The 144,179-nt window shown below is 39.3% G+C and overlaps 1 protein-coding gene and 1 long non-coding RNA gene across 3 annotated transcripts; one reads left to right on the top strand and one right to left on the bottom strand.

Annotated features, from left to right (window-relative positions):
* The first annotated feature begins 36,341 nt into the window (after nucleotides 1-36,341).
* Nucleotides 36,342-109,605, top strand: ST8SIA4 (ST8 alpha-N-acetyl-neuraminide alpha-2,8-sialyltransferase 4). Its single transcript, XM_075739383.1, has 5 exons — nucleotides 36,342-36,858; nucleotides 41,481-41,612; nucleotides 56,754-57,011; nucleotides 75,145-75,438; nucleotides 104,784-109,605. The coding sequence occupies exons 1-5, from the start codon at nucleotides 36,746-36,748 to the stop codon at nucleotides 105,064-105,066; spliced, it is 1,080 nt and encodes a 359-aa protein (XP_075595498.1). The 5' UTR covers nucleotides 36,342-36,745; the 3' UTR covers nucleotides 105,067-109,605.
* On the bottom strand, nucleotides 88,495-113,425 carry LOC142599387 (uncharacterized). 2 transcript variants are annotated; one of them, XR_012832934.1, is made up of 4 exons: nucleotides 113,301-113,425; nucleotides 112,615-112,766; nucleotides 99,105-99,227; nucleotides 88,495-89,107 (listed from the first exon to the last, which is right to left on the bottom strand). It is a non-coding gene; the product is annotated as an uncharacterized LOC142599387 (long non-coding RNA). The 2 variants fall into 2 exon arrangements; XR_012832933.1 differs by lacking the exon at nucleotides 88,495-89,107 and having other exon boundaries at nucleotides 99,009-99,227.
* Nucleotides 113,426-144,179: the final 30,754 nt, after the last annotated feature.

A 144,179-nucleotide genomic window follows, 5' to 3' on the forward strand; every position in this document is an offset into this window, starting at 1 on the left:
GATAAAAACAGTTCAACAGGACAAAGAAACAAACAAAAAGAAGACAATAATAAAAATAATAATAATAATATGTACAAAACAAGTGATGAACAGCACAATTTCTCATCACCCAAACTTGATGCTACGCAAGACGCCCAGCCTCCCAGCCCACACACGCAAGTGAAACAAGGCAAGGAATTCATTCACCACTTCCCATCGCAGGGAGGTGTTCAGCCATCTCCAGGGGAACACGGCTCCATCACGCCTAATGGTTACTTGGGAAGACAAATGTCATCACTCTGAACACTGCCACCTCCCCTCTTCCTCTTCCCCAAGCTCGTTATAAACTGAGCATGACGGAGTATGGTATGGAATATCCCTTTGGTTGGCTGGGGTCAGCTGTCCTTGTCTGTGTCCCCTCCCAACTCCTTGTGCACCCCCAGCCATCCTGCTGGCAGGGTGGTGCGAGAAGCAGAAAAGGCCTTGGCTCTGTGAAAGCACTGCTCAACAACAACAAAAACATCTATATATAACAAAAACATCTCTGTATTATCAACACTGTTTCCAGCACAAATCCAAAACATAGCCCCATACAAGCTACTATGAAGAAAATTAACTCTCTCAGCTGAAACCAAGACAACTAGAGAAACTTGTAAGAAAACTTCGTAACTATCTCTTTGGCTGACAGATAAGGAAGGAAACTTCTAGCCACATGGCAATGCTGAGGAATCTTTGAATACCAGATTACTGTCTCTGTGTCTGCGGAGTAGGAGGGTTACCAGGAAAAGCTCCAGATTTAAAGCCTTGGAGAACCATTGAATTCACTTTTTTTAATCTATAATTTTCTGCCAGCTTCTATACAAACAGTAATTTCTGGAAAACAAAGAAACAGGGAAATGTACATGATTAAAAGAAAACTAAGTATCATGCAGCTGCTCGCTCACTCCCTCTGCTCCGGTAGGACAAGGGAGACAATTGCAGGAGTGAAAGTAAGAAAACTCGTGGGTTGAGATAAAAGCAGTTCAACAAGACAAAGAAACAAACAAAAAGAAGACAATAATAAAAATAATAATAACAATATGTACAAAACTTTTGCGGAAAAGAATAAAGAACACCTGAGCATGAAAAGATGTATTGGAGCCAAAATAAATTAAATAAGTTTGACTAGCTCTACAAGGAATACAAATTAACTTCCTTCCATTTAAATAATACTGGAAGAAATTTAACAATGAAGAAAACCTTAAATGTTGCTTTAAAAGCAGCCTGTAAATATGAACTTGAGTCGAACCTTTTTATAAAAGGAAAAAAGCCAATCAAAAGTTAATAATAATTGATAAGGGAATGTAATACTTACCCTTGTTGCAATTCAGTGTGTGTTCAACTCACAAGAGATTTTTAACCTGGTGGAAGGTATGAACTGGGTGGCATACAATGTGAATCTTCAGTACGAACTAATGTAAAGTCTGTCTTTTTTTAATTTGGACCTTGAAAAACCATTTGTCTGCTTTGTGGAGCTGCAGTATTATCTAGCTTGATAACTGAGTAAGTTAATACAGAGCTCTGGTTTTACTTGGTTGTTTTAAATCTATTACAGTTTTCCATCAGAAGAACTTCGGAAATACCATACTAAAACCAAAGTTCACTCACTTCTGTGGTCTTTAGTACTGTCAGAGCATTGTCCCAACAGTCAGGAATGTCTGAACTCCTCAAGATGAGGAGGGAATTCAGATCTTGCTGTTTGGGCAAAAGCTTTAAGCAGGACATGTTGTATGAAAGGGGGTACTTCACTACAAAAAGCAGACTACAACAGCACTGTAAAAAATTATGATTCTCCCTCTGTTCTTTGAAAGAATGGCTGGAGATACATTTATAGTGTAAGGATCTGACGTGGTTTAGCCCCAGCCGGTAGCTAAGTGCCACGCGCCGCTCGCTCACTCCTCCGCCGGCGGGATGGGGAGGAGAACGGGAAAACAACGGCAAAGCCTCGAGGGTTGGGATAAGGGCAGTTTACTGGGACAGCAAGGGAGAGGGAAATAACAACAACAGTGCTGATAACAGATAGTAACAATGGGTGATAACAGAACGATTTACCGATCCGATGACCGACCGACCAACCGACCCGGACGCTCGACCGGTCCCGGAGACACGCCGAACCCGCCCCAGCCCGACTAGCCCCCTTTTATGGTGAGCATGATGTCACATGGCATGGAATAGCCCCCGGCCAGCTTGGCTCACCTGTCCTGGCTCCTTGGGAAATTAACTCTGTCCTTGCCAGAACCAGGACAGGATCACAAACAGCTTCTGATTAGCAGCTTAGTGGCCTTTCTGGGGTGGCTCTTGCTTAATTTCTTTTGCTTAAACTGATCTCCTATAAATAAATTCAACATTTGTTGAGCTGCAGGAAAAGGTTGTCTTCAAGGAAAGCTCAGAGCACCCAGCATAGAGGCTATCAGACCCTCCATGAAAACAGTCAAAGCCTGCCCAGGGATGACCAAGAGACCAAGCCCACAATCCTCATTATTTGACAGTTGTTTATATACACACTTTTCTTGTAATTACAGCTCCTTTAGATGTAACCCTCAGAAAATATTACATCAGGAAAAGATGCCCAGTGGAAAAATGTTTCTGCCTGCTATATTGAAGATCTCAGCTAACAACTGTTTAGCAGACGACAAATACCAAAAGTAAACCTATTTCTCAAATGTCAAATTATGCATGAATGATACCTTTCAAGAGACTACTGCCATAGGTTTTGCCTTATGCTTCTCCAAGTTCACTAGAAAATATTAACCAAATCAATTTGGTTTTCCTTGGAGAATTTGTTCTATGATCATTTTGTGAAATTGTCTCAATTTTAATCAAAAACTTTCCAAGAGGACAGATTTCAAAGTTCCTATTGTAACCTTTACAGCTAACATTGGAAAGTTTTGGAATTTTGTTCGGGTTTTGGTTTTAAGTTATTTTAAAGGTATTTTGCTATTAACATTACATTGATTGATTATATCACAAATAGGTGGCACAGAGTTCTGAAAAAGAAGTTTTTTCAGTGGGTCACAACTACATTTAGACTAACTTGGACATAATACAATATTTAAATTAATATATTACCATATAGACATCATAATAACATATATTTTATATATTTCATGACATGATTCAATAGTTTAAAATTATTGACTAAAAATTGAAATTTTCAATACATGTCCATACAAATACTCTGAAATAAAACAGAAATTGCCACAGGAAAATTGTGGCTTTTGAAATTCCATTTCATGGACTTCCTTAAATATATATATATTCTGAAATGAAAAATCTGAAACCTCAGCTGTGGCCAAGAGGAGATTCTAAATTTTGATTGACTTTTTAATGAAGAAAAACTTCATTTTTTAGCAATATTTTTTTCCAATTAAGGATGAAAAATTTTAGCCAGTATGAAATATGCTGCGAAAATAAATAAAAAACATCTTAAAGAAGCTCTAATGATTAAGACATTTACTTCATTCTTGTACTAATATTCTTTCTTTTTTTTCCTTCTTGCCTCTTTTTTTAATTCTTGTCTCTTTTTTCCCTTTTCTTTTTTCTTTTCTTTCTTTTTTTTTTAAATTATTTTTCCCTTTTTCTTTACATTTGGTCCCTTCTGTGTCACAATTATCTTTCCCTCTTGAGGTCTCTTTGCCTATGACCCAGTAGTTGAATATTATTGAATCTGGTCTAAAGCTGCTTTTAAAATAGAAAGTGGGCTATGCCATCACATTTTAAAGAAAGCATCACTGTAGAGTTTTGCTTGATATTTAGTGGGACAATACGGTCGAATCTTTTTACTTGCTTAGGCTTTCAGCTATTGAAGGTAGTAGCTTATTTAGTAAGGGAGCACTTACTATTTTATACCTTGAAATTGTTTTATGAAAGGCATATTAGAAGTATTTCTATTTCTCATTAAATCCTATTGCTTTGGAAGAATTTTTTTTTCCTAAACAAATTTATTTTAATTCAAAACAAATTGCTGCCTTCCTTTTGTTTCTGCCACTGTTGAGTATCTTTTACTAAATTGGTCAGTAAATACTTGTATTTAAATATAAATTAATTTAATTTTACAGTAGTGCTTAAGAAGGCTTAAGTTCTTCAGGTTTCTTCATCTGAATAGGTATAGATTTATATATAATGCATGAGTTCTATTGTTTATGCATTCTCATATTGTGAAATAATTAAAAGAAGCAAGCATTTTTACTGGAACTAAGTACTCAGTAAATTGGGTAATCTGAATCACAACTGTGGAGTGCAAATGTGGTTGATCATATGCCTTTTCTAGTGAAAATATGTATTAATTGAAGTATACTTGCTTATTAAACAAGCATAAAAGTGTTAAAAGAAAATTAATGATGTTTCAGAATTAATTAGTTGATAGTTAGGAAATAGTAGAATGAGTATTGACTATGGAAACTTAGTTCAACTGTCTGAGAGCATATATTGTATTTTCCACAGGACATCCTACTTCATTCAGTGTCAGTAGTAGATACAGTTCACTTAATGATGTCCTGTTCAAACTAGGCTCTGTGGACAATCTTAATAACCGACTCTTGAAATTGCTGTGCTATTTATCCTTATGATTTCAATGTTAATTAATTATTTGACAGCATAACTTTGAGGTGAGGGAGTGACATTAATCCCATTTTGCAGAAATATCAAAATTGGCCACAACATTTAGCTACCAAGATTGAAGTGCTAGGGCCAGAGTTTTACCATACCATCATGTACATATATTAAAATTACAACTGGTGACTTCAGGGAGGACTTCTGTAAGTGCTTGTCACTGCAAATCAAAGCCTGTGTATATTGGGTTTACAATGCTCTTTAAAGAGCCCTCCAATCTCTTTCCTCTTCTTCTTCCCTTTTAAAAATACCCAAGGTGCGCCCTGCTCCCCGCTAACCTCCAACCACCACCTACTGTGAATAGTCTCTGGCTTGTGCTGTCTCCTTGGCTCTGATAGAGAGAGTCTTAGCCTATGCCAAACCATACAAGGTATGAAACTAGCAGTCTTTTAATATATGACAGTGCTTCAGCTCATGCCATAACCCTGGGAATTTGGATGTATTTAGTACTGGTATAGCCACAGGATCTTGACTGCATTTCCCAGGAAATAAGGTGGTGCTTACAGGAAGGAACTCTGGCCAAAGGAAGAGTAGGATCTAGCTTTTCAGGGAAGTGTTCAGTTATTTTAACCAGAGTTTAGCCTTTCTCTTGCCCCATCCTCACACAAAATATTCTACTTCATTCATTCCATTGTTCTATGAGACCAAGACACCGAATGGCATAGGAGGAAAAGTTAGGGAATAAATAACATGTTTTGCCTGTCCTAACACTATGGGAACTACATTAAGGTGCGAGCAACTTGATGGTGATATTTCCTAGCACTTACCTTGGCAAAACCAATAAAATTCTCTCAATAATGATATCAATATTTCAGTATTTTTGCTGTGATGCTGGAAATTGTTTCCTGTGACAACAGTGAGCTTAAAAAGACAGTGAAACAGCTGTTGGAAGCTGTTTCTCTGTTTGATGATGTTTTGTCCTTAACCTAACCGCTGGTTAACACAACTTCAGACTATCATAAGCTCTGGTAGCTTGATCATTCAATTCATTTTCTTTCGGAGGTGGGGATGTAGCTGTATTCTGATGGACTTAGACAAAAGATAACCTGCCTTCCATCTTGTACTAGGCTGCTAAGAGAAAACAACACAAAAACCCACCCATGCCAAAACCAACCAAACAACCAAAAAAACCAAACCAACAAACAAACCAACGAACCAACCAAATCACACACACAAACGCCCAAACAAACAAACAAACCCCAACAAAACCCAACAACCCAGGCAACCACTAAAATATCAATTCAGAAGACATTTTACATTATTTTGGAAATAGCAACTTACATTTACACATATAAAATGAAGTGTGCAGGGAATGATACTCAGTTTTTTTAAAATGTCATGTTAAATGTCATAAAATGTTATAAATCATTACTCCTTTCAGATTTCTGACTAGTAAACTGGAATTCTTGAAGGAGAAAAAAATCTTTTCCCTGTAACTAAACATTGTGGAGTTTGATTTCTTTGTCAAGAAATCATTTCAGAGGGATTCAGACTGCATGGAAATTAAATTAAAAGTATTTTAATTTTTTTTTTCTCTTTTCAAATACATGGTATATCATCACTGCAGGGGATCGCTGTCACAGTTGCTGCATCTATTTCTTTGTTGTCTTTAGTTCTAAGGAACGTTCATTACAAGCCCCTCACATTCTATAATCATTTAAATCACTGGTTTAATTTTTAAGTTGTGAAGGTGTAAGAATAAGCAAGGAAATAACACAATAGACAGAAAATGGTTACATTGTACTCATTTTAGCATAGAAATGCAATGAAGCTTGACCACAGGCTGAGATACTGTAATCAGCTTCACAGAAAACAAATCTTTCTGTAAATCTAAAAATGAGTATCGGCATAAGAATGGTGTCAATGTTTAACTTGGGGAGAATGTAGTTTACTGATTATTAGTTTAAACAATTCCCTCATACATCATAAATCTGCAAATAATGATGGTCTTACCTGCCTTGTTTTGGAAACCATAAGCTCGGTGACAGCTTCAAAAGTGAATTTCCATCATATAAGGCAACTAGCAGCTAGCTGGGTTTAAGATAATCACCCAAGCTCTTAATGAATACAGCAACATTTCTTTTCTGATTTATGTGTTAGATTAGATATGTCTAAACTCAAGCAGAATAAAGGAAGCATTTGTCAAAACCTCCAGAGAGCTTTCTAATCCACCAAAGATAGGTACCTCTCTGCTTTTTAACGGACTACAGGGAGTCACATTTTGGATCCAGTACTTTGTTTTGTGCAAAAACATTAAGACACCATATATAGTTATATATAGATACGTATGTGTCAGTATGAAATTTTATTTATGTATAAAGATAAATATACGTGTGTGTGTATATATATACATATATAGCCAGACAGATTTCAAGCATCAAAGTTGGTCTGGAAATAGGAACAAATCCTGCATGGTGCTGAGTTGAAAGTGAAGAAATCCGGCAGGTCATGGAAAATGATGACACTCTAGTATCTTACACAGGTACATAGAACCAGATCAGATATGACCTTAAATAGGGACAAGAGATTTTGCTATGTTTGAAGGAGTTTGTTTTGGAGTACTAGCATTATAGCTGGTTTTTTTATGACTATTTTAAATATTAATACTATAAATATTTTTCTCTGGAGTAGGTTCCTCCTAAGTAAGGATAATCCTTTACTTGATGTTACAGGCTTGCTTATTTACTTACACTTTCCATTGTCATAGTTTTCCACAGTGTCCACAGCACTGTGGTAATTTTATTTTTTTCAATTGATTCTAGCTGGAGTGCATTTTTATATTCGCATCATCTGTTTATTTTTAATCTAAAACTCTTGCAGATAAATAATCTGTTGTGCAGGTAGTAAAATGCAGTTAGAGTGGTTATTGCTGGAAGAGAATACTAAGACCTGTACAAAGTATATAGAACATGTTCCCTCAGCTTTACAGTGAACAGAAGAACTGGCCTATTGCATAACCCAGGGTGGGCTGTGTTCTGCAAAAGTGTGCTGACAGGCATCTTTGCATTCTCAGATATTCTTGGTTACATGGTCTGACCTCGTGTTTCTCCACTCTAAGATTATGCTGCATTAGAGAGGGGAGTGCTGAATGGAGAAGAGGTACAGACATCAGAGTGAAGGGATGTTATGCTTAAAATTTTTTTTGTATTTGAACAATCTAGAGATCTGCCTTACAAGTTCTCACCCTGGAACCGCTTTTTATAGGAATGAGTCTAAGGTGTTATCCCAAACTGAACAGCCAATGGCCTCATCAATGCCACCACCTACCAAATGAAATTAATTAAATTCATCTAATCAATTAAATACACAGTATCAAATCCCCAGTATCCAAAGTGGAGGAGTCATTCAAAGGTAGGAAAAAAAGTCATATATGAAACTGTAAAATTATTAGCTACAGTGTGTAACTATGTTGTCTCATGAATCCTTAGTACCAGAGCAGAAACAAAACTCTATTCACCAGCTTTCAAAAGGACAGGGAGCTTTGGCTGGGACTCTGGAAAAAAAGGAGAGTTTACCACTTTTGGAAGAAGGGGCAGGCAACTCAAGAAGAGTACAGGGATCTCATTAGGTAATTCAGAGACAAAATTAGAAAGGCAAAAGCCCAGCTAGAACTCAACCTGGCCACTGTTGTACAAGATAACAAAAAATGTTTTTACAATTACATTAACAACAAAAAGAGTCTCTTTTCCCAAATAACAAGTGATAAGATGAGAGGAAATGACATCAAGTTGCACCAGGGGAGGTTTAGATTGGATATTAGGAAAAATTTCTTCACTGAAAGGGTGGCCAGACATTGGAACAGGCTGCCCAGAGAGCTGGTGGAGTCATCATCCCTGGAGATGTTCAAAAAACATGGTACTTTGGGACATGGTTTAGTAGGCATGATGGTGCTGGGTTGATGGTTGGACTTGATGATCTTAGAGGTTTTTTCCAACCCTAATGATTCTATGATTTTATGACTCTTTCCAGTCATTTGATGTTTGTCTTGTAACTGTCAGACTTTCTGTCAGTTAATGGCAGACACACATAGTAAGAATGAAAGTGTCATGCTGCGGTTATCCCTTGCATTCTTCTTAAACTGTTCACTTACCTCTGCACTTACATTAACTGTGTAAGCTGTAAAGCTAAGATACATAAATATACAGCCACGTGACCATAGATATTTCTCTTTGAATTACAATACCATTCCAGCCAACAGCAGTTTTCTACAGCAAACTGGAAATTGTTTCTTGATACTGGTCTTTGGATGATAGTTTTCTATGTTAATGGAGAATGCAAAGCCAGTATATGCTTTCTCCTAAAATTACTTATCCTGTTTTGCCCTGGAACCAACTGGGAACATCCATCCATCCATCCTTGTCGGGGCAGTGCTTTTCTGAGGCAAGTCCTGACATCAGATGCACTGCTTTTATAGCTCTGGTATCCTAGCTGTGGCAATTTACACGGTATTTCTCATTATATTTGCCATGGTTCTGCTCCCCAATTTTGGCATTGATGCCATTTTGGCATTTTATAGATAAAATTGTTGGTTTGAGCTTGAAAGGCTTTTTTAAGTCAATAAATGATGCCATAATTATAGCTCTTCTGTTCATACCATCACTGATTTTATGTCTTAAACCCAGGTTAAACCCATTAAAACTCCTAGGCCATGGGATTGAGAGCCTTCTCAGCAAATTTGCCAACACCAAGCTGTGTGGTACAGTCGATATGCTGAGGGAAAGAATTCCATCCAGAGGGACCTTGACAGGCTGGAGAGGTGGGCCCGTGTAAACCTCATGAAGTTCAGTAAGACCAAGTGCAAGGTCCTGCACATGGGTCGGTGCAATCCCAAGCACAAATATAGGCGGGGTGGAAAATGGATTGAGAGCAGCCCTGAGGGGAAGGACTTGGGGGTGTTGGTGGACAAGAAAGTAAATATGACCCAGCATCATGCGCTTGCAGCCCAAAAAGCCAACCATATCCTGGGCTGCATCAAGAGAAGTGTGACCAGCAGGTCAAGGGAGGTGATTCTGCCCCTCTACTCCACCCTAGTGAGACCCCACCTGGAGTACTGTGTTCAGCTGTGGGATCCTCAGTACAAGAAAGACATGGAGCTGTTGGAGCAAGTGCAGGGAAGGGCCACGAAGATGATGAGAGGGCTAGAACACCTCTCCTTTGAAGACAGGCTGAGAGAGCTGGGGTTGTTCAGCCCGGAGAAGAGAAGGGTCTGGGGAGACCTCATTGAAGCCTTCCAGTACCTAAAGGGGCCCTACAAGAAAGCTAGAGAGGGACTATTTACAAGGGCATGATAGGACAAGGGGTAATGGGTTTAAATTAAAAGAGTGTAGATTTAGATTAGATGTTAGGAAGAAATGCTTTACTGTGAGGGTGGTGAGGCAGTGGAACAGGTTGCCCAGAGAGGTTATTGATGCCCCATCCATGGAACTGGTCAAAGCCAGGTTGGATGGGGCTTTGAGCAACCTGGTCTCATGGAGGGTGTCCCTGCCCATGGCAGTGGGGGTGGAACTAGATGATATTTAAGGTCCCTTCCAACCAAAATCATTCTATGATTCTATCACAAAATCACAGAATGGTAGGGGTTGGAAGGGACCTCTGGAGATCATCTAGTCCAACTCCCTTTGCTAGAGCAGGATCACTTAAAGCAGGTTGCACAGCAATGCATCCAGGCAGGTTTTGAATATCTCCAGAAAAGGAGATTCCACAACCTCTCTGGGCAGCCTGTTCCAGTGGTGTGTATCTCGTCCCACTCAGGGGGTGAAGGTGAGGTTAACTTTTTAATTCTCTGCACGGTAATGAGAAGTAACGACAATTACTTCAGAGGTTCAAACTCTGAGGTTTAAAATTCAGTGGAACTACAAAAGATAGAGGCTTGGCAAAGGTCACAACAATGCTCAAAACTTAGCAGAACTATGAAAGGTAAGCATTTAGCAAAATGTGTGACAATATTACCCTAATGTGCTGAAAATTACATTACAAAGAGAGTGATAGAGAGGAAAAGAAAGAGAGAAAGAAAAGAGAGAGAGAGAGAAAAGATATCACCACCCTTGGATCCAGCAATGTTCTCTGCTTGTAGTTGTAGTCTTCGGGTGGTGGGCGCGCACCGAAAACTTATGTTTCCCCCTTTTATAACGCGATGTGCCCACCCCATAGGCGGGGGTCTGTCATCACTGAGCAGGCGCAGTATGTGCTCAGGAATGTTCAGAAATGTTCTAGAAATGAGTCAGTGGGTTATGGGGGTTTCACTGCCCGCCACCCCCCCCACCCCCCCTTCAGGGCTGATCAAGCAAGTGGTGATCTGTCACAGGCACATGGTGCACAGGGCACAGATGGTCTTTGTTTACATGTTTCAGGAATACAGGAGTGGTCTCACAAGATGTTATCCTGCCTCCTCAGGCTCCGTTCTTGTTCAACATTCCCTCGTCATCATCAGCCCATCCCTGTCCATGTCAAGATGGGTGTTTGCAACATCCACTTGTTATCAGGGCCTTACAGTGTGTTACCCTCAGAGTAAAGAAGTTTTTTTCATGTTCAGGTGGAACTTCTTGTTTTCCAGTTTGTACCTGTTGCCCCTTGCCCTGTCACTGGACACCACTGAGAAGAGTCCGGCGCCATCCTTTTGATACTCGCCCTTTAGATATTTTTAAGTTTTGATTAGATCCCCTCTCAGTCTTCTCTTCTCCAGGCTAAACAGACCTGGGTCTCTCAGCCTTTCCTCATAAGAGAGATGCTTCAATCCCCTAATCATCATTGTAGCCCTCCCCTGGACTCTTCCCAGTAGTTCCTTGTCTTTCTTGAACTGGGGAGCCCAGAGCTGGACACAGCACTCCAGATGTGGCCTCACCAGGGCAGAGTAGAAGGGGAGGATAACCTCCCTCAACCTGCTGGCTACACTGTTCTTAATGCACCCCAGGATACCATTGACCTTCTTGACCACAAGGGCACATTGCTGGCTCATGCTTAACTTGTTGTCCACCAGGACTCCCTGGTCCTTCTCTGCAGAGCTGCTTCCCAGTAGGTCAGCCTCTAACCTGTACTGGTGCTTGGGGTTATTCCTCCCTATGTGCAAGACCCTACGCTTGTCCTCGTTGAATTTCATTTGGTTCCTCTCCACCCAACTCTCTAGCCTGTCCAGGTCTCACTGAATGGCAGCGCAGCCTTCTGGTGTGTCAGCCACTCTTCCCAGTTTTGTACTATCAGCAAACTTGCTGAGGGTATTCTCTGTCCCCCCATCCAGGTCACTGATGAATATATTGAACAAGACTGGACCCAGTACTGACCCCTGGGGCACACCGGTAGCTGCAGGCCTCCAACTAGACTCTATGTCACTTATCACAATCCTCTGGGCTCTGCCATTCAGCCAGTTCTCAACCCACCTCACTGTCCTCTCATCTAACCCACACTTCCTAAGCTTGCCTATGAGGATAGTATGGGAGACAGTGTCAAAAGCCTTATGAAGTCAAGGTAAACAACATCTACTGCTCTTTCCTCATCCACCCAGCCAGTCATGCTATCATAGAAGGCTATCATCAGACTTGTCAAGCATGATTTCTCCTTGTTGAATCCATGTCGACCACCTCCAATAACCTTCTTTTTCTCTACATGCTTATTGATGACCCACAGAATGAGCTGTTTCATCCATCACCTTTCCAAGGATGGAGGCGAGGCTGACTGGCCGGTAGTTTCCTGGGTTCTCCTTCTTGCCCTTTTTGAAGACCAGAGTGACATTGCCTTTCCTACAGTCCTCAGGCACCTCTCCTGTTCTCCATGACCTTTCAAAGATGATGGAGAGTGGCATAGCAATAACATCTGCCAGCTCCCTGAGCACTCGTGCGTGCATCCCATCAGTTGCCCATGGGTTTGTGGATGTTGAGTTTGGCTATATGTTCTCTAAGCCTATCCTCCTCAACCAAGGGAAAATCTTTTCTCCAGACTTTCTCTCCTAACTCCAGGGTCTGGGATTCCTGAGAGCCAGCCTTAGCAGTAAAGACCAGAGCAACGAAGGCATTCAGTAAGTCCGCCTTCTCTGTATCCTCCATACATTTTCACTAGTCTTCCATTTGCTGCTAATGCACTTGAAAAAGCCCTTCTTGTTGTCCTTGACATTCCTTGCCAGATTTAATTCCAAGTGGGCCTTAGCCTTCCTTGTTACACCCCTACATACTCTGATTACATCCCTATATTCCTCCCAAGTGGCCAGTCCTGTTTTCCACATAGTGTAAACTTCCTTATTCCCTTTCAATTTTTCCAGGAGCTCCTTGATCATCCATGCAGGTCTCCTGCCTCCTTTGCTTGATTTCCTACTCTTTGAGATGCACCAATCTTGAGCTGGGAGGAAGTGGTGCTTGAATATTGACCAGCTCTCTTGGACACCCTCTCTATGATTCTACGAGTAATTTTGCTGCCTAAGAAATTGTAATTAGTGCTCTTTTCTTTGATAGAAAACCATCTTACCTTCATAACTCCAATATGAATTTATTCTTTTCACTTCATTTTTCATCTCCCATCTCTTTACATTCATTTACTCCAAGAAGTTTGACATTACGGTCCATCATGCTTTTTCTCTGCCTCCATGCTTTCTGTTTCCGCATACATTGATTTTGTGTTCCAGAAATCTATCTGCAGAATTTGCTTCTCCTTTAGTAACTGATTCTTTAAAGGCTTTTTGTTTTTAGGGCTCACCAGTCCATCAAACCCAATGCCAATATTTTATTTTTTTTTATTTCTCTGTAGATTAATTTTTCTTAAGGCAGGCTTTTGACCTTTCACTCATTCTCCTACCTGGGAAATCAGTGAAATTATATCTTTCTCTCTCCTGCTGCCACTAGCTTGTAACTTGTATGCATTTCCATATCCTTATTTTATGAAATTGTGTTTTGATTATTTGGAATTTTCATTTGTATGATTTCTAAACAGCCTTTCTTTCTAAATAACAGATCACAGTATTTTAGCTTGAGACAATTGAATGTTTTCCATCAAAAACATTTTTGACTCCTGAAGGGATTTTCAGCTACTTGGATTCCCTTATGAAAACTATTTGCTAGTGGAAAAATATTAGCTCTCTGGCAAAGAAATTAGCACCCTCATTTTTGGCCTACCACTGAAGAAAGTTCCATTTGGAAATTACTCTGTCATTGAAAGTACCAATGAATTATATATATATATGTATATATGTACACACACATATATATGTTTGTATTTTTTTAAACTGGACAACATCTTTCATGGAATGAGAGAAACAGAGTTTCAGTCTGTATCACATTGACTAAGGAAGATAGAGCATAGTATTACATAGAACGCACTGTCCAAGTCAGCAGATTTTGACTATATTGTGGGACAATAATGCAGTGACTTGTGAGAAGGAAAGATTCCCATCAGACACTACAGTAAGATTTCCAAACTGAAATTTGACTGAAAGTTTTTTTTTTCTTTTTCTCTACAGAAGAAAAAAAAAAGGTGGAAAATGCAGAGAATACAACTTTAAAAAAAAGGAAAAATCTCCAGCAGTTACCATTTATCTGGCCCTACACGAATATATTTAATGTTCAATATGCATGTCATGCTCCTATCATAGTAACTTTCAATGAAAGGGTAAGAAGAGCATTAACTGGAAAACATTAACTTTATGACATGTTGTTATATGAGAGTAAAGCAATTATGTCATGACTGCATCCTCTCAAATTGCAGCTCTCAAACAGATGCTTTACTGCACTCAATCTCTTTATATTTCATTGTCATGGAAGTAAATGCACTTTTTAAACTTAGAATTGTATAACATACATAAAAAGGATTAGTATGAAGTTTAAAATATCACTTTATAGACATTTTGCTTGATAAGTAATGATGATGAATCTCAGTTTTTTCTAGTGTGTTCATTAGTGGCAACACTCTCATCCAACCTCAGACCACCCTGCAGCTAAAAAAACCCCTCAAAGTCTGCTGAGTGTCTGCTTTATTTCAAAAGGAGTTACATGCAGCAGAATAGCAAAGGCATTCTTTTTTGGTTTTAATTGTTTTTTTATAAAATCCACTGTTAAAGGTTTTTGTGTGGTAACTATGTGTTTTCATTTTCTGTGTGCAGTTTGATAGGCCAAATAGCACTGGAGCCAAAGGAGTGAGATCCCTGCCTGGAACAGGAAAAGGAGATAGAAGACACTCTTTTGGCTAAATTAGATGTACTTAGATTGGTTGGTCTTGGTATTTAAAGATCCTACTCCACCTTATATTCAGTGCAGACCATCTAGAGAAAAACTTTGTAATGGTAAAAATGGTAATTTACCAGAAAAGACAGGCTCCAGAGGCTGGGTCAATTTAACTGTATGTTTGTTCCACTTACATTTTATGTTTTCCTCTGGTCCCCAGACTGTGTGTTTAAAATTGCTCCCCTAATACTTCAATAATGTCATAATTCCAGAAATAAATTCAGAAAAGTTGGAATTATTTTCACATAAATGAAAGGCAAAATAGGTCCCAGCAATCTTATTTCATCTTTAGTAGGTCCGCGCTCTGAGAGCTTATTGTTATAACAACTAGGGATAACCGAGGCTCTGACAAACTCTGAAACAATTGGTCTGTTTTACTCATGTTCCAGACAAAGTGATAGTATTTTAATTTTACTGCAAGAAGAAACTTACTTTCTTTTTTTCTTCTATTGAAAATAGACTTTGAGAAGTACTAACTTCATTTCTGATTCTCAGCTAATGTTTAAAAAACCACTTTTGTTCCATTTGCAGTGTGTGTACACATTTACATGTTTCCAGATTTATATGAAGAGAGGAAATTATTTACAGCATTTCTAGCACAGAAAAGAAGGACAGCCTTATAGGTCATATGGCATTAGAGATAACTTTAATTCAAAAAAATACAAATTGCACATAATTTGGGATTTACATATAAATCAAAGTTTATTGGTGAACTCAAGGTTATATACTTTTTTTTTTCCTTTCTCTTTTCTTATTTCTTTTTCTTCTGTTTTCTACTCAAACATCAATGATTAAATACTGTCTGGATGATATGACCCATCAGAAGTCTCATCAGTCCAGTAAGTGGGTAATTGAAAAATGGAATGTAATTGAAGAACAGAATTTCTTTTTTAAAGTTATTAAGGAGCTGAAGATGCCAAACAGAAAGATCTTTCTCCCTTGCCTGTTTTACTATTTCAAAGAGTAAGAACATCATCTGCAGACATAAATATTATTTTTGTGTATTAGTATAAGGTCGCAATTTATTGACAGGGCAATTCCTCATTATCAATCTAAACATTTCTAATATATGCATAGAAGACATTGAAAACAGGGAGGAATGGTATTGAAGAAGTCAACAGTTCAATAAGCACATTTTATTTTCTGTTTTTTTCTAGTCTTGACTGAAAAAAAGCATCACTGTTCAGAAACTTGTTGTGATGTGAATGATTCTCTGAATTAGGTCTACATAAGAAAAAAGCATAAAATTGTACAAGTAATTAATTCTAACACATTAAAAATAAAACACAATATACAATTTAACAAGAAGCCAAAACGCTTTAGAAATAGATTGAAAAAAAGATGTGTGTGGTAGATATACAAAAGGACGTAGTTGTTATTTTTGGCAATATAGTTAAAACATTTAAATGTTGAAACATTATGTTTACACTGTACCTAAATATGGAGTTACTATGTACCTGTACACTTTACAGTTCACCCAGTTGTATATTTTCTGAGTTATTACTCAGAGCTGAGGTATATTTAACAGCCAGGTTTGTAGTTCATTCGCATACTATAAGGTGAGATATTTCTCTTGATTTTTAGATTTTTTTATTTCTCTTGATCTGACACAACAGATATTCTCAGAGTATGCTTTTTTGGAAATTGTTCAAATGCAATATTGCATTTGAAAAGCATCCTGTTGCAGTATTATCAACATACCCAGTTTACTTTTGTATTTTTTGCATTTTGACTCTATAGTTAGGTGACAAGACTTAACATAAACATAGTATTTGGATTACATTTCCTCATTAGAAGAAATTTTGCTGAAATTAAGATGCAACAACATAGCTTTAGAGCACTATTAACCCTTCAGTCTTTAATCTAGGCCCCAAAATCCAAAGCATGGCACAGCAAGTTGACCAGGGCTGATGAGTAGGTGCTTAGGATGGCAATAAGATAAAATCCAAGTGGGATATGATTTGGTTCTGCCCTTTGCAGAGCATGTGGTAGGAGTGAGCGCAGACTAAGTGACCTTCTGTAATGTTGGCTGTGTGCTGCTCTGCTTCGGCACTTGACTTCTTGATGGGTTAATTCAACAACTTGTTCAAACTTTCCATGCAAGTAATATAGAATGCTGTTTATAGAATGCCATGAGAGTGAATGTTTTCTTTCTTTAAATCCTTTCAAAGTGCAGCCTTTGAAATTATGTGTAGTTTCCTGTTTACTCCACTGTATGCATTAGATGTATTTTTTTTCAAACACAGAACTTGTTTATGGATTTGAATGCTCAAAACCCCTTCTATATTTGGCATTTTTCCTTAATCTGTATTTATTTATATAAATATTAGACTGCATATGCACTCTGTTAGTAATTTTAGATCGTGAATAGAATTATGCCATTTTAGCAGCATCTCCATCTACTCTCAAATGCACAAAAAAAAAAAAAATAATTAATTTGAAGAAAACATAGAAACATACAAATAATATCTGTAAGAACTAAACAATATCCTCAACGGGGTACTTTAGTCTGAAATCCTTCCAAACTTTTTGTGATTAAAAAAAAGCCCTATCCAAAATACACACAAATTACTATGAATGTAATTTCTGAAGTAATACAGTCCGCTACATACTACAGTGCAATCTTTGGGTCTGTCTTCCTTTACACACTTGTTATTTTGTAAGCACAGCCAAAGGGCCTGAGAACTTCCCCTGCTGAAGATTAAATACGTCTGATTTTCCCTGCTGCCTGTAAAGTGTAATAGAGTCCTCTCTGAAGAAGTACCTTATGCACCACTTTGAGTTGCAAGAGAAGACAACAGCTGTCACGCTGTTCATAGGCCGACTATAAACAGCAGTAAAGAACATTCATGATATTAACATATGAATCACTCTATATAACACACTTGCAAGCGCTGGTTAGTATATAATATCCAACTATACTGTCTGATAAATGTTTGCATGTCCATAAATACATAGTTAATCTAATGCCTAGAGACAGGTAAATGTGTCCACAAAGCCAGTCATCAGGAAATCACTTCTAAAAAATCTCTTTCATAGCCATTGCATGTATGCAGGGGAATGGTGGTATAGTTTTTCCCCTTTTTGTTTTATTTAAATGAATCCAATTGCCTTTAGGTTGAAAAGCCTTGAAATGCTTCCCTGAGAATCCTAAAACACAAGGTGAGAAAATGGAGGTGACCAGGGTAATATTCCAACTATGTCAGCTTTTAGAGATTCAATTACTACTCAGATAAAAATGTTACAACAAAAGTAAATCTGTGCTTTAGTGTATATAAAAATATTACTTAGCAGGAGAAAAGATTTAATTTTTTAGATGGGCCAAAGATAACACACGTTAAAGCACATTAAAGATACTTTAGTGCAGGATATTTCCTAAAACAGAAGTTCTTTTCAAATAGTGCATTGCCCTCAATCTTTTGTGTGGCAAACTGATTTAGGTCTACTGAGGATAAAAATTATTGGAATGGATTATGTTCTAGAAAACTATTATTTTGCCTAACACATTAAAATATTTTAAAGTGCTGAGTGATAAAATAAGTCAACCTACTACCAAAAACCAAAATGCATCCAGGAAAAAGAGAACTCTAAGTCTTGGCTCTGTAAAACCCTGAGAATCCCAACTGAGTGCAAAACTTCTTAAAATGGGCTCATCTGCATGCATAGTACCATCCTGGGACAACACACATGCTTTAAATTAAGGAGAATGGGACAATTTTTTCTTAATATTTTGCAAAATTGAGATCTCCATTTTCTCCTTTTGACTGGGCAGTCCCTGGTGGAGGCTTCCTTCAAATAGTTTATCACTGTTTTTATTTGAAATCTATCTCTTGTTATTTAGGCCACTGTAACAAATGAGTAGGATGTATCCGTCTATATTTACAATGACTCCTGATAAACAACTGATTCTGCAACACCACCAACCTCAAGTTCTTTGCTTTTGTCATCAGCAGATTTTTAAAAACAGTACACATTAGTGTTGCTGTTACTGATTGTGTGATCTGTTGCCTCTTGTCCTGCACGCCTCAGCATTTGGCCTTGAGAACTGTTGCATTTATTGAATTTATTGCACAGCCAGGTTGTTTCAGTCAGTGATTTACCCTTCTATGTTTTTTTCTGTGATATCTATGTTTAATTAGGTGGAGTTTCTTTCTTCCTCTGCTTGCTAACAAGAGCATTTCTGAAGCACAGTTTTCTGGCCTTGGAGATATTTGTTGGGATTTGCAGAGCAAGTCGCGTTCCTCCTGCTAACGTTGTACATTGCCTTTTATGTCATTGTGCTGGTTTGGTCTGGGATAGAGTTATTTTTCTTCATAGTATGGGGCTATGTTCTGGATTTGTGCTGAAAACACTGTTGATAATATAGAGACGGTTTTGGTACTGTTGAGCAGTGCTTACACAGAACCAAGGCCTTTTCTGCTTCTCACACCACCCCACCAGCGACTGGTCTGGGGGTACACAAGGAGCTGGGAGGGGACACTTCTGGGACAGCTGACCCCAAATGACCACAGAGATATTCCATACCATATGATGTCATGGTCAGCATATAAGGGGCTGGGGGAAGAGGAAGGAAGGGTGGGATGGATGGACATTCAGAGTGATGGTGTTTGTCTTCCCAAGTAACTGTTACACATGATGGACCCCTGCTTTCCTGGAGATGGCTGAACACCTGCCTGCCAATGGGAAGTGGTGAATGAATTCCTTCTCTTGCTTTGCTTGCACGTGCAGCTTTTGCTTTACTTATTAAACTGTCTTTATCTCAACCTGCGAGTTTTCTCACTTTCACTCTTCTGATTCTCTCCCCCATCCCACTGGCGGGGGAGTGAGCGAACAGTTGCATGGTGCTTAGCTGCCAGCTGAGGCTAATCCACGACAGTCATGCAGAATGTAGTCACTGACTAACTTCTGACTGGGATATTCAAATACCTATGACAGCTATATTGCAGGCTTGTAGAAAGATGGGTCTGCGGTTTCACAGGGCATCTTGGAATTTCCCCCCAAACCAACACTTTATGCACATGTTACCATTCAAACAGCAATAAAAACTTTCCAAACAGAAATGCAGTTTAGAAAGCCAACATTGATTTATTCAGCGCTGGCTGCATGGGGGATCTTTCCTCCTAACATGCACACCTAGCCTTTAATTCCTTATACATTTATACCCTTAGGTTACAAAATCACACTTACATCATTACAAAATTACATTTACATCACATAGTTACCTTATTGTGATTGGTAAAAAGTTTTCTCGCTTTGATTTAAAGCTATATACTTAGAGAAACTCAAAAAGCATGCCCAGTGAGGGGTGGTCACACCTCAAAGGCGGGTAGCTTTTAGAGTGGAGGTGTGTTTTGGTATTATAATGAGATTATAATGAACAAAGTTCAGTCAAAGGACATGATTTTGACAGAAAATAAAATATTACTTGCACCTAATGCCAACTATATGCTTTATCTATTCTATTGTTCACGTCAGGTTAGGACTATACAATGGACACAATTAGCAGCCACAAATTGGTTAGCAACCACAAACGAAACACAATCACTCAACCATCGCCATACCGTTCTGCTCAGAATGTTCCCTTCCCATCACCATGATTGTTCATTCGGTTACACATGGACAAAATAATTCAAATAAGTCAGTCGCCGAAGAGTGCAGCTCCGGTGCCAGCCCGACCCGCAGTGGAGCGGCAGATCTAGGCACACGGGGTTTTCCTAACTTTCCAGAGGCAGGGAAACGCCAGGGATGCGGAAGAGACCTGCCACAAGCCGGTCGCTCTCGCAGGAACCGCTGACGAGATCTGGGTGTTGCCAAAGCAACGGCGCCCACCCACCCCCCCCGACGCCTATAAAAATCAGCCCAGGAAGTGCTAGCGACGCGGAGCGCTATTGAACAGAGCGTGGCGCATCAGTGCGCGCAGGCAGGGACTAGTCAGTCTACCTGCTCAAGAGGGGAGTCCATTGGTGGTCATCACTCTCTCATAGAAGGAGTTCAGCCATGGCACCCACCAGGCAGAAAGCCCTAAGCTCTGTGCTCGCTAGAAGGCATGTGGCAACGCAGAGCTACCACAGAAGTGTGCAGCCACCCAGCTCTCAGGCTGGAGGGTGTGTCTGAGCTTGGCACTGGCAGGGGAAGGCAGTAGTGAGATTGGCTGCCTGAGCTGTTACCAGGTGGATGAACTGCTCAGCCTGATGGCAGAATTACGTCAAGAAGTGGAGAGGTTAAGGAGCATTAGAGAGGCTGAGAGACAGACTGGTGGAGCCAAGCTCTGCCCTCTCTGAGACAGAAACAGGGACAACTAACAGACCAAAGCCAAAGCGAAGGGGAACCCTGTATCCTCCCTTTGCCAGGCAGAAGGCAGCAGCCTCAAAGAGGGGAGTGAATGGAAAGAAGTCCACGCTCAACGTGGCAGGCGAACCTTCTCCTCACCTCGCCTTCCCTTGTACCCCTGTGCAACAGCTACGAGGCTCTGGCTGTGGAAGGCCACTTGAGCGAGGATATGGATGACAGTCAAGCTACTCCAGAGGTAGCACCTAGGCGCAAAAGGCCCATGCCTCGTGTCATGACCACCCCCACAAAGAAGAAAAGGAGGGTTATAGTTGTAGGGGACTGCCTTCTGAAGGGTACAGAGGACCTGATACGCAGGGCAGACCCTCCTCTCAGAGAAGTCTGCTGCCTCCCTGGGGCCTGTGTTAAGGACAACACTAGGAAACTACCCAGCCTGGTATGCCCCTCTGACTATTATCCACTGCTGCTCCTCCATGTGGGTGGGGATGAAGCAGAGACAGGTAGCACAAAAGTGATCAAAAGGGACTTCAGGCTCTTGGGACAGTCACTGAAGGATTCGGGAGCGCAGGTAATATTTTCCTCCCTCCTTCCAGTTGAGGGCAGCAATGTTGGGAGGAACAGGCAGACAGAGTCCATAAATGCATGGCTTTCTGGCTGGTGTCAACGCCACAACTTTGGGTTCTTTGACAATTGGACGGCCTATGCAGCACCAGGCCTGATGAACCCTGATGGGATTCATCTCTCTCAAAGGGGGAAGAGGATCTTTGCCCAGGAACTAGCGCGGCTCATTGACAGAGCTTTAAACTAGGCTTGAAGGGGGAGGGGGATAACATCAGGCTTGCCAGCAACATGTTGTGGGATGATGTGCCCGGGTTGGAGGGACAGGGCGCTGGTGAAGGCCCTCAGCCTACGGCTCAGAGACGTGCTGGATACACTACAGCACAGGCAAAGCCTAAAGGAGAGGAGCCAGGGGCTCCGAATGCGACAGGAACCAACAGGGTAACACTGGCAAGAATCAAAAGGATCCCAGCCACCCCAGCCAATAAGTCAGCCTCATTGCGGACACAACTGAAATGCCGCTACATGAACGCATGGAGCATGGGGAATAAACAAGAGGAGCTGGAGACATGTGTGTGCCTGCAAGGCTATGACCTTACTGGCGTTACAGAGACGTGGTGAGATAGCTCCTATGACTGGAGTGTTGAGATGGAAGGGTACAGGCTCTTTAGGAAGGACAGGCGGGGCAGACGAGGGGGCGTCGCCCTCTATGTCAATGACCAGCTGGAGTGCATGGAGCTCCACCTGGGGATGGATAAGGAGCCCACTGAGAGCCTATGGGTCAGGATTAAAGGGAGCACCGCAGCAGGGGACATCATAGTGGGGGTCTGCTGCAGGCCATCTGACCAGTGGGACTGAGCAGATGAAGCCCTCTATAGGCAGATAGGAGCAGCTTCGTGCTCACAAGCCCTGGTCCTTATGGGGGGACTTCAACCACCCTGACATCTGCTGGAGGGACAACGCAGCTGAGTGCAAGCAATCCAGGAAGTTCCTGGAATGTGTCAACGACAACTTTCTCCTCCAAGTGATAGAGGAACCCACGAGGAGAGGTGCCATGCTGGACCTTATTCTCACCAATAAGGAGGGCCTGGTAGGGGACGTCAAGCTCAAGGGCAGCCTTGGCTGCAGTGACCAGGAAATGGTGGAATTCAGGATCCTCAGGGCAGCGAGGAGGGCATGCAGCAAGCTCACTACCCTGGACTTCAGGAGAGCAGACTTTGGCCTCTTCAGGGACCTGCTTGGTAGATTACCATGGGTGAAAGCCCTGGAGGGAAGAGGGGCCCAAGACAGCTGGCTAATATTCAAGGGTCACCTCCTCCAAGCTCAGGAGCGATGCATCCCAACAAAGAGGAAGTCAAGCAAAAACACCAAGAGGCCCATGTGGATGAACAAGGGGCTCCTAGGTAAAGTCAAACAAAAAAAGGAAGCCTACAGAGGGTGGAAGCAAGGGCAGGTAGCCTCGGAAGAATAGAGAGAAACTGTCCAAGCAGCCAGGGAGCAGGTTAAGAAAGCCAAAGCCCTGACAGAAATTAGTCTGGCCAGGGATGTCAAGGCCAACAAGAAAAGCTTCTATAGGAATGTCAGTGATAAAAGGAGGATGAGGGAAAATGTGGGTCCCCTCCAGAATGAAACAGGTGACCTGGTCACCCAGGATATGGAGAAGGCTGAGGTACTCAACGATTTCTTTGCCTCAGTCTTCACTGGCAAATGCTTGAGCCACACTGCCCAGGTCGCAGAAAGCAGGGACTGGGAGAAGGCAGAACCGCCCACTGTAGGAGAAGATCAGGTTTGAGAATATCTAAGGAACCTGAAGGTGCACAAGTCCATGGGACCTGATGAGTTGCATCCACGGGTCTTGAGGAGTCCTGGCAGTCCGGTGAAGTTCCCGCTGACTGGAAGAGGGGGAACATAACCCCCATTTTCAAGAAGGGAAAAAAAAGGAAGACCCAGGGAACTACGGGCTGGCCAGTCTCACCTCCGTGCCCGGCAAGATCATGGAGCAGACCCTCCTGGAGACTATGCTCAGGCACATGGAAAATAAGGAGGTGATTGGTGACAGCCAACATGGCTTCACTAAGGGCCAATCGTGCCTGACAAATTTGGTTGCCTTCTATGATGGGGGTTACAGTGTTGGTGGATAAGGGAAGGGCAACTGACGTCATCTACCTGGACTTGTGCAAGGCATTTGACACTGTCCTGCACAACATCCCTGTCTCTAAATTGGAGAGACATGGATTCGACGGATGGACCACTCAGTGGATAAGGAATTGGCTGGATGGTCGCACTCAAAGGGTTGTGGTCAACGGCTCAATGTCCAAGTGGAGAACGGTGACAAGTGGCATTCCTCAGGGGTCGATACTGGGACCAGCACTGTTTAACGTCTTTGTCGGTGACATGGACAGCGGGATCGAGTGCACCCTCAGCAAGTTTGCAGATGACACCAAGCTGTGTGGTATGGTCGACATGCTGGAGGGAAGGGATGCCATCCAGAGGGACCTTGACAGGCTGGAGAGGTTGGCCTGTGGGGAACCGCATGAAGTTCAACAAGGCCAAGTGCAAGGTCCTGCACGTGGGTTGGCGCAATCCCAAGCACAACTAGAGGCTGGGTGAGGAATGGATTGAAAGCAGCCCTGAGGAGAAGGACTTGGGGGTATTGATTGATGAGAAGCTCAACACGAGCTGGCAGTGTGTGCTTGCAGCCCAGAAAGCCAACCGTGTCCTGGGCTGCATCAAAAGAAGTGTGACCAGCAGGTCGAGGGGGGTGATCCTGCCCCTCTATTCTGCTCTTGTGAGACTCCACCTGGAGTACTGCCTCCAGCTCTGGGGGCCCCAGTACAAGAGAGACATGGATCTGTTGGAGCGAGTCCAGAGAAGTGCCACGAGGCTGATCAGAGGGCTGGAGCCCCTCTCCTGTGAGGACAGGCTGAGAGAGTTGGGATTGTTCAGCCTGGAGCAGAAAAGGCTCTGGGGAGATCTAATTGCAGCTTTCCAGTATCTGAAGGGGGCCTACAGGAAAGATGGAGAGGGACTGTTTATCAGGGAGTGTAGTGACAGGACAAGGGGTAATGGGTTTAAGCTGAAGGAGGGTTGATTTAGATTAGATGTTAGAAAAAAAATTCTTTACTGTTAGAGTGGTGAGGCACTGGAACTGGTTGCCCAGAGAGGCTGTGGATGCCCCATCCCTGGAAGTGTTTAAGGTCAGGTTGGATGAGGCTTTGGGCAATGTGGTCTAGTGGAGGGTGTCCCTGCCTACAGCAGGGGGGTTGGAACTAGCTGATCTTCAAGGTCCCTTCCAACCCAAACCATTCTATGATTCTATGATTTTAAATTTTGAATAACTTAGTCTGGCATTTTTTCCTGGTCCTGGTGCAGTACATCATAGATTCCTGAATCTTTAAATGTGTAGGATTTCACACATCCAATTTCTCTACACTGTGATTTGCCTCAAGAAGAAAACAAAAGCTATACAGAGGCTCAGACTGACAGAGGTGGGAGGGACTGTGGAGGCTTTACTTCACTTTTGCTAAGTGTTTGTTTTCTTTCTCAAACCATATAATAGAAATGTGACACACACAAGTGATGGTAAGAGGAAAAATTCTCATTTTCTGGGCTTTGTCAAATGCCCATAAAGTGTTACTTCTGTTACTGAAAACTGTTGAATTAAACATCTACTCTTACAGATCTCCTTGGTCACATGGTCCAGAAACCTGGTGAAAAAGACATCGAAAAGGTTGCCTTGTTTGGGTACTGAAGGACATCACTGGGAATTGAAGCAAGTTTAAAAGATCAAGGGAGGTGAGTTCTCTTTTCCACCTTCCATTTCATTTTATGAGAAGGCAGAAAAAGCTTATTCACTTTGGCGGCTGCTGCTGTGAGAGCACCCCTCCCAGAATCATTTAAACAGCTGAGAAGACCAACTGCATAAAGGTAGGTACAGCTCCAATCAGGAACTCTAGTTTTAAATGTTTTCACTCCTCAGATTCAGAAACTCTAAGGAAGGACATCAAGACATGTTATAGAGAATCTGGCTGACTTCTTTCACTGCTTGAGAAAGGGCAGAGCAGCCTTGGACTGACTTCCCATAGAAAAGCATTCCCGTAGGACACATAGAAATGCAGTGGCTGGAAGGAGAGGGCAGGTAAGTGTTCCAGCAGAGTTAAAAGTGTGCTAACTGTAAGGGACCAACTGAAATGGTGGCTTCAGTTAATGTTCACTTGAGACCTGAGACAGGAATCAGAGGACTACTTTACTTAATATGAAAAGGGAACATACCAAAGTAATAGTTTTTAACTGAAAAGTAAAAAATTACTGAAAAGACAAAAAAGTAAGTAAGTCTTTCAGTCTTAATTGATTAAAATGAGTGCTTCCTGAGAGAGATGATAGTAGTTGGAATATGAAGCAACCCATTAAAACAGATAGATGAAACCCCCTAAAACTTACTGGACCAAGAAGAAGCTTGGAGATAAGAACGAACAGTCCTTTGATACAATGATTGCAAGTTCAAATTTTTTAAACAATAGAATTCTGATCTGGAAATGTAAATATCAGAATCAAGGAGATGAAGATACACAGGCTGTGACAGCCAGCAAGTCAGGGCATTACTTGACACAATGGAAAAAAGTACAAGAAATGCAGCAGAGTTTGCATGGGCTGGTCAGCACCTATAGAGCATGTACAATGTGGGTAAAGAGAAGGACAGCTGCAGAGCAAGCTGAAATGTAGTATTTTCACTTCTACTTTCATCTCTTTGGTGGAATATAAGAGTGAGCTATACTTAAATAAAGGACTCTACTGTTAAGCAGTATTATTCAGCATGGTTCTGAAAGCTTCACCTTACAACAATGCTACTTTCACTTGAATGGTAAAGGCTCAAATTTATTTTGCAGTAGTTTGAAGACATTTCCCAGCATTTAGGAAGCTATCAGTAAGGCAAAATGTAAAGCTGAAAGTGAGCAAATGACACACATTTCAATTTGTTAGAAAAACTTCCTGTGCTGTATGGCAGACGAAGCAAAACAAGTAAGCAATGCAGTGGGTAATTGACTAGACGTGGGGCGTCAGCACAAAGGAAGAAAACCATTCTGTACACAAACCCAGAGAATTGGTAGCCTGCTGGAAAAGATGTGTCTATTGATGACAAAAAAAGAGTGTTTGTGTGGTGTAGGATCTGTCAGTGGAGAAAGAGATCTGTGAACACACAACAGTATTTTATCTGGAGAGATTCCATTTGCTCAAATTGCTTTTTGGGTTGCCCTATAGAAAGAATTTCACAGGGGAATACAACAGAATAGCACAGCTGGGATAAAAGTTAACCTAGCAAAGAACAATTTTTTGCAGCAAGCCTGAGCTCATTCATCACCAACTTGCTTGTTTCCCCAGATTGTAAAAGTACAAAGTTCCCTGCCAATAAGCATGTTTTTCTTGATAATCATCAGTCTGAATTGTAAAATTGCTCTAAGAATGCTGCTTTGCAAAATGTACAGCTCAAATCTTGATAATCTAAGATGGTGACAGCAATGCTAAGAGGAGTCCTAGATGTGACACATCCAGCATTAAGTTGCCCATACAAAGATTCTGAGAAAGTTGCTGCTAAAGCCTGTTTGCAATGATGTAGTCAAAACAGGCTAATGCATCACATGTCCTTATGAAAGCTGAGTGTCAATACATTGATACTGAGAGACACTCCTATATTATACTATAAAATCTGCAAGCCATTGATTTTTGGGAGGCAAGTACCACCTGGAAGTCATCATAAATATTATATTGTTATTGCCAAAAGGGCTTCCTAAGCCCTTCTTCGTCCTGAGAACACAGAGTATTTCTGCGCTCTGTGCCAGAGCTTGGGCTGGTAGGACCTGGCTTCAAAGTAATTTCCAGTCACTGCCACAGGAGGACAGACATAGTACAATACAACTTTGTTCCCTCTGCTTGGTTTTTGTTTTGTTTCAAGGCAAGGATATGGAGAGGAAGCACAGACCTAGATGTGGCACATTTGTCCTTTGCACTGTGGAAATTCCCCACTGAGAGCACACAACCAGAGTACAACACTTGGCAGTACCTGAGCAAAATAATTTTAAAGTACTTGTTTCTGGGCACAAATCTATACTAATCATACACTTCTGTCTAGCCTAGGACCAAGACAGATTTTCACACTCTCCAGTCAGCCAAAATAGACATGTAAAAATAAGTTCTCAAAATTCTGTCCAGGTAGGTGGTGATTCCCTGTTCAAGCACTTCAGAGTTGTCCCTTCCTCTGTAATTAGAAAATATTTACATCTTATGACTTATAGCATTTAATGTGTGTGTATATATATATACACACACATATATATATTCTTTTCTTTCACACATTTTTTTATTTCAGTCAGGGTTGAACCAGTGATTTCAAAACCAAACATTCCTTTCACTTTAATGTTAAAGTTCACTATGATAATCTTGGTAAATCAAACTTACTTTCCACAGCATTTCTCTGAACTATAAAAATACTTATAGTGCTATTTGTTTCCATCAAAATTAGTTATTTTTGATTTATGATATAATTTCCTTTAAAGAGCACCAAAAAGTAAAGTATTCTAAGCAAAAATAAAAAGCTCTCTGCCTTTTATTTACACAAATAATATTTTTAAAAGTCAAAAGAAAAAGTCTCTGAGGTTGATACACTGCTTATATTTCCTCAGATGAGAAAGTCTTAACATTGAAAAGCTTCTAAAGAACTTCTATAACTGTGACTCATTAAGATTTTGTATGCTTTTCCTGAGTCATCAAAATTTGGAAAAAAAATATTTACCTCTATATTGTCTTTGAGCAGACTACAAGTAATAGGATTAGATTATTAATGCAATTTCTATGGGATACATTTGTCCTTTTTGTATTTTTTAAACTTTTTAGCCTAAGAGATAATCTTTAATGGAATAAGTAGAACTAGGGAGTATCTTTCTTGATATGTTCTTGTTACATTTAGTGGCTTCCTGTTTTGAATATAAGACTGGAAGATAGGAGAGCTGAAGTGATATCCTAACCCTGCTGAAATCAAATCAAAATTTTATTGTCTACTTCAGCAGAGTCAGAAACTCAGCCTTAGGTCTGCTTCACATATCTGCCCACTGACCTGGGTGACATACAGGAAATCCCATTTCCTTGTGGTTTTTTCTTACACTGGTTGGTGCCAGTGTCTTCTGTGTGGATTGTAATTTCTGAGGTGGGTTTCCCGTGGGAATTTAAAAACCTAGGACCCTGATGATCTGTGACTAGAATGACAAATCCTAGTTTGCAAAGAAATAAAACAGGGAGGGGGGGTGGGGGGGAAAGTATATTATTGCAGTTTAGAGAATGACTTGCCCTGAAGAGGCCACTGCTTAAAGATCTTACTTAGAATATGGTAGATGGTGGTTTTATCCTGTATTAAGCACTAGGCAATAGTGTAAGCCTCTTTCTCTCACTCATACTGTAAAATTGTCATTGAAAGCTGTCATTAAAAATGACCTTGATCATAACAATGCAGAATGAGAGTACAGATTCACAAACAAGTTACCACAAGCAGAGGGTATACTGTGAACTTAGAGAGTCTGTTGGTTGTTACACAGTAACAATTTGCACACATGCATTTGCAGCAAATACGAGATCGTGTTGAGGTAGCTGAGCTGTCAACAGAAAGGGTTTGCTTGTTCATCTGCCCATACAAGGCCTGTAAGCTGCTAATTAAGACAGTCAAAAAACTTCTCTGAGGGGAGTTTGAGTTCAAATCCTTTGTATACTAGGTGAGTGCAGAACAGAGTAATTACTGGTAGGTCTGACCTCTCTCACTGACCAGAAACTCATTTATGAACATGACGAACATTTCCCTTTGTTGAAACTTATAAAGACACCATAAACATGGTTTTCCAATTGGGGGGGGGGGGGGGGGGGGGGGAAGGGAAAAAATTTCACAACAAGCTGTAGTCTTGATCTCAGCAAATACCTCAAAGTGTTACTGTCAAAGATACAAGTAAGAAAGTATAGCTGAAGGCACATGAGAAGCTCTTTTGTGTGACTTTATTTAACACAAAGCAATAAAAGTCAGGCAATTTTGTAGTATCTATTTATATACAGTTTCAGGCATGGGTCTAGGCTGTGTGGAAACCACCTTGCTGTGATTCCAGGTCTTTTGGCTGTAGAAGATTGCCTAAAGCACACAAGAACAAAAGACAAAGATTGAGCTTGTTCTAAACCAACCTGTACTTTTTGTGCCACGTTGAATGAGTATGCAAGAACAGAGATGATCTGCCTGGTGGTGATTCCAGTTGAGCCTGATCTCACCTCCTATTTTGGGACGCCTATTGAAAATACCATAGGATCAATATAGGGCAGACGGTTTGAGGTCTTCATGATGTCCCCTGTAGTAAGGGACTCCACCGGGATCACTGATCTGAGGCCTCCTAAAAACAGAACAGACTCCATGCAGCTGAGTTAAAACTAACAATAACCATAACCCCTAACACTAACCTGTAACCTCTACCCCCTAACACCTAACCCCCTAGCCATAACCCTAATCCTAATGACCCTAACCCCTAACTCTAACCCCAGTCCTGACCTCTCACCCCAAACCTGACCCTTAGCCCTAACCCCTTAGAGGAGCCACTTGGGACCAAGGTTTCACTGCAGGCATAAGCAAGCACAAAAAATCAGGACTAACCCAATGCTAATATATAGCCATGATCTTTTTTTGCCTCCCCTTCTGCAATGTGGATAGCTCAATTAACATCATAAGAAGATGTTCATAGTCCTTTTAAACTGTTAGTAGTTTCCCATGACTCATAAGGAAGATCTCGGCAGGACTGGACAGTAGTGAAGTTTTCCTGATTAATTCCCAGCAGTCTCACCTGGGAATACTTAAAGTAGGTTCATAGTCTGAAGGAAGAAATGACTCGTAGCTCTTACGAAAAGAAGAGTTGGAGGTTTGGTGTAATCAGAAAGAGGAGTGCTTTCTGGAGTTGTAATCATTTATCCAGTTATGTTTGAATTGTGTTTGTAATTTACAGATCATTACACTGCAAGGATGGAAATATGGCCAGAAATTTTCTTGACTTTTTTCATTTGACAAAAAAAAGAAACTTTTAAGTAAGTAGCAGTCTCCTAACTGAACCATGCTTTATGTTCTAGAAAGACTAATTCTTAATTCAGACACTGAAACAGAATTGTATCTGAACAGTGATGTCCATTTAGGGCTTGAACGCAGGCCTCAGGCACATTTAACCAAGGGACACAACTGTTCTGTTCTTACAGGAAGGACAAATGAAGACAAAAGGCAGACGCAACTGTATGCATTTCTTACCTCAGCTTCTTCAGTAGGCCAGAGTTAGTCATGCTCCTTCATTCAAATAGTTTCTTGTACCTTCTCTGGACTCTCAACATTTTTTCCCCATTTCTTTTGTTGGACCAGATACAGCTGTTTCCCTCTCTGCCAGTTCCCAACTCCTTAATCCCTTCATCCCCATCCTTATTCTGTATCTGCTTCAGCTTCTCTCCTCTTCTGTTAGTTCCCAGTGTTCTCTAATCTTCATTTCTGTTTCCTTATTTTTTCTGTTCATCTAAATTATAAAAGGGCAGATTGTCGAGACTGAAAAAATATAGGTTCATCATTATCAAATTTCACACGTGCAGCCTCTAGGAATGTGATAGCCGGTTTGATTCAAAGCAGTGAGGTTTTAGCCTTCCTGAAAAGCACACTAGCTGATAGCCATTTTGAATTAGCAGAAAATGTGCATATTTATAACCAACGTCTATGGGACACTTGCAATATCCCATGTCACGAAAGTAAGGAGGAGATCGTGATGACTGACAATGTCTTCTTTTAGGTTGGCCTCTATCTGCATGATCACTCTCCTTGAAATGTTAAAATAGTTTATATTTTACCACTATATAAAAGTGTGCCTGGATCAGAGAAGTCTGCAATGCAATAACCACAACAGTGTGTGCCCCTAAATTAAATACCCTTCCTTGCTGTTAGGCTGCAAATTCATCAGGGGACCTCTGTACTGGATAAATACATTACTGCACAAAAGAACGTAAACCAGAGAATATGGCTTCATTGGGATTTAGTTCCAATGCTTTCTAAGAAGTGCTGTAGCATTTCTTCTAGAGAAAAAGATGTTGCCTTCCTATCACACACACAAAGAAGCTGCTGAGAGATTCACATAAGCTTATTGCAACTGTCTCACATTATTGATCCTGTGGTTGTTCTGCAGAACGATTGCAAACACTAAGTCATCATTGCATGCTAGTCAAAAAAATGAAAGGGAAGGTTAATCCAAATATGGATTCTGACCTGCTTTTTGTGTCTCTGAACATCAAGAGAAATTTAAGCACTACCAATCCAAACCTTGAGTCCTATACAGTGGAATAACTATACAAAAATGCAGTTCACTGCGTCGTCTTTAATTCTGCTTCCTATAGAAAAGCTGTTGCATTATGATGCTGACATATTTGAAATGCTGCTATCTGCAATGCCAGTAATGCTAAGAATGTAATATAGGACTAAACTTCTACTACAATAGCAAGTAGATTATATTTCAAAGAGGAAGACTTTTTAACGAAAGTATGTATGGACGATGACACATAAAGTCATAGAAGATATTCAAATTCTGACTGCAAGAGGACTTTTTCTGCAAAGTATGAGTGTACTGTGCATATTAACATTAAGCAAACAATGGGGATGTCTGGTGTCTTTACTTGAGCCATCAATGAAAATATTGAACGACATTGATGTCTGGATGAAAACAGATCTAAGTATCAGTAGTACCTAAAATTTTCTTAAAGATTCACTCATTGTTTTAACTGATGTTTCTTTTTTACAAAATTTGAATAGTTAATACTATTAAACACATTGCATAGAACTAAATCAGAGTGAAAAGTGTTAAGCAAATGCAAGAATGAAGCATCAGCCACACCTATTCCTGAAACAGAAGGATATACAAACACATGATCTTTCCATAATATTGAGTATTCTGTTAAAAGTTATTATATAGGAATCAGAAATAAATAATCAGAATAAATCAGATTTACACTAAAATTGCATATTTAAAAAAAAAAAAGTTAAATAATCAGAAGGGACCTGAAAAAGTTACCTCCACCTTGAGTTAAGAGTCCGGAGATTTGTGTAACTTGGTCCTAAAGACATCCACTGATGGAAATGCTATAACTTCCCCAGACAACTCTTCTAGTGTTTCTCTGTCCTCAGTGATAACAAGGACAGAATTAAGTCAGAAGATATTTCTGGGCACCCACACAAACCATGAAATACTCTTAATGCAAAAAGGACTTTACATGGTAATATGTTTTAACAAATGTAAATGTATCAAGTTTCTAGGTACTATCTTCAGCATGAAATGCAGCCTTTCTTTGCCATAGGAACTAATTAGCACTCTGAAATTTGAAATGCTTAAATGCATGATTATCTGTATTATTCACATTTTGCTCCTCCAGTAGTCTTCATGAAAGAAATTTTACTGTCAACACCAGCTGCCATGACATAGGACTTACTGAACATATTTCTGGGTTCACAGAGCTAATCCATTCCTTTAATTCATATAAAATAAACCATACTATTTGATATAAGCTCTACTGATTATTTAAAAATCATTAGATTCTATGAGAAAGGAAACCATTTCAAGGCATAATTTAGATAGCTTTTTAGAATTATGAAGTGCCGATGATGATACATTAAATAAAGGTAATTAAAGGAACTGAAGTACTAGATATGAATGTTTCAATTCTCTACACAGTAAACTCATTTTGTGTTATAATAAACATTGTCATTGCAAATGAAATGTAACACCTGGCTCAATTATATTATATATGCTATATGCCTATATACGATATGAGTCTGCCTGTTACATGAGTACATCAGAGAGCTAGAGAATATATTAGGAGATAAACCTGGTCAGAACAGCCATGAGAGGGATCTTCCTCACTGTAATCACAGCTGCAAGGCTATTTTTGAAATAGAGATCAGGACTGATTTGACAGATCACTGAACAAGTTGAGAACTTGCCCTGGATGAACTTTTAAGCAACTCCTGTGACTCTGGGACCCTGCTACACAGATAACGTCAGAGCTTAGAATAGCATGCGCAGAAGATAAAGGCAGTGAATCACTGCAGGATATGATCAATGGAGATGATAGGTGGTGGAGCTGCCAACAGCAGAAGTCTTCAAGAACAGATTAGATGATATGGGTCAGGTACATAAGTGATATCGCAAATCCTGCCTTGTGACAGGGGATGCACTGGGTTACCTCTCAGGATCCCATAGTCTTATTCTGACCCAGCAGTTTGTTTTGGTGGTAGTAGAATGGCAAGCATGGTAACAGTTTGAATTTTCAGGAAAATGGCCACAGATTATTAATGTGTACTTTTGGTGAAGTCTTTTTCTCCATATTTTAAACTGATGTAAACTGATAGTTTTACATTTTAATAAATGGAGTTTTGGAGTCTTGATGGTTTAGAGCTTGTAGTTACAATATTAGATAGGTTCTTCAAGGATGCTGGGAGCATCACAGAGCACATGCTGGTACTGCTGATGGTATTTAAAATCACAGACATAAGGAAACCCCCAAAAGTTTCCACTTGCCTGGATGAGGCTGCTGTGGCTACCTGTACATAGAGTCAGTCTGGAGTCAACTTTTTTGGCCTCTCCAGGTGGTGGAGGTCCATTTCAACGAGCGGTTGCAAGCGAACTGAGCACAGAGAGAAAAGTGCACTGCTAGGCAAGGTACTTCATGACACCCATCACCATCAGTCCACAATTTTCTTGGATGCAAGCAGGAGTACCTTGCGTGGGGTCGATATGAAGCATCAGGTTAGCTGGGGTTTAAGCTTCAGAGGGAAGGAAGAGCAGCAGAAGGTGGGGAAGAAGAAGTTGAAGGCACATTATTTTCTGAATGTGCACATGGCCTGCACAAAACCAAGATCTACTGTCACTAACTGATATTGTAAACTGCCATTGGCAGTTGTGGGTTGCGCTGAGTAAAACCACCACTGAAGGTGGCTGAATTTGGGATCCTCTGTATACATTTTCAATATCTGTAGCTGATGAGCCCATCTAACTATAAATATAATCTAATATACAAAAATAATATAATGTATTAAAAAGAGTATTACAGATGTTCAACAGGGCTGACAAGACTGATGGAATCTTAACTTTTAAGCTGAGCAAATGATGTAGTTTTTACAAAGGTATTAAATAGGGTTTTGCATTTAATCCATTTTTTTTATCTAGAAGAGACTGTCTGACATGAATTATACCAAATGTAATTAGAAGTTCACTCTCACAGATAGAATGGGGTTTTCTCCTTTTGCTGCTGATGCTATTTAGAGGTCATTTTCTGAGACAAGGTTATCAGAGCCACAGCAGAGATGAGCACAGAAAACACAGCTTGATCTGCCTTGTGGGGAAGGAAATTGCAAAGTTTCCATTCCACTGAGGTTGAATTAATCCTTTCTTATTAAACAAAATTGATTTTTTAGAACTTAACAATTATTAGCAGCCCTGACAGTCTCAAGGATGCCCCTAACCTTTCTTCACTTTTAATGCCTGTGAGGGAATACTCTCTCAGGAAAGAAAAATCCATGCTTATCTTCAAATTTGCTTGCATCTTTCTGTGAAATGTCTGTTACAGTTCTGGAGACAGCGTATCAGACCAAATAGACCCAGGGAAGGTTCAGTCATCCCAGGAGCCTCTGCTCTTAACCTAAGAGGAGAGGAGTCACACTAGATTTGTCAACTCTTCCTTGGATCCCGTGGGAGATGAATGATATTGGTATTGAAGCCCGCTCCATAAATGGAAACTTAAGGGCTGTGGGCAGATCCCTGGCACACAGGGATAGTCCAGGACAGCCCAGTCACTTCCAAGAGGGCAAAGTAATACTAAGAAAAGTGGATATAGCTCATGATTTCTTTTCACGTTGCATTATGTATTTTAAAGGGGGTTTTGTTGTTGTTGTTTTGGAGTGCGGGGTGGGGTTTTTTTTTTTTTTTTTTGTGCAATTCAGAGAAATCGTCCTAGCAGGAATAGGAAAGTATCGGACATGTTGAGACCAAGTAGATGAAACAGGACGCCGGGGAGGAGGGGTTGGGCGGTGGATTTGGCCACCGGGTCTAACCTCCCGGCGGGGATGTGCAGGGCCCCTACCGTTTCCTTTCCCACCACCCGCATTCTCCCGCTGGTGCCGGGGCCGGGGGAGCTGCACAGGCAGTGCTCCCGAGGCTGGGAAAAACTTCCAATGCCCTTTTCAAGCTCCAACCGCCCATCGGGGGACAGAGGGGAAAAAAACCCAAACAACAACAACCCCTGAAAAAACCTTCCTTCTAAGAAAAGGAAGGGTGTCGTTTCTTTTTAGAGGCACTGCGCTGGCGGCCCTTTCTGAAGGCCCTTTCTCAAACTTTCTGAAACCCAACAGGCGACGGAGTACAACATGTTTCAGGGGAAAAAGGGACCCCCTCCCCATACACAGCGGGGCTACAAACGGGGAGCCTCCAGCCGCCGCGGACCCCAGCAACGGCCGCAGCCCCCAGCAGCCGCCGCAACCTCAAACCAGGACTAACGCTGCTCGCTGCCGCTCCTCACGGTCCCTCGCCGGGTGCCCGCCCTGCGCGGCGCCCATTGGCCGCGCTCCGCCCACCACCGCCCCGCCGCGGGGAGGGAGGTGCCAGCATCGCCTCCGGGCCGTCGCCGCAGCGATCGTAAGGGGGCCGCAGTGGAGCCGGAGCTAGAGCTGAGCAGGGAGGGGAGGAGCGTAGCTTGGCTCGGCGAGCGTGCAGCGGCGACGCTACGGGTTTCTCACCCCCACCAAGGAGAGCGAGTGGCCGCTTGCGAGCCCGGATCCTGGGCAGGCGAGGACAGGGTGAAAGACAAACTAAACGCCAAACAACTCCCAGCGTCTGTGCCCTCCTGGTTTCTTTTTTTTTTTTCTTTATTTCGAAAAAAAGATTACTGGGGTTTTTTTTTTGGCAATTTGTGCCGCTTGCGGAGTTGTTTTCCGCACACCCCTGACAAACAAAGGAAAAGGGGGAGGGGGACCGCGTTTCGCAGAAGACATGCGTTCAGTCAGGAAGAGGTGGACTGTGTGCACGATAAGTCTCCTCCTTATCTTTTATAAGACGAAAGAAATGTCGCGGACCGAGGAGCGCCAGGAGGCACCGCTCGCCGGGTAATTGCGGAGCGCCGCGCCGGGAGGGCTGTCCGAGGGGGTGGTGGGGCGATGTCGCTGCCTGAAGTCCTCCCCGCGGCCTCACCCGGGTCTTCAGGTCACCCGGCGCCCCCCAGGCCGTGATCTATTCCCCTGCGGTGCCATTCCAACTTGGCGCTGTCGCTGGTCGACGCAGGGAAGGCAGGGGGGACGGGACTTGTGCGAGGCGGGGGTACCGCTGTGGGTTAGGAGCGGGTTTGGGTGGCGGAACTCAGCGGCTACGGGCTGGGAGCGAAGGGGACAGGGACGGGTGGGCGGTTGCCCGGTGCCGAGGTAGCTGCTGGTGCTGCTCCCTCAGTAATAGTGCGCGCCGGGGAAGTTCACCTGGCCGCGGCAGTTCCCCCAGGGCCGGGGTGGCCGGAGGTGGCAGTGGTGGCCCCCGAAGCGCGTTGTGCCTCGTTTCCTGCTTGGGGAGCCCTTCAGAGGCGAGCGTGCCGGGATGCGTGGCGCTAGCAGCTCCGAGTGGCCTCTGCCTCCGTCCTTGAAGTTTGCCTGGGAGATGTCCTTAACTTCGCTGCTCTTCGGCATGCTTGCTCCGAGAGTGTGAGGGACATCCCCCTTTAGCTCCCAAGCCTCCTCTGCTGGAAACTCTGGTCTGTCGCTGAGACCATCTGTTACATATTTTCCCTCTCCTGCTGTCTTCTTGTTGAAAATAAAAGATGAAAAGTCCCTTGCCATTTTTCTGTGTGCACCTCAGCTTCCTCTTTGTTATGCATTGTGTTTGTGTATGCGTATGCCTGTATTCCTCATTTTTCTCCCAACTTGCAGCTATCCTGTGAAGATATTGGGTTTTCAACCAAGCCTGTTTCTCCTTGGAGGGGTATAATTTTTTGTTTTCACAGGATGGATGCATAAATTGCACTATGACGTGGCACGGTGACATCAGCAAAGGCAGGGAAGGGGCTCACACTTCCTGTTTGCTTGTGCAAATCGACTGAAGTGGAAATGCATTCACAGCAGATTTTCCTCCTTTGGTGTAAGCCCTTGTCTTAATTTGAGGAGGAATCATGAGGAGGTTGTAATTGCCGGTATGGGCCTGAAAGAAGTTGGGGCAATTAAAACCTACTTAGTCCCCTCTTGGCCTCCACGGTCCCCAGAGTTAAAGGCAGAAAGTGCACGTCTTTTCCCCAGCCCTTGCTTAGGCAGGCCAGTGTGGGAACGGAGCCCAGGCAGCTGAGTGCTGCTGGGCACAGCTGGCCGGTAGTGGCTCCGGCGCCTCCCGGGAGGCACAGGCCCTGGCAGCTTGAGTGTGTGTGTGGTTGGCAATGCGATGTTTGCTTCCCTTCGTATTAAAGATTTTCACAACTTGCTGGTAACTTTCACTCACCCTGGGTATAAGCCCAGTTTTTGTCACAATGCTGTGGTATCTGCATACTTACAAGATGTACAAAAGTTTAAAATTTTTGGGTTGTAGGTGTGCAAAAATACATGTGAAAATGAATGTGTGAGGGACAATCAGCATTAAAGATACCCATGTTTCTTAATATGTTCTTCCTGTCAGACTAGAAGTAGCTGCCAAAATGATTCAGAAATTAGTCACTAGGTAGAATCCATATATATTTGCAGAAAAAGTCCCCTCCAGCTTATGATACATTGTTTGACACAATTGAAAAGGTACTAAAATGAACTTAATATTAAATGAAAGAAAATAGGTTTATTTACTCATAAATTTGTATGTCCTTAACAACACTTCAAAATACAGCTGTAATGTACTTCTGCCAGTCATTTAGTGATATCTCTACTTCTTTAGTATCAGTGAGACTTCTTGTGCAGTATGGTGCTACTCTCTTTCGCTAAGGATGTTGGAATATAGTGTCTTTTCCCAGCCCATTGTCCCATCCGTTACTCTAAGAAGCAGAAAAAAACCCCAACCCAGTAATTGTACTACCAGTATCTGCTGCCACTACTGATGTTACACATGCCTTCCTCCTGAAGGAAGGGCTCATGACATTTGGGTTTTTTTGACTGGCCACATGGGAAAGCAAAGTCAGTTGTGGGGTTCTTTACTTGCAGAAGTACCAGTAATGCAGAACTGTGAATGCACGAGGTGGCCCATCTTATGGTTATTAGTGACACTGAAGGCATTCCAAAATGGACTATGTACAATTCCAAAGTATGTGATAAACCTTAAATTATCTGTGTTCTCATAGCAAAGTTTGCTAGGTTAATAATTGCGAAAACGTGCCCTTTAACTCTATAGTAATGTCCATTTAAAGGTTAAGCAAGTAATGAAATATGCATGTTATGTGGAATGCAGTGTTTCTTAAGCAGTGTTACCTTCTACTGATATGGAATGTATCTGTAGAGAGTTACTTATATTTACTGAACTGTCTTCAGGAGAAGACATAGTCCTATTATATTGGTCTGATTGGTCACCAAGACAAGGTAATTCAGAGTGAAGGCTGACATTGTCACCCATAAGTTGCTGTCACACTACAGCAGCTGTTTCATTTTCATCAGAGAGGATTTGCAGTAATTCAAGAAGATAGAAAATAGCCCAAACTTATTTCACAGTTTACACAATGAAGAATTTTCTGGAGTAAATTTAGCTTTTTATGTGTTAGTTTATTTAATATTGCCTTAAGTGACAATTAAATAAAACAATACCAATAAAAGGGAAAGGAGCATGTGAGTGAATACCTTTGTGTTCATGGTAGAACTTTAATACAAAGTGCCTAGAACCTTCTTTTAGCTCATGAGAACATAATTTAACATTATTTTACTGTACAATCTGTATAGCTCATTGGAAATGTAAACTGTGAGTATGGAAGGCAACCACATTTCAAATGCTATGGTGTTTTAGGTGTTGGCAACATATTTTGTTGCTAAGTTTTGTCACCTGTGTCACTGTTAAAGTATCTACTGGATAATGTTTAACCCAGCATAAACTTGAGACATCTCTGAAGTACTTTTAGACTGAATTCTTTACCTGGATGAATTTTGGTAATTTTCCTTTAGATGCATACACTCAATGCATCTAGAAAATCTATGCAGGAAATATGTGCAATATATTTACAACCATTATGGAAAATTTTTAGGAAATAAAACATTTTAAAATAGCAAAAAATATTAATTACATTTTAGTTATTGAATTTTAGGACTTCTGCAGCATCCTCCCATGCCCTCAACTTAGTGTGATTTGGATGATTTGCATACAGATCTTGTACCTACACGATTGCTTAAAGTTGTAGGTTTTTCGGTAGATGGCACTCTTACCTATGAGTCAGTGCAATGTTAGTGCTGCAGCACGTTGGCATAGAGGGGATGAGGGAGAGCATTAATAGTAATCAATGTTTTTGATGAAGTGTATAATGCTGGTTTGTTAGTTACAGGGGCTTTTGCAAACATAGTACTTTTTGCAAATGACTACGTATTACCAGTTTTATTAATTTAGCTTAATTAACATCCCATTGCAGGTTAATTTGAGTTTAGTCTGCTGTATAATTTACCAAATATTAATAACTTATATATGTACTGCATTAATGCTGCTTAGGGCCAGGATGCAATTGTTTTATGAACTTATGAACAAGGGTCAGCGATTCCCTAGAAAGCTTACAGTCTCACATCTTTTTGAATGGCTGGTGGTCAAAAGTTCTGTTTGCAAACCAAGTGAAATTATTGTCATTGGCAGTATTTCAGAGCATGAAGAGATTTCTGTATATTACTGTTACAGATACTTCTGAGATACAAGACGTTCTACATGGTAGAATGTTATATGCAACAACTTTGATATATTTGTGATTAACAGCTATGTTTGAACTTAGCTGAACAGTGTGAAAGATAATGGAAACATGTGGAGGTAAAAATATATTTTAGACCTAACATCTTAAGTTGTGCTTGCAATGTTTTAGCTTCTCTGTCACATTTGTGTGACCTTATTGGCTTATAACATTGTCAGTGGTAACATTATGATACCTCATCAGATGTTCAGTAGTCATCACCCACAGCTTACTACATTTTTTTTTATTTATTTAAGGTTACCTTACCAAAATTTACGAATGTGATAGGATTGATGAAGAAGATAAGACAAATGGAGCTATTTGAATGTGTGCATACAAAAGTTTCGGGAAGTCTTGGAAAATTTTGTGTTTTGTATGCTGTTAAACTCCAGAATTCCAGGCATGAAAGTTTTTTAGTATCAATAGGAGGCAAAGGCAGTCTATTAGGCCATTATTGTAGAACATTAGCGATTACTGGGGGAAGGCTTGACAATTAACACTTAATTCTTAGTTTAATACTGGAAATTTGGAATATAGAATTGCAGAATCTGCCTCACAAACATACTGAAGTTTGGTCCAGGTTCACAAGTTGAAGTTTATTGTAATTTTTGTTATGTTTATTTCATTACAAATACAAACATATTTAAGCTCTTAAATTGCATATTCAATTATTAGATATAGGTGTCCCATAGATTTCTCACAGGTATAGTTTATTTGCTTTGGCAAGCAAAATAAGTCTGAAGGGGAGATAATTGCTTCTTTTTGTTGTGAATAAAAGGAAATATCACTGGTGCTTGTGACGTAAATTGCTTAAAACTACAGTTAGCCTTGATGTAATTGTGTCTTTTCTATATTGCATTGCAGAGATGGTGAACTGAGTTTGAGTAGATCAATGATCAATAGCTCTGATAAGATAGTTCGAAAGGGTGGCTCCTCAATCTTCCAGCATTCTGTAGAAGGTTGGAAAATCAATTCTTCTTTGGTACTGGAAATAAGGTGAGTGTCTTAAATAAAAACCAGTTCATTTCATATTACCTATAATTCTTTTTATTTCATATTGCCTATAATTCTTCTGGTCTGGAAAACAGTCATTTGATTTATGGTTTGCAGGTGGATGTTTCATAACTGTACATATTTAGGGTGCAATGTTAAATGAAACTAAATTATATTAGACTCCAAAGTCAAGTCATCCTTCATAAGAGTAAATAAAATCTTTTCATCTGGCTGTGTCAGACTCGTGCAGTCAGTATCTACATTATGCATGTCCACATTTGAGCTGGTTGTCTAGAACTCTATTGCAGTCAGTGGTGAGAAATTGGCACTTTTAGGACATGGTTTCTTCTCATCTTAAAGGTCTGAAATAGGACACATGGAAGTACCCTAAACATACCAGTTTTTCTGCCTTAACTGCAAAGGGAGCTTAGGCAGACAACTTAGATGTGGGAGTCAAGAGCTAGGATGTCAGGTGCTGTGAAACCAACCCTGTCTGTGGCTGGTCCAAGTCACAAGGTCAGGCATTGACAATACCTGTATCTTGGGAAGTTTTCTTTCCTCAAGTCAGAAAGGCCAAAAACAGGTTTAGGCTCATGCCAAGGGGGAAACAGTAGCAGTGTTCGACTTATAGTTCTAATGTGTCTTAGTACAGTGGATCTACTCACCTTGGGGAGAACAGAAAGCAGAAGCCTCTTAGTGTGTTGTATTGTCATCGTATCTTCCCTGTCTTAATCAGGAAGATGGCCAGTGAGAGAAGTGTATAGAGTGTGGCTGGGAGTGTTGAGGGCTGGGAGTGTTATATTCTGTGAAAAATGATAGAAAGTAACTATTTTTAGCAGCAATGATGTAGCAGAGTAGACTTGATTTTCTGAATGTTAAGATGTTGAATAGGAATTTGATCTAATTAAAATGTGGTTCTACGTCATTTCCCTTTTTTTTTTTTTTTTTTAATTAAAGGACAGTTTACAACACCCTTAAACAGGCAGTGTTTCCATGTACAAAAGCATGGCTTCTCTGTGGAACTTAGAGAGTTTTTTTAATGACTGCTGTTTTATTTCCTTACTTCTAAAACATGCAGAACATATAGGTAGCTCAGAAATGTACAAAGCTGTAGTAAAGGATTGATGTTCTGGAAGTCTTGTGGTACGATGGACATAGTGCAGCCCTACTGTGAAATCCAAGGAAGAGCGTCAGGGATGGAAAGAGTGGCAGGATTTGGGTAGGCAACAAAATACTTTGAAGCCTATAGCTGTGTCTCAGCTGCCTGGCAAGTTCTCTGTAGAGCACTGTGGAGTCCCAGCTCCCTGACTGCCTAGACTAAGGGACCCTCCAGCACTCAGCAGCTCCTCAGGCACCCATGCTTCCCACTGGTGAAGACCTGGTGGTTGCCCTAAAATGCAGCTGAGGTGCAGCTCAGGAATGGAGTTTCTTCCAGGAATGTCTGTTCAGGAAAGATAAACAGATTTTCTGTATCAGTAACAGAATTTCAATTTTATATGCATATAACTATCAATTTAAGTTGGGGAAATATTGATTAACTTCAGAAGAATACTCTTAAAATTTCAAATCATGGATTATGGTTCTGACAATTAGGACAAAATAGCACACTTTTACTTGTGAAATAAACTGATTTGGAAGCCATTGAGTCACTGTAAGTAGAGACAGATAACTCTTTTCGGTTGTTTTGTTGAAAAATTAAGTGTCATATTTCAGAACCATTTAAAACCAATACACCTTGCTGCTCAAGCCAAACAACAAACAAGTAAAAATACTACAATAACTTTTTGATGTTAATTAATAGAGAAAATGAAGCTGGGGTTATGCTCATTTTTCACGTTTCAAAAGCAAAACACATCATTCAGACAAAGAGGTAAAACAGTAGAGAATGCTTTAGATTTTTTTTAGCCTGTTACTACATGTGTATCATCTCAATGTACTAAAATCATAAGTTTCAAAATCAGTTTTTTCCTTACTGTTGGCTGGAAAAACGGTAATTTTATAAATTACTAATGTGCTCTTAAGAAGTATCATGATGTGATTATGTGGTGGTTTTTTAAAATTATACAGTGAAGGATATTTTTTTTTTAATCTCAATAGTACAGTGAAGAAAAACATGTACTTTGTACACTGGTATAAGCTGTAAAGGTTCCACTTTATCAGTGTAAAGATTCTCTGTACAGTAGAGAGCATAAAGCTGTTGTTATTTAGATGTCCACATTGCTAGTCTTGCTTTGACATGAAATCATCATGAACACCAGGGCAGGCAGAAGATGTTTTCACTGAGCCAGTAAAAGATTTTAGATTACTGTGACTTAGGGCCAAAATCTGACATAAATTACTACCAGCCAGTTATATTCTTTCAATAAATTCTCTTTGCTAATATGCGTAGCATATTCAGTTATGGTACTCAGTGGTGAGAGAGGGAAGTTTGGCATGCTTTTCCTTGAGGAAGACACATGCAACCCCTTGTGATATGTGCTCCACTTTGATGCTGACTAAACAACGTGCATTCTTCTTCCACTTTTACAGGCTGTTTGCTATACAACTTTCTTCCCTGTCACAGCAGTAAGAATCATCTTAGCCGTAAATATTTTTACACTTGCAGACCTATTAGGACTAACGTCAAATGTGTCTAGAAATCTCCTATAGTGTTCTTATGGTTAAACTAACTGTTCAGCTCTCCAAAGTACATTACATGCACTGTGTAGACTGTGAAGATGATTCATACTCTATTATTGCAACTGTTAATGTGAACAGTGGTAGTCTTGTGGTATGAGATTGACCATAGCAAATAACAATAAGAGAGTAACAAACAAAAAAAAAGCTAGCGCCTGTTGAATAATGTATAAAAAATTATCAGTTCTTAGCAGTGGAGAAATAAATTTTTGAAACCATTAGTGTACAGCCTAAAGACATTTCATAAAACTTATAATAACCCATAAACAGCAGCTACTTTTGTGTCTTACGCCAGCTTGGCACCCACATTAGCAATTTTAAAATGTAGAAAATATTTAATAGTTTTGCTTTATGTGAAGACCATTGATCAATGGTATGTCTGGACGCAGCTGGCTGGCAACTGGGATATTATGCTTTGCTATTTGCTTTGTTGACCATGGGCATCATCTCTGGCCATCTTATTTTTGCTCAGATAAATGACCAGTCTATCAGCCTTAAAGGTCCTATGAATTCTTGGCAAGGCTCAGATAGGAATCAATGAGTGAACAAACTCCTTTATCAGGACCCTACAGGAAGATGAAAAGCTTCCACTGGGTTTCTGGTTTCACAAGATGCTCTCTGGGATTTTGCAGCCAGAAGAGGCAGTCTAGGGAGCATAGAAGCTCTTTTGGGAGGACAGCAGCCCTTTGGAGATGTTATGCAGGTATTACAAGAAAGAGCTAGACTTTCTGTGATTGAGGTAGAAATGATAGGTAATGTTAATTACTTGAGATTGTAGCAAATTTGCTGCCTTGCCAATCATTGCTCTAGTGGGAGAGTGATTTTTCCAACTCATATTACCTTCTGATTGCTGAAAACTTGTTTGAAGAATAATTGGCAATTCCTGTGCCTGAGGGAAGAAGACTGCTTGCTTGGCTTCCCTTCTGTCTGAATGACTTCAGTCATAAAAAAGAGTTAGAATCCACCTTCTGCAAGGTTTTGTGTCTTAAGTACTTTCTGCTCTCTGAGACAATGTGAAGGTTTTCCAGTTATGGAAATTAGGAAATTTCAGTGGTGTTGAAGGCCATACTTTCAGAGAGATGTGGCTGAGATGGTACAAACCTATCTGGGGAAGCCCTCTACAGAGGACTGATGCCAGCACATCTGTGACCTATGTGAAATGAACTGCAGTCTGATGTCTCAGTGTGTGACTTTCTTCAACTTGTTTTTGATTAAATGTGGGTGTTTATGTTGGGAGGAGCAGATGAAGGTTTTGAATTGCAGGAGGGCAAAACAAAAAAAAAAAAACCCAGAAAAAAAAAGTGTTTCAAGGATGTATTTATGTCTTTGCAATGTAAAGGAGAACTCGATGAGTGGAAATTTCCTGTCAGAAAATTGTGAGAACTTGTAAGATGCTAACAACATCATTAAAAAAAAAAAAAAAAGGTGCAACTTCCTCCTTAGAAAGGTTCAGATTATTATCACTGTTCATCTTTCAAGTTAATATGAAATAGCTATGATAAGTCCCTGAAGTGCAAGCAGTAAATACTGAACTTGCAATGGAGCAATTACTCTGAAGCTTTTGAAGCAACATTTTGGGGCCAGTAGCACTGTTACCTTCAGATATTCTGTGTCTCTAAGACATGCAAACTGGGGCTCTCTAGTCTGGTTTAGTCATAATAAACCTTAAGGTTTTTTTGCCTCCTTAGACCCTTGCCTCAACTGAAAAGTCAGTGGTTGCTGTCAGTTGGGGTGATTAACTCATTTGACTCCTTTCTTTTGACTCTAACTTGCTTAAATTCATGAAATACTCACATATGGTTGTCCTGTATATGGCAAACAGTAGTTGAGTCACACTATGTCCTCTTTTCCTTTTTGCATGCCCACTGAAGATTTGTGCCTGATTATTACGTGCCTCAGCTACTGAAGTAACCTATCTGCTCAAGGGAGAGTTGGGTGCCCTGAAGGGCATGAGGAAGGCTAGAGTGGAGACAAAGCCAGGCAGCAACTTTCCATTTTTTTTTGTTTTTGTTTTTGTGGTCCTCCATTGGCTGAGGAATGCCAGAAATCTTTCCAACAGATAGTTGCAGTTAGGTGTGTTTTTAACAAATCCATATCTTAAGCAATTTTCAACATTAAATAGAAAAAAGTGAGTGAGAATCTGCAGTAACTTCAGTGGGATGGGAGTGTCCTGGGGGTGAGACGTTACTGGACATTTACTATTTATATATCAAAAGGATTTTGTATGTTTTGTTTGCCTTATGTTTTCATAAAGGAGAAAAAAGGCACCAAATAGTAAAAAAAATATATAAAACTTGAAGACTGTGTTCAATTTAAGAGAGATCTCAAGTCTGTTTAGTTACTTTCAAAGTGATCAAGACAGTATTTAGAAATTGAAATACTTACTGATGGTCAGATGCCTTACAAAGCAAATAAAAACATTTGGATATAAATAACCATTGGCCTTTCAGTAATAAACAGCTTTTTAGAAAACTAACAAAATAATATTTTGTTTTGGTAGCATGTAAAAACTCCTCCCTGTAGTTGGCATGAAGTGCACATTCAGAAACAGAAGTGCACAGTTAGATCTGTGGTTAAAAGTCCTAAACTGATCTGAATTTGTTAGAAGTTTGCTTGTGATCAATTTGCATAGAGAGAGCATAAAAAGGAAATACAGGAAAGGAAAGATGATTTATTAGACTAACGTATTTATTTTTCCCTTACTCAAGCATAGAAACACAGTTTGGTATTAAGTACCTGTTCCTCTTTCAGCGCTAGAGACAGGCAGAGAGTTGGAGAGCACTGCTCCTTTGGGACAGAAGCTTACTTAAGCTCCTTAAAAAACAAAACAAGAACGAACTGTGTGGTGACACAAGGTCACAGCCTGCCCTTGTAGATGGCTACAGCTCCTGTTGGCCTCCTGAGGAGGCAGTGTGGACTTCAAGTCTTTGCACCTGTGTTTGGTTTGGCTTTAGTCTGACTGAAAGGGGGTTTTAAGAAAACCTCTTCAAGGAAAGCAGCAGTTGCTGGCAAAAAATGTGCTTTACCTAGGTTGTAGTCCTTTGTGATTTCAAAGGCTGAGAGCTGCCTTCTGCCTTCAAACTGGGGAGTGTGAAGCAGTGTGACAACTTGCTAGGGTTACAGTAAAATTATGGGAAAATCAAATTGTTTAAAAACCTGTGTGAATCAGAGAAAGTCTGCAGGAGAGCAACAACAGGGATCAGAGATCTTCAAGATATGACTGTCCTTAAAAATAAAAGTTTAATAAAAAGTTGAATGAATTCTTAGCCTCGGGTAAATGAAGGCTATTGCCAAGAGCATGGAGTAGTCTGTCCTCCACAGACAAGATATAAGAAGCAGTAACAGGCTTCTGTTGCTGTGGGCAAGATCTGAGCTAGCATGAGGAATATTGTGCTGCTGGTAAGGCTAGGGAAGCACTGATGCAGACTGTGTGGGGAGTCTGCTGAGTCCCCACCATGGGAGGTGGTTAGGAATATATTATTTCATATTAAGCATGGGCTGGGGGTGATGTAGATAAAGGCACAAGTTCATTGGGAGCAGAGTGTGGGCTAGGTAATCACTTTGTTTCTGTAGCCCAGCTTCCTGGGTACTGAGGATGCACTTCAGGGGCATCCCCTCACAGCTGGGGTCCAGACAAGTCCAGATGCTCCAGCAGTGAGTATTTCCGGCACTGCCTTGCTCAGAAGGAATGATTTTCCCACAAAATGTGTTGGAGGTCATATCTTAGTGTTCTTTACAATGTTTAAAAATATAAATTTATTTGTAATCTGGAAAGTCAAATTTTTAAGTGATTTATTTTCTTCCCTTAATACACACAATTATGAGGCAGATGAGGGAGTTTGCCATTATATAACAGTTGTGTATTACAAAGAAAAAAGTACAAAATAAAACCAGAAAAAGGCACATAAGTAGAAAAATATCACCACGTTGCCCCAGAGCAATACATATTTCATTCAGAAAGCTGTTCGGAGACAATACTGTCTCTTACATGCACTTTATCAGGTAACTGGGAGTTGTAGTTGGTCTTTAAATATTACAAACATCTGTTTCTGGTTATCAAAGAAAAACTCTAGGTCAACCACAGAGGGTGACACCATGTTTCTATGATTCATGTAAACACGTTGCAAACAGCTGCTTAGCTTCAGATAAGTGAGCCACATCTGTCTCATCTGCCCACAAAGGGCTCAGGCCACACCCCAGATACAGTTTTATTCATCAAAACAAAATTCAAAGAGCACCACAGGTAAAACAGTTTCTTTACACATTTTAGCTTAAGGTTGCAGAACACCTTTGCTTCAAACTTTACTAAAAATCATGCTGTTTTTTTTCATTCCTCTAATTGAGCTTACTTTTTAATTTTGTATCCAGCTGGATGTGGATTAGCACTTGTTTTAAATTATTTTGTCATGTCTGTTTAATCAGAAAAACCTTGTTGTGCTATTTTAAGTGCTCTTTTTGGGACAGAACAGAGGTTCCTATTATTAACCAGCATCGAGACTGACTGAGATACTCATGTATGTACTTTCAGGTTTTGTCATATCCTTTAGTAATTTATTTTTTGTCCTATCACTTACATGGAAATGGGATGTACTACTATCCCCATGGAACAGATGAGTCAGTAGCACAGAGGAACTTAAAACATAGCACAAACATCTGCATTCTTAATCATATTACTTTCAGTATAAAAAGATACCTGGATGCAGTCAGATTAATCAATTAAAACATTTTAATGTTAGCATTATTACACATCTCTTATACAAGGATTCTTATGTGTACTGTAATACCTGTGCGTACGTTTAATTGAATATACTACTGACAACTTCAGATAAGAAAATATTTTTAAATATGTGAGAAGATATTAAGATTCAGTGGCTTTTACCCATCTCACAATTTTGTTGAAAAATAAATTCCTTAGGCATTTTGGAAATTTCAGCTCTGTTCAATAAGTGGCTGATTATCTGAGTCAAATTCAGGTCCGCTTGAAACCCTTTGGAGGACTTCTATGAGCATATGTAAGCGCATAGATAGATAAATAAGCTTTGACTGTAAGTAACCAAATGAATAATGGAAGCTAAGACATTTTTATTTTTTGGCAGTTTGCGTAACTTCACTGCTTTCCTCTTATGTTTTTAAATAATACTCTATTCATGCACAAATGTTGCTACTTGTTTGCTAACAGAAACAGTATCAGGCCCATTCTAGGTATCAGAGATTGGTGCTTCAAATTACTGAAATGAATCTTCTGCTGTTCACATGGGACTTTTTTAGTCAGACATGTAGGTTTCTGTACATTTCATAATTCCTTTGGTTTTTGACACTCGTTTGTGGTCTCCTCACATCAGTGTGTGTGTGAAATGAATCTCTGGATAGCTTAGCTGATGCTATTGATAACTCTTGATGCATTCATCTGTCCTTTACAGCCTCAGCTCTGGTAGCTTGGTTTTTAGGTAATGAAGAATTTTAGTCATTTTTAATATTGCTAGATTCGGCAATTCCTTCTTTCTAGCTCTTTTTCATTTTGTAGCAATTGATGTATCTGTTGCAGAGTACCCACAAAATGGAGCTTATCAAACCCATGAAGCTTTTAAGTCCGTTCAACTTACAGGCTGAAGTGGAGTCTTCATCTTCCTTTTACAGAGATGCTTTCCCTGGCCTTACTAAAAGCTTTAGACACTCAGGATTTTAACATTGTCTATCCTGCTGTGTTATTTCGAGTCCCTCATATGCCTCAGCACAAGCTGTCTTTGCTCTGATGGTGCTTCATTCATACATGATAGCTGTAACAGGCAGCCCAAGATGTTCTTTCTGGTTTATGAAATGAGAGGAAACACTTGAAAAAATATTTTTATCATGTTTCGCTTCCCCTATAGCTTTTACAGTGTTGTGGTTTACCCCCAGCCAGTAACTAAGCACCATGCAGCCACTTGCTGACACCCCACCCCCACAGTGGGAATGGGAAAAAAAACCCTCATGGGTTTGGATAAAGACAGTTTAATAGGATAACAAAGGAAAATATATGCAATATAATGCAATATAATAAAAAACAAGTGATGCACAAATGCAATTGCTTAGCACTTGCAGAAAAAAACCGCCGATGCCCAGTCTGTTTCAAAGCACTAATGCCGCCTCCCAGCTAGCTTCCCCAGTTATATACTGAGCATGACTTTATATGGTAGGGAATATCTCTTTGGCCAGTCTGGATCAGCTGTCCTAGCTGTGCTCTCCCAGCTTCTTGAGGATCTCACAGGGCATAAGAAACTGAAAAGTCTTTGACTTATTGTAGACACTGCAACTACCTAGCAACAACTGAAAATATCAGTGTGTTATCAACATTTTTCTCTTACTAAATCCAAAACACAGCAATATACCAGCTACTGGAAAGAAAATTAACTCTATCTCAGCCAAAACCAGGACATTATCCACCCCTTATTCCATACCATCTACATCATGCCCAGGTCCTATACCTCCTAATATATTCCAATCACCATCACTTTTCCTGTCTTTTGATATGTACACACAGATAACATTCACTTAGTCTATGAGCCATCCCTCTAGAATAAACATTGAGTTCATTTACTCCATGACTCTTCTGGACTCTGTCATAACAACCTCTCAGGACAGTGGAGATGGTGTTCGCTGTTGGATTGTTGCATCCCTTCCTTGATGGCCTGAGGTGTCATGGGCCCACTGAGCTATAAATAATTCACTCTTATGTTGTCAGTCCAAATCCACCTGAGCCACTTCAATCTTGGCAGCCTGATCCATCTGCTGGTTGTTTTGATGTTCCTCAGTGGCCCAACCCTTGGGTACGTGGGCCTCTACATGACATACCTTCACAACCAGCTTCTCTAGCCAGGCAGTAATATCTTGCCCCAATGGGGCAGCCCAGATGGGTTTGCCTCTGTGCTGCCAGTTGCTCCGCTTCCACTGCTGTAACCACCCCCACAGGGCATTGGCCACCATCCATGAGTCGGTATAGAGGTACAGCGTTGGCCACTTTTCTCTTTCAGCAATATCTAAGGCCAGCTGGATGGCTTTCACCTCTGCAAACTGGCTCGATTCACCTTCTCCTTCAGCAGCTTCTGCGACTCATTGTGTAGGACTCCATACAGCAGCCTTCCACCTCCAATGTTTCCCCACAATGTGACAGGACCCATCAGTGAATAGGGCATATTGCTTCTCATTTTCTGGCAGTTTATTATATGGTGGTGCCTCTGCAGCACGTGTCACCTCACTTCCAGGGATATTCTGAAATCTTTGCCTTCTGGCCACTCCGTGATCAATTCCAGAATTCCTGGATGATTGGGGTTTCCTATTTGAGCCCACTGTGTGATCAGTGCAAGCCACTTACTCCATGTAGCATCGGTTGCATGGTGTGCAGAGGGGACCCTCCCTTTGAACATCCATCCCAGCAGCGGCAGTTGGGGTGCCAGGAGGAGTTATGCTTCAGTGCCAATCATCTCTGAAGCAGCTCGAACCCCTTCATAGGCTGCCAATATCTCCTTTTCCGTTGGAGTGTAGCAGGCCTCGGATCCTCTGTATCCCCGACTCCAAAACCCCAGGGGTCGACCTCAAGTCTCCCCTGGTGCTTTCTGCCAGAGACTCCAGGTTGGGCCATTCTCCCCGGCTGCGGTGTAAAGCACATCTTTTTACATCTTGTTCTGTCTGGACTGGCCCAAGGGCCACTGCATGGACAATCTCTTTAATTTGTTCAAGGGTCTGTTGTTGCTCAGGGCTCCATTTGAAATCATTCTTCTGCTGGGTCCCTTCATAAAGAGGGTTTACAATCAGACTGTAATTTCAAATATGCATCCTCCAAAAGCCCACAACACCTAAGAAAGCTTGTGTTTCCTTTTTGCCAGTCGGTGGTGACATAGCTGTTATTTTGTTGATCACATCCATTGGATCTGACAACGCCCATCATGCCACCTTATTCCTAAAAAATGGGTCTCCTGTGCAGTTCCCTTGACCTTACTTTGTTTTATTGCAAAGCCAGCCTGCAGCAGGATTTGGATTATTTTCTTCGCTTTCTCAGAAACTTCCTCTGCTGAGTTGGCAATATTGTTGACAATACATGATGTCACCAATGTATTGCAGGTGCTCTGGGGCTTCACCCTGTTCCAGTGCAGTCTGGATCAGTCCATGGCAAATGGTGGGGCTGTGTTTCCAACCCAGGGACAGTCGATTCCAGGGGTACTAGACATGCCTCCAAGTGAAAGCGAACTGTGGCCTGCACTCTGCCACCAAAGGGATCAAGAAAAATGCATTAGCAATATCAATTGTGGCGTACAACTTGGCTGCCTTTGACTGCAGTTCATATTGAAGTTCCAGCACGTGTGGCACGACAGCACTCATCGGTGGTTTGACTTCATTCAGGCCATGATAGTCTACTGTCAGCCTCCATTCTGCATTGGATTGGAGGAGTGCGTATGGGACTGTTCAAGGGTGAGTGGGTGTAGTGGGTTGACCCTGGCTGGTGGCCAGGTGCCCGCCAGAGCCGCTCTATCACTCGCCTCCTCAGCAAGGCAGGGAGGTGAGAAAGGAAGATGGAGAAAAACAACCCCAAACTCGTGGGTCGAGATAAAGGCAGTTTAATGTAGCTAAAGCAAAAAACCGCGCGCGGAAGCAAAGCAAAAAGCAAAGATTATTCTCTACTTCCCATCACCAGGCGATGTCCGGCCACTTCCTGGGAAGTAGGGCTTCAGTATGCATGCCCCTTACTCTGGAAGACAAACATTGTAAAAAAAAAACAACGAATGCCCCCGCCCTGTTCCTCCCCCTATTCTCAGTATCTTACTGCTGAGCATGATGTCATATGGTATGGAATATCCCTTTGGTCAGTTTGGGTCAGCTGTCCTAGCTGTGTCCCCTCCCAAGATCTTGCCCACTCCCAGCCTGCTGCTGGGGAACAAGAAATGTTGGAAAGACAGCCTTGATGTGTGCTGGCACTGCTCAGTAGTAGCCAAAACACTGGTGTGTTATCAACAGTTTGCTAGCTACCAATACACAGCACAGCACCATGAGGGCTGCTGTGAGGAGAATTAACTCCATCTCAGCCAGACCCAGTACAGTGGGTTCTGCTGATCACTCCTTGACTCTCCAGTTGATGAGTCAGCTTATGGATGGGAACCAGGGAGTCTCGGTTTGTGCGGTATTGCCGCCGGTGCACAGTTGTAGTAGCAATCGGCACCTGTTGCTCTTCAACCCTCAGCAACCCCACAACAGAAGGATCCTCCAAGAGACCGGGCAAACTAGACAATGGTTCAATTTCCTCCGCTTCCAAGGCAGCTATTCCAAAAGCCCACCAGTACCCTTTTGGGTCCCTGAAACACCCTCTCCAGAGGCAGGTTGTGCCAAGGATGTGTCAAGCCTCTGGCCCAGTCACAGTGGGGTGCTTTTGCCTCTCACTCCCAGTTAGACTCACTTCAGCCTTCAGTACTGTTAACTGTACGTTAGCTGTTGGGATCCTCCTGTAACACCAGAAATAGAGATGGGTTCTTCCCGTTCATGTCTTGATGGCAGTAAAGTACACTGTGCACTGGTGCCTACTAGAGCCTTATACTCTTGTGTGTTTCATGTGCCAGGCCATAAAATCCACACAGTCCACTAAACCTGGTTGTCCTTTTCGTGCACCTGGTTGGAGGCAGGGCCCCTCTAATCCTGGTCATAGTATTCATTACCGACAAATGGTTTCATAGGATGCACATGAGTTCAAATCCCATTGTTGTTACTTGTAAATATGAATCAGAAGCTTTCTTCTTCCATAAGATCAGAAGTAAGATCAGCCCTCCTACTGTGTCTGGGGAACTGGAGCAGCAATTTTCCTGGAAGAACCCCCATTTGTGATTGTTTTTCCTTGCCATTCACATATGCGTGCCTGTAGGGTTGAGGTAGGTTTTCCATCCCACTTTCTCATGTCCTCTCCATGGTTCACACGCATAAATCCACGGGGTGCCTTGCAGTGCGTTCCCTTTATATCTTCTCTCTTGAGCAGAGAAACACTTACTCCTAATAGCTGTGATACTGGTCTATACAAGCAGAGAATTAGACCTATCCTTTTTGAGTTGTTGGATCTCCCATGACAGTTTTTCAAACAGATTTTTGGATTTTTTTGGACAGTCTTTCCACAGCCGAGACACAGGCCTGTAGGGAGGAAGAGAGATTTTCTTCATATGGCTGCAGTTGGCCAGGCACTTAATTCATAGCTGGTGCCTCTTCGTCTTTCCAGTCCATTACTGGAATGATTTGGCATACGTTGATTGTGTGCTCTGTACAAACCTCCACCACATGGGTCAGGTACATTGGACTTTATCTGGATCTGTGGGTAACTGCACTTTGTCTGGGTCATATGATGATGATGATGGTGATGATTATTACTATTATTATAATAAAGTGATGCACAAAGGCACAAGTTGCTCACCACTTGCAGAAAAAAAACAAAACCCCGATGCCCAATCTGTTTCTGAGCAGTGATTCCACCTCCTGGCTAGCTTCCCCAGTTATGCATGGATCATGATGTTATATGGTAGGGAATATCCCTTTGGCCAGGGTGGGTCAGCTGACCTGGCTGTTCTCTCCCAGCTTCTTGTGCACCTGGCAGGGCGTGAGAAGCTGAAAAGTCCTTGACTTAGTGTAGACACAACAACTACCTAGCAACAACTAAAACCATTAGTGTGTTATCAACATTACTCTCATACTAAATCCAAACCAAAGCACTATACCAGCTACTAGAAAGAAAATTAACTTTCAGCTGAAACCAGGACATAAGGTCCCAGGTCTAGGGTGAGTATTTTGTGTCACTGGTTGCAAGTTTCAGACATATTCTTCATTCTTGAGGTAGTGACACAAGAACTGGCTGGTGAGCGTGGCGTTCCTATAGTTCATCCCTTTTCACCTGGGGGGGGGGGCCCTTCATATGTCTCAGTGGGTGTTACAACTGCCAGAGTGGCATCTCTAATTATCTTTTCCTGGTTTGATCTGCTCTAAGGAAGTTCTGCTTTAAAAACTTATTACTTAAAAATCACATTATTTCACTCAACAAAATGTCTGTTTTAAATTCCACCTTACCTGCTGACAGCAGCAGAAAATATAAAATTATTGGGTTTTTTCTTGTCCTGTTAGAGTTGCAGAGGCAAAAGTTTCTATTCAAATTAACATACAGTGAACACCTTGCCCCAGCTCAGCACCCCCCATCTGTTCCAAAAGTGTATTGTATTTAAGTTTGTGCCTAAGTTCAGATGTGATCTTTATGCCTCTTCAGCAACATATATGCTCTACAGAGCAGGGGTAGACTCAAGCTTGTAAAGTTTTGCTCATTTGCAATCCTGGGTGACCAGTGGCACCTGCAGCTCTGGCCTAGAGTCCTTCCCAGCTTTTTATACTAAGGATAACTGTGTACTGAAAACTGCTTGACACTGCCAGTGCAGGTATCAGGTATTACCTAGCTGCACTCATTAAAAGTGTCTTTTTTAACTTATGTATTGAAAGTATGTCTGTTTTTAGTACCCTGCCTCCACTCCCATAAGCAGGTACAATTACCATGACTTAATTTCTTCAGCTGACATTTAAGCAGACATTCTTCACCTGTTACTTGCTGTGAATTGGAAGCATACAACTGTTTAATTACCATAGTTCACTTGGCCCGTGGTAGCTTGTTAAACCCTCATATCTTGACCATGTGTGTCTGAAGCCTAATACTTTAAACAATTAATTGCAGAGAAGCAAGATAAAGGATTGGACTAACCTGATTGACGATAGAGATCATAAGAGTTTCTATGATTTCAGCTAACAGCTTGACTAGACCCTGAGCTGCAGTAGTTTAATTTGCAGTATGTTTTTAAGCTGATTTTGTTTAAATTGGTACAAAAGGCTGTGGGTGTTCTTATTATGAGATAATTAGAATAGCTATGGCTGAACTTCAGTTAATTAGGAGCAGTTTACACAAAACTGAATATGTTGTTCTAATGGTAAAATAAGAATGTATAAGAAAACATGGCTGTTCCTGAACCAAGCTGATTTGTGAGAGATGAGATTGTAGTGAAGCGTTTATTTCCTAAATCATAAATACTTCATGTATTTAACTATATTTCTATGATGTTTCTGTGAAAACAAACTGCTCTGGTCCTCTTTTAAATATGCGTTTATTACAAAGTTTTGTAAAATACTCAAAAATAGTATGCTAATTTCCAAAGTCATCTTCCCTTGGTCTCTCAGTGCTTTTTTCTATAGGAAGTCATTAAGCTCTATCACAGTAGTATGTATGTGTTATATTGTAACCAAGATTTGAACTGTGTCCTAACAGCTTTGTTCTACTTCCATCCTAGAGCATGGGAAATGACCTTAGTCTGTCTGACACTATCTGCCCTCTGCTTTATGTTGTGTGATCTTTACAGTCTGTATTACTATTAGATAAACTCCATGTGAGCCATGAGTATTGGGTTTTATCTGTGCATTTTTCTGCCAATGCAGAAAGAACATTCTTCGATTCTTGGATGCTGAAAGAGATATTTCAGTGGTCAAAAGCAGCTTCAAGCCAGGAGATGTAATCCATTATGTACTGGACAGACGTCGCACCCTAAATATTTCTCAGGATTTGCACAGCCTTCTCCCTGAAGTTTCCCCAATGAAGAATCGCCGATTTAAAACCTGTGCAGTTGTTGGGAATTCCGGCATCCTTCTGGAGAGTGGGTGTGGAAAAGAGATTGATAGCCATGACTTTGTAATAAGGTGAGTTTTCATCTGCTGTTGAAGATACAGCCTGCTATGTTTCTTGGACAAAAGCGGGGAGAAAGGTTTTAATCTGAAATACAGATTTCAAGCATTATCTGAAATTAATCTGAAACTATCCTTCATTGGGTGATTTCCCAAATTTGAATGTTACCCATATTTTTGACAAGAAGATAATTTTTACAGTGAAAAAAAAAGCAAGGGCCAGAGGAGGGAGGTTTGTGCTACATATTTTTGCTGTTCGGTGGTTTTATTCCAGACAAAATAAACATTCTTATGGAGGCGTTGGTAGAATAAATGCAAAATATTCTTTCTTAGTTCTTGGCCAATAAAGATGGCCTATTGTTAATTACTACATTACAATATATGCAGCATGGGGTAAAATTACAGTGTGATGTATTGATGTTGAACCAGATGGCTCGCGTTAAGGTAATTGGAAGTCATACATCTAAATCCATTCGCATTGCTCTAAAAATGTGTCCCTGCAGTTTGGGCAAAAATGTTGATATGCTTCACTTTTTATTCATTCTTCAAACATACACAATAGAAGACCGTTGGACTTCACCTATCAATAGGAAATAAAGAGGAATAGCTGGCCTCATTTGACAGCCTGGCATTATATGGATATAGAGGAGGTTGTGCAAGAGATGATAGGTCATTTTGCTTTTGAAGCAGAAGTTTCTATTGGTTTGGTTTCAGAAGGGTGAAAGGGCAGAAGACAGAAGGGCAATGACAGAAAAAAATATAACAGTACCTGTCATTGCTAGTTGTTTGGTTTTTCATTTTCTCATCTTGAAGAAAGGTGATGGCAAAAACTATCAAAAGGATATGGAAAAGAAACATTATAGTTTTTCAGTACATAAATCAGGATTTACACATGAAAGTTACATTTTATTTGAAAGGTGTACTAGCAAGTGGCAACTGAAACAATAACACACCACTCTTTAATTTTCCTTGTTTTGCTTGTACCACTATAGTCTTTCAAATTAGCATCCTGATTGCAGAAGGAATCAAAAACTAAATAGCATATTTAAAAAACACATTTAGCCTATTGCATGCTTTTGTACTCTCTCAGAGATTAAATGTGATTCATTTAACAGAACTACAGAAAAAAATAGATACTAGATTTTCTAGATGAACATTTTCTTTCAGAAGGCAAGGTACATACTTACATCATGTCCTGAATTTCTTTGAAGTCATCTCCATGCTCTTCCCCATGTTTTAACTAGCCATGAAACTAGGTCATGATATCTGATAGGAGATTTTAACTAATTCAAGCCATGTGGAGTGAAGATAATATTCTTAAAGAATTGTGTATAAGTAAAAGAAGAATGGTGAAGCTTAATAGGAACATCAGGAAGTTACTCTTGCTGATCAGTTATTTAGACTGGAGAAACATCTCTCATATGGTGTATGACTAATTAGACTGATGATATTGTGGATAATAATCTTTATAAGTTTCTGGGAATAGAATACTTGACCCTGCAGCCTATAGAGAGTTTTAATACAGTGAAATTATCAGATTTACAAATCAAAGTCAAAACATTTTAGAAGTTCACAGATTATCTCATAGGTTAAACTATATGATATTTATTTATGTATGTCTGGATGAGTGCATAGGTGCATGACATCTGTTTAAAGTAAATAGCAATGAATTCATTTGTATTTTGAGTTAAAGAAAAAGGCAAAACATTCTTCAGAGTTACAGTTTCCTACGTTCCTCTTCTTCCATTTAAAAAAAGGCTGTATGCAGCATGATGGCTAATTACATAATCTAATGGTACCGGCATACTTAGTAACCACTCGCCTCTATTGCTTATAGGATTCTGGTATTAAAATGCACTATGACACTCTGTTACTCTCTTTACTTTCAGCTGATTTCTCTACAAGTAAAATGCACTCATTCTACTCGCCACCTGACATTGTTCTGAAATGCAGTTACTGTACGTACTGTATACAGCTAAGTGTATAGGCTGATAAAATGTATGTAGAATCTCCTGATGCTGAGTGCATTATGCCTATGTGCTGTGACAAATATGTCATACTATTTTGGCTAAATATATTCTCCAATTGATTTTGATAGTACTGTATGCTTTTTCTGAGATCTGAAAACAAAAGTGTGTGGTTTTGAGAGAGCTGTTTCTCAGACCAGCAGTTCTAATGTTAGATCTAACACCCAACAATACCATTAATTTAATGATAAAATTGGTAGTGAAGATCTGTGAAAGAGGACACAACAGACATCCAGCAGTGTTTACATTACAGTACAATAAACTCAATATCATGAATTTTAATGTTCCAATAAAGGTGGTATGAAGATGTTAGTAATAACTTATAAAGACACAGAATACACACTTTATTAAGGGTAAAGAAGAATATCAGTACCTAGTGCTTTAATTAATTTAAGGTTGACAGTGTCTGTTAATGTCTTTCAAAGTCATCCAAAGTTAATAATAGCTGTTCATCTTCCTTTGACATATTCCAGCATGTTCAGTGCCTTCTATATAACACTATGTCTCAAAGAACATTGATCCAACAGAGACACCAGATCATTAGAATACTTCTATTATGAAAAACATTTAAAAATAGGCACCTAGAGTCAAATAATAAGCATGCCTGCAAGCCAACATATAATTGTCAGCAATTTTTACAAGTAAAACAATACAAGTGTAAATTATTTATTGTAAATAAGGGCCATTTTTGCAAGCAAGGTAATATCTTGTCAGCATAAGTGGATTTACTGTATTTACCGCACACTTTAAAGTGGCTTGGTTTTAATTACTTGATCACATAAGCCCTTATTTTGTTCTCACAGCGTCAGAAATCAAGAGTCTAGGGACATATCTTCTGCTACGATAAAATGGATTAGTTCCACAAGTTTACTGAAGTTATGCCTATTTTGACAGAAGAAAATGGGACCCATCTAGTTAAAATGGGAAACTAGGATACTCTTTGCTATTAAAAAAAACCTGTGCTGACTATAAACTATTTCCTGTGTCTTATATTCCTTTCATTTCCTTTTATGTTTTTACACCCTGTTACATGACTATTGATCCTTGCACCTCCACTACTTTTGTAGTGGTGAGGTAAAGCATGCTGCATTATGATACTATACCTAGAAAGAGTCTGAAGCATTCCAAAATCTCTGATTCCATAAAATAAATTAGAATGAAAATGCAAGATAATCAACCTGATTACATTTAATATGTATACATGGCACAGTGCTGTTGCAGGAGATGTTTTTCACATGGTACAGTTTTCAGCTGTTTCTCTAGCTCTTGGGTCAGATATATAGGGCTTACTCCATGTGAGACTTAAATGAAAGAAATCTTATTCCCCCATTGTCTACATGTTCTCATGTCAGGGCTGTGTTAGCTGTTACATCTTACAGAACAGATGAGCTTGTTATAGCAAGTGGTACATTTTAAAATGCATAGGACTTCCTGAAAAATACAACTGTATTTTGGGTAAATGCAAAATAACAATACTAACTGTTACCAAGTAATACCTTTCGGATTACTGGAATTACTTCTGGCAGTCAATAAATACCAAAAAGAATACAGTTCAACTTTAGATTCAGAATTTGAACAGTGCCAAAGATCAGAATAAATACTCTTCCTTTTCTTTTTTTCCTTTTTTTTTTTTTCTTTTTTAATTACTGGAATTCAGCATTCGTGATGAGAACTTTTCAAAAGCAGAGGCCAAGTCGACTTTTGGAGTTATTTGGCTAAAAAGCAGACACCCCCCCCCCCCCCCCCCCAAACCTAGTAAATAATCTTGTGGTTTTTCTCATGCTGACACTACTTCTGGAAAAGTCCCTCTCATTTCGGTTTGATTATATGGAGAACAGGCCTGTTGAGTGACTCTCTTTGACTAGTTTAGGACTGCTCTGACAACGGACAGCCATGAGAGGATATTAACTGCTTCTTTCTTTGGATTGAAGTGCCTAGTTTAAATATTGGAACTCTTCTTTCTTCCGTTGGGCGTGTTTTCCTACTAACTCTTGTCAGCATCTAGGAATCAAGCTGAGTATTTTTGCCATCATTGGTGATAAAATTTTGCTCGGCAAATGCAGCTCTTATTTTTCCAATGTCCTTCGACTTTCGTTTTTTAACTTGGCAATTATTGTGGTTAGTGAAATTGACATGGATAAAACTTGTATTCCTTTAATAAATATATTGGTTTATCCTATGCAAAGAGGAGGATAATCTGTTTGACTTCTTCCCTGATGTCTTGGTTTTGTGGGCAATCAATTGTGATATGAGAAGAATCTATATCTGTTCAGAAAGAAGAAAAGGACAGACCTTCTAACCATACCACAGAGATGTGTTTGCTCATTTCAGGAGAACAATTTAAATTTCTCTGCTAATCTTAATATGTTAGCAGAAAGTGATAGTAGCTTCTTTCTTCTATTCTTTCTTCAACTGTCCCTTCAGCTGATAGGAAAAAAAAATACATATTTGTCAGAATAAAAAGATATAGGATATTAATGTACTTATATTCTGAAAGTATTTTGTGGGTTTGTGGTTTTTTTGTAACTTCTATCAGCTTATATGCCCAAATATTTATTTAATACACCTTGCTTGGAGCATAATCATTGTGCTATTAGAGCTGGATGCTTAGAGCCAGCAGATCTATTGAAAGCAAAGTTGCCAATTTTACAGACTTACTCTAAAGCATGATTCTTCCCTTACAAATAACATTTGAATACATCATGACTTGCTTATTAGACCTTTTTCAGCTCTCAAATGTGGCAGCTCTATTTTTGCCCTCTGTCTCTTCCTACAAATTGTTACACTACGTTGAAACATTAAATGAAAGCAGAAGAAAGCCAGAAAGCTATCATCTTTAGATGTTCTTGCTCAGTGATTTGGGTGCCTGAGAAAGGGGAAGTGCCAGTGTAGCTGTTTGGTGTTTCCACTCAAGTTAGACATGGGTGGCCTCCACCTCATGAGAAACTTGGAGAAGGCCTGACTTCTTGTGGCCACAATTTCCCTTTTTGGCTTAACCTCACAATTTCTTCAGCTGTTGGAAGGGTCCTTGCATGACCACTGCTCCAGGCAGCCCATCATGGGGTGAGAGCCCATACAGACATGTTTTCTTATGAAGCTGAATTTCTTGCTCAGTCAGTACATAGCACCTAGTGCTACCTGCTCTGGTGGGTCACAGTACTGGGTACTCTCCATAAGCATTTATAATTCCAACTTTTTTGCATCTTCTTTTTTTTTTAGGAAGTTAATTCTTAAGTAAGTGATATGGGAGGGGATTTAAGGACATAAGTTTAGAAGGCTAATGAAACAGCAGTAAGAAATGACTTCTGTAAACCCACATACAAATGATCAAAGATTCCAAAGTGGTTTCTTAAATAAATAGATGCCCTATGAACATCCGAATGTAGAGCACATAGAGTTAGCCTGACTCTTTCTGTAATTATCTTGAGATAAAAGGATAACATTCTTTTAAAGTTTCTTTCTCCTATTATTGATAATACAGAGCTTTTGATTTAATAGTTTTCTGAACAGTTTCAAATGCAGGAAAGCTTCACCATTTGTTAATTGACCAAGCGTTTTGATTAAGATGTGTGACAATGTTCTGAACAGTCTTAGTCTAAACATTGCCTTTTTTGCTGTTCTCCATTTCTGAATGTTCAAACTACTGCTTTTTTCTATATTCCAAACTCATGACCCCCAAGTTCTTCTCCAAAACAATGAAAACAATAATCTTGCCTGAATTTACTGTAAGGACAACAAGATTTTTTAAGCCTGTCTTATGAGGCTGCAGAACCATTCTAAAGTTTTCTATATCAGTGTAGTAACACTTCTGTAGCATTTTGATTGTTGCCATGTAGAATATGCCCTTTATAGACAGTAATGTGTAAATGTATTTTTACATAAAAAGGCAAAGATACAAGTATTCAGGAAACTACTAAGTTCTATTTCTTAGGTTTTCCTACATTAAAATACTCTGAATATTTTTTCCTATATACAACAAAATTTCAATGATAGAAATTCCTTCCTTTATTTTGGTGTCGAAGTGTTTTGCCACTGTTTCTAAAATACCACTTAGACTTTTTCTGTCACTTCACTGTGCTGTGTCAATTGAGGATAACTTGTATTTCAGTCACTGGTGTTAAGGAAGATGCTAGGAAGAAAGAATTTGATGATTATCAGTATAGGTTCTAGTTTCGGCAACAAGAAATAGTGAAGTTTATTAGCTGGGGATGTTACTAAAATGGATCTTCTAACTAAAGTGAAATCAGTCATAAATTCAAGTTTCTTGTGGACTTGTGTTATAAAAAGAGATATCAGATCAATAATGGTATATTTTAAATTGTACATCTTAAAAGACAGCTGTGATTTCTGTGTGTGAACAGAATCTGTAATTATGCTGTACCTGAGCCTCTACACAGCTTGCTAGTCTTATGAGACATTACTGTGCCATGCAGGGGATAAGGACTGGCATGAAATGGGATCTGTCAAGGGATTCCCTGCTAATCCCGATGCCTCTAGATAATATGAAGCAATTTTAGTTTTATGAGGAGCCACACAAGTATACAGAACATATGACAATTCATATGAGAATTCATACATTTTACTAATCATTAGATTTAGCTAGGGGAGATAGGAGGTTTGTGCATCAGGATTTTTTTAAAATCTCTTTTTTTTGGGGGGTGTGTTTATGTGAAGGTTATCACAGTGCTACTGCACACCTTTATTTGAAGAACCAAGTGAAATGATGTGCTACATAGACACAGGTATTAGGGTGATGTGCCTCCTGCAAGTAAACTGGGTAGACAGTAGTCCAGCTGTTAGGTTATCTGCTGCCTTGAAGTTAACATTTTTTTTTTTCTCTTCTAGTGTGCTTGAGGCTTGAATTTTACTTTCACATCCAAGTGTTTCTTAAAATGTCAAGAATCTTTGAATTCAAGATTGCAATTTTGATTCTTACAGGAGTCTGGATGTGAACCTGAATATAAAAGCTTGCACGCTATCCAGGAAAGAGTGGGTGTTATTGATACTAGTTTAGGTAATGCCTTATGTTTCAGAGAGGTTTAATGCTATGTCTTCCAGCAACAATCTAATTTTCATTTTTTGGCTTCTCAGAGTGTAAGTGGTTAATATTGTGCAATGAATATTTTTGGCGGCTTTGCTCTACAAGGAGAAGACATTAATGAAAAAAAGCATGTTTTTACAGCACTTTCGTTCAGCTTGGGCTTTAGAGTGGTTTCTAAATACTTGTTTCAAACTGTAAACCTCAAGTGCACAGATTATCGAAAGATTAACAAGTGTACAGATTCATGGCCAATTTGTGCATTGTTACTGTGTGCACAATGTTCTTTTAGTTCACAATGTCAAATCAAATGGAAATAGTAATCACTTTTACTCAAGCAAACTGTTATGGCTTTCATTTAAAATTAACTTGAAAAAGAACACTGATATATGGCTTATGAATATTACATATTGGACATTTGAGTGCATATACATGAGCTGTATGTTTATTACTGACCAATCAAGGTCAACTGAATTTCTGTGGGATAACTGACTTCTCATTTGAGTGTATTTTTGTGAATATGATTTCATTATTTTCTTGGTTAAGCTCTGCTCTCTAAAAGAGTAAGTATGTTATGGGTATGTTTGGGCCATAAAGCAGTCACAGCAAACCCAGGTTTGATTACTTTCATGTCAGTGTAGTATAGCAGCACTTACTCCATTCTTTAGTCTTTTCTCATAGCATGCAACTCCAGCCATTGGCAATTTTGTTGTTTTTTCCCCACACTTTTTCTTAATATATCCCACTGTAACTACTATATGCAACAGACAGTTGTGGAAGAAGTAGGTTTTCAGTCACTGAGACTTTTTGGTCTGTGTATCTTAGGATCTCAGGTTTTCTACAGATACTCAAATACCATGGGATATTTCAGCCTTGAACTAATTTTTCCCTTTTGCCTCGGATTTCTTTTTAGTGATGGTATTGCAGTGCATGTTCCTGTTGAAAATCTGCTATCACATTGAAAGCTTGTGTGTGGGAACCTCTGCATTTTTATTGACTATTTCCTATATATATATATTTGCCTTTCAGTATCATGATTATACATGATTTCTATGTACATTAGGTTGCCCTGTAAACTTACTGATTACCTAAATTGTATAATCGGTGCCTGATAGTAAGTTTAGACTAATTACCCTGTTGAAATGGCTGCACCGAGGTTTTGGATATGGTCTGGGCTGATGTCATGGAAGAACAGGGACTGCAGCATTAATTTGAGGTACTTGCATATTATTGCCTATGATACTACCAATCACACAGATTATGAATGTTGCACACTAACTTAAGTTTTTTCCCTAACTCTGTCTCCCAAATGTACCAATCTTTGTCTCATTAGTAGAACACTTCTACTCTATAGAGTGCTTAAAAGAAATAAAGGAGAAAATAATGACTCTAATTAATTGACAGTTTAGTGCATAAGCAAAAAGAAGGAGCTAGAGCTTCTGATTAAAGAAAATTATGTAGAAAAAAATAGCCATAAGCTTGTTAAAGAATACACTTAGAGCAAATTTTTATGGGGAAAAAACCTAAAGGAACTCATGAAAACCATTGTTTTGCAAAATTATTTTTGTTGGGGCAAGCCGCATTTCATTGTTTTCTCTGGAAACAGGTAATACCTTGGGGTCAGAAGGAGGTTTACAAATGTGATGTATATTATATTCTCAATACTCATATTTACAGCTGCTTGCTTAATTGCTCAAGGCAATCTTCACTGCCATGTGTGACTGTTAATTTCACCCTGTTCTTATATTCTCAGTGTTCGTAACCTTGTAGCAAGTTTGTCCTGCTCAGTTTTGATCTGCAGCCTGCTTACTTGCAGGCTGACTAACATGAAGGCAATACTGGAGTTTTTTTAAAAAGAACAGAAGATGATAGTATGTTCCAGAAAATTGTGTTTTGGAGTCAAATTTTAAGTAATCATATAGTTTCAAGGTATCAATAGTGCAGCATGTGAGAAAAAGGAAACTCAGTAAATTACAGTATTCTATTTATTCTTCCTGCTTGATTTAATAAAGCAATGACAAAAAAAAAAAAGAAAAGAAAAGAAAAAAGTAAGATTTTATTTGCTGTGTACATCTCCCTAGGCACATAATGTTGAAATTTGTGGTGCAGAGTCCCCCTCACCTCCTCATCACTATTGTGGATATATTAGGCATTCTATGCCTTACAAAAAATAAGCTAGAATTAAAGAATAGAACAAAGAAAGGATATTGCATTGCCTATTTCAAAGTTGTTCAGTTGTTCAGGTTTCTCAATTTGACTAGAGAAAGAAAGTATATGTTTATGAGTGTCTCTGAATATGAAGTTTTCTTGGAAGAGTCCTGAGAATTGACAGGAGATCATTGACATTGCTAACAAAATAAACTTAAAAATTCCAATAACTATATGAACCTGTGGCATAGCATAAAGATACATTACAGGTTAAGATAAAAGCTCTGAAACAGGTAAAAAAGCTATTTACATACACTCAGGTTTATATGCATATACACACTAGCAAGTTTTATTAGTCCTGTGATGTGGTTTAGCTCCAGCCCCAGCTGAGCACCATGATGCCACTCACTCACCCCTCCCCTGGCAGAATGGGGAGTAAAATGGAAAAACAAAGGCAAAGCCTCGTGGGTTGGGATAAGGACAGTTTACAGGGATGGCAAGGGAGAGGGAAACAACAACAGTACTGATAAGGGAATGTTCACAATGGGTGATAACAGAAAGCAATTTACCGATCAGATGGACGGACAGATGGACGCACATACCACGGACCAGATGCTCAACCCGTCCCAGAGCCATGCTGAGCCTGCCCCTCCCTGACTAGCCCCCTTTTATGGTGAGCATGACATCACATGGTATGGAACAGCCCCCTGGCCAGCTTGTCCTGGCTTCTTGTGAAATTAACTCTATCCTTGCCAGAACCAGGACATTATCCACCCCTTATTCCATACCATCTACACCATGCCCAGATTATTTCACAGATAGCATTCCCTTACACTATGGGCCATCAGTCTAAAATGTCCATTGAGTTCATTTAGTTCACGACTTTGGGTTCCATCTGTCATTACAGTCTCTCAGGGCAGGAGCAATGGTGCGTGCTGCTGGATTGTTGCACACTGCATCTGGAGTTTTCATGGCTGGTGTATCTGGTATGGTCCATGCTCGCAGTCTGGACATCAAAGATGTGATTTTCAATGAAGTTCCTGGGCACCAGTTGAAGTCAGTTCTAGTACCATCATCATGGCACTTTCCTCAGTTTCCAAGTCCATCCTTCATTAGTTTTGGGTGATTCTTATGGTCATACCATTGATACAGTATATAGCTATTAACATCATACAATTTAATTTATTGGCTATTTTCACCCAAAATCAAATCCCCTTGTGGTACACACCGGACTTCCCCATCCTTTCTCATCACCCATCAAGTGCACCCTGGTCCCTGAGCAAAAGCAATCCTGCAGATGGGCTTGGCCTTTGCCTGAAACAGGGATAACCCAACCTATTTTTCATGCGCACTACAGGAACTTTATCCCCTTCTACTGGGCGTGGAAATTTTGATTGGACAGGGCCAGCTCGATTGGCAGATCCCCTAGTGTTAACTAACCAGGTGGCCTTTGCTAAATGTGTGTCCCAGTGTTTGAGGGTCCCACCACCCATTGCTCTCAGGGCAGTATTTAGCAGTCCATTGTACCTTTCGATTTTCCCACAGGCCAGTACATGATAGGGGATGCGATACACCCACTCAATACCATGCTCTTTGGCCCAGGTGTCTATGAGGTTGTTCCGAAAATGAGTCCCGTTGTCTGACTCAGTTCTCTCTGGGGTGCCATGTCGCCACAGGACTTGCTTTTCAAGACCCAGAATACTGTTCCGGGCAGTGGCATAGGGCACGGGATATGTTTCCAGCCATCCAGTGGATGCCTGCAGCGCTTGCCTTGGCGGCTTTGTGGGAGCGTGATGTAGTCAATTTGCCATGCTTCCCCATATTTATATTTCAACCACTGTCCTCCATACCACAGAGGCTTTACCCGCTTGGTTTGCTTAATTGCAGCACATGTTTCACATTGATGGATGACCTGTGAGATGGCGTCCATGCTCAAGTCCACCCCTCGATCACGGGCCCATCTATATGTCGTATCTCTTCCTTGATGGCCTGAGGTGTCATGGGGCCACCGAGCTAGAAATAATTCACCCTTACGCTGCCAGTCCAAATCCACCTGAGCCACTTCAATCTTGGCAGCCTGATCTACCTGCTGGTTGTTCTGATGTTCCTCAGTGGCCCAACCCTTGGGTACGTGGGCCTCCACGTGACGTACCTTCACAACCAGCTTCTCTAGCCAGGCAGTAATATCTTGCCCCAATGGGGCAGCCCAGATGGGTTTGCCTCTGTGCTCCCAGTTGCTCCGCTTCCACTGCTATAACCACCCCCACAGGGCATTGGCCACCACCCATGAGTCAGTATAGAGGTACAGTGTTGGCCACTTTTCTCTTTCAGCAATATCTAAGGCCAGCTGGATGGCTTTCACCTCTGCAAACTGGCTCGATTCACCTTCTCCTTCAGCAGCTTCTGCATCTCGCTGTGTTGGACTCCATACAGTGGCCTTCCACCTTTGATGCTTTCCCACGAGGCGACAGGACCCATCAGTGAAGAGGGCATATCGTTTCTCATCTTCTGTTAGTTTATTATATGGTGGGGCTTCTTCGGCACGTGTCACCTCCTCCTCTGGCAACATTCTGAAATCTTTCCCTTCTGGCCAGTCTGTGATCAATTCCAGAATTCCTGGACGATTGGGGTTTCTTATTTGAGCCCGCTGTGTCATCAGTGCAAGCCACTTACTCCATGTAGCATCGGTTGCATGGTGTGTAGAAGGGGCCCTCTCTTTGATCATCCAGTGCAACACTGGCAGTTGGGGTGCCAGGAGGAGCTGTGCTTCAGTGCCAATCACCTCTGAAGCAGCTCGAACCCCTTCATATGCTGCCAATATCTCCTTTTCCACGGGAGTGTAACAGGCCTTGGATCCTCTGTATCCCCGACTGAAAAACCCCAGGGGTCGACCTCAAGTCTCCCCTGGTGCTTTCTGCCAGAGACTCCAGGCAGGGCCGTTCTCCCCGGCTGCGGTGTACAGCACATTTTTTACATCTGGTCCTGCCCGGACTGGTCCAAGAGCTACGGCATGAACTATTTCTTGTTTAATTTGTTCAAAAGCTTCTCGTTGCTCAGGGCCCCATCTGAAATCATTCCTCTGGGTTACATGGTAGAGAGGGCTTACTATCAGACTGTAATTCAGAATGTGCATTCGCCAGAAACCCACAACGCCTAGGAAGGCCTGTGTCTCCTTTTTGTTGCTTGGTGGAGACGTGGCTGCTATTTTGTTGATCACATCCATTGGGACCTGACGCCGCCCATTGTGCCACCTTATTCCTAAAAACTGGATTTCCTGTGCAGGCCCTTCACCTTACTTCGTTTTATGGTGAAGCCAGCCTGCAGCAGGATTTGGATTATTTTCTTCCCTTTCTCAGAAACTTCCTCTGCTGAGTTGCCCCATACAATGATGTCATCAATGTATTGCAGGTGCTCTGGGGCTTCACCCTTTTCCAGTGCAGTCTGGATCAGTCCATGGCAAATGGTGGGGCTGTTTTTCCACCCTTGGGGCAGTTGATTCCAGTTGTACGAGACACCCCTCCAAGTGAAAGCAAACTGTGGCCTGCACTCCGCTGCCAAAGGGATCGAGAACAATGCATTAGCTATATCAATTGTGGCATACCATTTGGCTGCTGTTGACTCCAGTTCATATTGAAGTTCCAGCATATCTGGCACAGCAGCACTCATCGATGGTGTGACTTCATTCAGGCCACGATAGTCTACCGTCAGCCTCCACTCTCCATTGGACTTCTGCACTGGCCACATGGGACTGTTAAAGGGTGAGTGGGTTCTGCTGATCACTCCCTGACCCTCCAGTTGACGAATTAGCTCGTGGATGGGAACCAGGGAGTCTCGGTTGGTACGGTATTGCCACCGGTGCACAGTTGTAGTAGCAATTGGCACCTGTTGCTCTTCAACCCTTAGCAACCCTACCACAGAAGGGTCCTCTGAGAGACCGGGCAAACTAGACAATGGTTCAATTTCCTCCGCTTCCAAGGCAGCTATTCCAAAAACCCACTGGTAGCCTGTTGGTTCCTTGAAATACCCTTTCCGGAGGTAGTCTATGCCCAGGATGCACGGAGCCTCTGGCCTAGTCACAGTGGGGTGCTTTTGCCACTCATTCCCTGTTAGACTTACTTCAGCCTCCAACAGAGTCAACTGTTGGGATCCCCCTGTCACACCAGAAATAGATATTGGTTCCACCCCTTCATAGTTCGACGGCATTAGGGTACACTGTGCACCCGTGTCCACTAGGGCCTTGTACTCTTATGGGTCCAGTGTGCCAGGCCATCGGATCCACACAGTCCAATACACTCTGTTGTCCCTTTCCTCCACCTGGCTGGAGGCAGGGCCCCTCTAATCCTGCTCATCATATTCACTATTCATCTCTTGCAGAAAAGACTTAGAAGTCCCTTCAAGAGGATCATAAGTGCGATCAGGCCTTCCACTTGATCTGGGGGGCTGCCCGGTGGAAACTGGAGCAATGCTTTTCCTGGAAGAATCCCTTTTTACAAGTGTCTTGCCTTGCACCTCATGTAGTCATGCCCGCAGGGTTGAGGTAGGCTTCCCATCCCATTTCCTCATATCTCTCCATGGTTGCACTGGTAAAACCACAGGATATCTTGTGGTGTGTATCGTCTATATCCCCTCTCTGGAGCAGAGGAACGCTTACTCCTAACGGCTGAAATACAGGTCTGTGCAGGTGGGGAGTACGATATATCCTCTTTGAGTTGCCGGACGTCCTGGGACAGTTTCTCCACAGCTGAGACGAGGGAGGAAGAAAGGCTCTCTTCATATTGCCGGAGTCAGCCAGACACTTCATCCACTGTGGGTGCCTCTTCCAGTTGATTACTGCCAGTGAGTTGGCGTACGATGATGGTGCACTCCGTGCAAATTTTCACCACATGGGTCAGGTACATTGGACTTCATCGGGGTCTGTGGGCAACTGTGTGTTGTCCAGATCATAATAAACCATCTCCCACATAGCTAATTCCCTCCGATATCGGATACCTCTCTCCATGGTGGTCCACTTGCCTGGCCAACATACAATATCTTCACTGAAAGGATACCTTTCCCTCACACTTGACAGGAGTTACCTCCAGAGGCTGAGGGCCTGTGCCTTCTTCCCAATTGCCTTGTCAATGCCCCCTTCCCTAGACAAGGATCCTAGCTGCTTCGCCTCCCTGCCCTCCAATTCCAGGCTACTTGCCTCGTTATCCCAGCAGCAGACCAGCCAGGTAATAATGTGCTCCCCTGGAAGGCGGCTGAAATCTTTCCGCATATCTCGCAACTCACTCAGGGACAGGGATCGGGTGATCACTTCTGGTTCCGGCTCTTCTTCTTCTCGTGATGGCCCCGGTTCATCATCATCTCTCACGATGCGAACCGATTTCTTTGCGTATTTCTTTTTGTGTATAGGGGCGACTGATACTGGTATGGGTTGATCTTTTGGCTTGGCTACAGTGCCTATTGCGGGGGCTTGGGTAGCTGTAGTGCTTGTTGCAGGGGGTTTGGGTATCCGCAGTGCCTATGGGTCTGCTCTGTCCCTCTCCCCCTGAATGGTGCTGTCTACTGTCAAGCAGTGTTTGATAGATTGTGGCCAGGGCCCAGCACAGCGCAGTAAGTTGTGTCTCCTTAGAATCCCCACAGCATTTTTCTTTCAAATAGTCTACCATTTTATCAGGGTCTTGCAGTGGTTCGGCAGTGAAGCTCCAAACCGTTGGGAGTGAGAATGTGTCTAGATATCCGCCCACACTCCTCCACATGCCATGCAAGCCCTGACTATTCAGCCTTGGGGAAGATCCCTGGGTAGTATTCTTAAAACAATTTTTGCTGATTCTGAACAAGACTTGGACAACATGCAGGAGACCTAGCAATAGGAATATACTGGCCTGAACATTCCAAAGGTATTCAAAATTCTGAAAAATTTTCTTATCCAACAAAAGGGAAAAGGGGAGGTGAAAGAGTGGGAGAAGGTATCCCCCCTATCTTCCCCATAGATGGGGTGCAATTATTAATGAATTCTGAAAGATGTTGACGGACGTATGGGCATGACAGAAATGCTACATACAAGTACCAGCTCAGACTCATGACCGTCAATGATATTTTATCATAAGTCGTTATCACACAATACAACAATATGAGAACACAAACCCCTCTCCCAGAGGTGATAAACAGCACCGCAGGTATTACATAAACATGGGTTTACAAACCAGAGCCATGTGACCAAATAGAACATCATTATGATCAGCGACTTTTTAAATAACATTATAAATGCTTATAACAACTTTGTTTTAACACACTTGGGTCAGACTTGTCGTTACCACAACCCCTCAAGCTCCACGTTGGGTGCCAAAAAGGACTGCCGTGGTTCAGCCCCAGGCGGCAGCTGAGGACCACCAGGCTGCTCGCTCACCGCTCCCCCGGCAGGATGGGGAGGAGAATGGAAAAACAAAGGCAAAGCCTCATGGGTTGGGATAAGGACAGTTTACTGGGAGGGCAAGGGAGAGGGAAACAATCAGCAACAGTACTGATAAGGGAATGTTCACAATGGGTGATAACAGAAAGTAATTTACAGATCCCATAACCAACTGACCAGACGCTCAGCCCACACCCACACCATCCCATCCATCCCGGAGCTGTACAGAACCCACCCCTCCCCGACTAGCCCCCTTTTATGGTGAGAATGACATCACATGGTATGGAATAGCCCCCTGGCCAGCTTGGCTCAGGTGTCCTGGCTCCTTGTGAAATTAACTCTATGCTAGGCAGAACGAGGACATTCTGAAACATACCTTCCTATTAAATTTTCTTGAACTCATCTGGAAATATAAATTATCTGGTATTAACACTTTAGGGTAGGTGTTACAGTCCCATCACTTGCACATAAACTCTTGAACTCGTATGGAAACACTCCTGACATAACTGCTGCATTTACTCTCTACTGAAGAATGTGCTGATTTTAATTGATGGGGTTTAGCAGGTGTTTTCTATTTTCCAACTTCATGGATAAATATAGAGTAAATATTCAATATTGACACTTCTAATTTAATGAGCATTAGAATTATTCTTTGAAGGAAGTAACATCTAAGAAAATGAGAAGTGGCTTAATGAGGGTAATATTTTTATAACTTGGTCAAGTACAACTAATTTAGTAATGTTTATTTCCTTAACAGAGCTAGAAATTTGTGTAGAGCTTCTCTTATATTCCTGTTCTACTAAAATAACAATCTTAGCAGTGTACTGCTAACAGCATCTAGTTAATTCTTTGAAAATAGAGCCTTTCAAAGTGCTGATGTACTTATCACAGTATTTCAAACTTTAACACTGCTACTAGTCCATATTTATATAACTGATTTTTTAAAAAATCAAGGGTTAAGAGGTTCTCAGTATTTGGAAAGCAAATACCTGCCTCTCATATTATAATCAGGAGTGTAATTTGAGACACTAAAGCTTTAAAAATATGACTGATATTCTAACTCTTCATAGATGACCCCATTGTTACTGAGTGTATTTGGATTGCTCATTACTTTCTGAAGTTATACTTAAAAAATCTGAATATGCAATATGTTAAGAATTTATACTGCTTATGCTGTATACCTTTCTAGAATACAGTATTTGATATTAAGTATACTACTGATGAAGCAGTAATGTCATGCAAGGTAGGTAGACCTTGGTTTTGATATGCCTATGATAATTTTTTTTAGGATCTCAGTAAAATTACATTTATATACTGTTTTCAAAGTGTATAAACTTTTAAGATTTAGGCACTGATGCTGTTGGCAGATCAGAAAGGAGCTGTCAAAAGACAGGGAATCATATTAGAACCATAAGGTCTATGTTGTATGGGCACACTTTGCATATGGCTTAAGTAAAAAGTTTACTGTAGCAGAAAAGAATTGCTGAACTAATAGAATACTATTTATATTAGGAATATAGTAACATGTAAATATTTTGAAGGACCTAGTTCCAGCATTGCTTCTTAACTTCCTTCACCTCAACAGAGCAGTTAGTTTGTTAAATTGTGAAAATATTGTTGTGTCAAGATACTTATTTGAGGCATACCAGCTACTGACTAATTCACTGAGGATGTTGTGGAGGTGATTTGTTTCAGTTGGATCATACTGATCGCTGAAATTACAATTAATTTCTGAATCGCATTTTGTCACCTACATCCAGTGCTGCCCACGGAGAATGCTGCCTCTATGTGATTACATATATATGTAGTTATATAACTGAGGCAAAAAACTATGCTGAACAAAGGCCTGGTAAGACCTTTTTCTCAAGCCTAGAAAAAAGCACAAAGCTACTGCAAAATTAAACAAGGTTTGAAAATGAGGCATCAAGGAAAAATGGAAAGTTTAATAATTTTTTTCCAAAAACTTAGTTTCTAAATGAAAATACTAAATTTCAAAACATCTGATCAGCTGCAGTGATAAAACCAAAATACAAAAAGTCATTTAACATGGGGTAAGTTCATTTGTAAATCATATTTAAATATTGTATTGTTAAAAAAAAAAAAGCAATGATTAACTTGTTGAAATTGTAATTTAATTTGACTGTCATGGCTACCTTTAAGAATGTAAGCTGTTCGTAACATGATGAGAAATGAATACTAATGAAAGGTAATAGGTGTTAGACCTACTCTTATTCATAAGTGCTACTGTAGCTGTCAATGCATTTTAAAGCATGATGACATGGTTTTCAAATGTACAAAGAACTTCCTCTTTTTCTCGCAGTATTGTGTGCATTTAATGTTTTTAAGACAATTGTCCAATGAGTGTTCAAGTTGGGTAAAATGCTACATGTTATCACACCTATTATCACTGGTGTTTTTTTCTCACATTAAATTGAAGTGGGCTTGCATGTTCATTTCCAGCTTTCCCTTCATGTACACATTTTTCTGAGTTGATGTTTCATATTTATTTTCATTTTCCTTTAATTTCTTCCTCTTCAGGTGCAATCTAGCTCCTGTGGTGGAGTTTGCTGCCGATGTGGGAACTAAATCTGATTTTATTACCATGAATCCATCAGTTGTACAAAGAGCATTTGGAGGCTTTCGGAATGAGAGTGACAGAGAAAAATTTGTGCATAGACTATCGATGCTGAATGACAGTGTCCTTTGGATCCCTGCTTTCATGGTCAAAGGCGGAGAGAAGCATGTGGAGTGGGTTAATGCATTAATCCTTAAGAATAAATTGAAAGTGCGAACCGCCTATCCATCACTGAGACTTATTCATGCTGTCAGAGGGTAAGTGTCTGGAAAAGACTGGTCTGTCCTTGGCGCAATGAAGCTCATAACTAGAATTCCTAGCAGGCAGAAAAAAGCTCAAGTAAAATGTTAAAAGGAGCATGATATTTCCATTATTGTTGTAATGGATTACATTTATGATAAAATAAGTTTGTTTGGTAAAAAATGTCGTCCACTCTTTTAGCCTGCAAACAACTGAAATGCCTTAGCACAATAACTTTTCACTTTTATGTACAAATCTTTTTATGATCAGTATAGTGATAAATTAATTAAAAATAGTGTGAATTCAAACTATTATCTGTGAGTCATCAAATCAGAGGACGATGAAAGTGCTACATGTCATCTTTTGGGGAAGACAATGGAGATAAAAAATATAATTTAAATAGCATGGGGGTAGGATAACAACCCTGTAAACAGTGAAGTCTGGCAGATCTGAAAATAATAATCTCTCTCCTAAAATGTCTAGGATTTTGTAGCAATCTTTCATAGCAATCTTTCTCCTTTTGAATTTGGCCAGATGCTTGGACAATTCAGAAACATTGGTCAGAATCACTGAAAACATTAATGTAACCAGTTGTTAAAAAAAAAAAATTGCATCCATGCTTTGTGCAGACTTTTTTCCCAACCCCTTAATTAAACAAGACTGTCAGATGAGGGCTCCAATGTCTTTGTCACTACAAGAGTATATATATATTAATACTGTAGTATACTATACTTCTGAATATGCTTTTATCCTTCTGCCATGTCTCAAATAGATTAACTGCTGTGTTCTTCATGCGGTACACTTTTGGCACTAGGAAAAAAAAAGGTTCCCTTTGGAATTTGGAAATCCTTTAACTTATTTACTGAGTTGCTCAGTTTCTATAGTTGTTTGGATAGTTTTTTTATTATACAGTTACACTTTAGCTATTTATGGGTCTTGATTGTATTAAATTTTCAAGTATGCAGAATGCCTATAACACAGGGATAGGTGTAGTGGGTTTGCGTGTGTGTATAAATCTGAACAAATTATTACTTCCAGTTTACAAACAGCTGTTCTCATTTCCATCTCCAAAATCTGAGCAAAATTGTCAAGTGTGGATGGTAATATATGATCTTTCAGTTGGCCAATTTGAAGTTCCTTTAGAGGCCTTTGTCCTAAAAAAATTAGCACCTATGTTGTCTCTCTGAAAGAAAGGCAAAAAAAGCTCTGACATCAGAATTGCTTTTGAAAATTTAGACTATACTGTATTTCAGATTATACCTACCAGTATCATCTGATATGACTGTACCAATTTGTCAGGTTGTTGAATCTGTGCTCAAAACTGTAAACCTTGTTGTTTAATCACCTCACTTTCTCCTTCTTGTTCTTGTGGGAAGTAGCTGAATATCATCACATACTCTTTACTCTTCTTTTTTGTAATTTGCATAAGAACAAAACAAGAAGTCAAATTTATCTTTTGTCTAACTATTGATTTTATGAAGTGAGGTGCATGAGGTGAATATGTCTTTGTGAGTCAAGTTTGGAAGTGATAGAGTTAGCAGTAATATATTTGGAACAAATATTCTTTAATTTCTTAGAAGGCAGTCTTAAAACACCAGCCCATAAAAATGAGGTCTGTATTACAGTGAAGTTAAATCTAGAGAAATAATATCATCTCTTTACAGGTTGAATTATATCTCTTTAAGATTTGTTAGGTTTATGTGCCAAATGGAATACCACAGTATTATAAGAAAATAAAAAGCAAAACCTGTTCTTAAAGTGTGCCTGAGCTTAAAAAAACCCCAACTTTCTACAAATTAGTAAAGTAACTTGAAAAATAAAGTAAAATTCAAAGCTTCATAACTTGATTGTCAAATCAGTCCATTTCAAGCAGTAAAACTTATGAAAGTTTAAGCAAGTTACAACTGCTAACTTCAGTTTTAAACTAATGGACAGCTACTTAAAACTGTGTGTGCAACTTACATACTTAGTTTTAAGGAAGGTCTTCATAATACTGTATTCTGTCTATTGTGCTCATGTTTATTTCAAATTCAATGTAAACTGATGATTTATGAGCCTCTGAAGAGATTACCTAAAAGGAACTCCTATAAAACACTCATTGCTTTATGAATATGAACTATTTTTTTGCATTTGTTTTGATATATTTGATATATTTCTTTGTATATTTGATTCTTTTGCAAACTCTCTGCTTGCAAGTTTAAGTCTTTGTGACCATGTGATGACCTAGTGGAGACCTGTGGTGCTGCCAAACAGGATAAAATAAACAAGGTTGCTATTGAATGAGAAGTGAAAACAGGAAATCTAACCACAAAACCTGCATGTTAAAAAACACAGTAAGATCTGTGCAGAGCATTTAATCTCCTTCATAGGGTGCCTGCAAGGCTTATGTGACGTCTTTCAGTCTCTCAAGCCGTAAGAGGGAGATGAAGTTTGATTTATTGATGAAAGCATGATAAAGAAAGCGGAACTGCAAGAAGTGTTTTTTTGTACGCTGTCTTACTTTACACAAGGAAACTACATGTATCTGCAGCCTTTGTTTTGTGGACTGTGAGCATTGTCAAATAGTTATACCTTTGTGCTCGAATGTAGCACAGTGATTTTCATTAAAGGCTAAAAGTGTAGAGCAGACACATGGGAATGTAGCATTTGCAGTCACTGTCCTCTATTAATATTTGTAAAATCTCCAAAATCCTGTTAACTTTCATACAGGTAAGCATTCACTTCTTTTGTTTCTGGTTTCTTGCCTTGATAATTCCAACGCATTCTGGCTTTACTCTTTATTTGAGTATGCATATTTTGCATTAAATAATAGTTTATATGAAGGTAGTTAGAGCTGTTTTAAATTATACTTTAATGAGAGAATCCGGCAAGAGTCAGTGTGGGTCTTATGTTATCTTTTTGTATCTTGAAACCCTCCCAAATGCGTAACAACTTAAACACAATGAGATTTTTGTTAGACCATGCCAAAGACATAATACCAGGAGGGTCTGCTGAAGAACTGTTCCTTAACCTGAAAACATATTCCCATGGAGATGAATAAAAGATGCAATTTTATGTTTAATAACCTAAAACATTCCATGAAGCTGTTTTGTAAGTCTTACACACCTGTGCTGTTTTTCCTATATACCTGTGAATATGGTATATAGATATACCTGTGGATGTGGTATACTACGACGCTATAACATATCCATACCATTCAGCTGGTTGAAATGAGGATCTTATTTGAAACTTTAACGTATTGTATTGCAACTACAGATTTTCAAAATCTAAAAATATTGAACAGTCTGATACAGACCTGCAAAGTGCCTAAAAAGAGAAGATGTCTATCCTAAAAAGTTACAATTTTAAAGTCTTCTTTTTTTTTTTTTTGAAGAACAAATTCCCAGTGTAAATTTAAAATTATATCAAGTGTTCTTTGATTGAATGCACCTAAAATTTTATTTAAAATATGGAAATGCATTGTATTGTGGGCTAAATAATTTAGTAACTAATCATCAATGAAGTTCATAATTCCAACCTGACAAATTAAGTACTAATAGAGACATTTATTGCTGAAGGGTGCACACAGATGGCCACAAGATTTGGAAAGTATTGTCTCTACTCCTTTTTGTGTGTATCACACTGCCAAATCATTCAGGCAAATTAGGGTTTTTTCCTTCATTATTTTTTAAAGCTTAAGGCACAGGCAGTTTCTAAAGAGAACATTAACTTTCTTAGACTTCTGTTCTAATCTAGTGAGCGCAAATGCTCTAGTCCTCTGTACTGTTTCACATAATAGCAGGGCAGTTTTGCTACAATCACATTCCACACTGAAATTCTCTCTCCTATTGTGCTTCTTTTTTAATGAAAGAAACTTTCTGAACTTTTCTGAGTATCTGGGAGATGCTGTTGATCAGATAGTAGAATAATGATTGCATTCTGAGATTTTTTAAAATTTTTTTTTCCTGTCCATTTGTGCTCTTTTGGGGTCATAAAAAAGGTAATATGGTGTTTGAAAAAGAAATTGCTTTTTTTGCAGATTTCATGCCTTATTAAACTTCTGTGAGTGATGGCCACTCCTCTAAAATCTCAGAGGGATTCAAAGTTTTTGGAACAGATTATGTAAAGTAGTAGTCCAACAGTAGTCCAACATGACTACTTTTTATAGTAGCATATCTTAAATGGCAGTTGGATTCAGATTTTTTACTTCAGTAGATTTAGATTAAGTGATAATTTATTTTCTCTATTTTGCTTTTGTACGTCTTGATCAACAAGTTTTGTATTTCAAGTTAGAATACTGAATTTGGAAAGTGCACGATTTTTTGCACGATTTTTTCATGAAGTGTTTCTAAAAGCTGTTTTATGGAACTTTATTATAATTTTGCACACATTATTGACAAAATAATTGAGTTCTGACCAGAGTTCAACATGGAACTAGAATCTATAAATGAAGAGCTTAACTAATTAAAAGGATTTATTTGCTTTCTAATGCCACTGCCAGGAAGGTTAAAGTAATTATAATGAGCAAACCTCATAATTTTTTTAAATTTAATTTAACAACAAATTTCAGAAAATCTGGATTTATTAATATGCTCAAGATTAATGCTGAACTCTTTCATTAGGATTATTTTTAAAAGTATTTTCCAGGTGAGATGATACTCTTTGAGGTGTGGACAGTATCTGTATAGAGTCTGGTCTCAGTATCAGAGCTTGAATGGAATATGCATTAACAGTTGGCAAACAGGAACTGAGCCTGCTGGGATTAGTCTCTAGATCTTGTTGTTTACTTCCAGTGGTGGCAGACAACCAACCTGAAAGTAAGATCAGCAGATGCTTTATGCTATGGATCCTGCCTTACAGTTCCCTGGAGGGAGTAGAGATGGCTCCTGAGACTAAGCATGTTGTTGGTATATTAGGTGGAGGCCAGAGTTAACTCCCAGAGCCTTGCACAGCTGCTCTTCTCCTGATTCTGCTGGCAAATATCTGAAGACATCTGCTGAAGAGGCAGAACACCACCACTCCCCCACCCCGCCAAGCAATACAGTCTTTTCCAATACAGTAGTTTTTTGAGAAGTTTTTTCTCATGTTTCCTCTCCCAACTCCACAAAATAAATCTCTCACACTCATCTTCATGTTTAAGAATGTTTTCTTGGCTTTTTTTCCTATTGGAGCCATCCCATGAACAATTAGTCACTCAGCAGCAATATTGCTGAAATTGCTTCACGTAAGTTTCCTTCCAGACTTTTGGGTATGGAACAATCACATGGACATCCTGTGGGATTTGCCTGTGCTCAACTCATTTCCTCCTTGCTACTGCCTGTGAAAAAGCGGTATTAGAGTTGATCCTGCATTTAACATGGCAAAATTCCTACTGAATTCTGTGTCTTTTCCCAGTGTAAAGAGCATGTTGTTCCTATTCAGGGAGTCTTTTTTCCTTTATTAGTGAAAGCAACCAGCTGCTGTTTGGATGTAGTGACCTTTTACACAACACGATTACTCCAGAGTCCTTTGCTGTGGGAATTACAGAAAAAATACTTTGAGAATCTCAAAACATGCAGAAATCAAATAGTTCTCCAGCAGCTCTGTGCTAATATGAGGGTGGCAAGCCACAGGAATAGGTTCCCCAGCAAAGCTGTGGATGCCCCATCCTTGGAGGAGTTCAAGGCCGGGTTGGCTGGTGCTTTGGGCAGCCAATGTCTAGTGGAGGGTGTCCTTACCCATGGATGGGGGTTGGAACTAGATGATCTTTAAGGTCCCTTCCAACCCAAACCATTCTATGATTCTATATAATAAACAATTGCTGTGAGCAATCTACATGGTAAACACTTCTGTTTCTTTTCTTAGTGCTAACAGACTTTACTTTTTTTCTTTACTGCTAAAATATATTTCCTAAGAAAAGACATTTTGGAGTACATGGATTAATAAATAATCACTGCAGAAAACAAAAGATTTAAAAAATAGCCATTAAGCTAAAAATACAATACTATACTTAATATAAAATGGCCATGTCTTTTGCATTATGTCATACAAATAGTCAAAATATTAGAAAAAATTTCACGTTTCCCTACTTTTCAGTGGAGTACAATCCAGTTTTTCATGTACGTGGATGCTAAAATAGGAATTCTGTATTACAGTACCCTTGTGCCCTTTTGTAATGCATCAGTAGAGCTGGCTTTGTTTGATAAGTTATGCAAACAAATGGGATGCCAGTTAGTTTGGATTTTCAAAACGTAATAATTTGTGTGAAGTCATTCTTCAGATCCTGGGATCCTGTCTTAATAGGAGAGCAGGAGGTGATGCTCCTGTTCCTGAAGTGGAGACACTCTGGGGGTAATTTTTCAGCAGCTAATTACCAGGGCTGCAAGCCCTGTGCACCCCATGAGGGTGCCTCCTCATCTGGTTCAAAGTTTCTCAAGATGAGCTTTTAGTTCCATTGTGCAAGTCTTCTATTTTATTATGTTTCAGGAAGATTTAGCAAGGTCTGTCAAGAGGTATGTCATTTTTTGAGAGAAACAAGAGCTTTTTCAATTGGGGCAAACATAGTTAAAGTAGAGTAGGACACAAAGGAGAAACTGAATGTGCACTAAACTGTCTGCTTTGTCTATTTTTGAATGATCCATTACACAAAGTAGGCCATGAAAAGCCTGGTCATGGTTGTAGGGAGAGAACCATTATTATTATTTTTATTTACCTTTTGATAATAAAATTCTGTGAGGTTTTTTTTTTTTGTTTTGGGTTGGGGGTTTTTTGCCCCTCTTGCTGTGGCAACTTCTTTGACTTGTAAAACTTACTCTTCTAAGGTTGAATTTCAGGTTTCAACTAGAGGAGAGCAACAGAATCGGTCATAAGAAAAATGTTACCATGTGACAAATTCTACTAGTTCTAAATATATTTACTGATCTTTTTTCCAAATTGATCCCTTCATCTGGAAAAAAATAATAAAAATAGAAAAAATTTGAAAGATTAAGCTTTTTTTTGTCTTGTGATCTTTCTACATGGTTTTTTAGGGGGGAGGGTATAGTAAGGGGACAAAACACAAAGCCCAAACCAAACCAAAAGGCAAAGATAGAAATGAATACACATGCCCACAATTGTTCCTTTTGTAATTCTTCTGTTGCCACATTGATGTTAGCAGAGCTAGATCAAGAATGGCATTTCTTTCTGCACAAATGACCATGACAGATGAAAGATGATGCCACCAGGTGCTGTCAGTTACCTTTTACTCCAATTCAAGCCACTGGGTTGTTTGCAAAAATGAATAAACAGTCCAGGCTTTTTGTGAAATAATACACTGGGACAATCCACCTTCAGTGGTGTCAGTATAGGAAGGAGCAGTTTGGCTTAGTATCTTTTGTAGCCTCCTTTTTTAGTGCATATGAGTTTCTTCAAGAATGCACTAATGGATTTGTTTGAAGTCCCTGAGTTCTTATTTGTATATGGAGAAAGAGTCTTTCAATTCAGAAGTACTGAGTAGCATTTAAGCATTTTATATCTGAAGTTACCAAATGCCAAGGCTAATGGCTACCTTCCTCCCAAACACAGCTTGTGGGGAAGTAGTCCATCTCTTCCTTTTACACAAGGAGTCCAGGGTTTAGAGTGTTTCTGCATTGTATAGGAGAAAAGCTCCTGTTCATTCCTCTTCCTGAGGTGTACTGGGTCTGGCTGGGACGGCATTAACTTCATGGCAGCCCTGTGCCAAAATACAGGTGCTGTGTTTTGGATTTGTGGATGAAACAGTGTTAGTAACACACCAATATTTTGGCTGTTGCTGAACAGTGTGCGCACAGCATCAAAGCCTTCTCCATGTCTCACTTTTCCCCCTCCAGTGAGTAAGCTGGTAGTGGGCAAAAAGCTGGGAAGGGACATAGCCAGATCAGCTGGCCTGAACTCACTAAAGGGCAATGTCATACCATATAGTGTCATGCGCAGCAAGCAATAAAACTGCATAGCGCAGAAGATGGGGAGATTGTCTTCCAAGCTGGCTGTTGCTGAGAAACGGGGTGGGCCTCAGTCTGCTTGTGGGTGGTGGTAAGCAATTGCCTTTTTTTGCCGTCTTGCATTCACCTAGTTATCTGTCGTTAACTTGATCTATGAGTTTTCTTGCTTTTGCACTTCTTGCTCTCTCTGTCCCACTGAGGAGGGAGCAGGGAGCAAGAGAACAGCGTGTGGGTGCGTGGCTGCTCACCAGGGTCAACTCACCATGTGAGGGAAGGAATTTGTGTATTTGCTACATCAGTCAAGTATAGGCTTTTCAGAGACTAAGGGAAGCCTACTAGCCTGTTGCAGTTTGCAACAAAGAATTAAGAGACTGAGTTAGAAAGTGAGAAAAAGGGTGAGCATTACTGTATTTCAGGCACTTTGGAGATAAAGAAGCCAGGTGGTTAGATCAGTGCTGTCACGAATGGTGATTTTTTAAGTACAGAACAAATTTGGAAAAAAAATAACGATACATGAGACGACAAATCTGGATTCTGCTTTGGTGTTAGAAGGCGCACCATGGTTGAGTTAGATGCTACGAGCCTGTGTTTCAGATGGAATGAGATTTAAATCTCTCAACAGTCTTCATTTCTTTCCCAAGTTAGACTGAAGTCTCAGCACCACTGTGTATTCTGTCTCAGGAATCTCTTTTGGCAGATGTTGTTCCTCTGCATCCTGTTCTTGGGTGTCCTGCTGTCCTAGGTTCATGCGTAGACACAAGGACATGTCTATATGTGTATGGGAGATTAACATTGTGTGGGGATTCACATTATGGGCTTAATAGGATAAGGCTGCTGTATTGAAGTCCTTCTTTGAGATTTGTCCTTCAGTCTTCAACAACTGAATTAATGGGCCACAGGAAAAATTAAGAAAATAACCACTACTTCTAAAATGTAAAAAAAAATGTTACTTTTATTTCTACCTTTTTTTTAAAACAATATTTCTGTATTGAAATAATAGTTGATATGCCTCATGACTAATGTAGAGACAGCTTATTTACATTTTTCATTCTGTACTTAGTGGGAACAAGAGTCATCATTTGCACTTTTTGAAGCATGTATTTAGTGAACTAGTCAAAGAAAATTGACTTAGAGAAAGTTAGTGCTAGAACTTGCCTTTCATTTTAAACTTAGTTGTACTTTATTGGCTAGCAGTCAAAAAAGTCAATATAGGGGAATTTTCAACCAGAGTGAGTAATCATTTTCTCTTACAACTTGCAAGCAAAGAAGACCTGTAAAATTATCTAAGACCCTACCGATGACAAGTGCAACTGCTGTTTTCAGAACATTTTGGAGGCTCATGAGGGGTTTTTTATTTTTATTTTTTCCATTTCAGTATAAATGTGGGCACACTCACCAGAAGTGTTGGCAGAGAGGAAGTAGTGGGTGTATCAGAGTCATACTGAAACCAACAGGTGGCACAGCTTATGTTTATATCAAAATCTTTAGCTTCAGATGAAACGTAACATACAGAAGGGCTAAGAGGGCAGTATCAACCTCTGTTCCAGACTGCTCCTACAATGTAAAATCCATCTGTGGGCTTTGCAGACCGTTTTAAAGTTTCATGTTTGGCATGAACTTTCCAAATGAGAGTCTCCTTCTCTGGAGATATTAAAAACCTGCCTGGATGCAATCTTGTGCTACCTGCTCTAGGTGATCCTGTTCTAGCTAGATGATCTCTAGAGGTCACTTCCAACCCCTACCAATCTGTGAATCTGTGAATCTGTAATAAAGACAGGATCGAGGAGGGAACCCCTCCCTCAAAGCTGCAGTGTGTTCTCTCTAAACGGTGAGGTACACATGCCTGCACCAGATGGGAAGCTGCATGGCTGCATGAAACCTCACAAGTGTACCTATAAGCCATGCTCTGGAGACTGTGTGCCAAAGAGATGGTGCACCATGGCTTGCTATAGGGGATTGCTGTAAGCTGGCACTGGAAACAAAACACATTTGCATTTCTGCTGCCTGCAAGGGTTTTGTCATGGGTTTTTCATAGAGACGTTGATTTCCTGTAGTTTGTGGGTTTCTTTGAGTCCCCAGGGACATTTCACAGAGGGAGCTTATCCAAAGACATGATGCTGGCTGGCTGTGGAGTCAATTAGAAGGTGAACTGAATGAGTTCTGGGGAGGGAGAAGGTTTGAGAGGACATCAGTAGAGTAAGATTTGGCTGATGCATTTGAAAATCTCAGCTGTGATGTTGTTAGTAGTGAACATCTGTCCTTTTCCTACTGAATCCATTTAGAGAGCAGTAGGCTCCTCACCGACAAGGGTAATGCAGAAAGGCTGTTGTGGAGTGCAAAATTTGCCTGAGATCTCCTGGTTTTAACTCGTGAGATTGCTAAGACGTTGTATTTTGGTATGATGATCATCCTCTGAAACAGAGGTGAAAGAGAAGAGGAAATCTGTCTTTCTAGTTTTGTTTTCAATTTCTATAAACTTGTTTGTAATATGCAAAGCAAGTTCTGGGCAGGAAATATCTGGGAAATGTGCCAATGTGTAACTACACTTCAAATCTTTAACACAGATAACTTGAAGTTGAGTAGCCTGAATTCAGACTGAAGATCTCACTTCAAATTACTGTTAATGACATGGTTGATTGTAACTTAGTAAAGCCACTGGCAATATACAATGACTGTTAGCATAACAGTAAGTAACAGTAAGACAGTGCAGTTTTTGCTTAAAGATTTTAATCAAGAAAGTGCCAAGTATTTCCTTTCCTTTTAAAACATTTTTTTAAAATGCATTTACACAATCTTTTTTCCTTTTTTTTTTCTTTTTTTTTTTTTTTAATTGTAATCTTACAGTTTAGTGAACTGGCTAGCTGATTTGTTTCAGGATTGTCATGATTCCTTTTTTCTTTATTTGATTATAACAGCAATAATAATAGTAGACACCTGCCTGCTGGATGCCTCTATTAATACATATTTAAGTGCATAAAACCCACAGAAAGAAAATAAAACAAGTTATACAATGGCAAGGACAAATCTCTAAAATTTTTTTTTGCAAATACTAGCCAATCATGACAAAGTCTTTTATCATATTTCCCTATACTCCTTTATGAAATATTCAGTAGAAAAAAGAAATTGACGCAGAAGGATGTCATATAAGCAAATCTTGGAGGAAGGCAAGCTAAAGACAGAAAATCTTTCTGGAGGGAAAACATCTCTTAATCTCCTTACTTGAAAACCACCGGAATTTCTGTTGGGAAGTTATTGCTTGTACAATGAATAGTGGGTTCTGCAGCCTTTCACATATGTATCATATATTTGTTTCTGACCAAGAGTAGCAGTGTCTTAAAGCAGTTTTTTCTTGGTCTATTGCATGTCCTTGTGAAAACGGTGGTCTTGGCAGAGCTCCAATCACATCTGCTGCGAATTGGCATTTTGATTGGCATTGTTTGCAGTGAAGCTAGAGCTTAATAGGATGTGAAAAATGAGCAACAGTTGTTCTTTAAAGGCGTTGGTTCTTTGGCATGGCAGTATGTTGCCTCCTGTGTGGTGTTTAAGTGAGGTTTTCATATCTAATGGACTTTGTAAGGCAATCTCTCACTTTTGAGCTCTACATTAAGTTGTGATGCAGCAAGTTGTTTCTATTCAATCACGTTCTTCAATGTTTGAACATGCTTCAGTGAATGCTTTTTAACTGTTTAAAGATTTTGTGGAATCTTGATCCTGAGGAGTTACTTCTGCCTCTTTATTTTACTGAAGTAGTTTACCTTTATTTGTATGAAGCCTAGCTCTTCTGGTTGGTTAATTCAATGACAGCTGTGGGATTTATTATGGTAAAATCAATTGGTTTTATATCTGATTAATCTGCTCTGGTTCATCGCATTTATCAAATTTAAGGGCATGTAATGGATATTTTATATAATAATCTGTGAAAGGGAGACTTCAGATAGTATTGATTAAATCAAAAGAGATCAAAATTTCTTCCATATAACTAAAGTTAGTCTAACAAGTAACATAGCACTGAACATGTTTTACTGTATCTATCTGGACCTGATGTTAGACATTATAGATTTCACTCTTCAGGGGTAGCTGGGGACAAGCTGAAAGCAGTTTTAACCTATTTATCAGTCCAATGAGCAAAGAGCATCCTGAACATATTAAGTTCACAAGCTACATTTTTCAACCTCAGTTTCAATATCAGTGTCATTAATTAAATGTTCCATGGTACAGGGCATAGTCCTCATCCTGGGATGATCTTTATAAATTTCCCCCTACTGCAGGGACACAGAATAAAATATTCCACAGGAGAGAGAAGAATATGCCATAGTTGTGTCTTTTTGTCTTTTCTAGGATAGATTTAACAGTTGATATAAGGTGTTAGAAAACGGTATCTCAAGAATACAGATTTGTGGAAGTGGCAAACATAGAATTTAACAATTTGAGTAGGTTCTTCCATTATCGTGTTCATAATTCCTTAATATACATAGTGGACACACTGCATATTATTCTTATTTTTCATATATTTGTTTTTTTATTTTCTGAATATGACAGCATTTACATTGATTTGAAAAGAGAAAAGATTAGTTAATTAGGATTTTTTCTGTTACAGAAATATGCTTACTGGGCATACTCCTTTACATCAATAGGAAAGACTATATCTAATGGTGAAAGCTAGAATTAGTGCAAGTTATTAACTCCAATTACACCACTCCGGTAACATTCTGTTGCAATTTTCATACGAAAAATTGTAATCAGTTGTAAGTTGTAGAATGACTTCATAAAATATTATGAATTCCATACGTTTTTTAAATGCGTATTTTATAAATTTAAACCAAAGTTACTTGTGTGTTTCAAAGCACTTAGCAATGTCTCCCAGCCAATCTGCTGCACGTTACTATTATTATAACTTTGGAGTAAGGCTACATTGTTCTTTTCCCTTACTAGCCTTTAGCTGAATTGTCACCTTTGTTCACACACAAGAGTTTTCCCTATTCTAAATTTGACATGGCTTTCCCAGGGAAGCATTGGTTGAAGAGTCTTATCCAATGAGTCCCACTCTTGTATTGTTACAAACCAAATTCTTTTTCCACTCCATTTGCTCAAGTTTGACAAAGGAGATAGATTTGCACATAGTAATTTCTAATGAATATTTTGTCATGCCCTCACCAATCCCCAGAAAAAGTCAGGACCCCAGGGCACAAGCATGTAAGTTCAAGATGAACTTGAACATGTGGTTATGTTGTATTATACATGATTTCAATTGCATAGGTATGTATTATTTAAATTGAAACTAAAATTCAAAATTATCTAACTTCTATCATAGCTGAAATATAATCTGTGTAATAGATATTTAATAGTCATGCAATAGTAAAATTATCATTTTGCATTTATTAGAGGATTCATCATTACTGTGCAAGACATGAGTAAATTCATTTCTTGGCTGCAGTATCTTTGCTGACCCAAGCCACTATCAAGCTTTCCTACTAACGAACTGCTTCAATAGCCTTTCTGAGGCTTGAATAGCTACTCTGAGACATACAAATAAAGGCTCTTTTAAGGAAGGGAATATGGCTGGTAGAAAGCAGGCTGCTTATTTATCACTCTGCGCAATCTCCTCCTGTTAAAATTGCCCCTGTGGGCCAGGTGAAATCATATGCAGTCTTGGATTCTGATTTCTCAGTCTTAGCTTCAGCAACAGGAGAGATGCCAGTGTGGGAAAGGAAGGTTTTCCAGCAGTGTTACTGCTCAGGGCAGAGCTTTTCCTTCAGCAGAGGACAGAGTTCTGCTTCAAATACAGACATAGTATGATTGTGAGGCAAAATATAATCTTAGGCTATAAGTATCCTAAAAACTTGAAAAATCTCACTGAAGTAAAATACCTGTCTTCTGTGACTGCCTTCTGATTTTGTTGTTAGAAAATACTGGTTTTTTTCTATACACTATACATTTTCTTTTGCCTGTCACTTTTCTATACTTTCACTCTCTGTTTTGCCTTATTTCCCCCACCTCTACATATATTTCTGTGTGTGAGTTTGGTAGGTAGTCTTATTGTAGTGAATAGAAAATTAGTTGTGAAGGCAAAGACAGTTCCTTCTCTAAAACCGATAAAATATTCTTGTACCATCTCCAGTCTGATGATGATTCTTCTCTTCTTCCCGTTCAGCCCTTTGCTTCATCACTTCTGTTTAATCCAAATTAATGCAAATACTCTTTTTAGAGAGGAAATAAATTATATTTACAATATGTATGAGAGGAAAAAAAAGCAATGGACTCCCTCTAAAACATACTTACATTTCTAGCCCCACTTACTTAAAATGCAATTGCTTTCTTTTGCTTACTTTTATAAGTCTTTTGTTAGGATTGGGCCCAGTGTGCTTTCCGGAATGGAAATCCAGCACTACTTTTCCTGCCAAAGTTTTTTATTTGCACTGCCAGCACGCTTAACTTTTGTAAGCAGGATTTGCTTGTGTCAAATTGTTGATTGGGGAATGGAGACATAGTTGTGCTCCAATCTTTAGCCTCTAAAGAGTTGTATAGAAGTCTGATTTGGTTAGCCAGTTACAATGAGTTTACATATTCCTTAATGTATGTTTAATCACAAAGGAAAACTGCACAGCTCAGCACTATTTAAGTCACTGGTCTGAAGATGTGTGTTCATCTGGAATAGCAGAGACATGCTCTAATTGAAGCATGTTAGTACGACATTGTGTAGGCAAAGCAGCACAGTGCCTTTCTGCCATTAAGAAAGGCATATTCTGCATATGCATATTTCTGCATATTCACTGGTGATGAGCATTAGTATTAACTCAAATTCTCTGAATGTATTGCTGTCTGCAGTCATGAGTGACAGAGGACTGTTGCTATTATAACTAGCTATTATGTAGGTCTGTAAGACTGTATGATAGAACTGTCCTTCCAATCAACAAACTGCCTCACTCAGAAAAGCTTTCCTGGGTATTTTGCGCCATCCTCCTTGATCATAAAAGACAGACAGGTAGTGAAAGCTTGGACTTCCACACAAACCTGCAGAGCATAGAAAGGATTGAGCTGAACTGTCTTGTAGATTATGTACAAACTAATTGTTTATGAAGTTCCAACCAGGTATTTCTTTCCAATTGTGTTGTGGGAAACTGGGAGATAACTTGTGTAAGAAAGGGTATAGAGTTAATGAAAAGGTGTTATGAGGAAAGATTCCTGTTAGATTGTATGGATGAGACCCAAGCCCTGTTGAAACAAATAAGAATACACCTATGAACTGCCACATAACTGAGATCGCACCTTTTGCTCTAACTTGGCCTTTATAGGGTTAGCATTTGGAGCAGGAAGAAAGTTGAGGAGAAGAAAGAAAAAGCCTGCTAAATTAGTACATTGACAAGTTGCAGAGAAGTTTTGAATGGGAATATCCATCAATCAGTTTGTATCTGTGCTTTGTAGCTATACACATAGGAAAATAATTTCTCTTCTGTGAATTCATGCAAAAAAAATTGAAATAAAGGAAAAAGGTGGGCTATCAAATCATGCAAATAGTTGCTTCAGTTTGGTATTCAACTTGTCGGTTCTGTTTTTTCCTGGTTAATCAAATGCTTTTTCTTTTGTGCTGTTTTCTCATCATTACTACTGTACATTGCTACAGGCATTTATTTTGTATTAGCTTAGATTTGACTGGTTTTGAATCATCTAAACACATCTTCCCATCTTCCATTTCAAATCGTCATAAATTCATATACATGCTTTTTGATTACCATTTTTACACCTAAGGGTCACTCTGTCCAAGTGTTCTCCATGAATTTAATCTTAGCCCATACTATTTCTATATGTTTAGATAATTCCATGGGGCAAGAGTAAAATATATGAAAAAAATAGTCTCCTTAACTTTTGGAAGTGTAAGAATTAAAAAAAAAAAAGACCCATTAATGCCAGCAGCTTTTAATCGATGTATTATAAAAGATAATTTACTTGATGCAGGTTCTATCTATATTAATAAAAAATAGATTGATTTGAACTTAGAGAGACATTGTCTTTATCTTGTAAGTGTGAAGGAAGTTCATTCATTTATAATGGGGTGCGGAGTAAATCAAAAAGAAATTGATGCAATTTTACTATTCGTCACTGGTGGGTTCTAGTTTAAAGCTACAAATTGAAACAAAAATACAGGGGTTTTGAGCAGGTTAGAATTTATTAAACTGAAGAAAACATATCTTCTTATCTTTGTATATGAGCTGGCAATATATTCTTGCAACCCAGAAAGCCAGTCATATCCTGGGCTGCATAAAAAGAAGCGTGACCAGAAGGTCAAGGGAGGTGATTCTCTCCTCTTTTCTCGTGAGAACCCATCTGGAGTACAGTGTTCAGCCCTGGGGCCTCCAACAGAAGAAAGACATGGAGCTGTTGGAGTGCTTTTTCAAGTACAGTAGGCCAGTTTTAGTGAGAGACCTCAAAGAATTGCTCAAGCATGCTAACTGTAGTCTTCAGGAAATACCTTGGAGACTGTTTCTGTTACCTTTTAAGTCAATAGTTGTCACTGGGTATCATGGGAAGTATCTACATTAGTGTTTTCAGTTTGTGTCAGAAGGCATTTTTAAGTAAATCCTCTCATCAGTTTGTTTTATTGTTCTTTATGTCATGAAAGGTTCTTAAAGCACATGATTTTCAGATTAAAATAAACTGGGGCATTCCTGTGGCTCACCAAGTAAACCCCAACTCAGTCGAAAAAAACCTTTAATGGGTATGGTGTGGACAATCTGTACTCAGCACCATCTGTCAGAGCAACTCCTAGTAGTGTCCACTGCTTTCTAACGTAGCCCTAATCACTGACTCCAGGGGGAGCAAAAATCCAGGTAACTTTTCTTTGGGAACATTTTAAGTACATTTTTGCCCAGCACGCTCTGCTTTTGAGTGGTAGTAAAACTGTGGAGCATTGCAAGGCAATTCTAAGAAGCAATTTTCTACCTTGCATTGTAATATTGATTATGTTGTAGAAGTAAACATAATACATGGTAAAGACAGAACAGTTCCCTCACCCCCCAAAAAAAAGAAAGCAATCCTAGGCCTACACTTGAATAGGTAAGATTGATTTTAAGGATGGATTCTGGTATGAGGCATTCTGAGACCATATGATTTGGCAGAAACTGTTGACTAAAAAATGTAAGATTTTTGGTACAGTACAATATTCTGTAATTTTACTTTTGCAAGTGTTTAAACTCACTTAGCTTTTTTAATGTTTGACGCTGAAGTATTTATCCATCTGTTAGTATCTGTCTTGAGAGAAATTCTCTGTATATCAAGGAATACTCACATAAGTTTAAACTATTTTATCAAGAAATCTCTTCTAGCAAGCTAATTGTCATAGCATTTTCAGATTGAAGTCAGTGCAAAACATTTGACAAGCCAGTGACATGTAAATAACACTCAAATTCAAAGTGAATCAATTTCCTTATGTGTAATCTCCTTGGCAATCTCATGTCCCTTTATCATTAAACAAGTCATTTTTGAACACAGTTATATTAGTGTGTAAGTCAGTTCAGGCACTTTTTCACTTTATTAGTGAAAAAGAAACCAGTATGTATTTTCAAAAGGTCTGTTGATGTACATGCAAAATAGATTTAGAAGCACAATAAACAAATTTATTTTTTGCCCTCAGAGTACCTGTACTCAGCTAGTATCAAAATAATGTTAATGATAGTATCTCTGTGAATCACCAGATAAGTTCTGTTGCCAGTTTGATCATTGGTGTATTGCTCATGGAATGAAAGCAAAACATTTTCAATCACACCTTGGCTATCTTTTGAAGACAGACGTCATACTTTGATATGTTTAGCATTTTGGAATCTGCACCAATTCTGTTTTCATAGAAGCACTAGGAGACATTTCTTAGTGCTATGTGTAACGTATTATTGCAAAAGAAAAGATATTTGGGCCTGGGCTAGTATCTCTGCTTCCTGTTGCTCTCACGCTAAAAATTGAAATTTAATGTAAGATACTACTTTACTGTCTGGTTCTTTATGTACTATTAGTATTTACACTGATGGCAACTATTCTTATCAGTGAAACGTAAAGTGAACTAGCTGTTTAATCATTGTTTTCTATCCCAGGTACCATCTTTCTCAAGATAATTCCGATTTTTATTTTTTTTTAAATATATAAAGATAAATATTCCCACTGTTTCTGTGAGTTAATTGCAGAATTAATTGGATCATGTTGTTCTGAACAGCAATAAATGTGTATTGTTTATTTCTTAAATTTGGTTAAATTTTAAATAATTTTTTGTTCTGTAAGGTTTGCAACTCATGTTGCTTGAAGTCTTCTGTGAGGCTTTACTATCTGCTGCTGGAACAACCCAAGTGAGGCTCAACTTCTTGAACAAGGAAGGTGTTTCTAATAGAAACCTTGACATTTCTTTGAAATTTTAGAATGTCTTTTAGAAAGTTTCCCTTTTTGACAAAGAGTCACTGCTCTACTTATTCTAGTAGGTTTTGAATGGCTTTCTATCTGAGTACGTATGTATTAACCGTTTTCACAGATACAGTGTACCTCATAATAGTGTGAAAATAAAAGACCATTTACCAAAGTTTCATGGCTAAGTGAAGAAAGTGATCTGGCATCAGTTGAGATGTAGTTTTGCGTACAGGCATACGTATTTAGGGAAAAGGCTTTGATTTTTCTAAAATTTAGAATTTTGATCATACAGTTTAACTTTTGTTCATGTTCTGGAATACCTTGGTCATGACAGCAGTGAGCTGGGTGCCAGGTATCTCGGTGCTAAGCTTTGCAGAAGTGTGGAGAGTGTGACCTTCTCACAGCCTTGTAAGAAGAGCTTGGTCTTGTAGGTGTGCTCTGAGGAGGCCCTGTGTCTGTTGAAAAACAGTTTTCCCACAGATGCACTGATTTTTTCTTCCAGAAGTTACTTAAGCAGATGGGAGATGATGACTCTCATTCTCCTTTTGTACTGCAGCACAGGGTACATAGCACCTGCAAAGGCTTAAACTTGCCTCCTCCCTCATCTGACCAGATGGCCCATGTTTTCTGCAGTCACGCTCTGCCTTGTTATCTCCTGGGGGCTTTTCTGGGGAAAGGGATGTCATCTGTCCATCCTGTTGGAATGCTTCTACTATAAAATCAAGAAATATGTGGGCAATTTTGAAAGTCCTTGTTTATAAGGGAAGAATCAAGGACTCTTGACAGTAGCATGGGCTTTTTATATTTTTAAACTAATGAAAGTTTAACATAAAAAGCTGTTGTCATTGGTTCATCAAGGATTGAAGCATGGGTCATTTCCTTTGGGTGAATGCTTTTATCAAATGGTTAAAGAGGTTTATTCATTCTGTTATTTCCTTCTAAACTTAGGTCAATAATATCTTTTTTTAGTTGAAAATTTAAGAAGCTAATGTGGGTTCAAATAAAAGTATTCTGATAGTTTGGAAATATTGCTAAAGTAGGACAGAAGTTGACACACAATCCCAGTCTTAAACATATCCTGTTAATTAGTCCTGCAGGCTCTCTGTCGTGGTTTTACCCCAGCTGGCAGCTGAGCACCATGCAGCCGCTCATTCACTCCCTCCCCATCGGGATGGGGGAGAGAATTGGAAGAGTTAAAGAGAGAAAACTCGTGGGTTGAGATAAAGACAGTTTAATAGGTAAAGCAAAAGCCGCGCGCACAAGCAAAGCAACGCAAGGAATTCATTCACCACTTCCCATGGGCAGGCAGGTGTTCAGCCATCTCCAGGAAAGCAGGGCTCCGTCACGCGTAATGGTTACTTGGGAAGACAAACGCCATTGCTCCGAATGCCACTGCCCCCCCCCCCCCCCCCTTCCTCCAAGCTCCTTATAAACTGAGCATGATGTCATATAGTGTGGAATATCCCTCTGGTCAGTTTGGGTCACCTGTCCTGTCTGTGTCTCCTCCCAACTTCTTGTCCACCCCCAGCCATCCTGCTGGCAGGGCAGTGCAAGAAGCAGAAAAGGCCTTGGCCCCGTGTAAACACTGCTCAACTGTAAGTCCATAGAACAAAAACATCTCTATATTATCAATGCTGTCTCCAGCACAAATCCAAAACATATCCCCACACTAGCTACTATGAAGAAAAATCAATCCTCTCAGCTTAAACCAGGACACTCTCTCCTTCATATATAGGCATTACTGCCGCATCCTTCCAAATATTTTATAGGGTATGTGGCTTATGGCTGTGGAGGATTCCAGTTGTTACACCAAGATCTTCTTATGTATGAGAAAAGAGTTCATAGGCTTAACTGGTCTTAACTTTGGCAAGCATTTCTTAATTCAGGGGCAACAGAAGGCCAATGTTATGCTGTATTTTGATACTTCTTTGTCCTTAGCAGATCCTTTTCCTATTGACGTAATTTTCCAGAAGTTGTTTAAAGCTGCTTTGGGAGCAGATCATACTAGAGCAATGGTGCAAAGCAGAATAGTCTCCTATACCAGGGAAACCGAACTATTTTATTTTAAGACAGGTAAAAGTGAGCTTTAATATATTCTTAATTGTTTTGCCATAGCCAGTAAAGACTACGCTCAAAGAGGTTAAAATTCGCTGCAATGGTGGTAACACTGAATGGCAGCCTGCTGGCCATGGTCTCATTTAGCTGTGGCAATGCAAGGTACGTAACATAACTGCATTCACCATTGATATCACTGGTCTTTTCTTTCCCTTTCTAAGGAAGATTGCCAGGCAGAGTCCAAACTCTTGAGTGGTCCTTGAAATCTGCTTTATAAGCCAGAATTGAAAGGGTAAAGGAAAAAAAAACCAAACAAAAAATAACCCTTAACATTAATGTAGTGAATTAAGTTTGCTAAAAAGCAAATTAAAATTTTTGAAGTGTTTCACCTCTTCATAAAGTGCATTATTCCTTTTAATAAAATGAATTTTGTGTATGCTATTTCAAAATATTGTACATTGAAAACTGTAAAGTAGATCTTATGCAAACACTCAGCAGTGTTTCCGTGCTGGCTGTTACACTTTCAGTATTATTGTTCACACTTTAATTCTTTCACACTCTAGATTTCTTCTGCAGCCTCCTGCCCAAAGCATATCTCAGTAAGAAGAGGATGAATAATGCATTATAATTATTTAATATGTTCACGTAAATTGAGGGGGTCAGTTGAAGGGTTGTTCATATCATTGATGTGATTAATCCCACTGAAGACATGAAAGCATTAGTAAAGAATCACAAAATTGTTCAGGTTGGAAAAGACATTTAAGATCAAGTCCAGCCATTAACCTAGCACTGCTAAATCCACCACTAAACCCTAAGCACCACATCTACATGTCTTTTAAATACTGCCAGGGATGGTGACTCAGCCACTTCCATTGGACAGCCTATTCCAATGCTTCACAACCCTTTAGGTGAAGAAATTTTTCCTAATATGCAATCTAAACCTCACCTGGTGCAACTTTAGGCCATTTCCTATTGTCCTATCACTTGTTACCTGGGAGAAGAGACCAAAACCCACCTGGCTACAACCTCCTTTTGGGTAGTTGTAGAGAGCAATCAGCCTCCTCTCCTCCAGACTAAACAACCCCAGTTTCTTCAGCCTCTCCTCATAAGATTTGTTCTCTAGACCCTTCACCAGCTTTGTTGCTCTTCTTTGGACACTCAGGCTTTATTCTTTCTGAGTTTGAGGAAGTTATTTTAGCTAACACCTTCAAGAGGAAGCAGATGCTGGGTCTAAGAACATAAAAGTGGCTGTTTAAGTATATCCCTCTGTGGTCTTACTGGTGCCAGGTGCCAACACAGAGGCTTAGAAGAAAAATTAGAAGCGGAGGAAATATCAAGCATTTACCCTGTGATATGTGCTCCTATGGCCAGCAGCTTAGTAAACCCTTGAGGAGGAGCTTCATCTGCACCACTGTGTTTGTGAACTATAACAATTTGTATCTTTTTAGTCAGTTGGCCATTGTCATCCAAAAACATCATGTTGCAGTTAATTCTTCTGTTCAATGGTGTGTTGCATGAAAAAGTAGTTGCATCTGTTTATTTTAGACCTACCACTGAATAACCTCACTGGGTCCATAGTTTTTATGTTACAGTGCTTGTGTTAAAGTAGTAATTAAATCCCCATTTGCCTTACTACACACTACATTATTTTGGAGCTTTCTGCCATATCCCCATTTAGTTGTCTCTTTTTCAACCTACTCTGTTTATTCTGTCTTCATAGAGAATTTTATTCTTCTGATAACCTATGTCGCTTTTCTCTGTGTCTTATCCTGTTCCACAGTACTTTTTGAGAGAGTGTAATTGAGACTATATATCCTCTAGCTTCTCCCACTGACACAGACACTCTTTAGTAACTCTGAAATGTTTTGTCTTCTCTTTCACAATCCTTTTTTCTTACCTTCTTATTAATGCTAATATTTTAACTTTTCAAATACCATATAAGATTTCTAAGAAAGCTCTTTTAAAAATATTCTCTCCATGTAACAGCTGTAGGAACAGAATTTCAGTGATAGGCAAGTGTGTATGAGTGGGTTTACTTGGAGATCAGCTTGCCACTAAATGAACAGAGCTTGGTATATAATCTTTCAGAGCTATTAAGAGTTACAACATATATGTTTCCTCAGATTCAGTCCTGTCCAGAGAAAGGAGTTAAAAATCCATCAAAATATACACAACCAAATTCTGATCTCACTTATACTTAAAAATCCTAAAGAATTCTTAGATTGGCAAATAAAGATGTTAATGTGCTAAATTATCTGATATTTGAATGTAGCCCATCATATGAGGTTTTTCTTGTCTGAGACAACACATATAATTTTGAGTACAGCCTTGGGAAAGCACATCTTGTGATTTAATCTAGTCGGAAGTCATCTATTCCACAGCAGCAGAGTAAACAATTGTCATTTGAATTCTGCAGTATCCATTTAATGTAATGATGATCAGCATCAATTGTTGCATATATTAGTCATTGTAACAGAGTCTTGTCAGAAGATCATTTTAACATTAACTATTTTTAAAACAGATGTCTACGCTTTATGTGTTTATTTCAATTTAATTGTTGTCAATAGCTGCAAGAAGTCATTATCTGGTAGCAACATGCTATTCAATTAACACTTCTTCTACAATCATACTGTACATTCCATTTTTATAAATGTAAAGGTATCTTGCTAGATATAGGTGAAAGTCTGGCTGTTTTGACTGTAGGTTAAACCATAGGTGATATTTTGATCTGGCAGAAACAGATTCAGTATTTTTAAAGGCCAAAATATTGAGGTTCCATAAACACTAAGACAAATGTAAATGTCAAAGCAGTCTTTTAATTCTTTTTCTTACAGTTTTCAGCTGTGGAAGGAGTTTTTCCACTCAGACTCCTTTCTTTCATGGTTCCATTAATTTTTCCAGATCATCACAAATCATATCAATTTACTGCTGCACAAAGCTTAAGACCAACGTACAGTACATCTGATTTGTAACTTGTACTGCATTGTAACTGTTTGAGAGCTCAGTGGCAAAGAATCAGTCACAACTATTGAAGTGTTGTGCCAGTGACTGGGGGCAATCATTTTGCCACTCATTTTTCCTGACCAAAGAAGTGATATTTTATATTATATTCTGCTCACACTCGTGTTTTTCATTTGGTTTCACTTTATTTCAAATTTCTTTCATGCAAAGTTGAGTTAAATAGTTTGAGGTCAGCTGAGGTTAAGAAAAGATGAATGTGACAATTGAAAGACACAGTAAAATGTTAAAAAATAGAAGTATACTCAAATGTATGTTGGGAAGTCTGACAGTTTGTTGACATCAACCGAAACAAATTATTAAATTCTTACTTTCCAATGTAATCCCATTGATTCTGATGGAGGTGCAGCAACTGCAGGACTGGACCTTCTTGGCAGAGAGAAGTTTTCTGGTTTCTGCTTCTTTACCTGGAGTGGAAAGCCTTCTTTCAGCTTCTGGGATAGCAAGAATTGGCATGCAAACATCTCAAATTACAAGCATGTTACAATAAATTTACATGTAGTTTGGCCTATTGAGTCATATGCAGTTTATGACCAGTTCTAACCTCCACGTGCACCTCTGAAGAAGTATCACCTTAAGAGTTTTTGCCAGCCTTCACAGGCAATTCTCTGAATAACTTACATTTCCTGTTTGTTAAATTGTATCATAATTTTTTTCTTAAATCTGTCAGGCTTATTTTGTATTTTCAGTCATATCCTCTATTTCCCATCCATGGTATGTGCAACTTTCTATTGATGGAGAACTACTGATGGCTAGTAGTTCTAGCCATCTACTGATGGCTAGATGGATAGTTTTGAAACCAGTTTTCTCCTAGATAGTAGGAAACTCTTGTATTTTACTACAAAGTCATGGGTTTTAGCTTGCTTATAGTAGTATGAAAATAAGCTTCCACAAGAAAATATCAAAATCTTTTCATTTCTAACAGTAGCAATTAGAATGTATTGTTTATTGTCAGTGTGAAAAAGAAAAGAACATGATTTTACCTGGCAAAGAGAAGCACCTTTTAAAAAGGGACTTGCTTCACAAAGAGACAGTTGTGCACTTTTACTAAGTTTAGCTATACTACATCCTATACTTTGTGTATGAGGGGAGAGCACTGGATCTCATATACCTCAGTGGTAGCAAGGCTTTCGGCACTGTCTCCCACAATATTCTTGCATCTAGGTTAGAATATTATGGTCTGGATGACAGGACAATTAGATGGGTCAAAGTCTAGCTGGATGATTGAGCTGGAAGCATAGGCCAACAGAAGCCTTATGAAATTTAGCAAGGACAAATGTGGAGTCCCATATCTGTCAAGGGGTAACCCTTGCAGCAGTACAGGCTGGGGGCTGACTGAGTGGCTGGGATCAGCTCTGCTAGAAGGAACCTGGGCACCTTGGCAGGCAGCAAGAAGAGCACAAGCTGTCAGTGTTCCCTGGCAGCAAAAGACCAAAAACATGGGGGGGCTGTATTGACAGGAGCATAGCTGGTCAAGTGAGGAAAGTCATTGCTCCCCTTTACTCAGCGCTTGTTAAACCACATCTGGAGCACTGTGCCCTATTTTGGGCCCCCATAATACAGGAAAGATATTGGCCAACTGTAGCTAGTTGAGCTGGGGGCTACAGAGGTGTTTGGGCGGCAGTGCAGGCTGTGTCAGCAGTGGCTGAGGGAGCCTACTTTGAGAAAGAGGTTGGACTAGAGATCTCCTGACATCCCTTCCAACCTGAATAATCCTGTGATTCTGGTAAAAGTCATTACTGAGATGTTTAGTTTTTATACCAATGTCTCAATTTAAAATAAAATTATTTTATCTAAGAAGTAAGTCTTTCTCCTTTACCCTAGTTTTTGTTTTTATCTTAGTAAAGATAAAGAAGACTCTTAGCCAAAAATTGCATTTTTACATACAGAATATTAAAACATGCAAATCTTTTATTCATGGTGTGGAACTACATGTAAGAACCAGGTTTCTGTAAGATAATAGCTTTAAAAAGGAATGAAAAAACATTTTCTTTATGCCTAAAACATCAGAAAGTAATGCTGGCACAAATCCATTCTTGGCAATACTTATCTCTAGGCCTAACAGAAACCCTGAAAGATGTCTTTGATTATTTTCACTTTTAAATGTAACCTATAGTTAAACTTGCAGGAGATCACTGTTCAAATTTTGAATTCACATGAAATCTCTTTGAAGTGTGTATGCTCAGTTAAAAGAAAGAATTGTAGAAAAGAGATCCATATTGGACTGGATGAAAGAGAAGGTCTACAGGTATGTGGCCATGACTTACTGTGTAATGTGTCTGAGGCAGTTAAAATGGTTTTTAGAGGCAAAGATGCTTGGATTTGGGATGAGTTGCTGAGGTGAAAATAGAATGATACCCGAAGAAAGGATTAGGAGCAGAAGGGCTTAGATATAAGAACCAGTACCTGCTTGAGCAGAGAGAAAGTTTTAGCAGTCCCCTTCTGTCAGCAGAGTGTCCTTTAATCTTATGGTGTATTGTGCTATTTTTAATTATCTGTTGCAATCCTGTAATTATTAACTGTAATTTTATACAAATCAAATACATGAACCTGTCTAAATTCATTAAATACTGAACTGGCCTTTCCTTCATTTCAGATAGTTCAACACACTCTGATCTTGCATGGGCGGGAGGGTTGCGTTTAGTGGTGCTGGGGTTTTCGCTTACTACTGGAGGTTTATTTTTAACTTCTGAGTATTAAGCTGAAACTTGTGATGTATTGCCAGTGTCTTTACTATCAGCCATGTAATTAAAAGTAATTTGAAGTGAGATCTGTTTGAATTCAAGCTACTCAACTTCAAGTCATTAATGTTACAGAAATTAAGTGCATTTACACATTGGCACATCTGGATAAATTCAGTAGTCTTCTTTACAGCATGTCCCCACAAAGTCGTTTTATCACAGCTATCAAGAGAACAAACCACAGGAGAACTGTAGTGCTGCACTGTGTGGCTGCAGCCTTCCACTTACGGCCTTAATATTGATGATTAAATAGCAGACCCCATTTTCTAACGTGGCAAGATGAACCTATTCCTTTGTTATTTAAACTTATTTCTCTCTTGAGCCTGAGAATCAGGAATTGGTCATAGGTGAAGATCTAGATATTAGTTATGAGAAACAAGAGATTCTCTTTTAGATCTGTGGTAAGTTGCTTCCTCACATTGTAATCTTAGTTACACAGAAAATGAGTGCATCCTAGATAAATAGGTAAGAAGGGTATCTTTGGGCTTAAAACTAAAGTTATAAAAAAACTCCAGAAACTGAAAGCTGATGCAAAAATTCATTAAAGCATTTACAACATGAATTAATCGCCAAAAATTGGCCTTAACCAAGTTTCATATTAGAGTGGCTACTTGAGTGACTAAGAAGATGACACGTATATTTCAGGACCAAAATCAAAAAGACTACTTGCACCATACAACAAATTTTATCAATTCAAGCAGAGGTTGGGAGCCAGTGATTTGCAGAGATCAAATGACCTGCAGGAAGCTCCAGCCTGGAGCACTGAATGCCTCGTAACTGTTTCATTCATTGCATTACTTGTGGTTTTTTTTTTTATCTGAAGTAGAACTGATCCCAAGTTGCAAAATTTTGATAGTAAGTACAGCAAGTACCATATTTTGAGTACAGAGTTTGAATATCTTTTTCATTTTTAAGAGAAACCAAACAGTTAAACTTCTCTTTTAAATATGAAAAGTAGAAGAAAAGATTTGCTTTTATATTCTAAAATTGTGAGAATATTTATTACATGTATTATATTTATTGCATCTTATTCCTTCATTACATACTTATGCCTTTACAGAAACTCTTAAGTAAGAAGATGTAGTGTCCTTTTCAAATATTTAGATCCACCTATTTACTATTAATTTCATTCTCTGCCATGATCATCCTATTCCTGGAAAGGTGAAATTCAGCTGGGGTGACAGAGGTGTGCTGTGTAGTACCAGATGGATCAGGTTTGATCGCTGTTTGGCTAGAGATGTCTGACTGCATGTGATTAGATTGGGTACCAACTTTTGAAGAGACAAATACTAGTTTCTACAAAAATTAAGTAATTACCTTTCACTTTTAATCTTTTTTGTTGCATCTGTGATATAAAATGCCCAAAGTGGTCAGATTTGTATCGTCAATAACTTTTCTATAAGCAAACATTTAAAACAAATTCCTAGAATTGGAGTCTCTCCTTTGGCTTGTCTTGTTTTAAAATGTTGGAGTTTCTCAGATTAGGAAGCAAAATACTTAACATCTTACCTCAGAAACCTCTGTCTCAAAACCCAGGTTTATGAAACCAATGAAAAAATGATATGCTATACATTTGTAATTTGTACATGTAACCATTTTACATTGTATTTGCTTCTTAAATATGCTTTTTAGCATTCTGTTTATTACAACCAAACAAAATTCTGAGTCGTTCCCTCTATTGGCTTTGGAGAAGCAATCACTCAGCCTAGAACTGCCTTCTACTTCAGCTTTCAAAAAAGAAATTGAGTACAATGCAAAAAAAATTATCTTTCACATGCATATGTATCTGTGATTCAAAGACATTAGCCTTTATGCCCAATGGTTTTGGCAGAGTGAAACTGAAAAGGCCAGTTTCAATGGGATAGTTATTTTTAATGTTGCACAGCATCTGATGCTTTTAAGACACTTTAAGCTTTGATTAAAGACGTATTTTTGCTATCCTGTCTCATAGTGATGGGTGGGATGTTCATCCTGCTACGCTGCTAAATGCCTTGAAAGCAATCTGGTGGTATACTGAGTTCCAACCTCATTGTAACCCTGTTTATCACAAGGATATCTCCTGTCTGATGAGGCTTATTTCCCTTGACCCCCTGTCTAGGCTATGGTAGAAACAATTCACAGCCTACAACTAATAAAGAATATAGAGATACAATGCAATGATTCAGGTTTTTGTGGTAACGCTGTGTAACAACATGCTTACCTGCCTTACTTGCAGCCACTTGTTTCCAGTTTGACAAGTACAACTGTGTGTGTGGCTGCTGTTTATCTGAACCAGCAGAATGACCAGGTTTAAGTTTCTAAATACCCTTTTTTTATTCTATGAAGTACTAACAAACTTTACATTGAATCAGGCTTGGGAGAAGCGTCTTACCAGTAATAGGCTGGCACTATTTCAATGAAGTTTTATTTTTAAAGATTGGGGATGTAAAACAATGTTAGTGGCAGATTTTGAAGGTACCCATGTGAGCTACATGCTGGAATCTAGTTCAGTTCCGGTGTTCCTTCTGCACTTAACCACCATTTGCCTCTTTGAAAACTCGCTGGAGCTTCTAAACCCACAACCAGGGATGTTGTCACTGGCTCAGGAAGACTGTTCCATAGCTTCAGTTGGATCTGTGGACTGTTGAGTATAAAACAAAACCTTTTTAAAATTATTAGTGTTAGTGTAAGATTTTGCTTTTCTGGAGACTGGCGCTAGCAAGCAGGAAGCATTACATACTTACAAGCAAAGTAATTAAAGCTTCACTTCTGTTTACTTCTGAAAGTTACATTCTTATTATGTTTACTATTTCCATTTCCTTTCTATTTAGACAAGCAATCTATGAAGTAATCACTAAGCCAATCAAATATACAGTATAGGGCTGACTTGATGAGATGAATTGAATACTGCAAGAGGTCAAAGTTTGTAGCAAGAGACTGTTCCCTGATCTGGTTGAGGAGGTTAACTACAGTTTTCTACCATTTGCAGGCATCACAACTTCTTGTTAGGGTTAAAGCCTGAACTTAGAACCTTAGTTGGCCAACTTTTCTTCAGCATTGTGTTAAATAAGATCTCACCTCTCTTCTTCTAGGTGGAATAAAGGTGCACCAAAACAGTGTCATAATTTATGATCTCAGTTTGAAGATAAGAAGGAAACTTTTGCTTTTTTTATAGTGTAAACTGAATGCATAATAGATAAAATAAGTTTACAGATTTTTTCAAGTGAAGTTGTATGAGAGTTTCTTAATGTACTTTTTGTTTCTTTGCAGCTATTGGCTGACAAACAAAGTCCACATTAAACGACCTAGCACTGGCCTCCTCATGTATACACTTGCCACCAGATTTTGTGATGAAATTCACCTGTATGGATTTTGGCCATTCCCAAAGGATTTACATGGAAAACCAGTCAAGTATCATTATTATGATGATCTGAAGTATCGGTACTTTTCTAATGCCAGTCCTCATAGGATGCCATTAGAGTTTAAAACGTTGTATGTATTACATAACAGAGGAGCACTTAAATTAACAACAGGGAAATGCGTACAGCAATAAAGCACATGTAAAATACAATAAGAAGTACAGAATACACACTTCATCATAATGATGTTGTGGAATGGCAATGGGATCCCAGTGAGGATATGTTTCAATACCCACTAAGCCATCCGAAAAAGGAATTTTATCAGAAGTACATAACCAGCTATTATGCCTGTAAAGTGCTATATAACTTAAGCTATCCTGACTGCAAGGGTTCAAGTAAGTGCCACTTTCACTAAGAAAAAAGCTTGAATGTATACTCAGTAGTGTTTACAGGAACCAATGACACCTTCATCATGAATTAAAGAAGAAAAATATAGCCTGCTTACTGCTGACTTGCCATTGTGGTCAGACAGCCCACAGAAGAAATCCCCAGTGGGTGGAATATTCACTTCAGCAAATAAACCAGGCTTTGGCAGAAAATACCATGATGGAATTGAGTAGAGAAAGTGAAATCCATAAGATCAAACAAATCAGTAAATGCCTTCATTCAGAGGACTGTTTCTGATCTTGTATTATAACCTCAGCTTTTGTTTTGTTGCTCGTTTCCTTATTGTTGTTGGTTGGGTTTTGTTGCTTTTGAGTATTGGAGCCCTTAAAGGATTTTGAGGATGTTATGAATAATTAAAAGTATCTTACAGAATTGTCTTAGGAAAAAAAAATTTATAAGGGTGGGAGGGTGGCGGGAAACATCAAATATTTTATCGATTGTTAATGTGTTGAATCCTGCTGTCACACAACCCTTAACATTCCAATTGTTTTTCTAGCTATTGCTGTCAATACCCACTACATGGAATGACTCAGAAGTCATTTTGATCTATTTTCAAAGAGAAGTTTTTCTGTTGTGTTCAAAGACATAAAAGAAGGTGCCCTTATTTTTGGTACCAAAGATTACTCTTACACATTAGTCTTTCCTTGAAGAAATGGTGTAGATTTAGCATGTTTCTTTGCTGCTGAAGCGCACATATTCTTTATGCTATTAAAATTTTTGAATTAAGCATCTCAAAGCAAAGCCTATTTACATACTTTGCATATAGAATTTCATTCTTCAGAAAGATCTGCAGGAGTAAAGAAATTATTTCATACATATATATACAATTTTTATTCCTGATTCAAAGTAAAGCACAAAATCTAAAGGAACTCAGGTGACATTGGAACATGTCTAAAGAAAAAAAAAAAGACCTAGACAATTAAATGGAAAATAAAAGAACTTTAGATTAAACAGTTCTTTAAAACTTAACTTTCTAATTGTGTTGGATGATATCTATCTCTAATATACCTCTTTTGTATCAGCATGATGTTCTGATTTGTAAATGAGTGAAATAACACAGAGCTGCATTATCTCACAGTGATTTTTCTGAACATCAGTCTTGTTTATCGACGAAACTAAGAATTCTTTCACTCCCTTCTTTCAAAAAAGAGAAATTACAGAGGGTAGGACAGGGTGGAGTGTCAGTACAGCATATACTAAGATACAAAACCTGTCTGCATATGTATTTTAGTGTTAATGGAGCAGGTAAATTAAGAACACCATGGTTCCTCCGTTTTCATGTCAGGCTAAGCTAAAGAGGAGGCATGCAGATACAATGTACGGGTATTTTCTTGTTATGTTTTCAGCGCTACATGAGGCCCTCATCTCCAAATGTGACAGTCGGTGAATCTATTGAATTTTGAACTAGCTCGAGCAATTTCATATGTAGCACAACACTCACAAACATTTACTAGCTAAAAGTGCCATTTATTACCCATTTTTCCTCTTAAGTTCATCCTGCATGACTAGAGGTCTGTAATTATGCAAATTTAGTAGCTAAATCACTGCCTTGCAGACAGTTTTGCCAAAAGTTGATGGGAAATAGAAAGTCATTCTGCTATATCTAAGACATAGCAGCATCTTTCCTTATTCACCAGTCTCTCCTACCCAGGACTGTTTACTTTGGCTATCTGCTAAGGTGTGGAATGTGGTCATAACATGATCACCACTGAAGCCAAGGCATCACAAGGAACTAAACAGCCATAGAGACTGGAATGTGTTTAATTTGTTGTTGATAACCCCAAGGGTATTATTTGTACACTGTGTAAACTTGCAGACAAGTTAAACTTTAAGACAAGGCTATTTTCTTGATGAAAGGTGGGCGTATTCCTGTTCTTTCTGTTAGGGTTTTGCTGCTGTTGATCTTTTAAAACATATTTCATATACATGGACAGAATTTCTATTGAGATAAGAAATTGCATGTGCCAGTCTCACAGAAGCTCAGAGAAGCATCTGTTCAGCTTTATCTTTTCTTCTGGGAATGTCTTTTCTTCTCTTTAGTGTCAGTCCATCAACAAAAAAGGAATTCAAGTAGACTAAAATATTAACTGTCAGATGATATTTTTCACCTCAGGGACGGTTTTAATGCACCAATTGATTATTTCTCTGAGAACAAAGTAGATGATGACACTCTTAATTCCTACGGTAGTAAAAAAAAAAAAAAACAACTTGTGTACTTGAAAACAATGAGACATAAATAGGAAGACAGCTGAGAAAGTTTTTCTTTAGAAGTCAGCAGATGAAGAAAAACTTGGCATAAGCCTGTTTTGCAGCCTTCCTATTTGATTCTCTGTGAGTGAAGTTAACTTCAGTACACAAACCATGGAGTCCAGATTTTTACCTGATCACTAAATCTGATAGAACAGGGTGATACAGGGCAAGGTTTCTCCAACTTGGTTTGGCACAAGATGTGACAGTAGCACCTACTTGCAAGACAACAGAGTTTGCCCTTCTCCAAGCTGAACCTTAACCTCATCTCCCGCAGACTTTCCACCTTCAATACTGCACTCTACTGGCACCATGAGCCATGGTCTCATGGCTCTCTACTGTCATCCACACTCATCCTTCTCATAGCACCCTCCCCTCAAATTGGCACCCAGGTGTGTCTCCCTAACAAAAGCATAGGACTCCTCACTAACCTGCCTCAGCTTTTATCCTGAGCTGAAGTGTAATGTAGCGAGTGGTATGTTTCAAACCATCCTCTGAGGCAAGCAGCAGTTGTAGTCTTTGACCATGCAGATTTTCACAAGCACTAGAAGTCATTTTACTCTACTGCTTTTGTATAAGATCAGTGTCCATGTGGAGCCCAAAGCTTCTGGGGCTCCCGGGTGTGTGGTTTGTTGTGCTGCAAATTGTCTGGTTTGAGGTGGTTTGTGACCACATTACTGGTTACTCTAAGGTGACATGAGATGAGATATGCCCAGAGCTTTTCCTCTTAGGTTAAATGGCCTCGGTTGTTAGCCATCCCACTGCTGGGAAGATGTAGCAGCGGACTCATGGCAGATACCCTTTTCTTACCTTTCCTTCATACCTCCATGGTCTGTATTGCCCTGGGCCTCTTCGTGCATTTCTATTGAGGCACCCCAGGTTTTGAATGAAAAAAAACCAAATTGCTTCCACTGTGTTACTCTTTATCCCTATAGGTGACCTGGAGCATAGCCCCAAAGGCTTAGCTGCTGTATAGGGACTTTACAGTGGAATAAATTTCGCTTTGTGGTCCTTCATTGGGCAGCAGTCAACAGCTCAAGCCTCCATAGTTGCCTTGGATGATTTGTTTATATACATTCACACCTCCTGTGCTGCTTACAGCACAGATCAAATAAACAGCCTTTATTATAATTAGCACTCTTATCATCCAACACTATCAACAACTAATACAAAGTAGATAGATAGGATAAAATGAAGAAGGATCCCTAATATTGTAATGAAATTTGCCCTGATGAGGAACAACTGAGAAATGCACATCAGTTGAGTGTTCCTCAAATTTATTCTCACATCAGTCATATCAATTGCCAGCTATGGTTCCTAAGAATGTTAAAAATAAGAACTGGGAGCTACATCAAGACAGCAGACAGAGTAGATTTTTCCAAATCTAATGAGAGCTTTACATTGCACAACCTGATTTCATTCAGATAAATTTATTGTAAATTGTTTATTAACGTACAAGTTAATGTTTCTGTGGCAGTCTTTCATAAAAAGTAATAGATAAATATATTTGACTGTTAAGTTTTCAGCTTTGGGACAGTTCTCTCTCCCACAGCTCTGAGCCACTCTCCAGATATAAGATCTTTCTCTAATTGACTGCAATTTGAAGAAAAACAGGTGTGAGTTCAGTACCTTTTTTTTAGTGTTTGATCTAGCAAAGTGCTGAGCACTCTTTACAGTGACTTTCCTGGGAGAGATGTGTCCAGGATCAAGATGGGGATCTAGATTAGCATATTTCAGGATATAACTCTGAAATTGCACATTATTTATTTATAAGAGCACTGTTACTTTCTGTCGGGAAAGCACAATTGTTCTAAATATAGATAAAACAAAGGAAGAGCGTTTACAGAGAGCTTCATTCCTGCACAGTACTATTGCTACTGAGCATATGTAATACAATTTCTGTGGTTTAAAGTATTGATATGTATTCTGTCAGGATTGTCATGCTTGACACTGTTAATACTATCTCAAGTACAGCTATGGGGATTGTTTTTTATTTGTATAACTGTAAAATAAAGACCTTTTTTCATTTTTTTCCTCTATATTCTGTTCCATATGCCTTTGTAACACGACTGTGATAATATTTTTCAATTATATGGTCATTGTAAGGATATGTGAAAGGAGTGTCTGCTTCTTTAAAGCGTCTGGTCAAGGACTTTCTCATCACAAAAGGGGATATTAAGAAAAGGAGGAAGCATAAACTGAACACAGACAGACACAAATGTGAGATGAGAACCAAAACTGAGCAGTTTCACTAACTGGTAAAAATAAGTGTAGTGTAGGAATGTTTATTTTTAAGTAAGATTATCTGATCAAGGACCTTGTCAAATTGGATACTATGGAAAAGGGGGAAGCAATAAAGTATATGGAGACGCAAACCTGACAGACAAATCATAATGGAGACAACGTCAAGAAGCGAACCTTGTCAGGCACACTAACTGAACAGCTAACAAGAAACTGCAGGCAAACAGGACTTTCTCACTGACAAAGTTGCAGACCTGAGGCTCCGGGATGTTGGAAGAGTTGATGGGACTGTGCAACTTGATGAGGCAATGTGCAGGGAGGAAAAAAACAGGAATAGGCAGAAAAGGAGCCAGTCACGTGTAAGCCATGGCCAGTCAGTACGCTTGTCTGGCTGAGCCCTGAGCGTGATTGCCACAGTCTGTCCTAACTCCCCGTTAAGTCTTTTCTTAACTACCTCTCTGCATAATCTCACTCTCCATCCCGTGTGTGTGAGTACTGCAAGGACTCAGTGCCAACTGCTGAGGAACCGATGTGAGAGGACTGACTGCCAGCTGCAGGAGTCAGGTTGGGGAGGTGGGTGCCCCTGGCCTGTGGTGTCGGCTACAGGAGTGAATGTGGGGGGGGTCTCAGTTGCCCTCTACAACTGCCTGAAAGGAGGTTGTAGTGAGATGAGTGTCAGTCTCTTTTCCCAAGCAACAAGCGATAGGACGAGAGGAAACAGCCTCAAGTTGCACCAGGGGAGGTTTAGATCGGATATTGGGAAAAAAGGGTTGTAAAGCACTGGAACAGGCTGCTCAGGGAAGTGGTTGAGTCACCATCCCTGGAGGTATTTGAAAGATGTGTAGATGTTGTGCTTAGGGACATGGTTTAGTGGTGGACTTGGCAGTGTTGGGTTTACGGTTAGATTCGATCTTAAAGGTCTTTTCCAACCTAAATGATTCTATGATTCTATGATTCAGTGCCAGCATCTGGAGCAAGTGGGGGTCCTTAACCTCCAGCCCTAGGGTGGGAATGGTGTGTGTTCCCAAAACCAGCTGCTGAGGGTCACCAGCATGAGTGAGGCGAGTGATGGACTCAGCATTGGAGGCTGGGGCAGGACCACAGATCACAGCCCATGTGCCTGGTGCTGGCTGCTAGGGGGGTGAGTGCCTGTGTCCTCCCCAAACCTGGTGTGCATGGGTAATCACCAGCAAACTTCAAGCTGGACGAGCCGGCAAGTAGCAGACCCTGGGTCAGGGCAGGGGTCTCAGGCAGACAGACTGTCTGTGCTGGGGTGCTGCTGAATGAGTGTGTTTGCAGCAAGCACAGAGCTGGACCAGCCGGTGCATCAGGGACCCAGTGTGGCAGGCAAGGGGGCCCAGGATCAGGGCAGGGATGCCAGAGGGGCCGTGCTGGTACTTGGGGATCCGTGAACATGTGCGTGCTTGTGAATCTTGTGAATGTCCCACGTGTGCTGCAGTAGTGACCTTCTGTGTCTGCCAGCCCAGGAGGAGGAGAGGGCTGGGCTGCCTGCCCTTGGGTTTGTGTGAGCTCTCTGTGGGGGTGCAGTCAGAGGCTGCTCCTCCTCTGCGGCAGTGTGAATGACCAGCCGTGTCAGTGTCCTCTCTCTGTGTCCCCATGTCTGTGTGTGTGTTGCATGGACACACGTTCAGCTTCATTTGTGGTTGAGCCTGCAAATGGGAAAGCACCAGCCACACGCCTCAGCCTGGGCAGAGACCCTGGGGTACCAGGCATCAGTCTGGGCTCCATCAGCGGAGCAGAAGAGGTTCTGGCCAGAAGCAGCTGGAGGAGGCAGCTGCTCATAATGCTCCATTAATACAATCTATTATAAAAGATTTGAAGTGGTTCACATAAGAGCAAGACTTGCCCAATAAGGGCCAGAATCTCCGTATACACTTCAGAATGTAAAAGAAAAAAAAAAAAAAAAAGCTTGTAGAAAACATATACAATACTGCAGAAAACATATACACTATGCTTTAAAGCCTATTAAATCAATTAGTATCATTTTTTGATCAATAATACATTTCTAAACCTTTACCAGCCATGCTACAAAAGCAAATACACAACTCCACCCTGGCTGTAGAAACTACAAAAAACCTCTCAATCCTTCCCATAATGAATTTGACATTTTTATTCTATAATCGCAGATTCAGCCTTCACACACTGTTGGAGCTCATGTGTATTTGAAAATGCTATGACAGTCAATATTTTGCTAAGCTGTGTTCTTTTTCGTGGCACACGCACAAAAGGCCATATTTTGCTGAATCCTGCTTATAGCTCTGTCATATTAATTAGATTATTTTACATGTCTATCTGTATTGGGAAAATGCTGTCTTTTGATTACTTACTACAGCAAAAATATAAGCATATAATTCATAATCAGTAACTGTGTTCATGAAAAATTCTTGCACTATAAGGAAGACCTGCTTACACTGGCTTACTAGCTTACTGTGCTTTCTCCTGCAGCCTTAAACAATGGCCTTGTGAGCCCGCCTTTCAGTTTATACCTTCTTATCTTCCATTTGTTTTTTATATCCCAAAATAAATACATATATAAATCAAGGAGATGTTTTCACCATTTTCTTATTGCAAAACTTTAAATATATTTGAGGTGATTCAAGTGCTGCTTCTAAGCCTTATGAAACCTGATTAACAATATGAAAGATTGCTTCTCAAAGGAGTATTGCCAAAGGAATTGTAAATTCCACTTCCAGTTTACTTGTCCCTTTATGGCACTTAAGTCATAACAGAGCTAGCCAACTGTACAGGTAGCTAGTCAGCACAGTAGAGAGACTTCTCAGACTCACCTTCATGACTCAGCAGCTGTTCTGGAGCATTCAGATCCTTGTCTCCACCTATTGCTTTGTTGCACTAACAAAAAATGGCTTCAGGTCCGTTAAGTTCAAGAACAGGGTCTGAGCAGCTGGTTCTCACATTGTTTTCCTATATAATCCTCTGACTGCAGGAAAGCAAGAGTCAAAGTGAAGGTTAATGACATTATGATAGTATGAAGATAGCAAAAAAACAACCAGTAACAAAATAAGAGCAGATGATTTCAAATGTCCGTCTCCTGAACTTCCAACTGAATAGCTGAATGACATTCACCCTTTCCTCTGCAGGGTGGTCCATTTGCTCTCCAAGCTCTCTGGTCTCACTCCTATATCATTGGCAAGTCTAAACTGACTCCTAAATCTGTGCATGAAGAGAGACTATTTGAAGCTTGAGGCACTGTTGTAGGAATCACCAGGCTGGAAGAATAGCTGTTGTAGTATGGTATTCTATGTGGATGAATTGCTTCTTTTAGAAGAAGAATGGAGTAGCCTGGGTGGTGCATCATACTAATGCTCCCCGCTGTGCTTCTACAATGCATAGAAGAGTGCTGTGTGATACACATACAGCGCTGTAATAGCTCTAACTGTTCATCAAAGAAGTCATCCTATGAGTAGTAAAATGTGTAAAGCCTGATTTTCACAAAGTTATGTCCTGAACTAACCTCAGCTACTCCAATGCCAGCTGCATCGCTGCTTTTCCACTTCCAGTGTCTTCCAGTCTCACTGAATTGCTGCTTCTTCCAATAATCCCATATCCCTTCAATATCCACTGTTGCAGTATGGGACAGAGCACCTATTTTGCAAAGGCAGGAGAAGCTCACAAGCCAGGCAAGTAAAGGTGCATATTATGCCAGTTTTTAGCTATGCAAGGGCTAATATGCCCATGCTAATAAATGTCTATCTTATTTAGGGAGTCGGCTGTTGCTGCTGAGGGAGTGCAGAGTGCTACTTGTCCTTCCTGAAGCAACAAAAGTGGTGTTCACTCTCCCTCTCCTTGTAAATTACTGATTTCAAAAATGTTTTAGGAATTTAAAATGCCTAAGACAACTACTCTTTGGGCAAATATGGCTGTATTTGATCAAGAGATCAGTACAGAATCGCTTCAGATTCACAGAATCAATAGGGGCCTCTTGAGATCATCCAGTCCAAATCCTGCTGCTCAAGCTCAGTCAGCTAGAGCAATTTGCCCAGGACCATGTCCAGTCGGGTTTTGAAAGCTTCCAATGGTGGAGACTCCACAACATCTCTGGGCAGCCTGGTCCTGTATTTGACCACCCTCACAGTAAATAAAGCATTTTCTTGTGTTCATATGAAATTTCCAGTTTTTAATTTGTGCTCTTGTCCTGTCTACTGAGAAAAGTCTGGCTCCCTCTTCATTCCCAGCCATCAGGTATTTATACACATTAATGAGACCTCCATGAGCCTCCTCCAGGCTGAACAGTCCCAGCTCTTTCAGTCTTTTCTGATATGAAAGATGCTTTGGTCTTTTAATCTTCGTGGGCTTGTGCTTTACTCATTGGCTAAGTTGCTAGGATCAACTCACAGACAAGCAATGGCATCATATAAGCCTTATTGCCTTAGCAAACCAGACTGAAGTGAGCTGTAGATAAAGACAGAGCTATGTGACTGTAGATAGGATAGAAAAACACCTGAAGAGAATTCAGAGAATTTTCTCAGTAAAAATAAACTCTAGCTCCCAGTCTCTACTGCTAGTGTTTGAGACCCCCTCACTAGGGGTAAGTAAGGCAGGTAAGTAGAAGTCCAGTCCAGATTCTCTCCCTTTCATTTTTAGTAGCTTCTTATCAGGAGCATATGAAGTTTGGGAAGATGATGCAGAATTCCTGCTAAGGAAAGCAAATTGTTTTTCAAGAACTATATAAGAGTTACCATGCAGCCCTGGAGAATTTTGTTCCTAGATTCTTGTGATTCACTAGGCCAGATTATAGTTGTATAGCCTTAACATGGCTTCTGGATTGAGCACATCTTTAGGTGACTATGTTGAAGCAAGTGACTCTAGACACACTTCTGTATTGGTTACTTTCATATTTTGGAAAGGGTGTTAATCGATGGAAAATCTGTTAAAAACATATGGCTTTGTTTTGATCTTTATTCTAGAGCTAAATAGACCAATACATCTGGAAGCTGGCTTGCAGGCAAACACTTATGCTTAAAAACATGATGATTTGGATTTTCTCCAATGTGCTATTGAAACCAAATAAAAGAAAAAAGAGAAGTTTTTTGGTTTGAAAACTAGTAGTTCTCTAAAAGTGGGAAAGATTTTTCATCTCTGTGTCCTGTTTATTTGTGGGCTTATTTAAATAGCACATAGCACTAGAATATGTTTGTAATTTTTGGCATAGAAATGGTTTGTATAAAGCATGCCAATACTTTACAAAAATACAAAGCTATTTCTTAGCAATTGCTTCACTTTTTTTTAACTAGTATACAGCAAAGTTGACAAATTTCAGTTTCAGTTCAGTTGCTGCCATAATGAAAGTCAACAGAAAGAAAAAAAGTAGCTGAGTTAAGATGAGTGTCATTCTGTTTTGATATAGTACGCATCTAAATAGAGTTTTGGTCACTAAGCAGAGGATCTAATCTGCTATAGCAATACTCCTAGTTAATTAAAATTTGTAATAGAAAGTTTGAGGATGGTGCTCTGACTTCATTGTGAGGTTTTTTTCCTAAGAAAACACTGTACTGTTTTAATGGTCTTTTCTTTCTCAGAATGTTCTTGTTTGCTTGCTTCTTTGATAATTGTAACATAATGTATAAGGTCTATATCATAAATATACCCACCAACATTAAGAGGAAAATTAAATTTCCCTGTAAACTGGGAAAACACCTGTGTGCAGCCAATCTTTTGTCACAGGGCAATCACTCCATCCTCACCAGGTCACCTGTCCAGGTCCTCAGCTCCACCTTGCTAGGCAGGAGAACATAGAAACATGCAAATTGTGTAATCTGGGAGCAAGAAGTCAGTAACTGTGAGCAATGCACCATTAGAATCACAGAATCATGGCATCATTTAGGTTGGAAAAGACCTTCAAGATCGAGTCCAACCATAAACCTAACACTGTCAAGTCCACCACTAAACCATATTGCTAAGTGCCACATCTATTCATCTTTTAAGTACCTCCAGGGATGGTGACTCAACCACTTCCTGGGCAGCCTGTTCCAGTGCTTGATAAGCCTTTCAGTGAAGAAATTTTTGCTAATCGCCAGTCTAAACCTTCCAACACAGTTTCCTATTTGCAGGTCAAAATCATAGAAAGAACCGTTAGACACACAGGCAGTGGAAAGAAATAGTAGAAGATCTATGGAAAATTACTCAGTTGTTATTTATGTCACTCTTTGGACTTCACAGGAGGTAACAGTAGCCTCTGGCAAATGCAATATGACAGGACTATGGCTCTGAAAAAATCTCTGGTTTGCAGTAGCACTCTTCTGCTTAGCTGTGGAAGAGAAGCAGACAGGTTCAAATTTGAGCCAATTCTCCTTGAGTTGCTGTCTGGGGTTGGGCTAGGATGGGGTTAATTTTTACCAGAAGCTGGGACAGGACAGAACCAGGACAGATGACCCAAACTAGCCAAAGGGAGTATTGCATACCATACAATGTCATGCTCAGCATAAAGGAGGGGAGAGGGGTGTAGTCAAGGAGGGGTGGTGCAGCTCTGGGATGGTCTGGCTTCGAGGCGGGTTTGGGTTATATGATTGTTGAGTGAGAAACTGCACTGTGTTATCACCAGGTTTGTATATTCTGTTTTAAGTACTGTTGTTATTTCCCTCTCCCTTTGCTGTCCCAGTAAACTGTCCTTATCCCAACCCACGAGTTTCACTTTTTCTTCCTATTCTTCTTCCTATCGCACTGGGGGGGGAAGGGTGAGCGAGCGGCTGCGCGGTGTTCAGCTGCGGCTGGGACTGAACCACGACAGTTGCCTTGACAAAACAGTACGTATTTTACAGAGTAGGATAGATAAACCATTCATATATATATTTACTTATTTTATGAAGTATAGAAATACTGCTGACCATCCAAAATGCTTAAATGCATTTGAAGCAACAAAGCTAATCAATATTTTTAAGGCAAACTTATAATTTGCAAAAGACAAAACCTGTTACTTTTGAATGCAGAATGAATTGTAAATCAAGAAGGAGCCATAATACATGTGACTTCAGACTGAGCTCATTAATGAGTTATATATCAGAACTATGGACTTTTCCCTTGTTTATGGCTGATCTCACTGTTTAAGTGGCTGGTGATGCAGTGGGCATGGAACTCTGCTGAATGCTTTTCTTTTCCTTCTCTTACGATGGAGACACAATCTAAAGTGAAAAGGAGGCCAAGTAGAAAATAGATGTGTATTATACACACAGCAAAGCAAGAAACTTATTGGGTAAGTGTGATTACTTTAGACTATCAGCCTATGTATAAGGCCAGTTTACTTTCTGATAATGCTGTGGGCAGGATTGCTCTCCCACAATTTCTTACGCTCAAGTAATATGGAAGACAGATTTCTGGGGCTTGACTTAAGTGAAGTCTTCAGGGTCACCTGAATCACTGTCTTGGCTTACACTACAGTACAACATATAAAATATGTGCAGAGAAGTGGTTTAGATTTTAGCTGTTTGAAAATGCATTGTGTTCGTGAAACCAGATTTTCCTCAGTACTTAATCAAAGTAGTTTTCAGTGTATTGTTTCACATACAACACCCCCAAACATTTATTGTGGATATTTGAAAAGCATACTTCTCAAATTTTATTTGGGCCAACAGTGTATTTACAGCTTCTTTCTGGTGGTACGTAGGATAAATTGAAATACTTTCTTCCAGCAGAAGTTTATCATCCAGAGGCAGTGAAATTAGAGCATGTTCACTGTTGTGGCTGCTTTGTTGCAGCCAGCCTAGAGCATGGATGGGAAGCAGATGCAGGAAGAGCAAGGTGACTGAGCAGAAATTAGTTTTATTGAAGAACAGAGATTTTGTTGCCTTAGGAAAAGCATTCTGAAATAAAGACCTGAAACCACTGGCAGAAAGTAAGTACCTGAAAGGAAATTGTCCAGGAGAGCAATCAGTAATAATGAGGCAATAGACAAATTATGAGGACTGTAAACATAACAAGAAGGGGAGGCAGTGCATGTTTACAAAGCTGATGTTATGGTGTGACCTTGTTGTTGATGCCACGTAAACAGGAGTGCGGTCAGCTGTGCAAATGTGCCCTTCCATCAGCTGAGGTAGCCCTACTGCATGAGCCTCCTTGCAGCTGTGAGGCAAGGAACAGGGTTGCGCCTGCTGGTGGTCAGTTTTAGTCGGAGGGGGTTTGGGGAGGAGAGCCACAGGGGAGTGGCTCTTCAAAGTGCTTCTAGCAAACACCATCTGGGTGAGTTGTCGAAGTAGGGGTACAATAAAGCCATTCCCATTATTTAAGATACTCAGGCTGTTTGAATCTTAAGCTGTTTAAATGAGGTTCATAAATGCAGAAGCTTTATAAACATTTCTGGGTTTACCTTTAGTTTACTGCTTCTCGATCACTTACCCTAGTTACAACTCATAATTTTACACACATCTATTAAAATGAAAGAGCAAGAAAACCCCCCTTTTTTTTTTCTGTGCAGTAGCTAGCATTGACAAAGCACAATGGTGAGTCTATTAATATATTACATATATTATTACATGTTGTAATTCCTTTCTTTTTTTCTTTTTTTAACAAAACCTATCTTTTAGGCTTAAGCAACAGATAGGATTAAAACTAATGAGTGAGTTCAGAAAGAGGCACCTCTGTGTCACTGCTGAGTGCTACCAGGCTCTCCTTTTACCTTCAAAACTTTCCTGCAGCAAGCCAGGGATTAGGAGTTAAGAGGCAGCTGGTAGCTGAATTATTTTGTGATACTGTGTGTGCTAAACAGTGAAAAAGGAAAGGAGTATTTCTGTTTTCTTATACCACTATGAAAACCCAGCAGGATGCAGAAATAATCAAGAGGAGATAACATCTTGTATATACAGATACATGGGAAAAGTGCCAGAAACTAAAGGTGGAAAAAAGTTTTTGAAAGGAATCAGTGGCCAGAACTGAAGCCAGACAAATTCCAGCAGGAAAGAAATGATAACATTTTAGCAGGGAGGGTGGTTAATAGTCTAACATACACTAGAGATGGATAAATGTGGTAGCTGGGAAAAGCAAGATCTCTCAGAAAGAAGTACCCTCCTGAATCTAAGGGAGAGAGAAAAGAAGTAGTAATGCAGGGTATAAAGGCCTTAAACAAGGCCTTTGCTGTTACTTTTTCGTACTTTTTGTTTTACAGAAATGAGTCCAAAACTTCTTATTTTAAGGAGCTAAAAAGTTTCCCATTGGAGCACTGTATGAACATGTGGGCTGATTAAGGGGTGCCTTAGGTAGCTTTAGTCTGGGGAAGAAGGACCTATGAAGTTGGAACAAACTTTGGGACCTTCCTGCTTGCAAGAGAACTAAATAAGCCTTCAGCGCATCACCCACCCTTGCCAGCACACGGAGCACCTGCAGTCTGCACCCAATAGTAATAGCAGTTCAGTCAGCATTGTCTGACAGTTCCCCAGTGATGAGAAGGTATTCCTTCAGGAGGGTAAAAGTGCAGCAGACACAGCTAGCAGCCACCTCACCAAGGAAGAGGGATCTAAAAGAAATACAGGTTTGCTTTAGGATCATGGAACTGTGTGTTATCCGGAAGTGCCTGTTACCCCCTTTATCTACCCTGAGCTGTTTTCTGTCTTGTATTAAGCCAACAGATGTGTGTTTATCGGAAGAGGAAAATTAGCTTGTTCAGCAATAGTGATTTTAGTTCATTTTCCCATGATAAGGGAGTAAGCAAAATTGAAAAATTGAAAATTAAGAAAGAAAAATTCCTTTAAATTTAAGTGCCATTTTCTTTGCCTCTGTAAAGTTCTAGGCAAAAGGCTTAGGTAAGACAGTGGAAGCTCCTCCCTTTCTTATGGTCTTTTCTGGAATATGATTTTTAAATAATGACCTCAGTACAGAAATAACTCAGAAAACTGGTAACCCAAAGCACTTCTAGTCTTGCATGCTCTGTGAAACAGTTCACTGCCTGTGGTACAAAGTTTCATACACAGACTTGAAGTACAAGAGATGATGCTGAAGCTGTTTTATATTACCATAGTACTGCCAAAAGTTTTGAAGTGGAAAGGAGTTAAATGATTTTTTCTTGAGGACAGTTTGGAAGCCTGTAGCAGTCTGACAGAAAATAAATGTGACAGAAAACCAATCTTCCTTCTCTAGGTACTTTTTAAAACACATCTTTGATTTTATGAAATACTGAGACTGATAGGTTCAGTAACAAAAATATTTTGCCTCATGGCAATGGCAATTTTGGCTATAAGCATGGAAAAAAAATGAAGAAAAAAAAAGAGAACTGAATCAGTGTGCTAGAGATTTGAACATACTTCAGAAGGAAGGAGCATTTCCAAGCAATGATCAGCATATTTCAGTCCACATTAACCTGCTTTAGATGCCAACATGTTACATCTCCCATTTATCAGCCAGGCCACTTTCCAGTGCTCTACAAAAAGCACTAAATTACATTGTGCTGACTGTTTGACCAGCTCTCCATTCTGCTTGTCTGTCTTTTACTCCCACAGAAAAAAAAAAACAACAACCAAACCCTGTCTATTTCAGTGCTCAAACTAATCTTATTATCAGATCATGAGTGTGAGGAGAAAGTGAACCAATGCCATTGCTCATAACTACAACATATGATAGACATACTTTTGATTTACCAGCTCTAAGAAGGTCCCTTTTAGCATTAACTCAAATGCTTTTTGATAGACAGTATAAAAAAAAGAATCACACAGTATATATGGAAACAGGAAATTTTATGAAAATATTATCTTGGCAATGGCAAAACAGAAATTTTTTGCCTTTGTTTGCCTGTGTAGTTCCCATTGCATCATTCTTACATTTCTAGTCTCCTGGGGCCACTTCTACTCCTGGCTGAATTGCCTAAATTTTCCTCCAGCTGAGAAATGTGATGGCACAATGTCAAGTCAGTATGTAAGTTACTTTCCAAATCTTGGTTTGGGGCAAAAATGAAACACTCTTTACATATAAATCCAAGAATTTATTGTTAGTATCACCAAAATCTGGACAATGTAATTTAAGAATCATTATTAGTCTAGATCTAACTATTACAGAAAAAGAAGAATAATACAGAATACAGGGGAAAAAATCTTAGTAACAGTACAGTTTGAATTGTAATATGCACACTTAGTTTCTGGGTTTTTTTCTGGTGCTATGCTCATCCTTCATCTGCTTGTTTCGGTGCTGATGTCAGTGTAGTCATTCTCATGATTCACAGTGAGTTATGAGGAGTTGTCAGCATCCAGTATCCTTTGTCAGGAGGAATGTGATGTTCATGTTGATTGTTTCTTTCTCACTCTAGGATGCACTTGGGGTCATTTTTATATTTGCTAATGTATCTTTACATCTTGTTTTTTCTTCATTAGTCTGCAGCTCCTTATTACGCCGAAATTTACTATAGACATACTTTAGATGCCTCTGTGTATGTTGGACACCATTTCTTTGTTATCTAAAATCAGATTTTATTTCCAACTACAAGTCTGTATCTTTTAACTGACTACTGATGAGTTATGTATTGCTGTGGGGTCTCCGGGGCCAAGCCTGTGCCTCATCTCAACCTACTGTTCTATGCCACATCCTGTGCCTCCACTTTGCAAAGCTTCTGCTGTTGTACCAGACCTGTGCTTCTCTACACGATGGGTCAGAATAGTATCTCCTGCTACGTAGGATGACTACTTGTTATTGTCAGTGTAAAAAAAAGGTTGCTGTGCCATACAAAGAAAAATAATAGTTAGAACAAATTAGCCATAGACACCTGGTCAGTTAGAGGAATTGCTGTCACAGCTCACCCAGGCAAAACAAAGCTGCAGGCTGGTCAAGAAAACTCAGACCAAGCAAGCCTGTGATTTAGTGGTAAATTTCCAATAAATTGTTTTTAGGAAAAATTTCTGGACCAAAAATATTATTATGTTATTTTTTTACATGTAATACAACATTTTGCATGTTGCATTAATCTTTGGTTAAGAGAGCACAGAATAAATGATCTTGACTTTGTAAAACACTTGTAAATCATGATATATGCAATTTTTGATTGAACAACCACTTCAAGATGACTGTTGAAGTTAAAAGGCAGGCTGAAGGTAAAGGAGTAAAAGAGAGAAAATGGAACCACAAATGAGCAGATGTAGCATTTCTTAATTAGAAATATCACAACTGCTAGGACCACGTACTAGTCTTTAAAACTGTTCCCACAAAGAAACTAGGCTTGAGCATCCTTATAGAGTACTCGGGAAACATACATTGTCAATTTGTTCTTAATTTGCATATGTATACATAAGAGTACAAAGTGGTTTTGTTGTTGGGGTTTCAGCCATGTCTGACATATGAAGAAGAAATGGGTAGGCAATTCTGTTATTTTTCAGGGGCCAAGTTCTTGCCCTTTCTTTTAAAGTTGTTCCCCAAAGTCCTGGGCAACAGTCTGTCCTTGTGAGCTTACGCGGGTGTAAACTAGATTTACTAAAGAGCATAGGATATTACTTGAGCATTATTATTGTGCAGAAATTTCTGGAAGTTAGGGACTAATGTTTTAAAACATCAGTTACTGCTTTGGAATAACTTGCATTGCCTAACAGGACACTGTTTGGATGGGTGTCTGACCTGGTCTGTGATGCAGTTCCACATGCACATACCCAATAATGCTTGATCCAGAGAGGTAAATCAGAGAAGGTGTAGGTAACTGTATCCCTGAAAGAACCCAAGACAGCAGAAGCTCTACAAGTTGTCTCAGCTATTAGCTCTAGTTAGCAAAGTACCACTACGAAATGTAACATGTTGCCTGAGAAATGGCAGAACATCTCTTCAAAAGTAATATTTAACGCTCAAAAGTCAGTAAAATCTTCATCAATCCTTTTGACTTTCCCAGATATTAGGCAAGGATTAGCTGATCAAAGACAATTTTAAATTTTCAGGCTCCTTATATTCAAAATAATGTAAGCCTACACTAAAGATTTGTTCTGTGAAAGAGCAATATATTAAGCCATCCATTTAGCTAGCAAATATATGTGAAATAAGAAATTATGGCAGGCTTATCTCTCTTAACCATATGAAGTAAGAAATTAGTGTAACCTTTTTGGCATTCTCCAAACGTATTGTTCAGTCCCCTTTTTTTCAGTACATGCTTTTAAAACAAATTCTTTCTTGTAGTTATCAGAGTTAAACAAGTATCAGAGAAAAACAGCAAAGTTGTTCATCAATTGCTGAGAATGAAATGTACCTATAATGTAAAACCTGTTTATCTTCATTCAGGAATAAAGTTGCAGTCACTTTTACATTAATCCCTAGAGTTCTTTTCTTTCTTCTTTTATTTCAAGTGTTATCATTTCATATCTATACTTGCCTAGAACAGTGAATGGTCATGTTTATTTTCCCCAGAAAAACATGTCAATCATAGCAAGACTTCCACGACGTTTAGAAGGATCTCATAGGCCTTAGGAAAGTCTATTCCATTTCACTCATATAGTATAAAGTGAAAGTTTGTGCTAAACTAGTATTAAGAAAACTTTTGATGTTCAGGCAGATATATGGAAGTTGTATACTCCAGATATTCAAAGTAAAATGTTCTCAAACTGACCAATCACAGAGGTTAGTATTCGAGATAATATAGTTTAAAAGGCCGTGCTTTTCAGAATTTCATAGGTGAGGCATTTCTGGATGAAAAATACAGGTTTTTCTAAATTGTGTGTGCTGAACATCCTGGAAGAGAGGCAACTATAATCTTTAGTTGTTTAGAAAAATCACTATTATCTAAAAATTTTTTAACATTATACATTTTTAAACATGAGAATAAATAATGACAGTTAATATTTTTCCAAATAGCTTTGCTGAGTTCTTGCATCTTGAGAGCTCTGTGAGAAACATGGGGTGTTGCAGTCTTGCTCCTGTGATGTGCTGAACACTAACATCTTACAAGATCTTCTACAGAGGGTAAAAGGTTTCAGCACCAAGAGAATTAAAATTGTAAGGTAGAAGAGCTTCTCAAAGAGAATGAACTGCCATAATACACAGGTAGCAAATAGGAGAGAGGCTCCAGGAGTGACTTCCTTGGAGACTGCAGCCCACTTTCTGAGTGCACTGAATGTAAGTCAGCTTTGAGCCTGAACCTATGTTATTGCATTAGCTTAAATCCATTGCTACACTAATATCTTCTGCTTCCTAGCAGAATTCATTAACTGAGTTTCAATACATGCTAACAGAACTAAATATATTTTTATTTTCTGCAAGCCCCTTCTGTTTAGTTCAAAAGATGGGCAAAAGAGTCTTTCATATGATCATCTCCTCAGATGTTTCACAGAAGAAAGCTGATGAAATTTATAGTTCAAAGGGACTGTATATGAGTAAAAGGATCTCAGAAAAGTCTGTATACTCATTTCTATTTATGTCTGTAATCACATGAAATCAACATCTGCTCAGTAGGATCCTATTACTGACAGGGAATTATTTTGCCCTGTGAAAATGCAGAGATATATGTAGAGACAGATGAATATATTTTGTACTGCTTCTGTGCACAAGATAAATAAACTTCTATACAAAGGTAATTGATATTTGGAAACCATGTGCTCAAGGATAGTGGCATTATTCTTAACAATGATAGACAAGGGGAAAGAAACAAGAATATTGTCGCAGTGTAAGACCCAGAATGCAGCAGCAAATCCTTTAGTTCTTCAGAGTCAAACTCCGCTTAGCTAAAGGGAGACCTTTTATAGTGAGTATGTGACATGATTGTATGCAAAATCTTGAGCATCTATGTACTCTGCAATTTATGTACTCAAATGCCTAAAAATGACATGCTTGATCCTGAGACTATAATCCAAAGCATGAAAATTAACTGCCTACCTCTGTATCATGCCAACAAGAGTGCCCGATGCATCTGAGGAGCAAGCCACTTAGTTTCTCAAAGTGTAGTAACTCGTTACTACACTGACTATGGCTTTCTTTAAGACCTCATTTGCCCTAGTCCTTTACCCTTCTGTTTTTCCAGTGTTTGGCTATCTTTCTCTGGCTCAGGTCCTACTCCCTGCAGACAAAAATGGCCCAGCAGATTTATTTAAGCTATGATTAACATGTTTTCCCAGTGTGTGCTCAGCTGCAGAACAAAACACCGCCAGAGCTGTCTAAGCAGTATCTATTCTATTTGTTAAGCAGTATGGATCTGTACCTGGTAGGAAGGTAAGACAATGAGTTAGTTTTGGCTAGAGATTGTTTTGATTTTTAGCTTTAGATGATTAAATTCAAGTCCTGCATTCCTGTCCACCTTCTGGGAGGAATGTCACAGAGACCTTGCCAACAGAGATACGTATCAGCTTCCTGATGTGTTCATGGTAGCAATATTTAGAGTAAAATATCTTCAGGCAGTTGAACATAATGCTCCTTCTCCTGTTGTAGTAATTAATTCCTGGGGCAGTACAGCTACCCTACTTCAGGTTGTAAACATACGTTCTGGCCATTTATGCATATTTTAGGTAAAATTTATGTACTTTTTAATGTATATACTTTTTTTCAGATTTTAGGACAGAACTAAATTTCAGCACATGTTTTTGCTGTATTAAAAACCAATTGACTAATAAATTAAATATTTCAAATCTGATGGAAAGGGAGCTCCTTACTGAAGTGCTACTTAAAACTTGGTTTTAAAGAACTGTAAAATATTAGCTTCTGCAACATTCTTCTCATTTGTTTGAGTATTTGAAGAACAAAGTAACAAACCAGTACTCAGTACTGAAATGAATCCCAGAGAGGGTTGTGGGGGTTGTTTGTGTGTCTTATTAAAAACATGATTGCAAAACCTCACTTTATACATGAGTAATTAAGGGAAGATGGGGTGGAGCGGGGAAGATTTATATGTTTGTTTTCAAGAAACAATGCAACCCTACAAGCAAAAGGCAAAAATATAGTCCTTATGTGTTACATATATTGTGAATATTTATCATTGAGGAAATTGTAACTTCTCCTTTTATTCTGAACATTTAAAAAAAGAAAAAGCTACTTAATGGGTCTCTCATCTAAAATGATATTTTGTGTTTGAAGTTCCACAAGCTTTGTCCTTGAAAAGCACATAACATTCATATTGTCTTTTTTCTAACTCATTATATCACCAGGTGAATGCGATCATAATTGACCTGCATATACTTTTTTTTTTTCCCCAAAAACTATTCAGCTATGTTATACCACTTTTCTGTAAATGTGTTTTGTCAGTTTTTCTATAAAATATGCATGGAATGCCTATGCAAATTTTCAGAAGGCAGTAACTTTCAAATATATATTATTTAATGGGATCGTTGCAGCTCTGGCATCTTTAGTTTGCTTGATGAAAGAGATGAGCTGCAAGGTTGGATTTGTCCATCTCTGTGTTCCATGATCCATGGAGTGGCCCTTTAGCAATATTAAACTAGTCTTTGAGCTCAGTTGATCTGAGCTAAAGTGGTCTTGTCAGACAATGAACTGTTACAAGAGAAGAAATCCTGTGATGTGTGGTCACTCTGTCTGCAGGAAACCTGACACCTGAATTTTTTTCTGCTATCAGCCAAACATAATAGAGAGCTATAACTAAACTTTTTGTAAAGGTAGCTGCATGCAGAGACCTAGGCAAAGTCTAGCAAAATCCTTGATCTGTCTATGCACAAGTGTGATTTACTTTGGACATGGATGCACTTACAGGGATGCACTTTGGATAACCTGAGCACTGATAACCTGAGAGGGCTAATACTTTCTGAAAAGTGCCTGGATAAGGACTACAGGACTAAACATTGGTGGCATTAAATACCCTCAGGCTAACATGGTGCTTGGCAGATAAGTGTGTAATTGGTTTATACACCACAGGCATTCATGTAGTTTTTAAAATAATCTTATTTTCTAGTAAGAATCACATGAATGCATCACGACTTGATGCTTCTTATTCCTTAAGAAAAAATACTTAATTCTGAGCAATGTTTTTCAAAAATGTACATTCCTCCTGACTGGAAATTTGGTTGAAATAATATATAGGGAAAAAAAGAGAAAGTTTAATCCCATATGGGCTTTATTTTGTGCTTTAAGTTTTTCTGGTCAGCAGGATGTAAGATCCAAGTAATAAGATGCTGTCATAGCTCCTGTTGTACCACCACACCCTTTTCCTTTCCCCTGCCAGTAGCATAGAGAAGAGGAAGTTAAAGCAATGCTGAGCTGATAAGCTACAGCCAGCAAACTGAGCCTTACTGCTTCAGCAACATGTGTCTCGCATCCTGGGCATTTCAGATGCTACTGTGATGGATCAACATGGAGAGCAGTAGCACGGTTGTATTTGGGAAGACTTCCAGAATAGGCTGTGCAGCAGCTTACAAAGATGAAGGAAGGTGATCATGAATATTGGTAGAGAAACTGCCCCTTTTCATTCTTTATTAAACATTCTGACATGGGAATAGATCAGAGCAGAATATGATCCCTTTATCATTTTCAGAGTGCTTTGCATTTCTTTTTCCTTGCAGCCTAGTAAATATTGTAAGATGAGATCAGAGAAATCTTTTAGAAAAGAGTATACAAATCACATTAATGAAAATTATTGAATGGACATTTAATTTAGGGTCACTTGCTCAGGGCTAGAGACAGCTTACCAGGAAAAGCTCAATAACCCTTTGTATCTCTGTTGCTCACCTGCAGATTGTACAGTTGTTCTGGCAGAGGCTTTTAATTCCATGTTGATCACATTTTTCAGGCCTCCATTCATATTCCACATTGTGTGCTGCAAGGCACCATCAGGAATGAATTTGTTCTGCTTGGAGTCTGTAGTTAGCATCCCAGAAAAACAGCTGTGATTAGCCAAATCAAAGTCTTTCAAAGACAGCAGCTATAGCCCAGCTGAAGTGCTGCAGCTGATGTCACCCTATTAAAACACTGTCTTCATTTTAATCAGTGGCTAGAAGAGATGATTTTATTTAGTGTGTGCAGTGTATATAATGAACTGCCTCTTGCACACAGAATCTTTGGGAGGTGACAAATGGGGGTGGGATGGGAGTTTGTGGGGAATTTTTTTTCCATGCTTGCTTGTTACTTGCTTCTCTACTGCAGTTCAAATTATAATAAAACTGCTGATTCTTCTTATCCCACCTTAATACTCAATCACCCTCAGATACATTTGTTTTACAGAAATATTTCTTTTGTGCTTTTCATACAGCGTGTGAAAGAGCAGAACCCAAATAGCTACTCAGCATTTCACAGAAGAAAGTGTGGCAGAGACATTAAGCTCCATGTCTGTTGCACTTGGACTCACTGATCTGCTTACTGGTAGAAGTGCATTTTTTGAACTAATCTGATATCACAGCTTTGCAATATTCTAGTCCAAATCTACTGGCCTCTGACAGGGCACACCAGTTCCCTTGACAGGACTTTGCAGTTGGTATAAGGGTTGTGATTACAGCTGGTTGGCACTGATGGCAAAAAGGGGAAATGTTTTGGTATTGAGAGAGGTTTTTAAAATGAAGATGAAAGCCAGTTCAGCAAAACAGGAAAATTTATGGCTGGAAAACAATGTTTGTTTTCTTCAGAAGTTATGTTTACTTTTCAATAGATGTCAGAAGTCATTCTCAGTGATACAAAGATAGAGCAAAAATGAATTGTCTCTTGTCATTCTCTCTGACACACACTTTCTACCCACACCCATTCTTCCTTTTCTCTCTCCCCTGTCCCTTCCCCCCCCCCCCCCCCCTTTTCTCTCTTTCACATTGCCTGTCTCTCTCTATTCTCACTCTCTCTCTCAGACACCCTCCATCTCTGACCCTGTCTCCCTCATGCTCTGCCTCTCTTTCCACCCCTGGCCCCACTTCCTTCTCTTTTTCCCTCCCTGCCTTGGAAATAAATTTCCTCTGGATGCTTTTCTCCACCTCAGTTCCAAATTCTTGATCATAGGGATCAATATCTATCCCTTCCCTTCCCCTCCAAACTTAGAATAAGAAAGATTTTTTTTTTTCTTTTTTAAATCTTTCCTGTTTCCAAGCCCCTCAAAAACTTGATGTGTGGATTTTGTTACAGGAATAATAAGCATGTTAAACACACAGACTTAGCCATGGTAAAACAAGCAAAACAAAAATCCTGAAATATTGAAAAGGAATGCATTGCAATTTTTAAATGTATGACACTCTGGTCTCTAATTTTCTATTCCACTATTCATTATTTTTTTAGTTGCCTATAACAAGCTTGTATTTGCAGACTAGTATGCTGCCTTGCAGCTGGGTGTTTCAGATGAGTTTGGGCTATATGAATAGCACCTAATTTGGGTGTTCAGTCCTTGACATCTGATGATTTGATTTCTGCTTCTTGAAGTTTGACCAGTTAAGAATGTAGAAAACCCTCTCTTGGATCTCCTTGCTGTGTCCCTGAGCTCATGACATTGATGAAATCTTCTTTGATAAAAAGCTTTCAAATATATATACATGAGATTTATGAACTAAATCCTAATATTTACTTAAATAACCTGTAAATGTCTGTCTTATTTTAAATATGACAGTTGCATTTCTTGTGTCTTCAGAGCAATCCCTTGTCAACTGAAGATATTTTAAATATCTCAGGCAAAAGTAATGAAATTAAAAATTCACCTAATAAAGGTGATTTTTACCCCTTAGTTTAAGGTGAATGATATTTACGAAGTAAAAAGTTTGGACTTAGCCTGCCTCTTTCTTAGAACGAATTAATCTCTTTCTGTGAGATAATTGCCAACAAGACTGTATTTAAATATCAGTGGAAGGTCTAAGAAACAAAGTAAAACTCCAGATTCTTCAAAAAATGACAGCTCTTAGTCTTGCTATTATTGTTATCCAGAGAATGTCATAAATTGAAAAACTGTATTTTGCCAATATACATAGAAAATTATTTTCTCATCTACAAGCTTTGTTTAACTGATGGCCTATTTAAAGAAGCTACAATTGACTCTTGTTTAGTTAGACATGTAGGTGATATCATGCAAGGACAGTCAGTGATTATGTATTAAGTTTTTTGTTTCCTAATTGTTTATGTAAAATTCTTGTGCTTCTTTGCCTTAACAATCTCTCTCTTTTCCTTCCTTTCCCTTTTCCTTTCCCTTTTCCTTTCCCTTTTTCTGTCCCTTTCCTCCTTCTCCATTACTGTATTTTAATCTTTATATGTACCCTGATTTCAGCTGAGAGAGAGTTAATTTTCTTTCTAGTAGCTGGTATAGTGCTGTGGTTTGGATTTAGTATGAGAATAATGTCGATAACACACTGATGTTTTAGTTGTTGCTTGGTAGTTGTAGTGCTTACACTAAGTCAAGGACTTTTCAGCTTCTCATGCCTCACCAGGTGCGAAAGAAGCTGGAAGAGCATGGCCAGGACAGCTGACCCAGACTTGTCAAAGGCACATTCCCTACCATAGAATGTCATGATCTATATATAAATGGGGAAGCTAGCCAGGAGGCAGGATTGCTTCTTGGAAACAGACTGGGCATTGGGGTTTTTTGAGGGGGGTTTCCACATGTGGTGAGCAATTGCATTTGTGCATCACTTGTTTAATATATTATATTATTAATTATTAATATTCTCTTCCTTTGTTATCCTATTAAACTGTTGTTATCTCAACCCATGAGGTTTTTTTTTTTCCATTCTCCTCCCCATCCCCTTTCGGAGGGGCAGGGAGGGAAGGGAGGGAGGATGAGCAAGTGGCTGTGTGGTGCTTAGTTACCACCTGGGGTTAAACGACATTTGATTTTTCTTTAAATAAATCTTCCTGGCAATGAGTTACAGTTTAGAGGGGAAAATGAAAGGGTTCAGGTTCTATCTTCTTCTCTCTTTACTAAAGGCTATATAAAAAAGAATAAATCATTCTTCAGCACAATTTTACTCACCAGTTACAATGATAGAGAATTAATAGTAACATAAAAATGTAAGTCTTGAACAGTCACTTCTAGCAGATGATGACATACTAAAGTTCCAGTTGTGTGTGAAATGTAAAGATCTCATTATTCTCCTTTAGTTGTTTATGACTAGTTTATTCTTGCAACCAAGTATATTGGTTTCTCAGCTGAGTGTTCAGCTGAAGTTGCTCTGTGGAAATACCAGCTGATCTTGGTGTTTGCTCCTACTGAGGATCTGATTTCACTTGGGATCATTTAACTTCTGCTGAGGAGATGCAATGAAGGGTGGGATCTAAGGAACAAGTTGAAGTATGATTAAACGGAACAAGCTGTTTGGGAAGAAGAGGGATCCTGCATCTCACTGCTAGGCAGTCCAAAGGGAAAGTGGCCATCAGTCAAAGCATTAGTCAAGTGGCTATCAGGACACTGATATTGGAAGTGAAAAGGGACCTTTAAGAGCTGACTTGAGAAACACTTTCCTTTCAGCACAAATTATTTATGTAATTAAACTCACCACTGTGAAGAATAAAGCAGGTAGCAAGCATGCCTATGTGCATCTGACTGGACACTCAATAGGTAGTCTATATTGATCCATATTGCGCTGCTATAATCTCGAACAGTGTATAACTGAGGTGCTTTTGAGCATTTTACATATGTAACCAGGAACACAGCAGCTGTGTCACTCATCTAAGAAAATACTTTAAATGATCCCTGTCTAATTACAGGCTTCTACCATGGCTTGTCTGGAGATTGGTAATATGCAGTGCCAGATACTTTAAAAATATTTGCCTGTGGGAAATGTGTATTTCTTTACTAAGACTGAACATGATTGATTATAATGTCAGAAGAAATGGAGTTTCTAGGAGGCCAAGGGAAGGTAAAAAAAATACAGCAGTGACTATATCACACAACAACAAAATGCAGAAGTAGTATTATATAATGGAAGCTCTTTCCTTTCCTTCAGACTTACTATGAATTTTGTGTGTGCATATGCCGAAACAGATGGAGAGGGAAAGAAAAGCCCTTTCTTCAGATGAATGGCAGCATTGCAAACTGCTTATGTGAGAAAGGAAATACGTTCACCTCACAGTGCTGAAAACCTTTCTACAGACTCTCTCTGAAGTCTCCAAAGCCTTTTAACACATCTGCAGCAAAACAGAAAGAGGTTATCATCACCTTGACCTCACCTTGTATCAAAAAAGAATGAAACAAAACTTCAGAAACCTGTAACAAATTGTATGTAATCCTTATTTGTTCACAGGTTGTTGCATTTTATTCACACATGGATAGGCAGCAAATATGTTCAAAAGCAGACAGTAAAAACAAAACCATAAAATGATAGCATTTACTTCTCACTCCAAGGATCCTTCTGTTTTCTGTATCTGATTACATAAATTAAGGTCACTTCAACTACAGTAAATTAGGTGACTGAGAAATTCTCAAACAGGGAGAAGGTGTTGGAAGAGTATTCAGAATAGAAATCTGGTTGATTCAAAAGCTGATGATCTTACTAAATTGAGCCTTTACATCATTTTATATATTCTGGTTTGAACATCATAAAGCTGTACATAGAGTAAAAAAGACATGAGAGTGGCTTGCCAGTGACAAGCTTTCCTTTTTATACCTTGTCAGCTCAGCTTTTGGTTGTACATGCATGAATTTAGTACTGTAACAGAGACTTGTACAAGGAACTGTAACCAAAGATGTTAGCTTTTAAAGTAAGACTGTTCCATTTCTCTAAATTTAGAGGCCCTCAAAATCTAGAAATAACACACTTTTAAATTATTGAATGTGATAAGGACAAGTGGCTGTCTAGACAGAAAGTATGTTACTCTACAGTCCCCTGTCATGGATGCCTGAGAGTTTAGTTTTGGATATGGAGGGTATAGATACCTTCCAAAACAGAATTAAGCTGGAATATGATAAAACATTACTTGACAGGTCTTTAAAGCATTGAAATCCCAAGGAAAGAGTTTTATTTCTCTACCCTTACCATGGCAAATGATGATGGGACCAAGTGGAGTCTGTGTGCTTTGATGGCCTACTGCTACTTTGTTCTTTTTATCTATGACTGGGTTTCTGAAGTCTGTTTTTCTGCTTTTTCTCCTACCCATCTTCTAGGGGGTCACAGGATTCCCTGACAGTACATACAGGATAACTAAGAAGATATTTAATGTTCTTTAACTTCAGGAAACTGACATGCTAGGAAACTTGTCTTCCTACTGATTTTAATCTGTTTCAGATCAGGTTCTCTACAACATAGAGAACATTTCTATTTTAAGCCCAAAAGTTCTTCATTTTGCTAATTCCCAACGACATGGAATTCATTTCTTGCTTTACTAATTGCAAATGTGCACTTGCACCTAATCATAGGATTAGAACACATACATACATAGATACACTTATAGATACATAGATATAACACTACACTTTTGAAGCAAAATGTGTATATTAAATATAATAATGTGTATATTAAAGAAACATATATATATATAAAGCCTAACTGAATTGCATATATTTCCTGCCAGGTTTTTAATTACTTACAAAGTGGCAACAGTTTATTATTTTATGTGTTACATGTTCCCAGTTCATTAATCCCATTTTTTTGTCCTGTAAGTTTTATCTTCCTTTCTTCCTCAAGGGTGTAGAAGTCCTTAATGTGTAGACTGAGATGAAAAAGGAAGCCTTTTATGATATTGCCTGTTAGCAGCTATTTCGTTAGCTCTGCATTGTCTATAGCACTGTTGATCGTTACTAGGGCAATTATTCCAATTTTAGCAAGCCTGTCCCTTGTTAGTTAAGTGGCCACTTTTTTCTGGCATTTTTACTCAACACAGAGTAGTCCTTCAGCCTGAGTATGTTCCCAGAGCTCTGTGAACTTTGCTGAAAAAAAGGATGACTTACCCCAGCTGAGGTTAACGCCTCCATGTGTACTCTCCCACTGACATACTTCACCTCATTTAATTTTTGTTGTGTTTGACTCTCCTCCAACAGAAGACAAAGCCATAATGAAAGGGAGAAGTCAACAGTTTCACATCAGAGTGCAAAAGACTTTCCACATTTATATACAGAAGAAATGAAAGTGTCGCTCCTTCTTTCACTTCCTCGACCAGCGCTTATCTGAACAATGTGGAAATACCACTGTGAGGGAAGAGTGGTTTCATGCGATGCAAGAGTTTGCATTTGGAAATTTCATATGATATTGAAAACACATCTTATGGTGAGATCACTGGGGTTTTTGTCTTGAGCTTACAAAAACTGCTCTAATTTAAGTCTGTGGAGCTTGAGAAAACTTTCAAAATGTGCTGTGCTGTAGTTCAGTAGAACTTCTGCAGGATTCATATCAGCATGTGTAAAGATGCCCAAAGGTCCTGTAAATTTGGCTTCTAAGTAGGAGTGATCTTAGGTTAAATCTTGGTTTAAAAGTTGGCTAATTGAGAATTCTTCAGCATATTTAAAAAAATTAGTTCCATAGTTTTTCATGTTTTTCTTCTAGATCTGGATGTTGCTTCTTAAATTTAGACAGTAAAAATAAAGGACAGGTGGCCTTACTTTGAAAAGAAGATAAAATGCTATTTTAAAACAGTATATCTTTTAGGGTAAAAACTTAATCAGATCAGTAGCTGTAGGTCCAGCAAAGAAAATTCTGTCTCTCCTCATGAAACAAAAAATAATATTTTGTGCTGACTAAAGAATAATAAGAATAAAGAGAAATTCCTACAGTTTATGATCTAGTTTTGGCAGAGGTAGAATACACGTTCTACACTGTGAAATATTGATTAAAACTACGAAATAGAAGTATTGTTTGGATGAGGAGTGGTATAGAAGCACTATAACAACTAGTTAAAGAAAAATCTCCTAAAAAAGTCTCTATTATTATTTTCACATGTACTCAGTGTTGCAAAATCAAATATACATCATCTAAAGAATATATTTTGGATCTTACTTTACAAGCTTTGTTACTATATCTATGCTGAACAGGGCTTTCTGTATATAAAATTAAACCATTCAAACTGCTTCGTAAGTTACTGCTTAATTGATACCTAATAAATGTATTTTAATATGAGCAAGAAATGTGTTGTCAAGAATTATAATGGAAGCCTTTGCTGTCCTGTCAGTCTAAAAGGCAGTAAAAAGTGAGAAATTCTTAGTGTGCCAACCCCAGAGCCAAGCATCCAAAGGAAAACCATGGCTGGAGATACTAAAAGTGATGCCATGTGGTATCTGAAATGGCAGCTTTTGATCCCTGCTCATTGTAGAGGCAGGGAGCTTTTGATCCCTGCTTATTGCTCTAAGGAGTTTTTCAGTGACGTGGTCTGTTTTCTGTTCTGGTTTGAATGTCATACTAGCTCTGACAAAGACTACCGCATCCATAATCTATGCTTATTCTTGAATGTCTGCTAAGATAACCATGCAAACTAAAGAATGATTCTTTCTTTCTTCTTTATAAATTTTTGTTTTCTTATTACTAATGTCCATAACTTTATTGTATGATTGAAACTCTATTAAAATATTAGTGTGTCCATTGATAAATTTCTAGAAATTACTAACTTAGTCTAGCCACTGTTCACCATAACTTTTGAGAATATACATAAAACGAGTTCACCATAAAAATAGAAGAGTGATAGTTGCAAGACATTCCATATCCCAATAGACCATTTAGGCAGGATAAGAGTTAGCTGTATCTGTTGCTTGAAAAATAGAACACTAAAATTGTGCAGTTGCAGCCTATATTGATGTCCTTCTGATATCTGGGATTACTGTTTCAGAGGGCTCATACTCAGATAGATATCATCATACCTGTGGATTTCAAGGAACTGAATTAGTTGATTCATTCCAGATTGTTATTCATATATTGATATATTGATTTGAATTCAAGATTAAGAGACAATATTGTTCCATTTTAGTTATATTAGTTAATTCACTAGGATTTCAAGCTGCATGCACAGAAATATACAGTGAATTTTCAGAAGAACAAACAAAAAAATACGTAGCTATCTTAATTTACAGGCTACAACAAAGATTTAGAATTATTAGGTGATTTGTTCCATTTGTAAGACACTTGATCTGGCTTCCAAATTCACGTTGTTGTCATGCTCAATTTACTATTATTTTCACCGCATAATATTTTTAGGTCCCTTTCTCCTCTACTTTGCTTTATGTTTTATCTGAGGTTTTAAATAACTTCCAGGTTCGTTTGCTTGTCATCTAAAAGGTTTATAAGAAGATGAAGATTTAAAAATTACCTATCCTGTACCATATGTACTGTTAACAGTTCATATAACAGTGGAATTAAGCTCGGAGTCTTTGGTTCCAAAACTAAACCATTCTTTCTTTTGAGCTTAAACAGACTCATTTGTAGCTGTTAGAAACATGGAGGTTTATAGCTACTAAAAAGCATGAAGATAGTGGATCTCATGAAAAAAACCTAATGTCTAGTAAATGTAGGTTTACTGTATACTGTTGTGTAGAAAATAAGTGTAAGATCCAGAATGATAAATTTAGATAAATAAAAAGGTGTTGCTTATTTGTAGTGGTGCCGTTATCTGAACGAAGGTTTCTGCATTGAAACCTTTAGGATCTCAAAGCTTAAGACAATGTTTAAATGAGACACCAGATCATTGGCTTTGGAAGGACATAGTATATACATATATCGATGTATTGTAATGTAAGTAGAGCAAGTCTCCAGGCAAGGAAAGCTGGCATTGTTTGAAGAGAAGATCTACAGCAGGAACTGGAAAGGTGGGATGAAGATGCGGAGAAGTAGCTGCTGGTTGAGCAGTGCATGTCAGGTAGATAGCAGAAGTATAAAGATCCATGGAGGCTGGAAAGCCTCTGTAATTGATTTGCAAGAGGGAAAAGGTGAAGAGAAGGACACACTTTATCAAAAATCCAAAATTACATAAACTCTCAAAGTCCCCAACAGTGCCAACCAAAAGATTTAAATAACAACAGACACAAGACCAAATAAATTTGTCTCATACTTATGTAGCCTAGTGTTTCCCATTGGGTGGCCTCAGGGCTTTAAGGTCCTCTACCAACATGATGTACTGAAACCAGAGAATTTTGGTCACCTGTATCTGGGCCATTATTGTCGTGAATGTAAGGAATTACAAAAGGACAGGGGACGAGGAAAGCGGTCTATTAGGCGTTACTGATATTTGTAGTATTCCCCAAATCAGTATGGTATAATAACTGCATACACTTAAAGTTTACTAGGTATGCCTTTGGAAGTGCAAAAGTAAAGTGTCTTTGTGTCATCATGTTGAGCTCAATGAAATAGGGATTACTAGGGAAGAAGAACAAGTAGTTGAATATCTCCAAGAATATAACTATTGCCTTATTAGTTAACATTTATATTATCATAAAGCTTAGTTCTGAGACAGCATTGTGGCCTGCTGAGCTTGCAAAATCCACAATACGCATACCTAATATGAAAAGCTTTGTGCCGCATAAAATTAAATAGTAGTAGCCAGTAATGCTAAATGCTCTGAGCGTTTCATATTTGCTTTTGTATGTACTCTTATGTGTTCAGTAATCTGAAAAATTATGAAAACTCTTGAAATGTACTTCAGAGCTTAGTCTGCAATCTATAAAGGTACTGCATTAAGATTAGCATCTAGTCAGTAAACTATTTTTCTTCATGAATAAAAACTGGGTAAAATCTTAACATGAAAAAAAAGTTTCATTCTTTCCTCTGTCTGAAAACACTACTGAATCTGACAGACCCAGTCTCTTTTAAGTGTTAAGACAAAATTTAAAAAATCCAAGCTATGGATTATAAGAAATGCCATTCACCCTGACTCACATTTCTGATATGAATTTGGATACAACAATTTAATTGAGGACATTTAGTGAGCTTTATTGCTTCTGCACATGTATTCCATCAGGGATGAAATTAGACTACATAGATAAACCAATATAACATCCTTTACAGCAGCAGCAGTCTGTTAGATGAGCTCAGGTATTATAATTTCCTCTTGCTATATGTAGTTTTCTGGGGTATATTCCTTCTTTCTTTATGCTGCAGAGAGTGAGCTGTTCTGATCTCTTGCTGGTAGACTATGGAAGAACAAATGTCTCTCCTGGAAACACAGCTGGGGTTTAGGGAAGGCACCAGAAATTGTTGGTTTGGTCTTGCATTTCCTTTGCAAAATATGCAGTTCAATCCATAAAGTACATTTACCAAAAGGTATGTGGCTGAGATGGGCAACCAGTTAGCTTGGCTAACTCTGCAAGAAGAGATACCTGTTTACATGAGGTGGTGAAAGTAAGAGATGGATTACAGAAACATCATTTGCTGTCTAACAGCAGTAACAGAGTAACTCACAAGACCAGTAGTCCTCCCTCCCCAATTTTAGAGGAAAATACACATTTAAGTTATCATCTATAATTACCTAGGTTTGTCAAATATTGTAAATTCTTTTATCCTTTTTTGAACCTTTGATCTTTCAGCATGTAAATATATGTGATAGAGTAGGTTTGTTCATGCAGTTCTCCTTTTTTTGCCAGAAAATATGCATCCTGTTGATCCCCAGCATGGATGAAAGCAGAAACAATTCCTGTGCTCACAGGTACAAATCTCAGCTCTTGTTTAAGCTGTCCACAAGATACTGGAGGAAAGTAAGCCTCTCATATATGATTTTGATCTCATGTATGTCACTGTAGTTGGTACCGTTAGGAAGAAAATATGTCATGCCAGATCTGACATCCCAAAAGTTAAGTTGCTGCAGCTCCATGCTTTAGTTTTACACACAGAGAAGGACTGACTGCATTATTCAGATGCACGGCATGGCTAGATAAGTGTACTGACCAGCAAACTATTTACACACAACTGACTGTTTTTATCACTTTATTCCTCTTATTTTTCCACTCTCGTTCCTTCCAAATAACTTAAATCCATCCCTTTCCCTGCCTGTGGTTCCTGCCCTACGCATCCCATAAGTAGTCTTATCACAAAATGCTCTTCCTTGGCATGCCATAATGTGTCCCATTTCCCTTAGGCAATGACCATTCAGTCTGAAAGGTGCTCTGAAGTTGACTCATCTTGAAGGGTTTCGTGCCTGGACAATGCAGTGAGGCACTCTTAGAACAGCTTTGGGAGGGACCAAAACAGAGTGTCCGTTCTAAGTCATTACCTTGGGTTCTCACTTGTCTGTGTGCCTCTGGGTGCTTCTGGTCTTGTGAAGATGAGCTTTTGGTGAGCTAATGAGTCCGGTGATGGGCCTGGAGTAGGCAAGGCACGGTATTCTTGGGCTTTCACACCTGCTGTTGTTTCTCTGTGCTCCTCTGTGGGTTTGCAGTTGAGCTTTTATCACATAACTTAACATTCCTACACTTAAAGGTACAGCTAGAGAGGACCACTTGAAGGCATCTGTTTCACCTCCTGGGAGAGCTGTTTGCTCAGCAAATTTGCTGATGATACAAAACTGAGAGGAGTGGCTGACACACCAGAAGGCTGAGCTGGCATTCAGCGAGACCTGGACAGGCTAGAGAGGTGGGCAGAAAGGAACCTAATGACATCAACAGAGGCAAGTGTAGGGAGGAATAACCCCAAGCACCAGTACGGGTTAGGGGTTGACCTGCTGGGAAGCAGCTCTGCGGAGAAGGATCTGGGAATCCTGGTGGACAGCAAGCTCTCCATGAGCCAGCAGTGCACCCTCGTGGCCAAGAAGGCCAATGGTTTCCTGGGGTGCATTAAGAACAGTGTAGCCAGCAGGTCGAGGGAGGTTATCCTCCCCCTCTGCTCTGCCCTGGTGAGGCCACATCTGGAGTACTGTGTCCAGTTCTAGGCATCCCAGTTCAAGAAAGACAGGGAACTACTGGAGAGAGTCCAGCGGACGGCTACAAGGATGATCAGGGACTGGAGCATCTCTCTTATGAGGAAGGGCTCAGAGAGCTGGATCTGTTTAAAGAAGACTGAGAGGGGATCTGATCAATGCTTATAAATATCTAAAGGATGGGTGTCAAGAGGATGGGGCCAGACTCTTTTCAGTGATGTCCAGTGACAGGACAAGGGGCAACAGGCGCAAACTGGAACTCAGGAAGTTCCATCTGAACATGAGGAAAAACTTCTTCACTTTGAAGGTGACCAGAGGCCCAGAGATGTTGTGGAGTCTCCTTCTCTGGATATATTCAAAACCTACCTGGACATGATCCTGTGCAACCTGCTGTAGGTGATCCTACTTTAGCATGGGGCTTGGACTAGATGATCTCCAGAGGTCCCTTCCAACCCCTACCATTCTGTGATTCTGTGATTCTATGATTCTATGCTTCCAGAGCAGAAGACTTAGTGCTACTGCCAGGAACCATCTAAGGGGGCTTGCAGGCCTATGTGGCTCTAGTGTGCTGAGTCTTACCGTCTCACTCCCCAGGAAGGGAACTTCAGCATCAAAGTTGCTGTAGGTTTCAAGGTAACTCTGTACTCAGCTGGAGAATAGTGTATCACTTGTGTATACTATGGGCTCCCTTGGGCTCCATTCCCATCTCACCCCTCTAGCCTTCCCACAGCAAGGGTTGCTGGCCAGCTGTGTCTTGACAACAAAATCACAGAATTGGGAAGATTTCATGGCACTGTATGTCAGCCAAGGGTAACAGTGCCACAGGTTTAAAGGAATTTTACTGGAAGCCATATTCCCCTAGCATGAAGTCTGCAGTCTCTCCACTTTGTCACTAAGCTTGCCTCCCTCCTTCCTTCCTCTACTAGCTGACCCAGCAGGTAGAATCTCAAATACCAGGAAAGAAAGAAGTTGCGAAGTTCACACATCGGTATATATCTATACCTATCTATCTACAGTTACATATGTAAATATGGGAAGTGAATTTTTCAGCTCAGAGAAAATACAAGAATCCTGAAGGACTGAGAATATAGTTAGCACTTCTGATTTCGAAATAGAAAATGTCTTACACAATTAAACCCTGCAAGAAACTAAAAGACGTTTCTTACAAGCAGTCCCAGATCATGTTATGATTGTTTGAAAATTTGTTCTGATTTCTCCATTCTATCATTATTTATATGATAATATCAACAAAATGACAGTGAGCAGAAGATTCAAAACAGAAAATGAAGCAACATTTTGGAAACAATGGCAGTTTCAACATTAGTAAAATGCTTCATCTTGTTATTTGAGTTATTGTTTTTACTGAAAAGACATTATTATTGTTGCTGTCTGTTTGCATTTCTCAATACACACACACAAAAAAAGCTCTTGCAGACAGCTCTACTCATTGCACGATCCAATTAAATGAAAAAGCACACATGTTCCTTGATTTTGACAATCTGTTACATTTTGAGTTTAAGAAATCAAAAAGACAAAGATAGCATACAGGATTCATTCCTGGTAGTTCTGGTTGTTATTTCAGTTGTATGAATATTGATTTTCCAGAGAACTGGGTTTTAAAAGCTTTCACTTAAAAGAAAGATAGTAAAAAAATATTTAATGACTCCAAATAATTACAGGTCTTTTTAAGGGCCTTTTAAAGCAAACCTCCCTTTGCTGTTGCTCCTCTGGCTTATGGTTTGAATGCTATGTATTTCTGACTGCAGTGAGACCAGTTAATGATAATCAAGGAAAACTAAAATAGTCTTAGGCCATACTTATTCTATTTGCATCTAGGAAAAAACATAATAATGATTAGAAGTACTCCTTGGATGGATTGTTCATGTTTTGTTCTCACCATCTCGGAGAAATAACTGTTTAAACATGACAGTGTTTCACTGTTGCCACAGTAGCCAAGGACCTAAGATTTGCGGTCACAAAATTTATGTTGGCATGGTCTCCAGTGTATTTGGTTAAATGTTGTAGTTTACATTTCTAGAACATGATTTCATTTTTGAGGCAGACCATGAAATAACTCTGAACATCAAACTCAGGCATAGGGGTTTTGTTGAGATATCCTTTGAAATAGAAAAATAAAAATCATATACATTGTAAAAATAGAAAAGAGGACAATGAACTCAGTGGGACTTTGTGGAGAGCCTGATCAATGAGTGCTCTTTGCACCCACAAGGCAGTCCAGCCCTAATCCTGCTCTCTTCTGCTCTAAGCTCTGAGTATTTTGTTATTAAGCATGACTGCATTGCTTGTAATGTTATCCATAAAACTGCTGATTGTATAGGAATAAATATAGTATTTGGGGAACTAAAATAACATGAAATGGCCTTTATTATTTATGACTATTGTGCCTTTATTTTAATGATGTAGGTGGATGCTACTGAACCCTCCCTGTCCAGCTTACAGACTTTACTTAGTTCCTGAGCCACGGCCCCAACCCCTGGCCAGCTTCCTCCAAGTTATGTACTGAGTATGGTGTCATATGGTATGGAATATCCCTTTGGTCAGCTTGGGTCAGCTGTCCTGGCCGTGTTCCCTTCTTGCGCACCCCCAGCCATTACACTGGCGGGGCGGTGTGAGAAGATGAAAAGTCCTTGAGTTAGTGTAAACATCGCCTAGCAACAAACAAAATATCAACGTGTTATCAACATTATTCTCATCCTAAATTACAGTACTATACCTGCTACTAGGAAGAAAATTAACTCTATCCCAACAGGATTAAAATTAACCCTATCCTGATCCCCAAGTGGAAAAAAAATATATTTGAGTTACTTCATAGCCTCTACAAAAAATAGAGAAGAAAAACTTAATTTGGAGATAATACAAAACTGTTATGACACCTTATTAAGCACAAAGGATAAAAGAAGTAGTGAAGCTTTGAAAATGGTAATTAAAATAGCTGATGTGTGTCTGATGTATTTCCTCAGTGTCTTCTAGGACCAGATCATGATAATGTGTGTTTAACTTGTACTTACATTTAATTGAAATTACTTCTGCTAGAATTCCTATCTCAATGGTCTGTCAATATCCTTAAATGATAGCTGTATGGCTGAGGGTCTGTTGAGCCTTATACCCTTACTGTTATGGTACTAAACTCCAAAACTAATCAAGAACATTTGGTGTATCTGACTGAAAACAGAATTCATAGATTTCAGATGATTGGAATTATACTGTGATATTTGTTAACAGTACGTGCGTGGTTTAGTGGTGGACTTGACAGTGCTAGGTTAACAGTTGGACTTGATGATCTTAAAAGCCTTTTAAAAAAATTGATTCTCTGATTCTATGATAATATGATCCACAAAATCTGATCCACAAATTCTGAAATTTGTTTTGAATTAAACCTGTACTGTCACATAAAGACTTCACCATCTTGGTTTTCTCCTTTCCAAAAGAAAGCTTGCTAATATGCTCTGCATTTTGCAGTCTATCTGGAGTGGATTAAACTTGGAAACCTGGAACATGTATTCTGGAGGAGTGTGTTTCCCAAAGTTTTCTTTAGAAACTTTTTTTTTTTTTGAGCTGCTTTCCCGCACAATGGAAGAACCCAGCTGTGCTGGTCTTTTAGATCCTCCTATGCTTACTGCAATGATCATGTCTGTATAGACAATTTAGTCTGGTTTGTACATCTGGAAAAGGCAATTATTTGTAAATAAGGTGTTTTGTTTTAATTCATTATCTTCTGCTGGCCCATAAGGGATACAAGCTACTACATGCACTTCTAAAAGCTGCCCAGCTCTTTGATCCTTCCAATCTGCTTATTTGTTTGGAGAGGGGAGGTTCTAGCAAAATCCAACATGTGACAGGAATGCCAGGCAGATTGTTATTGGAAGACACTTCCACTTTCTTTCACTTGCTTGACTGTCCACTTGCTTTCTTATTCTTCTTTAAAGAAAAAAAAAAATCCTATAGAAAATACTGATTTTCTATGTACTTGCGAATTTTACACCAGTCTTTGAGGTGCAACAATTTCATTCCTCTGCCACTCCAGCATGGACTTGTCATTTTAGAATACTTTGTATATAATTGATCTCTTCTATTTTTTGAGGTTATCAGGAAGACTTTCAGCAATTTCTTGTGAACACAGAAGAATATAACAGAAGAAAAGATTATCAATGACTATTATATTGTCTGCCACCTGGAGAGGCTTAATATATAATAAGGTGTAAAACTTGGGAATGCAGCTGCAGTACCTGATTCCACACCAGGACAGAGCTCATGGTAAGTTGCTTAGAGACATCTCACTGAAGAACTAGCCTAGGAGAATTTGATCACATTTCCAGTTGTTTTATCCACACAGGAACTGCCGCAGTTAGTCCAGTGAAAGATGCTCTTTCCATTAACTGCCTACCAGGAGAATCCTCAGGAGAGACAGCAATACAGAATATTTATGAAGTATTTACTTCATAGTTATTTTTAAGGCAAAATTACTTTATTCAACTTGCATCATTCTTAGTTAGAAATCTTAAATATAGTTGCAAATGGAAATACCTATACCTGAAACAGGTAACACTACCCAATAGAAATAATAGCTTGTGAACATACAAGAGGGTGTGCTGAGAGACTCTTAAGACAGCTTAATGATTCCCACTCTATAATTTTGTGAAGCTTGTATATCAAATGCCAAGAGGAGTTTAGATGTTGTGATGCTTTCTACTGTCATGCCTTCAAGTTAGGTTTCTTTCTTAGAAGTCAAATTCACAATGCTGAGTTCAAGTGACTAAATTCCTCACAGCAAAAATACACT

This window comes from Balearica regulorum, chromosome Z (assembly GCF_011004875.1).
Source record: "Balearica regulorum gibbericeps isolate bBalReg1 chromosome Z, bBalReg1.pri, whole genome shotgun sequence".
Classification (NCBI taxonomy): domain Eukaryota; kingdom Metazoa; phylum Chordata; class Aves; order Gruiformes; family Gruidae; genus Balearica; species Balearica regulorum.

Coding starts and splice junctions, on each gene's coding strand:
- ST8SIA4 (XM_075739383.1), top strand. CDS start 36,746: ATGCGTTCAGTCAGGAAGAGGTGGACTGTGTGCACGATAAGTCTCCTC. Junction 36,859..41,480: donor CAGGAGGCACCGCTCGCCGG/GTAATTGCGGAG, acceptor ATTGCATTGCAG/AGATGGTGAACTGAGTTTGA. Junction 41,613..56,753: donor TCTTTGGTACTGGAAATAAG/GTGAGTGTCTTA, acceptor CTGCCAATGCAG/AAAGAACATTCTTCGATTCT.